The sequence below is a fragment of the Prunus mume genome, linkage group LG4 (genome assembly GCF_029339155.1).
Source record: "Prunus mume cultivar Tortuosa linkage group LG4, ASM2933915v1, whole genome shotgun sequence".
Taxonomy (NCBI): Eukaryota; Viridiplantae; Streptophyta; class Magnoliopsida; order Rosales; family Rosaceae; genus Prunus; species Prunus mume.
Window position 1 is genome coordinate 22,090,680 of NC_142701.1, and position 112,886 is coordinate 22,203,565.

Genomic DNA, 112,886 nt, shown 5'->3' on the forward strand with positions numbered 1-112,886 from the left:
ATTTATATTATAAATAACTTATAAATAAATTTGAAAGTTTTAAGGTACAATGAAATTGAAGAAAAACAAATTAATAGGTGGAAAAGCAAAATAAATAATATAGAAGGTGGGTTTGGTACAGTAAGCACATCAAAGACGCTGTCTTAAAGCCTTTGTAGCCTCCCTACGTGCAAGTACTTACGGTCTACAATACTCCAAAATACGACCCCTTGTACACAAACTCAAGATCCGCTATGAGCACGTTCATAGATGGATATAGGTATCCAAGTCACAAAATCATTGCCAAAATAATAATATAAATAGATAATATATATATAAAAGTAGAAAATGAGAGAATTAGTTTGTGGTGGTGATTGTGGTATGTGATATTCTGATGGTGTATTGTGGTTGTTCAAATGTAAAGGAGGAGTAGCCTTTTATAGGCATCCAATAACATGTAACCTTCACCAACTTGAAAATTAAGGCATTCAATATAGAAATAAAATCTGAATATTAAATATTTATAACTCCCACAATAAATAAAATAAAACAGCCAAAATAATTAAATAAATAAAAAGGTTAAATTTTTAAAACCTTTTTAAATTCCAACACTTGAGGGAAAGGGTAGGCACTTAAACTCGTAATTCAAATGGACAACGGGTTAAACTCTTAATTCTACAGAGAGTCGAAGACTTTGGTTGAGCTTTCATCAATGGCAGGTATGTCCTATTATAATTAATATTTTTATTTGATTCAAGATCTTCTCCTTGATGTGATTCTATGTGCGTATGCCTAAGGAATTTATGTAATTAGTTTAAAATAGTAAGTTGTCCATTTATGAAATTTATGCCTAAGGTTCTCGAACTGAAGTTGAAGAACTGAACTAGCAACAACCCCCAAGAGCAGTAACCACTTTCCTGATCTCCCTAGAACGCTTTTTGGACACGAACCCCAAGGAGAAAGAACTCAACAAGAGCTTCCTCATGTGAATATGTATAGGCACGATTAGGGAGGAGGAGGCAGCAGCAGGTTCCAGATTCGTAACAATAATATTATAGCAGACCCGGGGCAGTCAGAATGTTGGGGCGTCAAACTTTCGTAATGTACGTACGACGTCAAGGTGGTGGTCACGACATTTACTGCACGTCAAGGAGCCAGGAATGTTGTGTATCACAACTTTGGCAACACCACACCTGACAAAGGCTTCACCTGTTGCATCCATTGATGACAGGTTTCAACATGGTTTAAACTGCAATTATTGATAAACAATGGTAAGTCACACACAACTATTACTTTGCACCACATTTTAAATGCATGTGTTTTTGTACCTAGTTGATATAGTATCATTTTACTAGTCGAGTTTCACTACATTTTTGAGTCGGATATGATTTAATTCTTACAGTCTTTTCAAATGTTGAAATCTTCTTATGTTTTACAGTGGTATAAAAATATGGTAAGTCTAGTATTATCCTAAATAAAAAGCCTCTTAAGAGGGAAAATTTTTATTTATTTATTTTTTCGTTTAGATAACATATAACATATATTTATTTTTGTTACCATGCTAAAGTATTCAAATTTCTATGCGTGTCCTAGTAATTTCAGCATCGTTTTGTTGTGCGGAGTTTTTCTTTGTTTCGTCTGTTCCCCTATTGGTGCTTGTGGGAAACCAAAAAATATGCCATTGTAGAAAAGACCCAAAACCCATGAACCACAAATACAATCAACATTATAAATTTGTAAATTTACAACAACATTATGCAGACAAATGATGTACGTGGTAGTTTTCAATGAAAAGTGTTGAGTTAATCAAAGCATAACAACAGACTTAATTCGATGAAGAAAAGAGGAAATTAAAATTAAAAAAATTAGATTTGATCCTAATTGGATAAACCCATCACACCAGTGGCGGTAGCGTTAAAGATATATAAAATCGGAGAAAGTAGGAATTTTCGAGTTTGGCAACACCCACATCTACAAAGGCCACGGGAAAGAAAAACTAGTCGACTCCGGTGGAGAAACCGACTCGGCATCCAGTACTGATGAAGACGAAGCAGTGAACTGATGACTCACTGAGGTCTGTAGCTAGCTAGGGCCTCCCCTCCCTTCTTAATTACATGTACTATTAATTTGATGAATAAAATAAATATATATTAAGTTGATGGTCGTCAATATACAATATTAATGCTCTCTCAAGTTCAGCAACAGTGGCATTATTTTACGGATGAAATATGAATTTGGAAATATGGAAGATATATATAAAAAAAAAATGCATAAATATTTAATAACGATTTCTCACCAAAGCACCGGCACAGTAGGCTCTATGAAGCAGAAGAATAAGCCATCAGATTTTTGGTGTGTATATGGATAAAAACAAAATAAAAAATCAGAAGCCAGCGAACCATAAAAATGGAAAATGAAGAAGCAGAGTTCGTTCATCAGATTTTCGGGAAAAATGAAGTTTACGAACATTAATAGATATAACAAATCTCTTGTTATCAAAAAAATTTGTGTATTATAACCGACCATATTATGTATTTTTGAACACTAAAATGAACTTGACGGTGATCATCACCATGTTTGCAAGATCCTAGTTTGATTAAGATATTTATTTCCTATTTTATTGGAATTTTTTTTTAATTTTTTTTTACAAATTTTGTTTAATTATAATTTTATTTGTTTCCTTGTATACACTTATATTATAAATATCCCCTTTTAGTTGATGGAAATATATTACAAAATATTTTACCCCGTATTATTTGGCTCACCATTGCTGTTGAAGTTTCGAATCCCTTAGATTGTCGAATTTGACATTTTAAAATCATAAATTAATAATAGCAATACCTGGGTTCTAAGTATTCTAGATCAGGCCTATTTTCAAGCTTATGTACTGCTCCAATAATTAATATCACTAGTATCTTTGCTAACGTTACAGCAAAAAAGAGGGGAAGTTGTTGTAATATTACTTAAACAAACTGGAAAGCATCAAAGATGCTTGAGCCCCTCAATTCTCAGTAGGAGTGCAAGTATAATATATAATGTGTCATAACTACATAAAATATTTTGACATAATATTTTTATTGTCAGTGAAATAGTTTTTCCCATTTGAAAAGTTGTAGTAGGTTTTTGAAAAAATAAAATAAAATATACATTCTTCGAGGGCATGCATTCCACTAATTAAACATTTGTTCATTTCGATTCATGATAGTTAGTATATATTTTCATCAGAATTCATGTTGATTCGATTCATTCTCACTCTGATTCATAGTTAACTTTAAGGTTGAGTGATATTTCTTTTTCCAATGATAAAAGAATCTCAAATTCTTAATAATAATGAAAAAATGACCCTAATTAAATAACTGGAGCACCAAATGACATAGCACATAAGGATTGTCACTAGGTACGTGATGACATGTGATATGAAGACAGAGGATAAAACATGGAGACGGCCAAGGATTGTCGCTAGGCACGTGGTGACCTTCAATATAAAATTTTTGCAGATGACCAGCCCGGTATATGTGTACAAATCAAAGGAAACTGCTGAAGTTAATATAAACTGTTCATATTTTTATATTTTTATATAAATTGTTCATATTTTTACTACATATACTCTGTGAAACATGGCCACTTGCAAATGTCTGTCCGGCCCCCCTTTGCATCAGGACAAGAGTGGTCCTCCTTTGTCCTGCATGTGATCAAAATAAAAATTCAACGTAATCAATTAGCCCGATAATTTATAGGGGTTAATTACTGTAGACATCCTTTAACTATGGCCCCAATTGCATTTGGGTCTGTGAACTAAATTTTGAGGCAACGAAATCCTTTAATTAGACAATCAGTTGCAATTAGGTCATGTCGTCCAACTTTATCAAATTATCTGTCAAAATGAGGGGTAAAAGCGTCTTTTCGAGTCTAAAGACTTCCTTCAATCTGAACACTCGCCTTAAACCCTTCGCCGAGGAAGGAAAAAATGTCGGAGAGTTCGATAAATTCAAATTGCACATTATCATCGCGAGTGTGGGTCTGAAATCAAACGCCGGACTTCATGGACAGATCAATCCTAGAAGAAGATTTGAGGCATGTTGCAATAATCGGGTAAGTTTTTGTTTGAATTGCAGAACAGAATTGGTGTTTTGTTTTTTCGCATGGTTGGAGAATGAAATTGGTGTTTTGTTGGGTCTGAAATTGGTGTTTCATTTTGTTTGAATTGCAGAACAGCAAGAGGGGGTTGCATTTTTTTCGCATGGGTAGAGAATGAAACATGCCCACGAGGAAATGAAATCTTGCCTGGGTTACTTAGAAGACTAAGAGGAATGGAGGACGAATCAAGAGCAACGACGGAGAATTTCAGATTGATGGAAGAAGAGAAGAATAAATTAGAGCAAAAACTGAGAGAAGAGGAAGAAGAAATCAAGATTTTGAAAAAACAGAATCTGGGAATGGGTTAACAAGTTGTTGTACTAGAAGGGGAAATTTTGAGTTATCGACAAAGACAAAGGTGGTTCTGGGTTGTTGTTCTGTTGTGTTTTATGATTGTGATATTGTTCATCAGTATGGATGATTTGGTAGTGTAGAAATGGCAGGAAGTGGGCATATTGTTGTATATACTCTTGAACAACTTTTGATGGCATGGGCATAGTGTAGAAATGGGCAGGAATTGGTAGTGTAGAAATGGGTAGTAATTGGTAGTATAGAAATGGGCAGAAACCTGGGCATAAGGTTATTACGTGCCTCATTGGTAGTGTATCGGATGTTTTGCTATATAAGCTAATTTTATGCTGAATTGGCAGTGTATACCAAATGAACAGGGGCACATTACATACAATCCAAAAGGCTTCAATTACCAATTAACATTACATAGAAATAGGCAAAAGAGCCTTCAAAATAACATTACCAAATAGCATACTTGAGTCTATAATTGTTCACCCAAAATACACATCCACATAGTAAGTACTTAAGAGTCCAAAAATGGGTCTTAAAAGTCCACAAAATATGTCTTTATAGTCTATACTTGTCCTCCTCTTTTGACACTATGTTTCAATCTTCTTCTATGGGGTGTGGTTTGTTGAGTAAGTGAAGAGGATGATGGTTGCAAGGGCACTTGTTGTGAGTATGTCATTGGCAGATTTGCCCTTCCTTGACTGATATCACTTACCACCTAAGATAAAAACCACAAACAACATATCACTACTACATTTCACTATTTGCGCGACGAAGACAAATTGTCAGCAAAATAAACCTTGCACGATTAAAAGGTACAACGCTGAAGCGCAAACACCTGACGACAAAACTGCGCCACGCAACAATTTTAGCGCGACAAAAATATAAATCGTCTCAAAAAGGTAGGGAAAACCCGATCCCTTTTTTTGGGGCGAAGCCTTACGCGACAACAAATGTCGTTGGCAAAGAGAGCTTTGCGCGACAAAAGTACATGGCATCGCGCAAAAAAAAATGGGGAAAAAATGCGGTTTTAGCATTTCGCGCCAAGATCTTGCGCGACGAGATAAGTTATTTTGTCGCGCTTAATCTGAGACGACGGAATATTGCCACGCAAAACATGGTTCCAAAATCTTGCGATGATGACATATTTAGCAACTACATGATGACTTTGCACGACGAATACATGAGAGATGAAAGATATTTTTGTCGTCGCGCAAACATCGATGTCGGCAACACCTTGCGCGATTTAAATCTTTAATATTACACGATTTAAATGATAAATTGCGCGATTTAATTTCGCACGATTTAGGAAATTTTTTTGTCCAGTAAATTTTGAAGATTTTGCACGACGACTGTTTTGTTTTTGTGCGACGAACACTTATTTGTCGCGCAAACCTTCGTCCTTTACTTCATCGGTTTCAGCCATTGCAGAGGCAAACTGCCAAAAAAATTGCAGCTTGCCTCTCCCTCTCTCTCAAATGATTTCAGCAAACTTCCCCCAATTTCATTTTGTGTATGAATTGAACTGACTTTGCTTCGCCTGCGTCTCGGTGGGTATGTATTTTTTGTCGTTAGTGTAAAAGTTTTAATGTAAATTTATACTGACACCATTAATTTCGTTGTCTGTAGGGATATTATATGTGATTAGCGATTACTAGAGAACGATTGATAAGGTATTTTCTTCGTTTTATAAAATTAATTACATTATGTTTAAATTGTTTTGTGAAATTATATTTATAATATGTTGTTAAATTTGTGCACGTTGATGTACGAAGTTAATTGAAATTAACTTTGTACATTTTTTTTAAGTCAAACTTAGTTTCCCGTTCGAGGTTAGTTGGATTTCGCGCATGGATGCTAAAGCGTGATCTGCGGTCCAATTAATTCTTGAATTGTCTCATTATTTGGACAGTTTGGGAATGCATAGTCGTGTCACGTAATTTACGACTACAGGATTAGGTGTCATCTCGATTCGTTCTTTGGGTGGTATGTAGGTATTTTATACCTACGGTACACCTCAAGAACGTGTGCTGAGATGCTGCCGAGTCCACGTCGAAATCTAATCTCATGTAGCCGTAAATTATGTGATATGACTATGCATTCCTGAATGGGATAGGGCCCTTACCAGAGGCATAAAGTGACATTATGATTTTGTACGAATACAACATGATTGTTGTATTGTGATTGTGCTGCCAGGAATTATGAGCAGGAGATGGATACAGAATCCTAATAGGTGTGCAGATGAATATTTGGATGGAATCTAGGATTTCATTACCTTTGCAAGGGCACACAACCCAGATGCAACTAGAATCCGTTGTCCTTGTCGGAGGTGTAACAATACGTTGTGGGAGACAATTGAAAATGTACAATTTCATTTGGTAAAGAATGGAATGATTGAGACATATAGCACTTGGACATATCACGGGGAACAATTAGACATTGCTTCGTCTTCAAGGGCCACAAGAGTGGAGAATGTTGAACCTATTATGGATCCTAATGAACAAGTCGTGGATATTCTAAATGATGCTTTTCCATTTGCATCGACAAGCAGCACTTAGGAGGGGGAAGATGACGTGTCTACATCAATGGACAGTGCATACTTCAAAGAATATGAAAAACTGTTACAAAATGCCAACCAAGAGTTATACCCGGGGTGCGAGAAGTTTTCTGTTCTCACGGCCATTATGGAGTTAATGCATGGGAAAATAAAGTATCGTATGTCGAACCTGTGTTTCGATTACTTTTAAGGGGTTTTTAAGAGGATGCTTCCGACGGACAATTGTTTGCCGAAAGACCACCGACAGGCACAGAAGGTGTTGAATGGTCTTGGATTGGGTTATGAAAAAATTCATGCTTGCAAAAATAATTGCATGTTATTCTACAAAGAGTATGAAACATTGGATACATGCCCTATATGCAATGAGTCGAGGTTCAAAACAACATCTCAGAATAGAATGACTAAGATTCCACAAAAAGTCATGCATTATCTGCCCTTGAAACCTAGGTTGCAACGATTGTATATGTCGACGCATACTGCCACAGATATGAGATGGCATAAGGAAAAACGGGTAGATGACGATGTGATGCGGCATCCTGCAGATGGGGAAGCATGAAAAGAGTTCGATCGAACGTTCCCTGAGTTTGCTGTTGATTCTCGAAATGTTAGATTGGGACTTGTCACTGACGGATGGGTTCTAAACCAACACCACAGCACTTGGTTGATTTTTGTATTCCCATATAATTTGCCGCCTTGGAAGTATATGAAAAAGGAATATATGATGATGACTGTTTTGATAACTGAGGATCCCAGCAGGTCAATCGATGTTTACTTACGGCCGTTGGTTGATGAGCTCAAGGATTTATAGACAAACGATGTGCGTACGTACGATAAATCCACTGGGAACATGTTTACTTTGCGGGCAGCAGTTATGTGGATTGTGAATGATTTTCCGCCGTATGCAATGGTTTCTAGGTGGAGCACGAAGGGTTATATGGCATGCCCTATATGCAAGGAAGATGTGACTTCTAGTTGGCACGCCAGAAAATTTTGTTACCTTGGTCATCGGAGATGGTTGCCATGGGACCACGAGTGGCGGGAAAAGGATAAAGAGTTCGACGGGAAGAAAGAGCATAGCCTTAGACCTAGAGAGTGGTTCGGGGATGAGATCTTAGAACAGCTTAACCGTTTGGATTTTGCTGCGTTCGAGAAAAACAGCTTAGTCGACTGCACTGCTACACATATGAATTGGACGCATAAGCCTATGTTTTTTGAGCTTCCATATTGGTCAAAACTAACTTTGAGGCACAATCTCGACGTTATGCATGTTGAGAAAAATGTCTTTGACACATTGATGGGCACGATTCTAGATATCGAGGGGAAGACAAAGGACACGATCAAAGCTCGTCTGGATTTGGAAAAAGTGGGCATACGAAGGGGTTTATGGATGAAAAGGGACAATCATAAAGCTAGAAGGGATCTTGCATTTTTTTCCATGAAACCTAATGACAAAAAAGAGTTTCTCAAGTTTGTATCGACTGTAAAATTTCCTGATGGGTATGCTTCTAATATCGCACGTTGCCTGAATGTTGACGGGGGTAGATTTACTGGACTAAAGAGCCATGACTGTCATGTCTTTATGCAACGCCTCCTTCCTGTGGGGATTCGACACCTATTGCCGGAAGATGTAGTCAAGCCAATCGTATTGTTATCCAGATTTTTTTCCCAACTGTCGGTAAAAACGTTGCACAGGACAGACGTTAATAAGTTGCGCCATGACATTGTCCAAGTCCTATGCAAGTTTGAGATGATATTCCCTCCAGCTTTCTTCACAACTATGATTCACGTGATGGTTCACTTACCAGAAAATGCATTGCTTGCTGGTCCAGTCAACTACCGTTGGATGTATCCAATAGAAAGGTATATAATCATTCCACATTTGTGTATGCATAATTATCATATGCTTGCTACTTGTTAATTTGCATCGTATCGTTTTATTTTTGCAGGCTTCTCGGAGAGCTGAAAAAAAGCGTATGCAATAGAGTGAAGCCCGAAGGATCAATTATAGAGGCTTGGGTTCAATACGAGGCGCTTACTTTCTGTGGAATGTATTTAAAAGATGTGGACACGGCTTTCAATCGTCCTCAGCGCAATAATTACGGAGGTGTGAGAAATGCGAAACTTTTTGTTTTTGGCCAAAGCGCACGACCATTTGAAGAGTCTATACGAGGAAACGCGTTTTCCAAACATGACATGGAGGTGGCCCATTGGTTCGTACTGAACAATTGTGATGAGATAATCCTTTACTTGGATGAGCATGAAGAGATGATGAAGCGAGAACATCCATCACAATTGTATTCCAAGAAACACCGTGAAATGTTTCCACTATGGTTTTTGGAATATGTAAGTTATAAGTATTTTGTATTTGACATAAAATTGTAGTATTTATGCTTCTCAAACTAACATAAGAATTTGTTTGTATAATATTAGGTGAATAAGTTGAAATTAGAGAATTCTCCCATTTACAGTGAAGAGTTATAAAACTTGGCATTCGACCTAATTAGCGCTGATGACAAGTTGTGTATGCAAAACAGCAGTGTCCATGTCCTAGGTGGAGGTGAAAGTACGGACATTGATTTCTATGGCAAACTCACAACTGTCGTGCAATTGCTTTACAAGGACCGATACCAAGTAATTATGTTCAAGTGTCAATAGTTTGATACGAACCCGAATAGGCAGGGAAGTGTTAAAATCGACCATGGGTTATTATCTGTGAACATTAACAGAACTTGGTATGATGACGACCCTTACATTTTGGCAAACATGGCAAAACATATTGTGTATCTAGATGACCCTAAAGTCGGACACAGTTGGAAAGTTGTTCAGTTGATGGATTAGAGGAATGTGTATGCTATACCAGAACTAGACCCATCTGACAACGACGTCGACGTTGTTGACCAACGTTTCGAATCTTCCATGGAAAATGTTGCACAAACACTTGTAGATTCAAATGTTATACAAGAACCGTTTCAGCTTGAAGGAGTGTCTTCAAGAGAAATACCGATTCAGTCAATTACAATTGACCTCGGTGATCTTCCATGATACGATCCAATCGTGGGCCCAAACAACGACGATGATGTACTTATGGAGGACGAGGAGGATGCAGAGGAGGAGGAGGAGGAGGATTGATGATAGTGACAGTAACGAAGATTATTATAGTTCAGATGATGAATAATGTAATTTATTTGCGACCTGTCATCTAAATTATGTAATTTATTTGCGACTTTCCATGATAGTGACGGTATATCGTTTTATTTTCTCATTCTACAAATCGTAAGCTTCTCAATGATTTTAGTTAAATATTTCATACCATTTTAATGTAATTACGACATTCAATTAATTACAATTCCTAAAAGAACAATTCCGAAGATAATTTAAATCTCTAACAAAACCAAAATGATGTCAACAGTTAGCAAGTTGGATAAAGCATCTAACATTTAATAGATAAGGGCTTACCACATGTATTAGCCCTCGTATTCTTATGGCCTAAGAAACATAATTGTCATGAAAAATTTATATAAGCCCAAGAAAACATAATCGTCAAGCCATATTATGCAATAAGCCCTATATATATATATATATATATATATATATATGTCCTCGCGTAGTTTTTATTCTATTGGATTTTTTTTTTTTTAGTGTTGGAAGAGATCACAAGTTCAAATCTCCCCACCCTAATAAATAGAGAAAAAAAAAAAAGTTGCCCCGTTGTACCTTAAAATTCCTAAAAGAACAAATTATATGTCATGCTATTCAATCTCATTTAAGTTATTTTCTTTTGTTTTTGGCATTCAAATTCATGCTAGTCAAAACTATATATATCATGTTACATTTAAGGCTAAGTAGTGAGATTTGAACTGAAACACACAAAAGAAAATGTTTGCGCATAGAACACAAAAAAGGAAAAAAAAATTGTGGCTAGGAGAGGGCTGAAATTAAAAGCCAAGTCTAATAAGGCCAAAAAGGATGATTTTATAGACACCCAAAAAAAAAAATGCAATTAATCAAACACTTCCTCAACCAAAAAAAAAAAAAAAATGAATTCTTATAGTTTGATGGGTTTTTTTTGTTGTTGTTGTCAACCATATGATAGTTTGCATTTGTTATTTTAGTTCAAATAAACTTCTATATATATTCCAAAAAGAAAATAAATCTGTAATTTGTTTTTTCCTTATAAAATAAAGACGACGAAAGATATTTTCGTCGCGCAAAATGTGATAAACTTCACAATGATTTAATAAGGGACCTCTTCATCGCAAATCTTGGTTTTTCTTTCAGCGGGCCAATGATTACACTTTGCGACGACAAAGAATCTTTTTCGCGCAAGAAACTCACGACGAAACAACCATATTCGCGCAAAACTCATGGTTATCTCTCTGCGACGCATTTAAAATAACTTTATTCGTCGCGTAAGGTTTTCGTATTTATATATTATATAATATATTTTGTTTCTACGGCATACGCATTCTACGAAATGAGTCTCAATGATCCAACCGTGAGACGGGGTTGTATATGCTGCTAGATCATATACCTCAACAATCGCAAAAAATAAAAACATTCATAGACCTACAAACAACACAAAACTTTTCAACGGTTATAAACAACAAATAACGAGTTAATGGTTATTTTAACTTCGATTACGATGATTTTTTACAGTTACACTCCGTCACCCTATATGAATACAATTACTAAAGCAGATCTTCAATTTCAAATGTTTACACGGGTGAATACGACACAATCCTACGTTAAATTGAAAGAAAGTATAATTAAACTCTTGATTGTTAGATAACGTATTGTTTCGATGACATATGCACTATATACGAAACTAGTTTCAACGATCCAACCATCAAACGTGTTTGTAGGTACCATGAGATCGTATACCCTAAAAATCTAAACAAACAAACATTCAGACATCTAGTAACAAAACAAAACATTTTAACGGTGATAAAAAGAAAAACCTTGCATGACGAAATATATTGTCGCGCAGGGTGCTTTTTCGTCACGCAAAATTGTGGTAGACGAAGATCTGCGTCGTACAAACTTGTTAAATTAGGGTTTAGGGTTTAGGGCTTAGGGTTCCTGAGTTTTGGGGACTTTGCTCGACACATGAAGTTGTATTTGTCGTGCAGATTCGGAAAATATTGGCGGTTTTAATCCCGCTTATAGAAAAGTCTTTGCGCGACGGAAGAATATTTTTCGTGGCACAATGCAAGAATATTAGGGTTTTCTGATCCTCGTTTTGTGCGACGCCATTTTTCCTTCGCACAAGGTTGTGAAATTTTGGCGGTCCAAATTCCGAGGATTGCTGAATGGAACCAAAGACGACGATAATTTTATTTCGTCGCGCAAAGTTTGATTTTTTCTTTGCGCGACGAAAACTTTTCGCCCTCAAACTTCCAATAATTTTTTGAAAACGCGGCAGCTTCTCTTTTCCTCTTTATTTCTCGCCCTTCAGATCCTCCATAGCTCGCGCCAACCCAGATCTTCACGCCATTCCTTCATACCTCCGCCAAACCCCTAAGACCTCTGATGCCTTCCAAGCCTCCATAAGTCTACGCCACGCTCTCTCTTCCTTTCCCTCTCTCGCCGCACTTGCTCTCGCTTCTCCAACCCAAAGCCCCATCACCACACACCACCGCCCCTCTCGCAGCTACGATCGTACATGTATAATCTCCCGTGTTTTTTTTTTCAATTTTAAATATATTCAGGTATTTTGTTTTATGTTTGAAATTATGTGAATGATTTAGTTCATTGTTGAAATTGCTTAGTCTGGTGCTTGGTTAGGGTTTTATTTTGTATTTTTTTTTTCAATTTTGAATATATTCGGGTGAATTTTTTTTTCTGTTTGAATTTATGTATTTATTTACTTAAGTGTTGAAATTGCTTAGTCTGATGATGCTTGGTTAGGGTTTTATTTTGTATTTTTTTTGGGCTTTATTTTTTTTTTTTCAATTTTAAATATATTCGGGTCATTTTTTTCTGTTTGAATTGATGTATTTATTTAGTTAAATTTTGAAATTGCTTAGTCTGATGCTTTGTTAGGGTTTCATTTTGTATTTTTTTTGTTAGGGTTTTATTTTGTATTTTTTTTCAATTTGAAATATATTCGGGTGAATTTTTTATTTTTTATTTTTGAATTTATGTATTTATTTTGTTAACTATTGAAATTGCTTAGTCTGGTGAATTTTTTTTTTTCTGTTTGAATTTATGTATTTATTTTGTTAATTGTTGAGATTGCTTAGTCTGATGGTTGGTTTAGGGTTTTATGTTTCAATTGAATTATGTGTTTCAATGTGATTTTTTTGCTGTTCTAGTTTTGGTGTTTGAATTATTGTAGCATTTTTTTTAGTTGGGTGAAGAGAGATGACAGAGTGAGTTATTGGTATTTTGGTGCTTCAATATTGAATTTGTTATTCATTAGTTGTTGAGGTTTTTATTTTTTTATTTTTAAATAATTTTTTGGCCAAGGAGGTTTTAACTTTGAATGCTTGTTCAGTTTTGCAGATGTCCGACCTTATCGTAAGTCGTCAAGGCGGTGACGATCGATCGAGTTTGCCTCCCGAGACGACATCACCGCCATCGTTTAGCATGCATGCCATGGCAGCCCGCCCAAAGATGACCGATACCACTCGACTCTGGTGCGCTGAGTCACAACTGTAAATATTTCCTTCACCTCCGCTGTTTGGACTAAGATTTTAGTGAGATTTGTTATTTAACGTTACATTTATATTTCTTTGCAGCCGAGAAGTACACCCGGGGACCTTGTCGCCAGCTTGAAGACGGCAAAGGTTACCCGAGTGACCAACAGATCAACATCGACATGACGAGCGGCATCGGCCGCACTAACGGGCGACCAGATAGCTCATTGGCCCACAACATTGGTCACGTCGTTCGGACCCATTGCCCGATGAAATGGAAGTCTGGGAAGGCCATGCCTAACGAGGTGCGGATAGCGGTGCGCTCCCAACTGTCGGTATGTTTCTTACTTTTGAATTGTTTTCCCTTCACATTTTATATATTTTTAATACTTCATGTATGTAATGAATTTATTGCAGACGAACTACAATTTGGAGGACCTTGACGATGAGATGTTGGCTTACATCAACAAACTCTTTTCAGACATATGATGATCCGCAAGTTGCTCTTCAGGAGGATTGCCCGAAGGAGCTTATGGGCGGGCGATAGTTGGGAGTGGCTCTCGGGCATTTTCAGGAGGCCGATTTTTTGGTAATTTCTTATTGCTAGTTGATAAGTATTACACGTTTTTTACTAATGTTTGTTTAATTTTTAATATTTCATTTAAATTTCAACTAATACTTTTTTTTATTTATCACAGAAGTAGGCCAAAGCAAATAAGGGCAATAGGGCGAAGAAGACTCTTCTCCACCATTCGGGTTCCAGACCCTTTTCCTATAGGGTGGAGGAGCGGCGACGGGTAATAATAAAGTTGTTTTTATTTAATTTTTAATATATTATTAATAATATTACTTGGTTTTTTCATGCAAACATTTTTTTTAAATTGTTCAATCCAGGGGGGTCCAAATTCCCCGAGATTGACGCCTTTGGCGACGCTTTACATTCGCTCTGGGATGAGTTGGCTGAGTCCCTTCATGTAAGTAGTCCTTAATCTCTTAATTATGATATTACACATTCAAGTTTCATAATTATTATATGAATATTTTAATTAATATTTTATGTTATGTTAAACGTCGACGATGAAGGAGAAGAGCCAGTTGGTTCTTCAGGAGTCCGCCTCCTAACTTCCTCTCGATACGCCGCTCGAGTCTGTGGATCCTCCACATGATGCAGGGTTTCACATCGACGGAAACCTTGGATCAGACTCTCGGGAGGCACCCAGGACATATTGTCGAGGATAGGGAATGCTCATCGACGGGAACCTAGACTCTCGGTCATCGCCGCAGCAACCAGTCAGCAACTGTTGCTTTGACGGCAAATGTGACTATGCTTGAAACCCAAATGGCCCAGATGACACAGCTTACACCCTCGCCCAGGCCGATGTTCCCATACCGCCTTTTACTCCCTCGTCTACCTCTGAGCCCATCAAACCCGAGCATGGCCACCACACCTCTGCCCCTAGCGACAATGCCCACCTTCAAGGCCGTGATTCACCAAGATCACGTAGATTTTGGAAACTTGTTTAATTAGGTTTTTACTTTTACATTTTAAATATTTGTATTGTATTTTATACATTTATTTTCTAACCAAATTTATATCTTCATTACATTTTTTCCTTGCAATAAAATAAAGAAAAAAATTGCACAATAAAAAAAATTAATTGAACTGATACTGTTTCGCAAAATTAAAAAAAATAATTAAATCACAAAATTAAACCAAAAACATATATTTAAAATTTGCGCGACGATTTAAAAGATTTCGTCGCACAAGGTTTATTAAAGTTAGCGCGACAAAAAATATCATCTCGAGAAAGTTACGCACGACAAAATCTCCTCGCGCACGGGTTCTTGTCGTCGCACCAAATTTACGACACAAAAAGCATCGTTTTGCAAAGTGGTGGCGCAAAATCATGTGAGCCGCATTGCGCGACGGTACCTTTTCGTCGCGCAGAAGTTTACGACACTAAAACCTTTCGTCGCGCATAATTTTCACCAACGCAAGTTTTTATTCGCGCATATTGTTGTGAGCCCAATGTCTTCATCGTCCGTAAATAGTTTGCGCAACGAAAGGCATCCGTCGCTACGGTTTGCGCGACGACTAGAAAAATTTTGTCGCGCAAAGTCTATCTTCACGATCTTTGCGCGACGGTTTCTGCGCGACGATTTTTTTGTTGCTCTGATGTTTGCGCGATGAAATGGTACTTTGCGCGACGAAAGTTCATGCGTCGCGCAAAGTAAAAAATGTAGTAGTATATATTACTATATAGGCAAACATAAAAAATTCGAGTTGAGCAAGAATAATAGGCAACTAACTGGTTATAAAGATGACATCCTTGCATCTGGATTCCATAAGACTCTTCAAATGTAAGTTTGAGTTGGGGCAGTTTTTTTGGATGGCAGTGTGGGCTTAGGAGGCAGCATTAGTTTGGGCTAGAGCAATATCATTTTGGCCTGCATTTCCATTATCAGTTGCTTGAACTTCATTTTAGCCAACATTCCCATTTTGGGCTACCTCAGCCGGCACAACATACAAGCACAGTTATAAAAAATCACAACCACAGCTGATCACAACCCAACTAATTAAACTTCATAAGAAAACTCAAATAATTAAACAACCTGTCTTCCACATCCTCTTCGATTGTGGCCTTCTTTTCCACATGCCCCACATCTAATTTTAATGAAGAGTCTTCTAAGTTTTGCTGCTGAAGCAGTGTAACCTGAAGGCAAAGGGTTTGGTGGGTTTGGGGCTGGTATTTGAACCTCAGCAGCCTCCTTTGTCCTCAATCTCTTGGACCATGCCTTAATTTTCGAGTTTGGCAACACCCACTGTTAATGTGCAAAATGGTAAACTGATTTAGTATGTAATTGTTTTTTTTAGTGTTAACACTTAGCTCATAAGCTAAGCTATTTATACTAGTCAACAGTTTGTTAAGTCTCATAGGACTTGACTGGATAGGTGTCTTAATCCTACTGATAGTGTAGTTGGATGGTTAAGATTAAAGCTAGGAATTGTCTAGCTCTCTCTCCCTCTCTCTCCTCTAATGGTAATATGAGCTGTGAATGTAAATGATATAGTGCCTTACCCTCACGAATTAATACAAGTTTTGCAGAGCATATTGTTTTATCTCTCGCTTCATCATTATTCTCAACTATCCATTTTCCCATTAGCACATATTAGCTTGTCAAACACTAACATGGTGGGTTTGTTAAAGTGAGCTAGGATTCATAAGCGAAGGCTTATTGCAGTGATTCAAGCTTACATCGGCGATCAAGTCTAACATGGCTAGATCTGGAGGAGGGGAACTCAGGGCACCAATCTTCAATGGTGAAAATTTTGATTTCTGGCAAATCAAAATGAAAACCATTTTCTGTTCGCACGACCTGTGGGATATTGTGGAGAATGGGTACAAAACTCCGAAGAAAGAGGAGGAGGAGCTCACGAAGGCAGAGAGGAAGCTGATGCGTGAGAACGTGGTGAAGGACGCTAGAGCTCTGGGTATTATCCAAAGGGCTGTTTCAGATCAGTTTTTTCCAAGAATAGCAACTCAAGAAACTGCAAAGGCTGCGTGGGATATTCTGAAACAAGAATTTGTTGGTGATAAGAAGGTAAGATCCGTGAAACTTCAGAGTCTTAGGCGTGATTTTGAATATACTCGGATGAATGATAATGAATCTTTGTCTGGATATATTGCTAAGTTGTTTGATTTGATCAACCAAATGAAGAGCTATGATCCTTCAGAAACTACTCATTAGTTTGCCTAAATCCTATGATAGTATTGCAGCTGTGATAGAGAATACAAAAGATCTGGACACTATTGATGCCCTGGATCTAGTTGCCATTTTAAAAGGATATGAGCAGAGGCTTGATAGGCACGGTGACAATAGTGCAGAGAAAGCATTTGCTAGCTTAAACGTTGGATCAAAGTCAGCTCGGTCTAATGGTCACAGCAATAAGTCTCAGAAGAATGTCAAACCCAAGAATGAGAGAAATAAGAAAAAAGACAAGGGCGGAAGAGGCAATTTCGTAGACAACCTTGTTTGCTTTTGGTGGAACCTTCCTGTTCTTAGAATAAAAAGAAGAATTTAAATTAATTTGTTTATGATAATAAGTCCTTGAGTTTTCCATAGTGGAACTTTTAATGGGGGCACGGTTGAGTTTTTAGGGTTTTACAGAAGTGAAGGGGAGGAGGGAAAGGATGAGTTCGATGTTGAATCTTAAATCGTTGGGAGTTTTATTTTTTATATTAATTTTTTGTTTGGTGAAATTCTTTTTGTTGCAAAAAAAATATGGAATTTAAAAAAGAAAGATGATATAGCAGATAATATGGTCTGCCATATCATATGTCACATGTGTTCGTATTTATAAGTTGATAAATAAGTTGGTGGCCATAGCGTTATTGCATTTATTATTATTATTATTTGGGGTAATAGTGTGAATGGAGGACATTTTTTTCCAAATTCAAGGGAAGTGTGCTAGAATAAAATCATTTTTTGTAAAAAGAAGTCTAACTAATTAGGACAAAGTATTTCAATTATAATTAATTAAACCTTCCTCTCTTTAGTTGGTAATTCACTTTTTCGACCACAGCTTTTTTCTTTTAAAAAATTTATTTAATTGATTTTCATTTTTGCCAGTTAAACTACTGGGGCCCATTTCCGTAGATGCGCTCCCATTCTTTGCTTGCTTCATTGCATCCCGCGTTCTTGATGGGCCCCGTTTTATTTAAAGATCTATTCATAGCGGTCCCCAGTTGTATCGATACATCTAATCTAAATTTAAAACTATCATATGGCCTTGAATCTTTTTTGTATTATTTTTAATCTATGACCATTTGCAGGTTTTAAAAAGGCAAAAATACATTTCTAGTCCTCTAATTTCTCAGTTTTACCACTTGGGTCCTTATAGTTTCAATTGCACTTTACTTATATTTTATTGACACAATGGTTTGGACATAAGAGTTCTAAAAACTTGTAAAGTGGATCTTTAATCTAGTAGATAACAAGCTTTGGATTCCCATTTATCATATTTTGCACCATGATTACAAGTTTAAAGTTCTTCATAATTCATAATCTTGTAATAACCTAATTCATAATATTCAAGAACTTGTAAAGTGGATCTTTAATTTCATAGATTACAAGCTTTATCTTTTTTATTATTATTATGAGTTTGCAATCTTAGTTAGGATGTCTATGCTAGAGTTTCTTCGATCATGAGTGATCGTTAGTGGATGCACATCAGATTGTCTTAATTTTGATGTTAGATCGTTTTTTATTGTAATCGCCCCTTATGACAAGTTTGTATTGGTCATTTGTGACTAATAACTTTTTTAGCTAAATTATGTATGCAATTCCAGAATTTCTCAATAAAAAAAATAAAATTAATAATAGTCATGATCGATAGTGTAGTACAAAAGGTACTCCTGTGGAAAAAATATTTGACTTCTTCGGACACGCACATGCACCTTTGAAAGAGAAGGTCACACATAAATTATATAAGAAATTATAAATAGTGCTTGCAATTATAAATTTACAAATTTATAAATTTCCTAGCTAATTGATAACGTTGAATTTTTGTTTTGATCACATGCAGGACAACTTTTGTCCAAATGCTACGGGGGGCCGGACACAGACATTTGTAAGTGGCCATGTTTCACAGAGTGTACGTAGTATATGCCCAGTTGGCTTCTAAACAAAGAGCTCATGTGTTTTGTAACAAACAAAAAACAAAACAAAACAAAATAAAAAACCAAAAACCTAAAAAAAAAAAAACAGCTTCTTTGTTTTATTTTTAGCCAGTCCACTGTTCAAAATATAAAAATATGAACAATTTTATATTAACGTCCGCAGTTTTCTTTGATCTATAAGCATATTCCGGGTTGATCACCTGCAAAAAATTTATATTGAAGGTCACCACGTGACTAGTGATAATTTTTGGCTGTCTCTATGTTTTATCCTCTGTCTTCACATCACATCACATGTCATCACGTACCTAGTGACAATCCTTATGTGCTTTGTTATTTGGTGCTCTATTGATAATAGAGGGCTCTGGTTATTTAATTAGGGTCATTTTTTCATTATTATTATGAATTTGGATTCCTTTATCATTGGAAAAAGAAATACTACTCAACCTTAAGGTTAACTATGAATCAGAGTGAGAATGAATCGAATCAACATGACTTCTCATTAAATTATATACTAACTATCATGAATCGAAATGAAGAAATATTTTATTAGTGGAATGCATGCCCTCGAAGAATGTATATTTTATTTTATTTTTTCAAAAACCAACTACAACTTTTCAAATGGGAAAAACTATTTCACTAACAATAAAAATATTATGTAAAAATATTTTATGTAGTTATGATATGTATTAAAATAAAAATTGATTATATAAACTATAGCTGCCTGTGATCTGACACATTATATATTATACTTGCAGTCCTACTGAGAATTGAGGGGCTCAAGCAACTTTGATGCTTTCCAGTTTGTTTAGCGTGAATTACAACAACTTTCCCTCTTTTTAGCAAAGATACTAGTGATATTAATTATTGGAGCATACATAAGCTTGAAAATAGATATTGCTATCATTTTAAAATGTCAAATTCTACAATTTAAGGGATTCAAAACTTCAAGAGCGATGTTGTGTCAAACAATACAGGGTAAAATATTTTTTGATATATTTCCATTCATCCAAATGAGGTATTTATAATACAAGTGTGTAAACCCTAATAAGATTATACAAGAAAACAAATAAAATTATAATTACACAAAATTTGTACAAAAGAGAAAAAAATAAAATCCAAATAGAGTAGGAAATAAATATCCTAAACGAATTTTTCGAACATGGTGATGATCACCATAAAGTTCATTTTAGTGTTCGAAAATACATAATACGGTCGGTTATAATAAACGAATTTTTTGATAACGAGAGATTTGTTATATGTATTAATGTTCGTAAAACTTCATTTTTGACGAAAATCTAATGAACGAACTATGCTTCTTCATTTTCCATTTTTATGGTTCGCTGGCTTCTGTTTTTTTTATTTTGTTTTTATCCATATATACGCCAAAAATCTGATGGCTTATTCTTCTGCTTCATAGAGCCTATTGTGCCTGTGCCTTGGGGAGAAATCGTTATTAAATATTTATGCATTTTGTTATATATATCTTCCATATTTCCAAATTCATATTTCATCCGTAAAATAATGCCGCTGTTGCTGAACTTGAGAGAGCATTAATATTATATATTGACGACCATCAACAGAATATATATTTTTATTTTATTCATCAAATTAATAGTACATGTAATTAAGAAGGGAGGGGACGCCCTAGCTAGCTACAGACCTCAGTGAGTCATCAGTTCTGCTTCGTCTTCATCAGTACTGGATGCCGAGTCAGTTTCTCCACCGGAGTCGGCTAGTTTTTCTTTCCCGTGGCCTTTGTAGATGTGGGTGTTGCCAAACTCGAAAATTCCTACTCTCTCCGTTTTTTTCCCCTTAATATTATTCCCAACGATTCCGAAGTCATTGCCTCTTCCGCCCTTGTCTTTTTCTTTATCTCTCTCATTCTTGGGTTTGACATTCTTCTGAGACTTACTGGTGTGACCATTAGACCGAGCTGACTTTGATCCAACGTTTAAGCTAGCAAATGCTTTCTCTGCACTATTGTCACCGTGCCTATCAAGCCTCTGCTCATATCCTTTTAAAATGGCAACTACATCCTGGGCATCAATAGTGTCCAGATCTTTTGTATTCTCTATCACAGCTGCAATACTATCATAGGATTTAGGCAGACTAATGAGTAGTTTCTGAACAATTCGTTGATTGCTCAGATCCTCACCATAGCTCTTCATTTGGTTGATCAAATCAAACAACTTAGCAATATATCCAGACAAAGATTCATTATCATTCATCCGAGTATATTCAAAATCACGCCTAAGACTCTGAAGTTTCACGGATCTTACCTTCTTATCACCAAAAAATTCTTGTTTCAGAATATCCCACGCAGCCTTTGCAGTTTCTTGAGTTGCTATTCTTGGAAAAAATTGATCTGATACAGCGCCTTGGATAATACCCAGAGCTCTAGCGTCCTTCACCACGTTCTCACGCATTAGCTTCCTCTCTACCTTCGTGAGCTCCTCCTCCTCTTTCTTCGGAGTTTTGTACCCATTCTCCACAATATCCCACAGGTCGTGCGAACGGAAAATGGTTTTCATTTTGATTTGCCAGAAATCAAAATTTTCACCATTGAAGATTGGTGCCCTGAGTTCCCCTCCTCCAGATCCAGCCATGTTAGACTCGATCGCCGATGTAAGCTTGAATCACTGCAATAAGCCTTCGCTTATGAATCCTAGCTCACTTTAACAAACCCACCATGTTAGTGTTTGACAAGCTAATATGTGCTAATGGGAAAATGGAGAGTGCCGTTAGAGGAGAGAGAGAGAGAGTTAGACAATTCCTAGCTTCAATCTCAACCATCCAACTACACTATCAATAGGATTAAGACACCTATCCAGTCAAGTCCTATGAGACTTAACAAACCGTTGACTAGTATAAATAGCTTAGCCTATGAGCTAAGTATTAACACTAAAAAAAATAATTACATACTAAATCAGTTTACCATTTTGCACATTAACAGTGGGTGTTGCCACCCTTAACCTACTGATCCATAGAAGGGATGGTCAACAGGGTTTTCATCTTTATGGAATATAGCAGAAATAGCATGTGCACAAGGTATACCACATAAATCCCATCTCCTACAACTATAAGACATTGCTACAAGATCTACAACAAACTCCCCACCATACATGTGACTGACTTGATACATTATCTCCCCAGCCAATCTAGGAATGCATTGAGAAGCTCCCATCTTGTTCTTCTCAATTATTTTGAATATCCTTGGGCTAACAGGGTGTTTCCATTTACCACAAGCAGCCCTTCGATTAGCCATCCTAAGCATCACATACATTCAAATACATTCCAAATATGTCAAAATTGAATTATCTCTGGCATCAATTATATCTGCATTAAAGCCCTCACAAAGGTTGTTCAGCTGAAGATAACACTTATACCTTGGATGAAACTGAGATCTAGTCCAATTATTGGGTGGTCTCTGCACCAACCATTTCCAAGCTTCCAAGTCCTCTTCCTTCATCTTCTCCATTTATGCTTCCCATCATGGAATAGTAGTGGCTCTAGTAGCTGCCTACAACATGTGTTTAAGAGTGAGACCAAGATGTGTTGCTCTGAAATTGTTGTACAAGTGCCGGACGCACATCCTAATCTCTGCAATTGGTAGTACATATGCAATGGCAAGTATGAGCCCCTTTTGCTTATCACATATGAAAGCCCAAGATAAACCATTTGTAATACCTAAATCTTCAATCAACAAAGATAGAAACCAAATCCACGAGTCCTTGTTTTCAATCTCAGCCACAGCATATGCAATTGGGAAAAGACCATTATTACCATCAACTCCTACAACAGTCAATATTTACCCAGGATAAGGACCTTTCAAATGGCGAGCAACAACCCCAATTACAAGCCTGCACCCTGCTAAAAACCCTTTTTTACAAGCAGCCTGATACACATAAATCCTTTAAAATATTGCTTCACCCCCAACCAAATCACACTTAATTTTTACTGTACTACCTTTGTTGGTATTCTTCAACTGCTCTACATAGTCCCACAACCGTGCATATTGCTGTATGTAGTTTCCTTCAATTTGTGCTTTAACCAATCTCTTTGCCCTATACACTTGAGTTTTGGACACCCTCACATGATAGGACTCCAAAACTTCTCCTTGAAAAGCTTTCAGATTCCAATATGTGTTTCTCTTAATCTTGCTAGAAAATCTCTCACAAATCCATTTTGGATTAGCAAACTTCAGTTTCTCCACCCTCTCACATGTGTGTTCTAAGCTCAACTTCTTAATTGCAAATGTTTGCACATCTTGGTTTAATTGTGAAGCATAAAGCACAAATGGACATTTTAATCCTCCTCTACAAATTGCCTTTACTCTCATCTTGTCATTTTTTTCAAAGAACAATTTCCTTCCATGAATAATGGAATATTCCCTGAGTGCCTTTTTAAGAACTTGTCTATTTTCCAATTGCATTATAAGCCGAAACTCAGAATTCTTCAAGTCCACTCCCTTCTATACTGCTTAAATCGAGGCAATTTTTTTTCCTTCTCATCTTAATTATCCCTTCATTGTACCCTTCCATATCATCCCCATCAACCTCACTTTCAGTATCAAAATCTGAGGTGTGCTCACCATCTGATGACACCTCTCCAGGAGCTAAAAAAGTAGGCCCCTCATTGCTATCATTCATAGTGTCCTTTGCCCCTTCATGAACAGGCACTTCAACTGTCTTAAACCCAAATTCTTCTTCACTGAACTTGTAATCACTATTAACAAATTCTCCATCATCCTCTTCACTGTCTACAACCTTAGCTTCATCTTTATCTTCAACATCAACATTATCTTACACCCCAGTTTCATCTTCCACCTGACTTTTCTCTTGCACCCTAGTTTCATATTCCACCTGACTTTTCTCTTGCACCTCAATTTCATCTTCCACCTGAACATTGTGTTGCACCTCTGCATAATTGTCTGCACCATCCAAACCTTGGCACCCAAAAGATGTTTGACTCCAAACTATATTAGAATTGCCCACTTTAATATAGTACAACACAACAATCCTCTTACATGGCATTTGGCCCAACATGTCAATCAGCTTAGCATCAAAGTTGATAAGTTCAAGCCCACCTACACCATGGGTTCCACCCTTTCTATACCATATTTCCAAATTTGGTTTGGGGTTGGAAATGTCTACATTGTAACCAAGCCCTTTCCCTACCTTTCTTAAGTCCACCAATGACAGAAAATCCTCTGCAACATTATCCAAGTAACAAACTTTTTCCATTTTTATACTCCCCACTTTCCAACACACCCCCATGGTGAAGTTCTAAACTACAGTTTTCATGGTTACCTGCACAGTAAACAAAGGTCAAAACAATGCTAAAACACACACACCTGTTTTGGAATCATAAAATAAGACAAAAACATGTTTGAATTCAATGTTCTGCACCAAAACCAACATATACAGTACACAGTTCATTCAGTTTTTTAATTGCTATGGAATAACTTCAGTATATTTGGTGTGAGGCATAGATAGAAGACAAGAAGGGATAAAAAAACCCTTAGTGTTGCAGTCAAGGACAGTATAAAGCAAAGCGTGTAAGGAATCTTTAAAAGCTATGGACCACACAGATGAAAACAAAACCAACTTATACGTATCCAAACAGGTAGAATCACTTACTGTATTTAGGAGCAACACCACCCCAATGGAAGTCAAACACTTCCATCACTATCAGCCAAAAGGACGAAAAACCCAACTATCCCCAAAATGAAACCCTAACTTTTAACTGTACCCCTCGATCAACCCCAAATTTCGAAGCTTACATAGAAAATTTCTCACTCACTCAATCACTGCTACAGCAAATTTAACTCCATTGGCTGCCTCGAAGGACAGCTCATCAGTATGCAACTCCAATGACTGCCTCATAAGGGATAGTTCACGCAGACCCTTTCTTCAGTGCTAAATTGGATTTGTTTCGTTCAAAATGACGAAAAGTCGAAGATACCCTAAACAACAAGAGCACGTGACACTCACATGGTCAATCTTGACGGATTCTGTTACGGTAGGACCTAAATGCAACTGATTGTCTAATTAAAGGATTTCGTTGCCTCAAAATTTAGTTCACGAACCCAATTGCAACTGGGGCCATAGTTAAAGGACGTCTATAGTAATTAACCCTAATTTATAATTGCAAGCACTAATTATAATTTATTATATAATTTATGTGTGGACCTCTCTTACAAATGTGCATGTGCATGTCCAAAGAAGTCAAATATTTTGTCCACACGGAGTACCTTTTTTACTACACTATCGATCATGACTATTATACATATTTTTTTTAGAAAGTCTCAGATTGCTTTTATAATTCAGACAAAAAAGTCACTAACTACAAAGGGCCATTACAATAACGAATCGATCGAACATCAAAATTAAGATAATATGATGTGCTTCCACTAATGATCATTCATGATCGAAGAAACTCTAGCATAGACATCCCAACTAAGATTGCAAACTCATAATAATAAAAATCAGATAAAGCTTGAAAAAAACTAAGTCAAAACAGTACAAATAAAATTATCTCAAAGGAGAGATGAAAAACTCTCACAAAGGAGAGGTGAAAAACTCTCACAAAATGAGAGGTGAAAAATACACAGAGAACCCAAAGAGTCTCTGCGACTTATTCCAAATATAAAGGAACCGCAGAAATGATGGTGGTGGAGATTCAACGCCGAAACGCAGGTGGAGATCCAATACCATGACACAACCACATGTGATGGTTGGAGGAAAATTATAACAAAACTAAGACATAGGAGAAACCTTTTGTGTTTGAAAATAGGGGAAGAGGAGAAGGGAGGAAGAGAGGATGGGGAAGGGGAGGAAGAACTGCGACTTCCTCCCTCCTGAAAGTGAAAACGGCTCTAGGAGTGTTTTTTGACAAAGAGGAGGCTAGGATTTCTTTGATAATAGAGTCTTTTAGAATGCCCCATTAACTTTAAAAATGAACTTATTTGAAGCTTCTTTCCATTGGTGTCTTTAGGATTGATCAAGTTTGATTTTGCTTAACTTATTTTTGGATTGTTAGTTTGTAATTATTTTCTTTTATTTTATTTTTATTAAATATACTCACACAGTCGAGATTTGAACAAAAAATGAAAATCTTGAACCTTTCTCCACACACACAAATTAAACCCTTTTTTACAAGACTTTTCCTTTTTTTTTTTTTTTTGGTGGCTGGGAAAACTTTTCCAAGTTGATCATTAGGAATTTTGCAGATATAATAGTAATTGTAAACACGAATTTCTTGAGACAAATGAGACAAGAACGCGTGTACAAAATAATATTTGTATTAATGAAATTTAGGATTACAATCTTTGTATTGAATCCTCTGATTCAATCTCCAAAGCATTTAAAGAAAAGTTGTGTTTGATACAAGGGTCGTATAGACTTGATCTTGATCAAACGGGTAGCACAAGGCTTATTTGGTGTTTGGATTTTTCTAGGGTAGAGGAACCGACACGTATTTGTTGTGCTTTGTGGCTCTTCCAAAATGAGGTGAAGAATGTAGAGAGTTTTTTGTTTCTTCTGAATGCTTGGTCTGTCTAAGCTTTTTTCTTTTCGTCTTGAGGCCTCCTATTTATAGGCTCCTGCAGGATGCTTTACCTAAATAACTTTCCCTCTTTAAAACCTTCCTTTGTGGAATTCTGATTTGATTTTAAAATCAATTCCAATAATTTGGCAATTTAACCAAATTATCTTCGATTGATTGACTTGATTAATATTTGATTTAAATCAAATTCAATCACAGAAGATTCTTTTCCTTAATTTTGTCTTCACTTTGAACCGCTTGACGCTCTCCGTCGGATGTCGACACGTGTCACTTTTGTCAACTAATCCGATTTTGATGAGTCATACACCACATGGGCGAATTATGGGGCCCACAATTTAATCCACCAAACCCTAATTATTTTCTTATTTAGTATAATTTAATTCGCCAAAATTTCTTTATCTACAGTAATAAATAAATCCATGTATATTTATTTGATTCAAGATCTTTCCTTGATGCAATTTCTACGTGTATATAGGTCTAAGAAATTTATGTGATTAGTTAACAATAGTAACTTCCATTTATTGAAAGATTGTCTTCCATCTGATTTTTGGAGTATTGGCCTCCACTTATTTGAAGATCTTTCCACTTTTATATTTGCATATATATAAGATGGGTCTCGATATCGAACTGAAGCTGAACAACTGAACCAGAGCCCACATGAGAGGGTAAGAAACCGTTTTCCTGGTCGCCCTAGAATGCTTTTTGGACAAGAGTCCCAAGGAGAAAGATCTAAACAAGAGCCCCAGCAAAATGAAAATCGTGAGGCAAAAATTACTGATAAAAGCAACGAGACCAACAATATTAACAATAATAATATCTCCGCAATTAACAGCGCAGATGTTGGGATTAGGAATGTTGGCAACAAGTACAACAACTCGAGTGTACCATTTCTTCTTCGTCTTCTTGTTCTTCTTGTTCTGGGGTGTTTTTTTTTTAAAAAAAAAATATATATATTAACGGTGAGTAAGCAAAGCAAAAAATGAAGCAAGCGGCTTCATTGAAAAAGAAGGCACGAGCAAGAAGAAAAAGAAGAGAAAAATCAATAAGTGAGAAAGAAAGATTCGGCTTGGAGTTTCCAGTACTATTACGTAGCGGAAGGGTTTGGAGACGTATGGCCACCAGAGCTCCTATACTCAAAACTTTTCTTTGCGTTCCTTTCTCTGAATTTGAATCTTATTTATCTTATATATATTTATGTATTTCTTCATCTTCTACATGCCATAAGTATATTGATATATGCTGAGTAAGTATTATTTCTTTTTCTTCTTGTGTACATGGCATAAGTATTATTTCTTCTTGTTCTAGCCTTTTTCTTTGATAGCCGCTAAAGTATATCAGGAGTGAGAGTAAGCAAAACCAAAAAGAGAGAAAATTCAAATAGAGAAAGCAAAGAAAAAAAAAAAAAAGGGGGGGATTAAGAAATGTTTATAGTCCATTTGGATGAAGGAAAATAACTCGGAATTTAACTAAAAGTCAAGAATTTAAGAGGGGAAATTAACAATTCCCTTGTTTGGCAACTTAAGCAAGAGATTTATTAAATGACACGCGGAAAAAATCGTGAAAATTGGGGCATCAAATTCCCGAGTTTAATTAATTTCCACCAAAATAGGCATTATTTCACAATTTTCATAGTACCATTTAAAAAATTTTGTCATTTACAAAATTCGACATACATAAATCCAAACACTAGAATTTTCAATTGCCATAAATTAAAATGATATAAATCTAAATTCTGTCATTTTAGAATTGTATGTAATTTTCAATTCCTTTGTACAAACGGAGGGTTAAAATCTCGAACCATATCATTAATTCGTGTAAAACAATCAGAGGCGGAAGCTGCGTGTTTGAGCCTTGCTTTCCAAGACAAATGACCTTTTCTAATTTTGTTCATGAACTTGTTGGCATGTTACCTTACTACCAGCATTGCTTGAATAGAAACCCCAATGAAGGAAAGTGGATAGGCCACAAATTGTAGTCATCAGATGATTTTTGGTTAGATTAACGATTGATATCTTGAAATGTAGATAAATCACATATATATATATATATATTTCCATATGGATGTAGTGCAACTAAAATACCTAAAAACAGAAAGTCATTTCCAGTACCATAAACAAAACAAGAAAGTTACAAATCTCTACAAAGAATTCTTGTTCATTTTAAGAAATATCTCATACAAATACAATACCCGCGTGGAACTGACTTAAACACATATTAAAACGTCATATTAATATACCGAATTTAAAAAAACTAATATCAAAATTCAGTTTAAAAAAAAATGAAATGAAGGCCACAACTAAATTATACCATTTATCTCATCTTATCCTTTTAAACCCCACAAATACAAGTTTTTAAGTTCTGTCTGTTTATTTCAATATCAGTTTAACTCTTTGACATGAGATATGAAAAATTTAATTTAATTTGTAAATAAATAATTACTCATACATGAATAAAAGAAACATTGTCAGATCAGTTCTGTCAAACAAACCAAGGAGAGCAAAAAAAAAAAACAAAAACAAAAACAAAAAGATTGAAAGAAGCAAAACTAGAGCAAAGTGCTCCACCTAACAAACATGGAAATTAACTCTGCAGCCTCTTTTTTTATTATTGTTTTAAACTACCAACTAAGACTCTCAATAAATATCACGCATGCCCGTTTACTGTTATTTTTTTTATTTTTTATGAGAACTTTTAATTTTATTTTGTTATGAGAACTTTTTTTTTTGTTTTTGTTTGCATATGCCTACATATATATATATATATATATATGGACATATTTTTTTTTATTCCCCTCTCAATTATGGGCCCTCCGGTGATGACCTAGTTGCTCTGGCCAAGGGCCGGCCCTGGTCAACACTGGTGATTATTCAAATTGCTGCTTTCCAAATTTGATGTACAATGTATTGTATAATTTTTTCACAAGCATGGCCACTTTAAAAACTCTGTCCTTGCATTAGGACAAGAGTGGTCCTTTTTTACAAGACTTTTCCAAGTTTTTTTGGTTTTTGCTGGAAAGACTTTCCCAAGTTGATCATTAGGAATATTGCAGATATAACAAAGACTAATAATATATATAATTGTAACTTATTCCATTTTCAAGAGGAGGTCACATGCTCTCTTATAAACACACTTTCAAAAACATCTACACTACTACGTTTTCTTATTTGCACGACCTCATTTTGCGCGATTTAAGTAGTAATCGTCGCAAGAGATAATATATGACGGAAAACACACTTGTCGCAAAGCAGTGTGAAAAGATGCGTGACAAATTCAATTTGTCACGAAGATAACTCACAGGACGCAAAGACTCTCGCGCAAAGCTAGAAAAAACGCTGGAAAGTTTTTATGCGCCAAAACCTTGCGTGACAACAAAGTCGCCGTGACTAAATTGTTTTGTGCGATTAAAAAGTTTGGTCGCGCAGTTATATAACATCCGCCAAATTTATCTCTCGACAAACACTTGCGCGACGATCAAAATCGCCGCAAAAGAGATCTTTTATGCGACGAGAACAATCGCCGCGCAAGAAGTTGGGCTCATACCTTGCGCGACGGCTTCCTAATTTTTTGCGCGATAATAAAGGCGAACACTTTGCGCGACGAAAAACTTTGCGTCGCAAGCAAAACTTGGATGTCGGCACGGTTGCGGGACGGAAGAAATTTTTGCGCGATTTAAACCGGGAGTTTGCACGACTAAAGTGTCCTGTTTGCGCGACGGAAGTTTTCATTTTTTGCGCTACGAATAATGTCTTCGCCGCACAAAACTCTTCTCCTTTATATGCTGGTTTCGCCATTGCAGGCGCGTACTTCAAAAAAACTCGCTTACCCGCCTCGATCTACTCACTACTACGCTTCACTATTTGCGCTGACGAACATTGCGCGACGAATATAAACTCGTCACAAGAAACCATAATTGCGCCGACGAAAATACATATTCGCTGCCAATGCACTCAAAATTTGCGCCAAAATCTTTGTCGCGCAAAGTTATATGCGATAAACAAATTTTTTCGCGCAAACCGAGTTAAAAAGCGGGGAATTTTTTAGCGCGAAACATTTGCGCGACGAGAAATATCGCCGAAGGCAACATTGCGCGACGAACACAACCTCCGTCGGAAATAGGACAAATCCCTCGATTTAGCGCGACGGAAATACATTTTCGCGAAGAGAACAAGAGATATTTTATTTTTGGCGCCAAAATGGCTTGGGATTTTTTTGGCGCGACGATTTACGCTTCGTCGCAGAAGTTCAACGCTTATGCGATTTAATATCTTCTTTTGCGCTGACGGAATTTTGTTTTTGCGACAATTTGGCGCGACGGAAAGTAGCAGTTGTCGCGCAAAGTTAGATGTCGGCAGTGTTTGTGCGACTAAAAATGGGTTTGCGCGATTAATAATTTGGTTTTTTATGACGGAGTTTGCGCGATTTAATAAGTATGTTCACGCGCAAAGTCCTTCTTCTTCATATTAGAATTCTGCCATTGCAGAGGCGTAATGCAAAACAAAGCATTCGCTCCGCTCTCTCAACCTCTCTCGCGATTTCAATACATTGATTGGGTAAGTATTTTTCGTCATTAGTTTAAAAGTATTAATTTAAGTTCGTATTTAAGGTTTTTTAATTTGTTTTCGTTAGGATATTTGTAATTAGCGATTGGTGGAGAACGATTGAGAAGGTATTTTATTTGTTTTATATATGTTTAAAATGTTCTTGTGAAGTTATATTTATATTATGTTGTGCGAACGAGTACAATCTGTTAGGATGTACGGTTAATTGAAATTAACTTGCTTTTATTTTTATGTTTAGTAACACTTAGTTTCCGCTCGAGATTAGTTGGATTTCGTGCATGGATGCGAATGCATGACCGCGTCCAATTAATTCTTGAATTGTCCCATTATTTGGACAGTTTGGTAATGCATAGTGTTGTCACGCATCTATGGCTACAGGATTAGGTTTCGATTGTGGATATTTCGCTGTCATCTCAAGACGCTCTTCGTGGTACATAGGTATTTATACCTATGGCCACCCCAAGAATCAGAGTGAGATGTCAAGTAAATTCATCCACGCCAAATCTAATCTCATGTAGTCGAGGTTACGTGGCAGGAGTATGCATTCCCGAATGGGATAGGACCTTACCGAGGCATAAGGTGACATTATAACTTCGTATGAAGTTGTTGTGATTGTTGTGTTGTGATTCTGTTTCGTGAATTATGGATGAAGGTGGATACAAAACCCTAATGCATGCAGATTTAATACTTGGATGGAATCGAGGATTTTATTGAGTTTGCACGTAGACACAACCCGGGTGCAACTAGAATCCGTTGTCCTTGTAGGAGGTGCAACAACACGTTATGGGAGACAATTGAAAATGTTGGATTTCATTTAGTAAGAAATGGAATGATTGAGACATATAGCATTTGGAACCTTCACGGGGAACAATTAGAGCATGCTCATTTCAAATGCCACAAGAGTGGACAATGTTCAACCTATTGTCCATGCTAATGATGAAGTCATGGATATTATACAGATGTTTTTCCATTTGCATCGACCAACATGAATCAAGAAGAGCAAGATGATGTGCCTACACCAATAGACAGTGCGGAGTTTGAACAATATGAGAAATTGTTAAAAAATGCCAACCAAGAGTTATACCCGGGGTGCGAGAGCTTTTCCGCTCTCACGGCCATTGTGGAGCTAATGCACGGAAAAATAAAGTATCGATGTCTAACTCTGTGTTTCGATTACTTTTTGGGGTTTTCAAGAGAATGCTTCGACGGACAATTGTTTGCCGAAAGACCATAAACAAAGCGTAGAAGGTGTTGAAGGGTCTTGGATTGGGTTATGAAAAAATCCATGCTTGCAAAAACAATTGCATGTTATTCTACAAAGAGCATGAATCGTTGGATACATGTCCTATATGCAATGAGTCGAGGATCAAGATGACATCTCGAATAGGACGACTAAGATCCCACAAAAAGTCATGCGTTATTTGCCCTCAAACCTAGGTTGCAAAGGATTGTATATGTCGACGATACCGCCACGTATATGAGATGGCATCAGAAAACGGTAGACGATGATGTGATGCGCATCATGCAGATGGGGAGGCATGGAAAGAGTTCGATCGAATGTTCCTGTGAGTTTGCTGCCGATCCCAAATGTTAGATTGGGACTTCACAACGGATTCAATCCGTATGGGTTCTAAACCAACACCACAGATTTTGGCCGATTTTGTATTCCATATAATTTGCCGCCTTGGAAATGCATGAAAAAGAATACATGATGATGACTGCTTTGATAATCGAGGATCCTGGGAGGTCAATCGATGTTTACTTAAGGCGCGGTTGATGAGCTAAAGGATTTGTGGACAAACGGTGTTCGCACGCATTTATAAATCAATCGAAGATGTTCACTGGCAGCGATTATGTGGATCGTGAATGATTTGGATATGCAATGGTTTCGGTGGAGCACAAAAGGTTATATGGCATGTCCTGTATGCAAGGAAGATGTAACTTCTGGTTGGCATGCTGGAAAAGTTTGTTACCTTGGTCATCGGAGATGGTTGCCATGGGACCATGAGTGGAGGGAAAAAGATAAAGAGTTCGACGGGAACACTGAGCATCGCCTTAGACCCAGAGAATGGTCCGGTGATGAGATATTGACCACCAACCTGTTGATTTTGCTCTTCTCGGAAAATAAATAGTCGACGCACTGCTACACATATGAACCGACGCACAAACCTATGTTTTTTGAGCTCCCATATTGGTCTAAACTAAAATTGAGGCACAATCTAGATGTGATGCATGTTGAGAAAAATGTATTCGACACTGGTGGGCACGATTCTAGATATCGAGGGAAGACAAAGGACACGATCAAAGCTCGCCTTGATTTGGAAAGAATAGGCATACGAAGGGGTTTATGGATGAATAGGGACAATGATAAAGTTAGAAGGGATCTTGCATTCTTTTCTATGAAACCGAATGACAAGAAAGAGTTTCTAAAGTTTGTATCGTTAGTAAAGTTTCCGATGGGTATGTTTAATATCGCACGCTGTGTGAATGTTGAGGGTAAATTTATCTGGACTTAAAAGCCATGACTTCATGTGTTTATGCAACGCCTACTTCCTGTTGGTATTCGACACCTATTGCCGGAAGATGTAGTGAAGCCAATCATTTTGTTGTCCAGATTTTTTTCCCAATCGACGGCGTAAAACTTTGGAAAACGGACATGTTTCAGTTGCGCCATGACATTGTCCAAGTCCTATGCAAGTTTGAGATGATATTTCCTCCCTTTCTTCACAAGTATGATGCACGTGATGGTTCACTTGCCGTAAGAGGCATTACTTGCTGGTCCTGTCAACTATCGCCGATGTATCCAATAGAAAGGTATATAATCCTTATCATTTGTGTATGCATCATTATCACATGCTTGCTAATTTCAATCATATCGCTTTATTTTGGCAGCTTCTGAGAGCTGAAAAAAAGTGTACGCAATGGGCCCAAGGATCAATCGAGAGGCTTGGGTTCAATATGAGTCGCTTACTTTCGGAATGTATTTAAAAGATGTGGAGACGGTTTTCAATCGCCCTCGCGCAGAATCATGATGGAGGTATGAGAAATGAAAACTTTCTGCTTTTGCTCAAAGCGCACGACCTTTCCTGGAGATCCTCGGACGCGAGAGTCGTTTTTAGAAATGACATGGAGGTAGCGCATTGGTTCGTACTGAACAATTGTGATGAGATCATGGGATACTTATATGAGCATGAAGAGATGATGAAGCGAGAACATCCATCACATTTGGTTGCCCAGAAACACCGTGAATTGTTTCCACAATGGTTTTTGGATTCTCGTAAGTTATCAGTTGTTTGTTATTTGAGAAATATAAATTTTTTAATAAATTTTGTCAGACTAACATATGAATGGTTTTGTATAATATTAGGTGAATAAGTTGAAATCATCGAATTCCCCAACTTACAGTGATGAGTTATATAACTTGGCGTTTGGCCCGATTCGCGCTGAATTGTTCTCGGTTGTAATGTCAACGGTGTCAAATTTTTGGCCAAGCACGAGATGACAAGTTGTGTACGCAAAACAGCGGTGTCCATGTCCCAGGTGGAGGCGAAAGTACGGACATTGATTTCTATGGCAAACTCACAACTGTCGTGCAATTGCTTTACAAAGATCGATACCAAGTGATCATGTTTAAGTGTCGATGGTTTGACACCAACCCAAATAGGCCGGGAAGTGTTAAAATCGATCATGGCTTACTATCTGTGAACATGAACAGAACTTGGTATGATGACGACCCTTATATTTTGGCAAACATGGCAACACAAATTGTGTATCTAGATGACCCTAAAGCCGGAAGCGGTTGGAACGTTGTTCAAAAGATGGATCACAGTGAACGGTATGCTATACCGTAACTAGACCTAATCGACAACAACGTCAACAATGTAGCTGACCAACGTTTAGAATCTTCAATGGAAAATGATGCGGAAACACTTCGAGATACTAATGTTATACAAGAGCCATTTCAAATACAAGGAGTGTCTTCAATCGAAATACCGATTCAGTCAATTACAATTGACCTCAATGATCTTCCGCGATATGATGTTGCAGTTGGCCCGAGCAACGACGATGATGTAGTTATAGAGGAGGCGGAGGAGGAGGAGGAGGAGGAAGAGGATTGGGAGACCGAAAGTGATGATAGCAACGATAACGAAAGTTATTATAGTTCAGATGATGAATGATTAATTTTTATTGTAATTTTATTATGTTAGTGGACATATTTTGTGTAATGCAAATGTTTTTGAATGTTTTTCACTTCCTTCAGTTCAGGTTAGTAAAAATTTTTGAATGTTTTTCTTCCCTTCTCATCCACACGTGTACTTTCCCTCTGTTGATGAATATTTCTTCTATTATTTTCATCATGCTTGCATCCTGAAGCTTATCAATATTTCATCACAAAGCTATGTTTGCATATAAATATTTTATTATATTGATTGTCTCATATTTTTATTGTTTGCATACAATATTTTATTATATAATTTTTTGCCCTTAAACCCATTAATTTATTATTTAGGTACTGTTTCTTTACCCATAATTCATTATGTGGATACTTTTTTCATATAATATTCTCAATTTGATTACATCCTATGTATTGGGCTAGAGAATTGTGGAATATAGACTCTGTAATCTGACCATTTCTTAAGTTAGAATTGATAAATAAAAATATGTTACTCATCTATGTGATTAGATTTGATAAATAAAAATTAAAAAGGTGCATTGGATGCATTTTACTAATAAGCTATTATGAAAATATACACAATTAATAAGGATTTGTATCCAATTTTTTTTTTTCCTAATTTTTTGTTCCATGTATGCCGACTAGTTCATTCAACATAAAAGATAAATGCTATTCGTAAAATTTAAAACATTAAAAATAAGTAATTAAAAGTCTATAAAACTATATGACAAAAGTATATGAAAGTTTGTCACTTAACTTTATCAAGTATATTAAAGTCATTAAGAATTTGTCAACTCTAGGAAAGTCACTCACTTAAAAAAAGTCTTTGAAAGTTAGAATTGGATACACCTCTTACTTTCATACAAGTTATGATGAATACTTCAGATTAATAATATGTGGTTTGCGCGCGATTTAAGACATAATGGTCGCGCAATTTTTGCGCGACGGATAATGTACACGTCACAAGATATTCTACCATTTATGCGCGATAAATAATATCGTCGCAAGAAGTATCTTTTCGACGATTTAAAAAAGACCTCGTCGCGCAAACATATACATATATATATTTCTGAATTATACACACGTATATAGTTGAAATTGACGATCGAAGTAGTTCACTGTATTCACATAGGTTAAATAAATAGCTTTAAAAATCATCAAAATCGAGTCAAAATAACCGTAAATCATGACTTTTCGCTTATAACCGTCAAACGCTTTGTCCCGCATTTGAGCTCAATGTTTTTTTTCCTCATTTTTGACGTATAAGATCTCGAAAGTATAAACAAACATATTTGACGGCTAGATTACTGAAACTAGTTTCCTAGAATGCGTATTCCATAAAAAGACAATATTCATAAAAACTGAATAATTTCTTTATACATTCCTTCAGTCTAACATAAGATTATGTGATGTCTTCTACTGTAAATATCTGAAATTGAAGATCGAATTACATCTCTGTATTCATATAGGGTCAAGAACCGCAGCTGTAAAAAATTTTCAAGATCGGAGCTAAAATCACCGCTGAATCGACAATTTGTTTACAATCGTAAACGCTTTGTCCCGTTACACTCAATCTCAATGTTCATTCATTATGATTTTTGACGATATGATCTTAAACTATGAAAAAGAAGATTGTCGGTTGATCATTGAAACTAGTTCAGAGTTCGGTTTAGGGCTTAGGGGTATGTGTTTTAGGGTTTAGGGTTATGGTTTTGCGCGATTTAATCGATACTTACGCTGTTACAAACCTTATGCGACAAACAGAATCAATTCCGCAACAAAATCATTAAAAATTTCGCCCCTCTCCGCCAGCACTTAGTGAAATTTTTTATCAAAGCCGTTTAGCATTTAATACACTTCCTATCGTCGCAAGAACTCACAACAAAATTCCCTCCCTCTCCGCTCCAAAGACTTAGTGAAATTTTTTTATCAAATGCCAGCTTATGCGCGAAGAATACACTTCCTTTCTCGTCGCAAAATCAATAACAAAATTTCCCTCTCCGCCTCCAAAGACTTAGTGAAATTTTTTATCAAAAGGATTTAATAGCCTTCCTTTTCACAAGAAAATCAATAACAAAATTTCTCCTCTCCGGGCCCAGACTTAGTGAAATTTTTTTATCAAAAACGATTTAATACACTTCCTTTCGTCGCGCAAAATCAATAACAAAATTTCCCCTCTCGCTCAAAGACTTAGTGAAATTTTTTATCAAAGCCACTTGCGACGAATAGCCTTCCTTTCGTCGCAAGAATCACAACAAAATTTCCCTCTCCGCCCCAAAGCATTTAGTGAAATTTTTTATCAAAAGCATGCGATAATAGCCTTCCTTCGTCACAAAATCAATAACAAAATTTCCCTCCTCTCCGCCTCCAAAGACTTAGTGAAATTTTTTTATCAAAGCCGCGCTTATGACGAATACACTTCCCGTCGAACTCATTGCATTGATTTTTCCAAAATCAAATCCCAAAATTTTGGCGGCCTGATAAGTACATGCGCTGACAATGTAGTTTTTCGCCGCGCAAAATATCTGTTCACAAGTTTGCGCGACGAAAATCATTGTTTTAGTCGCAAAGGTCCAATTTTTATAATATTGCGCGACGTGTTTATTTTTTCGTCGCGCAGTTATTTAATGAAGTTTGCGCGACGAATTTCATTGTTCGTCGCGCAAAGTCGAATAAGTTTTCTGAAAATCGCGATCTTCCTTCTTCCCCAAATTCTGAAACCTAACCCTAAAACCTCCCAAATCTCTCCGCCGTGACCTCAGCCCCTAATCCGCCCCAAATCAGATCCTGCCGTCGGGCCACACCGCCGATCCCAGGAGCTTCTCCGCCGTGGGCTGTCCATCCGCGCCGCCGTGAATTGCCTTTGCTTAGGCCCCTCCGTCGCTGTGTTCTCTCCTCCGGGCACCAAATCCGGCAATTGAGGTATGCTGGGCTATTTTTCATGCTCTAGCTGATGGTTGTGTAGGATTTGATTGATTGTGTGCATAGGGTAGTCAATTTGAAACCCTAGGTTTCGCCGGTTTTGAAATTGAAATTCGCCACTTCACGCTTTTTGGTAGGTCCGAGAACAAAAGTGGCTCCAATTGATGTTTTCAACCTAGGGTAGGAACCTTGGCCCTCAATTTGTAGGATTTCCCGGGTGATTGTTATAATTAGGCACCCGTAGCGCTGTCTGCCGTGGTGGTGGTGGCGCGTGGGGTATCTTGTGGCCATAGGGCATTTTGTCCCAAAGGCAAACATTTCGTTGTCACGAGCGCGTAGGTGTGCTCGGATTGGAATTTGGTTATCGTTTGAGTCTCGAACGGTTCTAACCTATTGTGCGATTTTAGGGTTTGATATGTTCTGACCGCTGGATCGAAAGCTGAAACTCACGTATGTGGTACCATGTATTTATAGGATCGCTTAGGAATCGACGGATTGTGGATCGAGTCCGGATACTCGAAATCGCAAACCCTAGGTCAAACTATGATTTTAATTAGTTAGTTCAATTTTTACGACATTGTATGTGCTACATTGGATTAATGAAATTGTGCGTATGTCGACTTGATTAGACGTCGTAGGGCGGTGACGGCTACACCGAGTTCGGAGGCCTCGCTCACCGGTATCAGCCTGCCATCGCTTCCAAGATCGATGGAGCACGACCACGTATAGCTGGTCCTGGGATCCCAGCGGCTGCATCATCATCTTCTTTGGTGCAGCCTCTTAGCGCTTAGGCGGCGACACCGCCCGCTACCACCACCGACACCACATCCATCGATTGTACTGGTGCCTCGGGGCACCCTACTGTAATACCCTTCCTTTCATTTTTTGTTTAAACATTTTTTTAATTGGGAATTTTATGGTTCAATTTGATTGTATATGTAACAATATTGTCATATCCCTTTGTAGCCAAGAGGAACACCCGAGGGCCGTGTCGGCAGCTGAAGACGGCAAGGTCACCCGGTGACCAACAATGACAAGATCGGATATGACGAGCGCCATCGGGCTGCACCGACGGCGGATTTGCATAGCTCCTGGCCCACGACATTGGCCACGTCGTTCGGACCCATTGCCCGATGCAATGGAAGTCTTGGAAGGTCATACCTGACGAGATCAAGATGCAAGTTCGCGGCGATTGTCGGTATTTTTCCTATCTTTAATTATTTTTCTTTCAAACTTTATATATTTCTATTACTTAATGTATGTAATCAATTTATTGCGCATTTAACTACGACTTAGAGGACATCAACGAGACTTTGGCGACGTCAACACTTCTCGGTGAGAGGTACAAGCGTGGAAGAGCGACTTGCACCACCATTTCCAGGCGTTTGATGATCCGGAAGTCGCTCTTCAGGAGGGTTGCCCGAAGGAGCTTGAGGGGCGGGAGGATAGTTGGGCGTGGCTCTGCGCTCATTTTCAGGCGCCCGATTATGTGGTATTTTTTTAATAATATTTGTTTAATGTTTATTTTATTTTTTATATCTCATTATTATTTAATTTATTTATAGTTCAATTATTATGTTTTATTTTTTGTATAACATGAATAAAGCCCAAGTGAATAAGGGCAATAGGAAGAAGAAGACTCTTCTTCACCATTCCGGCCCAGGCCCTTCTCATATAGGATGGATGCACGCGTCGGGTAAGAATAATTTAATTTATATTTAATTTTTAATACGTCATTATTATTAATTTTTGTTCATACTAATATTTTTCTTCTCTTGTTCAATTAAGGGGGTCAAATTTCTGAGATCGACGCCTTTGGTGACGCGTTTATGTTCGACCTGGGAATGAGTTGGCCGAGTCCTTCATGTAAGTATTATGTATTTTTAATTTTATGTTACACTTTCAATTTATATGCATTTTTGAATTTATATTTTATGTAATGTTAAACAGACGACGATGGTGGAGAGGAGCCAGTTGGTTCTTCAAGAGTCCGCCTCCCAACTTCCTCCCGAGACTCCGATCGAGTGTGGATCCTCCGCATGATGGATTTCAGATTTTGACGCAGACGCTGGATCGACTCTCGAGGAGGCCGAACGTATTGTAGGGGATGGGGAATGCCCGCATGAGGGAACCCTCGACCGGGTCATCGCCGCAGCAAACAACAGTGGACTGCTTTGACATCGCTGGTTGCCGAGCTTGAGGGTCGATGTCGGTGATTCTCGCAGCCCCAGCCGTCCGCATTCCAATCCCGAATTTTGCGCCGACCTCGAGCCCGCTCCACCCCGAGCATCCTCAGACACCACGGCCCCTCGCAGACACCCATATCTCCGAGCCGCATGTGGTATGACCAAGTAGATTTTGGAACATTGTTTGATTAGTTTTTTATTTTTATAATTACTTTTACAATTTGTATACATTTATTTTATTTTATATAATAGATGTTTTCTTTATGATTAATTTTTTTATTGTAATTTCATTTTAATTATAAAACCAAATTTATTTTTACAAAATTAAAAATCAAATAATAATAATTTTTTTAATAATAAATATTGCTTTTGCGCGAAACGTAAATCGTCAGCAAAAATATTTAAATAACAAATCGATAAATATATTTTAATCTTGCGCAACGCATAATTTCGCTATGCATAAAATGTATGTGCGACTTAATAAGATTAAATCGTCACGCTTAAAGACTAAAATGTAGTAGTGCAGTCACTCATTCAAAGTTGGATCCTCTCACATTTTCTCATTTCTCCAAAGCCCTTCAAATGAAACCCATTTAAATAGAACCAAAACAATGATTTTTCTTAATCGAGTTCTTGATTGTGTTTGATAAACAATATATATTAAACAAAATTAAATGGTTAGAGTTTGTTTAAGTAACTCAATTGGCTCGACTGGATTAGGTGGAGAGTGTGGTACTCTTTTTCTTTGACCGAATCCCCCTTTGGGGATTTTTATGGCGAGATTTTAATGAGGCCACTCTTAAGGCTACCCTATCTCTTTTTGTTAATTAAGACAATCATTATTGGTGCTTGTAATCTTTTTTCCAATGTTTCAATGAATTTCTCAGTTTGATGAAAAGAAAAAAAAAGTTAACTTAATTGGCTGAGATTTCAATTCAAAGGATTGACAGAGAAGGAGGGAGATGAAATCGAAAAACGAAGAGCACCCTCCTTCAACTGGAACTCATTAAGGAAAGTGATAAACAAAAATGAAGATATTGAGTGAGCAAAAGGTTTTACTTCTGTTGATGAGTAAATACCAACTAACTAAGCTAACTGTAACACAAGCTTTTCTCCTATGTGAAGCCTCTAAGTAACTGAACTGTAGACGTATGACTTGACACCGCACTAGTTGACTTAGCTAGCATTCTTCTCTAGTAAATTTGTCTGCAAATTTGTTTTGTGCAGCCATGGATACCAAAACCAAGCAAAGGTTGGTGCTTTCACTTTCAGTTCTTTTGTTATGCCTGTATGTCAAAACCCATGTTTCCCTTGCAGCTGACACCATCAGTGAAAACCAATCTCTCTCTAGTGATTGTTGGAGAACAATCAGTATACAACCAAATAACAGAATAATAACAAAATGAAATATGCTTTATATATATAATCGAATCAACACAACAATAGAATAAATTATAGAAATACTGACTTGGATAGATGATAGAGTCCTGCAGAGTTGCAGTGTCCTTTAGACAGTATTTCTCCTATACCCTTCTGCTTGTAGTTCAATAGGAGTCTGTCCACCAGGATTAAACCATCACAAATCAAAGCATAAGCACTATGGCTTTGATTTCTAGCGAACAATGATGTGATTTCTCTCCGGAAGTGCTTATGTGTGAGTATGATAATGTTGTTCCAAATTGTGTATTTTCTGGTTTGGACGAATTATCAATATATAGAGGTCTGACACCTCTTCATCCAACAGTTACATTAACTATTTAACAGATTCGAATTTCAAATAATGATGTTATATGCAAATGAATTTCTAATTAATAAAAAAGAATTATTAATTAAATTAACATAGCCCAAGAGCCCAAGGCCCATCTTTTGAGAATTAAAATATTGGCTTGTCCAATATAGATTCCTACATTTTCTATTTTCTAGATATATACCAATTACTCTACAAATCTATGTGTAAAACCCAATTTCAATTTAAATGACTAGTATGATATAAGTAGTCGTGGGGACCAATTGGGATTTTAAAAGACTATTTAGAGATAAAAAAGTCATGTGGTATTCGATTAAGACTTTAAATAATCTAAATAAGTCTTGTGGTATTCCAAGACTATTAGGATTTTTAGAACATAGTTGTCAAATCTAGTGGTATTCAATCAAGACTTTAAACAAGTAACATAAAGTATTATGATATTCAAAAACTTGCTAATTTCGTAGGATTTTTTCAAACGTGGGACTCTGTGGAATTTTTTAGCGGGTTGCTCTAGATCTCAAAACGTTCACAGCATCAGCCTCCAAAGAGGCTCCACTGGTGAATTCCTTGCAACCTTTTATGGTGAATTCCTTGCTCTCAAAACGTTTTGCTCTAAAGAGACCTTATCAAAAGCTGTTGCCTTCTCAACTCAAGAGACGAAAGCCAACATATAAATACAATTCTTTGCTACGACTGAAAACCCAGAAAAAAGAAAGAAACAAAATGAAACTATCGTAAGTTTAACTTACCCAAAAAATTGATCAAATTGCAGAAAGTGGTGAACTATGAAGAAGAAATTGCATATACCTACTGATGCAAGCACTGCGAAAATCAATGAAATGCTAAACCTTTACGAATCAAGCTCACTTTTTTAAAAGAAAAATTTAAAAAATTTCTGCTAACATACTAAAAATGGTGAAATTGTTAGACAAAATTGTTGATTTTTTCGGCTCTGGAAGAAGATATAGCGCACACCTTTCTTAAGTGGGTCCTACTATGACACTCAAAAGTTTCACTGAAACGACATCGTCTTGATTTTCTTTGCTTCTGTGCTTTCAAATATGGGGAATGCTAGCAACCTTCTCTTCAACCTTCTCTTTTGGACCTTCTCCACTTTCTTCATAACATGTGTCCATTTCCTTACACTTAAAATAATGTAATTAATGCATCAAACAAGCCATCATTAGTTTTCCAATTTTACCCTTATTAAATATATTGATTTTACTGTTTTCTTTAATTTATTCAAAAAAAAAAAAAGTACAAACTTCTTACCACCTTGTTAAAAATTAATTAAGAAAAAACGTTTTTTTTTATTAAAAAAAAAAACTCTAAAGGCAATGAGACATTCAAATAAGACTTAAAAATTAAATAAGAAAAAACGTTACTTTTATTTTTTGTTGCCTGAAAGATTCCAAAGGAAGTAAGGAGAGACATTGGTTTAATCTAAAATTTGGTATGCTAGAATTTTAGGAATTTTTTTTTTCAAATAATCGAACTCCAAAGGCAGCAAGGGATATAAAAAAATATAAATAAAACTATGAACTTCCTATGGAATCTGATTATTTGGGGTTATATATATATATATATATATATATATATACAGTCCCCTTCTATTGAGGGATCCCTCAAATAATTTTATTTGAGGGACGCCCTTTAGGGTACCCTATAATTTTTTTTCCAATGATCCAAATCATCTATTTTTTAGGCCTTCATTCATAGATCATCCTTACAAAAAATTAGACAAATCGGAAACCGTTTCGACATCCAATTGTGTCCTACAAAATCAATGAACAAGGTGCTTTAAGAAAGTACTAAAACTTCAATAACTCAATTGAATGGTCAAATGATATCGGATTCAAGTGATTTTTTGTAGAGATGATCTTTGAATGAGTATCTACAAAATAGACCGTTTGGATTAGTGAAATACAATCCAGAGTGAGGCTTACATGGGGTGTCCCTCAAATAAGCTTATTTGAGGGATCCCTCAATGGAAGCTCTCTGTATATATATATATATATATATATATATATATATATATATTTAGTTGTCACTGAAAATTCTCTTTAACTTTATTTAGTAGTATAAAAAAATGCAATTAATGAACTTCCTTTTGAAGGAAGTCTTTTTGTATAAAAATGTGATCTTTCTATTGAGTGTATTTTTAGGTCATTCTTTTGTGTTTAAAAAAATAGAATTTTTATCTCTGAAAAAGATAGACATTTTTTTAACTGACATTTTTTATTATTTAATTGTTTACATATGGTAAGAGAGTTGTACAATTATTTTTGAACAAATTGAATGACAAAACATTTAATAAGGGTAAACTTGGAAAACAAATGTTAGTTTGTTTGATGCATTAGTTACATCGTTTTAAGTGAAGGAAAGTGACACATGTCATGAGGAAAAGGGAGAAGGCCCAAAGGAGAGGTTAGAGAGAAGGTTGCTAGCATTCCCCTTCAAATATATGTAGTCCTTTCAAATCTATATGATCCTTCCAAATCTAATAAATCCTATGATATAAATCTTTTACAATCTATAAAAGAAATCTTGATTATAGAAATCCAGAAATAAAATTCTATAAGTCATTACATTCTACTTAAATCTACTAGACCTTTTTTTATCTCTAAATAGTCTTTTGAATACGCCCCAAAGAGTTCAAGAATTCTATTGAGTTAATTGGGCTTCACAATTTTAATGCCCAGATACTGTTAAAGCTGCAACATCCACATGTATTATTTGCTGGGAGCTTCTACAACGATTGTTCTCTTTTTCCATTTTTTATTCTTTTGGGTCATTTTTGGGTAGGCCTAAAGAATAAACACAGCCTACAAAAGAACAATCTTGGGCCCTATACTAGCTTCCTTGCTCAATGAGCCTAATAACCTGCATGAGAAGTGAGCCCAACGTGGGTTCTCTTTATTTTGATTGATAAATCACTGGTCTCTAATTTCTGAACAAATTACCGTGTGATATCTTTTTATATTATGTAGGGCTGGCCATTTGGATTGACAAAACTGAAAAACTGCCCGAACCAAATAAATCGGTCCAGTTTTTATTATCATTTTTTAAATACAAAGCAAAATTGGACCGGAGAAAGAATAAATTTCAATTTTTTATTTTATTTTTAATACAAGTGACAGTCTAACTTAAGACCACACTACCAAGATATCAAGGGGAGGCGGGATTTGTCACACACACAAACTATCAATGTGTCATGAGATTCTAACTTGAGACTACTAATCTGTAATTTAAGTCAAAGTCCTTTTCCACTAAGCTAGACAAACGATATTTTGAATTTTTCTTGTTTACGTGGGGTAGTTTTCTATTGGTTTCCCTTAGTCTTATTATCAACTATCCACATTGAATCCCCAACACCAAATAAACCGTAATCCTCTTATCTCGCTCTAGTAGTAGTCTTCGGTCCATAATTTTTTTACCGGACAAAATTGGTCTGGTTCCCAATTCTAGCCAAAAATCAAACATAATCGACCAAAGCACATCTGTAATAATATGCATGGTTTTATATGCTAGAAAGAAGTTATATAACAAGCGTATTCAAGATTTGACTTTTTAACCATTCAAAACAAAGCCCTCAATCAATGATCAGGCTACTTAACTAATTTTAGACTCCATCTACCATAATGATTTGTCTACTCTGTAGTCTCTACCTTGTTAACTAATTTTAGACTCCATCTGCTTAATGTTACACCATGAACATATATATAGTTGATAAATAATTCTTGCATAAATCAACATGCACAAACATTTTGTTGCTCTTGTTTTTGGAAAGTTTCACGCGATTTAAGTTTAATTACCATTACTTATCTATGACCAATTAAATGAAATTTTCACTTATTTTAGTTGGTTTATATTTCTAGTAGTGGATTTTTAAGTGACTAATAATTTTTTTTTTAATACAAGCAATAGTCTAACCTACAAAGAGGAGAGGGAGTTTCACACACATATAACTAAGGTGCCATAGGGGTTTGAACCTGCCTACAACTCAATAGCCGTTTCCAGTATAATAGACCTCATTGACGCTACTAATAATTTTTTAAATAAGTTACATATACAAATATTTGAATCGTTTTCGTTCACCTTTCTGCTATGTGCAAAAATAATTTTTCACATGCTAGTCTCTCCTACAATACCTACTCTACCAACGTTATCCACAACATTAATCTTCTAGAACATGATCCTAGTTTCATTTGAATGGAATCAATCTCCTGGAATTTAGTTTTTAAATCGCAGTACTTATATCCAAGTGCATGTCCAAATGAATCTATGTCTCTCCTGTATTTTTGTGTTTTGACTGACCAAGAAGAAACGGAAGCTGCTGAAAATGTCTCTTTACATTTAACTGTTTGAGAATATAAAAGCAGAAGCCATGGCTTTTACATTGGCAAAATTTATATGCGCAGAAGCCACGCAACATATATATATATATATATATATTGATGAAGTTGACGATCAAAAGATATCTATTTCCACATGGTTTTTTCGTATTTACACATCTTGTTTAATTGTCTATTTACAGAAAATTGCCTCTTCCAAAGGAGAAAAGGAGAAAGTGCAAGGTGGGCAGAAAATTGTGTAATCTCGACTGGACCAGTTCTCTCCTCACATGAAAATATGCAATCGGATCGTAACTTAACCAACCCACCCATAAATAGTGTGGGCGGTGGTGTATTAGGACTAAAATCAAAATTCATTGCAAAACTTATTAGTTTCAATGAGGGGGATGAAAAAAATAATTTTATGGATAATAACAATGTAAAGAGACATTTACAGCAACTTGACCCGAAATTAAGTACCGTTTGGTTGGGTTCAATTTAGGCCTCAAACTAGCAATATAGTTGTCAAATAAGTACTTTTGTTAACTATTATGCGACTATTATTCGCTTTTATGTGCAGTTGATAGTTGGAAGTTAATTCTTCCGGAGATCTACCCTTTGTTCTACGGTGGCGGGACTTCAATCCGTAGTGGTATGGTAGTCATGATTTAGGTTTGTGTTTTAATTTAGGATTTTGCTTGTTTTGGGGTGTGTGAGTTTGGATATGGGCTATGACAGATTTTGGTAATTTGAGTTGGTTGGATTTTGTCCAATGTAGTTTCCCCTTTCAGATTGTTGCTTTTTTTTGCAGTCATATTGAAATTAAATGACAGATCTTTTTATATTACTTATATATGACCAATTAAATGAAATTTTCACTTATTTTAGTTGGTTTATATTTCTTAATAATTATATCTCAGCAGTCATCAGTAGTGGGTTTTTAAGTGATTAATATATATTTTTTTAAAGGAAAATGCTAGAGGCACTAACTTTGAGACTAACTCTCTAATAGAGCATGAGCCCCGGTGTATTAGCGGGCCCCATCTCTATTAGAGAGTTAATCTTGCCCAAAGTGGTGCCTCTAGCACCACTCTTTTAATACAAGTGATAGTCTAACCTACAAAGAGAAAATGGGGTTTCACACACTTACAACTAAGGTGTTATAGGAGTTTGAACCTGGTTTATAACTCAATAGCCTTTTCCACTATAGTAGACCCTATTGACGCTAATTTTGTAAATAGGTTACACATATACAAATATTTAAATCGTTTTTGTTCACCGTTGTGTTGTGTGCATAAATAATTTTTCACGTGCTAGCCTCTCCTACAATACTTACTCTACCAACGGTATCCAAAAACATTAATCCTCTAGAACATGATCCTTGTTTCATTTGAATGCCATCAATCTCCAGGAATTATAGTATCGGAATTTAGTTTTTAAATCGTAGTACGTGCATCCAAGTGCATGTACAGTCCAAATGAATCTATGTCTACATCTGACTTTTGGGTTCCCATATTTTTGTCTTTGACCGACCATGAAGAAACAGAAGCTGCTGTAAATGCATCTGGACTGTTCGAGAATATAAACGCAGAAGCCACGCACGCAACATACATATATGATATATATTGATGAAAGTTGACGGTCGCCTCAACTCATCTTGTCCCAATAAATGAGACAGCCCACTTTTACTATTCTCCCCTCACCATGTGTGAATAAAGTTTTTGAACTGCATCTAGCTTTCTGTGAAATTACTGAAAATGATAAAGATTATTGAATAATAGAAAATTTATATATATTTGAATCTCTTGATCATACGTGTAGTTTCCACGAAGTTAAGAAATTAGACTAGATCAAAGATATCTATTTCCGTATGGTTTTTTCGTTCTTACACTTCTTGTTTAATTGTCTATCTACGACTACAGCCTCCTCCGAAAAGAGAAATTGCAAGGTGGGCGAAAACTACATAATCTCAACTGGTCTATCAACGGGTAACAATTTTATGTGTTAATACATTTTAGACGTAGTGTGGTTATTACAATACATAATCCAACGGTACCTTAGGTGAATCTTGACACTAAGTTAAGTACAGTTCGGCTGGGTTTAGTTTAGGCCTCAAACTAGCAATATAGTTGTCAAATCATGACTTTTGTTAACTATTATGTGACTCTTATCGCTTTTATGTGCAATTGGATCGTTGGAGATTTGCTTACTGAGATCTACCCTTTGTTCTATGGTGGCGGGACTTTGATCCGTGGTGGTATGGTAGTCATGATTTAAGTTTGTGGTTTAATTTAGGATTTTGCTTGTTTTTGGGCTGTGTGGGTTTGGATACGAGCTATGCAGATTTTGGTGATTTGAGTTGTCTAGTTGTTTATGTGGATTTTGTCTCATGTAGTTTTCCTCTTTCGGGTTATTGGTTTTGCAGTCATGTTGAGATGAATTCGTATTTCATACACGTCTTTGATGTCTTGCTGAAGTTTTCTAATGAATATCATTATTTGATAAATAAATAATAAACTAGCAGTATACCTGAACCGTAAAAAATTAATTGTGGTTTGGTTTGGTTCAATTCAAAATTATACATTTTAATGTAAAACATGAATCAAACCGCTTGATTTGATTTGATTTAGCCGGTTTAATCAATTACGGTTTGGTTTTAGTCTAGTAGACTACACTTATTTTGAATTTTTCTATTGTTCACCCCAATACTTAAATCATTAAGCTCTTAAATTTTATTATTATATAAAAGAACAAAAAAGGTCGTCCAACTTAATACTTAGTACATCTATACACACACCTCACCACCCTTCATATTAAGTTTTAGAAAAATACAAACTCTTTTAGACTATTGTCAGATTACTCTTCTCTTTTAATCCAAGAAACCAACTACACTCTCATCTTCTCTTCACAAACCCTAAATAAGGTATACGAATAGTGGATTGTGGGTCGTCAATTGAGGTATATAATGTGATTATTTCTTGGTTTGGGACTCCTCCCAGAATTATTGAGGATGCTATGATCAAAGACTTTTATTCGGTCACCTACTTTGAATTTCTCCACATTCTTCCTAGCTTTGTTCACAACACTAACAATTTCATGCCTGGAAAATCAATTGAAAATGTTCAACACACATGAATGATTTCAAGGAATAATAAAATGATTATTTCTGCTAGGTGCTGCAAAATGCAAAGGGATACAACAACCAATTCCCACACATGAATGCAATTTTTGATAAGATATTTGATCATATATGTAAACAAAATCAAAACCATTTTGAAATGCAAATATTTTAAATAAATAAATAAAAACACTAATATGCATGTCAAGTTTTTGTGGGGTGGGGGGTGGGTGTGAGGTTGATGAGTTTTTTTTTTTTTTACTGAGTGTGTATAGTTTGGGAACATAGTAGGGTTTTCTTAAAAATTGTGAAAATTTGAATTGGATATTGGCATGAACTTAGAATATGGAGTGAACGAAGATAAGTGAGAGTTTAAATAGAAAATTTCTGCCTCTAAAATTGATACACTCATTAAAAATAAAAATAAAAAATCGTCAATTTTAGGCACCAGCGTGGCATGTGCTTGACGAAGAAAACGTGGCATGTCAGTGAGTTGATGGGGTATAAATAAATGAACACTTTATGTCTTAGGCACGGTTGAGTTTGAGCCTTGAGGTACAAACTTTGTCATTCTGCGCTGTTTGAGCCTCTGCCAGTCGTCTCCTTGTTTCTTCCTTTGTCTCTCAGAATGGGGAGGCTCATTGCTTGTGTTCTGACATTACTAGTGTTCTCTCCTAAGCTGCCATTTTCCTTTTGTACCAGCAAACACAACTTATTAGTCCCAGGCAAATCAATCAGTGCAAACCAGACCTTGATTTCTCCCACTGGAAACTTTGCACTGGGCTTCTTCAGTCCTGAAAATTGTACCAAATACTTCCTTGGCATTTGGTACAATACAATCCCAAACCCACCAATTGTGTGGGTTGCCAATAGAGAAACCCCACTTGATTCTCCAGGTGTCTTTCTGCTGGGCAGTGATGGAAATCTGGTGGTGCTGGATGGAAAGACAAGAAAAACACTCATCTGGTCTTCAAATGCATCCCTCCCTGCTTCTGCAACGAATGCCACAATTGGGTTGCTAATGGACACTGGAAACCTTGTCCTAGGATTTGGAAAAGATCAAACAAAAGACCCTTTGTGGCAGAGCTTTGATCATCCCTCAGACACACTGTTGCCCGGCATGATGATTAGCCTTAACAAGAGGACTGACCAGCAGAGGCGCCTTACATCCTGGGCAGCAGTTGACGATCCGAAACCCGGTAAGTTCTCCCTCGGCATTGATCTTCAAGTGCCTGCCCAGGTTGTTGTCCGGAAGGTAAACTTTGGTCCCTACAATTTGACAGGCCATGAGTCCAAATCAATAGCCTTTAAAAATCCCAGTGCAACCTTCTTGGTCCTCTCTTTCAATGTTGAGTCTGATGATCATACTGATGAGGTTCATTTTACTTATCGCGTCTCGGATACCTCAGTGAAATTGAGGTCTGTGTTGAACCCAAATGGGCTGTTTGTCCTGCTGCTGTGGCAGGATGACAGTAAAACATGGAGTGAGCTGGGGTATTGGACTGGTGAATGTGTTAGGGAAAAGGCATTGACATGTGGTAGAAACAGAGAAGGGTTTTCCAAGGTTGAGTTTTTAAAACTACCAGATCATGCTGTTGTGTTAGAAAATAAAAAGAGTAGGAGTGAGTGTGAATCTGAGTGTCTTCACAACCGCTCTTGCAAAGCGTATGCTTGTGCAAATGTGGCACAAGGAAGTCCTATGAGGTGCATAACATGGTATGGTAACTTGGTGGATTCTGTACATAATCAAACACTTCCTATTCGTGTTAGTGAGGATGGCTCCAATGATTTTCAAGGCATGTCGATTAATTTTTTCCTTTTTTCATTATTAAACAAGCAAAATCAGTTCTTTTGGCTAGAAAGTTACCATAATTACTAACTTGGAGCCTTTTCATTCTTTTCTTTGCAGGTGGTAAGGGTCATGCTAAAAATTTCTTCAAGAAGCGGTGGGCTGTAATTGCAATTGCAATTGTCTCAGCAACAACAGGATTGCTTGCAGCAATTTTTGGATATCTTTTATGGAAGAGAATTTCGAGAAATGAAGATAATGGTAGTGCTGGAGGTGGAAAGGATGGTACAGAACTACCACTTTCGGGTTTAAAGAGTATACTAGCTGCAACAAACAACTTCTCTGAAGCTAATAAACTTGGAGAGGGAGGATTTGGCCCCGTTTATAAGGTGAAACTTCCTTAATTACATTGTTCTTCATAAATATGATATTAAATTTGTCTACTTGTCTTTAAACAATTTCCATTAATATCTTTCTCTGCAGGGGATTTTGCCTGAAAATGAAGAAGTAGCCATAAAAAGGTTGTCGAAGAAGTCAGGGCAAGGACATGAGGAGTTCAAGAATGAGTTGAAGCTTATAGCCAAGCTCCAACATACCAATCTTGTTAGGCTCTTGGGTTGCTGTAATGAAGAGGAGGAAATGATACTGATTTATGAGTACATGCCCAATCGAAGTTTGGACAAACTTGTGTTTGGTATATACATGTTCATCACCTTTGAGATATTCTTTGATGTTGTTGATTTCCTGGACATCAAATTTGATTAGCTAATTTTTGCAACATCTTTTTAAATGTATTGTTTATTCAGATCCATATGAAAAGATAAAATTGGATTGGGGTAAACGGTTTCGAATCATAGAAGGCATTGCTCAAGGAGTACTTTATATCCACAAGTATTCCAGATTGAGAATCATTCACAGGGACCTAAAAGCAAGTAATATACTGTTGGATGGAGAAATGAACCCAAAAATTTCAGATTTTGGAATGGCAAGGATTTTTGGGATGAACCAAACTGAAGCAAATACCGACAGGGTTGTTGGGACATAGTAAGTTGACATATATAGCACATGTTTTTGCATTATTCATGTACTAAACCTGATGATGCAAAATGTTAGTCTTTAATTGTTGTTGCTTACTTTGTCTACCATTATAATTCATGTGCAGCGGCTACATGTCACCTGAGTATGCACTCTTGGGCAATTTTTCTGAGAAATCGGATGTGTTCAGCTTTGGAGTGTTGATTTTGGAGATTGTAAGTGGAAAGAGGAATTCTTCTTTTCATCGTTTTGATCCTACGCTAACGCTTACTGGTTGGGTAAGTATATATAAACTAGAAATTATTCTAGCTAGTATGTATATGTCGTCCTTCTGTTTTTAATCCTTTCAAGTTTGCAATTAAAGTGAATGGTCCTAATGAAATCTTAATTAGGCATGGGAATTGTGGAAAGAAGGCAGAGAAATGGAGGTGATTGATGAATCAGTAAGGGAAGCATGTGACACTCATGAAGCTCTAAGGTGTATCCATGTTGGGTTTTTGTGTGTTCAAGAAGCTCCAGCCGATCGGCCAACAATGTCTTCTGTGATTAGCATGCTGCAGGGCAACGAAGCTGCATCACTTCCACCCTCCAAAGAACCTGCTTTTTCATCAGCTCATAGGAATTCCATTGCGATTGCTTCTTCTCCTCAAACATCTCCCATTTTTTCCAACAATTATGTGATCACCATTAGTTCGGAAGTAGGCAGATAGACTTCCTTTTGTTCAGCACATATATAATTATTGTAGAATAACTAGCATGCAGCAGATTGACAAGCGCAAGCCAACAAAAACATGTTTGAGCTTCTTCTAGCAATGGACTATGTTAGGTGAAAATAGCCTTCTAAGGTTTTAGTCAATTTCGTGCAATTTAATATTTTTTATTTTTGTTTTAATAATTATTCTTGGAGCTAAGGTTTTGGTTTAAGTATTTAAACAACCTCTAGAACTTGTATTGGCATCTTATTATTGGAGCTAAGATTCAAAAAAAAATTCTTAAAAGGAGTGCAAGAGTGAGTGAACCGTTGAATTTACATCCAACGGTGAGTGACCACAAATCTCTTGGACCCTTGTAGTCCAAGAGATCGGGACTGTTTTTCTCATATCTAATATTTAAACGAAAAGGAAACACATTGACGACTAGTGGGAATCAAATGTTCAAGAATTTGACAATCCATCCTCACAAAGTATTACTTTTGTTATTAAACCCTGGTGTTAGATTACATTTTTTTGTTCATTTAAATATTAGGTGCATTATTATGAAAATATACATAATTGTAAAGTATTACTTACGTAACGTGATAATGTACTAACCGAAGGATTAAAATAAAAATCTAATTTAACTCCATGGTTTAATTAAAAAAAATTAAAAATTATTCTCTAGGAATCTCAACCTCATTTTGTAAAGAAGAAAAGAGATTGGTGCAGATACTTCAAAGCATGATTAATTTCTCTTACCTGTGGTGTTTATATGAAACCTGTTCAACACCTCAACTTGGTTGCTTGAGGATGTAAATAGTAGTAGTTTATTTCCCCCACAAAATTATAAAAATAAGGAAAATAACATTATGAAAAATAGCTAAATTTTGAAATATTAAAGACTTAACTTTTTTTTTAACCACCCGTAACATGCAAATATTTCTCTTCGATTAGAACACTGATGAAGTCGATATATTTCTAAATCATAACCGTTAATAGCCTTTAATGTGTTAAAATAAGGCTAAGATTTGGTCTTTAGCCCCTATTAAACAGAGATTGGTTTTCCAAATTTCCAAAGGAAAAAAAATGCTTGCAAGTACTATATCAATAGGGCAAGAATTTCATACCTTATCCGTATAAGGATCGTGCCAAAACCTACGGAAAGGGAAAAGGAAAAGGGGAAGAGCAGCTACTGTGTGCCCCACAAATTAATCATATTTGGACGGCTCCTACAAGTTTCGGATTAGCCCAATGAATCAGATTCAGAAACCATCTGAGGAAAGACAAATGGGCTTGAGGCCAGCATATCTCACTTGTGACGTGTGGACCCTTGGCGCTGTAAACTGTAAATTGGGGAGCTGGAAAATTTACCATAACTCCCCAACAAAGCAATTAATGCACATGTTTCTGCATACAAACGTGGGAGAAAGAATGCACAAAACTGTCAACTGTGCGTATCAACTGTCAGTTCTGTTGGCCCAAGTGTGAACTATGTGGCAAATGAGGGCCAGTCATACGCGGCGACTTACACACGTATACACCAACGTGTAAAGTTTATAGCTGTGCCAACTGTCAAGAATATTTTTGTGCCAACGTGTGAAACGTATAAATGTGCCATGAATCCAATACACACTTGTTTGTAATATTTTGTTTCAGAAGTTGTTAGTTGCTGTGCGAAACAAAAAATAAAAGCAAAAGAAATTGGTTGATGATACTAGAAGTACCAACGTGGTCCAGTCATATACATTGTCGTTGCTGTCCCATCCTGTTGTTTTACGTAAATGCATGCATGGTTGACCGACTTAACCTTCAGGCGACCAAGTCTCTCTAGCTATCGATTGACAAATCCCATTCCATAATATTGGCTGAAACTTTGAATCTCTCTCTCTCTCTCTCTCTCTCTCTCTAATATTAAATAGAAGTTGAGACGTTTCACATGAGAAACTACGTCACATGTTGAGACGTTTTACGTGAGAAATTATGTCACATGCACCGTTTAGTTAAAACATAAAATATAATATTTGTTTTTCTTGAATCATGTCTCGCTTGTAATTCTTAAGTTGTAGTTTACGCAGCTTTAAAACTTGAAATTCTTTTGGGAATGGAACAGTCGATCCCATCATATTATTGTACTTTTCATTTTTAAGAGTATATTTATTAGTAATCACAAATATTAACTCATGAATAAAACTTGAAAAAAAAAAACAACAAATAAACTCTCTCGTTCGGAGTTGGAGAAATTATAAAATACTACGGTAGTATGGTCACTTGGTACATGTACACGTGTTATAATATATGTGGTCTCTTTTAGGAAATAGTATCAATAAATATCCTCTTATATTATAAGAACGTCTCCATTAGTAGTTGCAAATTAAAGTTTGTTGACCTATGTGGTAATTTGAAAAAGTATATTTTCTACTTGAATATTTTTTGCTCCAACAAACAATTCAATTAATGTAATAACATGGAAAAGAATGAAAAATATATGTATTTATTATCTGAAAAGAAAAAATACATGTTTTTAACACTTTCAAGGTATGTTTTGTTTTTCTAAAGTAAAATTAAATGTTTTGAAGAGTCAAAATCAACTTACCAGTCTTGAAGAGAGAAAAAGTTTGTAGCTTTGATGACTGAGTTTGACAATGTTGTTGGAGAGATTTTTTATGATGTGGCTCACTTATTTGAGCTCCCCATAGGAGAAAGTATGCACAAAACTGTCAATTGCACGTATCAACTGTCAGTTCTGTTTGTCCAATTGTGAATTATGTGGCAAATGAGGGCAGTCATTCGCGGCGACTTACACACGTATACACCAACGTGTAAAGTATATAACTGTGCCAACTGTCAAGAATATTTTTGTGCCAACGTGTGAAACGTATAAATGTGCCAACTTATCATTGAATTGAAAGTGCGAGGCGTGCAGTACCAACGTGTAAAGTGTCATATGTGCCAACTGTACATCATTGAACTGATGCAATAGATTTTGGGTACTACATTATGTAAAACAAAAAATAAAAGCAAAAGAAATTGGTTGATAATCAAATACTACAAGTACCAACGTGGTCTAGTCATATACATTGTCCTGTTGTTGTACGTAAATGAATGCATGGTTGACCGACTTAACCATAGTCTTCTCAGTTGACATTATTATTTGTTGCAGGAAGCCATAGGAGGGATTTGGATAAAGAAAAGCTTACCTATAATATTGGACTTTTGGACACTAACGGAGAAGATGGATGAATCTGGAGCCGTTGCACGTACAGTACAGCCTCTCTCCCTTCAGGCGACCAAGTCTCTCTAGCTATCGATTGACAAATCCCATTCCATAATATCGGCTGAAACTTTGAATTTTAAGTTTCCATTTTACTTTTAGTCGCCAATGAATGAACATGAGGATGCCTCTGGACCCCTACTTCCTCGCTAACTCTCTCTCTCTCTCTCTCTCTCTCTCTCTAATATTAAATAGAAGTTCAGACATTTTACGTCAAAAATTACGTCACATGCACTGTTTAGTTAAAACATAAAATATAATATTTGTTTTTCTTGAATCATGTCTCGCTTGTAATTCTTGAGTTGTAGTTTAAGTGGCTTTAAAACTTGAAATTCTTTTGGGAATGTGGAACAGTCGATCCCATCATATTATTGTACTTTTCATTTTTAAGAGTATATTTATTAGTAATCACAAATATTAACTCATGAATAAAACTTGAAAAAAAACAACAAATAAACTCTCTCGTTCGGAGTTGGAGAAATTATAAAATACTACAGTATGGTCACTTGGTACATGTACACGTGTTATAATATATGTGGTCTCTTTTAGGAAATAGTATCAATAAATATCCTTTTATATTATAAGAACGTCTCCAATAATAGTTGCAAATTAAAGTTTGTTGACCTATGTGGTAATTTGAAAAAGTATATTTTCTACTAGAATATTTTTTGCTCCAACAAACAATTCAATTAATGCAATAACATGGAAAATAATAAAAAATATATGTATTTATTATCTGAAAAGAAAAAATACATGTTTTTAACACTTTCAAGGTATGTTTTGTTTTTCCAAAGTAAAATTAAATGTTTTGAAGAGTCAAAATCAACTTAACAGTCTTGAAGAGAGAAAAAGTTTGTAGCTTTGATGACTGAGTTTGACAATGTTGTTAGAGAGATTTTTTATGATGTGGCTTACTTATTTGAGCATCCCAAAGTGATTGAAGAGGCCATTGGACACATATACACGATGTATCACATGACCGTACTATAATACTACCATACTAGTATTTCAAATCCCAACAACCCAAAATCTAGTTCTTGACTTATGTGGTGGGTTTCTTAAATTGAACTTTATCTTTGCTACAGTGAGCAAACTTTTTAGTTTTTTCTTTTATTTTTCTTTTTGTGCAGCCATGGACCTCACTGCAAACCATTCTCTCAGTTTGGTGATCAGACCATTGCCTTTGCGGCTGCAGGGTGGGGTTTTCGAACTCGTTTTTCTTCAAACTAAAAAGGAAACTTATTTCACTTACAATTACATTGCATGCAATGGAATATCCACTTACCACAAAACTGGATGTTCAGTTTAAGGCCCCAATGGATACACCTCAAATCTGCTTCAATAATGCACGTATCTTTGGGGTTCTCAATTTTTTTAATGTCCAGATCCCAGCCCTGTTTTCTGGGTCAAGAGACAGCCTGTTTGTTGTGGAAACTCATAGAGATTTGGTGTTCTTTTGGTTCCGCTTGGCCCAAAGCTATAACCCCACAATCAAAATGTATGGGGGTGTTTTAGAAAAATAAAGAAAAGCATGAGAAAATGTGTGATACGAAGAAAAAGCAACATATCCCATTAAATTTGCTCTCATAGATAGGACCATAGGCCATGGTTATTTTGTCACATCATAAGAAAAAGAAAGAAATGTGGTCCAATAATGCATGGTTGGCAACTTGATCCTGGGTCCTCCCATTTAAGAAAAATTTTCTCTTATAATTTTTACTTGTGTCATGAATTTAATTTAACTCACTTGTTCAAGAATATTATTATTGGCAAAATAATTGGACACATGAATGCATTTTCAAGATTATTTTTATTAGCTCAATTATAAATATTATTAAATTATTAAAACTTGTAAAAACAAAAAACAAAAATTCCCTCATCTCATCAGCCTCTCATACAAAGTTGGATCCTCTCACATTTTCTCATTTATGCAAATCCCTTCAACTGATGAAACCCATTTAAATAGAACTAAAACAATGATTTTTCTTAATTGGCTGAGATTTCAGTTCACAGGATTGACAGAGGAGGAGGGAGATGAAAACGAAAAACGAAAAACGAAGAGGACCGTCTCCTCCAACTGGAACTCAGTAAGGAAAGTGATAAACAACGATGAAGAAGTTGAGTGAGCAGTGTGCTTCTAGTAAATTTGTCTGCAAATTTGTTTTGTGCGGCCATGGATACCAGAACCAAACAAAGGTTGGTGCTTTCACTTTCAGTTCTTTTGTTATGCCTGTATGTCAAAACCCATGTTTCCCTTGCAGTTGACACCATCAGTGAAAACCAATCTCCCTCTGGTGATCAAACCATTGTCTCTGCAGGTGGGGTTTTTGAGCTGGGTTTCTTCAAACCAGGTAATGTCTCAAACTACTACTACATAGGCATGTGGTACAAGAAAGTATCTGTTAAGACCATAGTTTGGGTGGCAAACAGGGAACAACCAGTCTCTGATAGATTTTCTTCAGAGCTGAGGATCTCAGATGGTAATTTGGTTCTCTTTAGTGAGTCCAAAGCTCCAATTTGGTCAACAAATTTGCACTCCACCACCACTTACTGGTTCTGTTCAAGCACTTCTTTTGGATAATAGAAACCTTGTCTTATTAAGAGGTGGTTCATCTGAGCCTTTATGGCAAAGTTTTGATCATCCAACACATACATGGCTACCAGGAAGTAGACTTGGATTCAACCATGTTACCAAACGAACCCAAATTCTCACATTATGGTAGAGTTCAGAGGATCCTGCACCAGGTCTTTTCTCTCTTGAGCTAGATCCAAATGGAAGCAATGCATATCTGGGGCTGTGGAATAGGTCTAGACAGTATTGGACCACTGGATCATGGGATGCAAGTTCAAGTAGTTTCAGCTTGGTTCCTGAAATGAGGCTCAATTATGTCTACAATTTCAGTTATTTTACTAAAGAAAATGAAACTTATTTCACCTATTCTCTTTATGATCCGAAGAAAATAGCTCGATTCGTGATGAACACCTCAGGGCAGGCTTTGAAGTGTATACAGGTAGGATTTTTTTTGTGTTCAAGAAGACCCAGCGGATCGGCCTCAAATGCAGAAGCCTGCAAGGTTAACGCTCGTTGGATTCAATCCAATGGCTAAACGCCAAAAAGGGCAGGCTGCAAACTAAAGAGACAACGAAGCATGGTGGATGACCTTTGTCCACAAATGCTGGACTAACTAAAGCCAAACGACTCAACTGTAGGTGTGTTAGAGCATTCACAATCACATGCTCTCTATTTTTCAGTTAAATTTTAGCTAAAAATATAAAAAAGTTATTTTAGGAACTTTCTATAAAATTTAAACTTCAATCATGCTTTCTAGTTTATGGAGTCATAAATGCTATAAATTTTTTTTTAAATTGGTCCATCTCTATTAAAAAATAATATAAAAAATAATTAGGATTAATTAAAGGTTTGAAATACTCATTAAATAAAACAACATTAAATTATAGGAAGTCACTAGGAGTTCTTTCTCTCTCCTCATATTTAGAAGCTCCTAGAGATCTCCCTATTTTAAGAAGTGGATAGGAGCATGGTTGAAGTTGTATTTTTTCAATTTCTCTCTAAAATTTGTTTAAGAAGGTGGTTTAGGGAACCCATTGTGGATGCTCTTACTTGACCCTTCAACAGTTGACTTAGTTGACTTGGAATGATCAGCTGGCTTCAAGTATTGCTATATTTTTTCCATAAATGTTCAATTCTAGTACCATACAGCATCTTGGTTGTCTGAAAATTTTTTGTGCATCCATGGATACCAAAAGTAACCCAAAATTCGTGTTCAACGTTCTTTTATTATGCCTATTTCTCAAGTCCCATATATCCCTTGCAGCTGACACCATCAATGCAGACAAATCTCTCTCGGGTGATCAAACCATTATCTCTGCAGGTGGGGTTTTTGAGCTGGGTTTCTTCAAACCAGGTATTTTCTCAAACTACTACTACATAGGCATGTGGTACAAGAAAGTATCTGTTAAGACCATAGTTTGGGTGGCAAATAGGGAAACACCAGTTTCTGATATATTTTCTTCAGTCTTGAGGATCTCAGAGGGTAATCTAATTCTCTTCAGTGAATCCAACACTCCAGTTTGGTCCACAAATTTAACCTCCACCACCACCTCAGGTTCTGTACAAGCAGTTCTATTAGATAGTGGAAACCTTGTCTTAAGGGCTGATGGGTCAAGTACTAATACATCAGAACCTTTGTGGCAAAGCTTTGATCATCCAGCTCATACATGGATACCAGGAGGTAAACTTGGATTCAACATTGCCACTAATCGAACCCAAATTCTCACATCATGGAAGAGTTCAGAGGATCCTGCACCAGGTCTTTTCTCTCTTGAGCTTGACCCCAATGGAAGTAGTGCATATCTCATACTTTGGAATAGGTCTAGAGTCTATTGGAGCAGTGGAGCATGGGATGCAAACTCACGTATTTTCAGCGCGGTTCCTGAGATGAGGCTTAACCATATGTACAATCACAGCTATGTTACAAACAAAAACGAAAGTTATTTCACCTATTTTCTAAATAATCCCAAGACAATATCTCGACTCGTGATGCATACCTCAGGGCAGATTCAGCAATTCACATGGTCGGAGAATTCCAGAGAGTGGAATTTGTTTGGGAGCCAACCAAAAAGGAAATGTGAAGTTTATGGTTTATGCGGGGCATTCGGCAGTTGCAACGACATAAGCACGGTCTCCTGTAATTGTTTGACAGGTTTTGAGCCAAAGTCAGAGATTGAGTGGAATTTGCGGGCTTATTCTAGTGGGTGTTCAAGAATAACCAACCTGCAGTACTGTGGGACTGATGTTAGTACTAGTGCTAAATATAGGGAGCCAGACGTGTTTCAAGAAATCCGTATCATGTCATTGCCAGAAAATAAACAGTCTGTGGTGGTTGGAAATATTTCTGAATGTCATCCAATCTGCTTAAACAACTGCTCTTGCACTGCTTATGCTTATGATAGCAGCACTAGATGCTCAATTTTCACTGGAGATCTCTTAAATTTGCAGCAACTGGGAACAGGTGAAAGGAATGGAACAACTTTATACATCAGACTTGGATCTGCTCTTCCACTGCTTAAAAGTAATGAGGAAATGATTACTTGGCGAGCCATCGTGTTAGTGTGTTAATTAAAATAAATTTGATCTTTCTCTTTTGTTTTCTTTGCAGGTGTTAATGCTAATAAACGATCCCTTGTGATTGCATTAGTCTCCGGAACAGCAGGATTGCTTACAATAACTTTTGGCTATTTCTTATGGAAGAAAACATGGGGAAAGGAAAGGTAAAGCTATTTCCTTTGGAAGAAAACACACGCGCACTCATTTGCAGGGACACTGATTCTTGTAATCCAAAAAAAGATACTCTAACAATAAGAATGAAACAGGGAGCGTAGGAGGAAGAATGGTGAGACTAAAACATTGGAAAAGGAAAGGTACTGCTACCACTCTCTCTCCCTCTCTCGCTTGCTCGCACACTGATTCTTGTAATCCTAACAAATGATGATCTGACTAAATAATAATGAAATAGGAAGCATAGGAAGAAATATGATGAAATTTTAAGTAATGTTGGTGATGGAGGCGGAAAGAATGATACAGAGCTACCACTCTTCAGTTTAAGGAGTATATTAGCTGTTACTAACAACTTCTCTGAAGCTAATAAGGTGGGAGAAGGAGGGTTTGGCCCTGTTTATAAGGTAACACTTTCATAATACCACCGACCTATAAATCTCATAGTTTCATTTATACATTTCTTATAAGGAGGTGGTTCTCTATAACTTCTCTTTATGTGTGGGATTTTTCTTCCACTACAGGGGATTTTGCCTGGAAATCAAGTGGCCATCAAAAGGCTGTCAAAGAATTCAGGGCAAGGACACCAGGAGTTCATGAATGAGTTAAAGCTTATAGCCAAACTCCAACACACCAATCTTGTTAGGCTCTTGGGTTGCTGTATTGAAGAGGAGGAACTGATTTTGATCTACGAGTTCATGCCCAATCGAAGTCTGGACAAGTTTTTGTTTGGTATGTTCTCAGCACTTCTAAGATTATTTCTTTCATATTGCTGATTTCTGGGACTTCAAATTTGATTACGTTTTTGCAAACCCATGTAATGCAAGATCTTCTTCAATGTGTCTTAACATTTTTTTCTAAAGTAAATCAAAATCACTAATTAAGCTCATTTTTCTCCATGGTTTGTCCAATCAGATCCATCTGAAAAATTAGAGCTAGATTGGGGAAAACGTTTTCGAATTATAGAAGGTATTGCTCAAGGAATACTTTATATCCACAAGTATTCCAGATTGAAAATCATTCACAGGGACCTGAAAGCAAGTAATGTTCTGTTGGATGGAGCAATGAACCCCAAAATTTCAGACTTTGGAATGGCAAAGATTTTTGAGATAAATCAAACCGAAGCAAATACTAACAGAGTTGTTGGCACATAGTAAGTAAATATATATATATGGCACAGGTTTTCAATCATTGAAATCTTATGCAATCATTGCTTTGGCTTACTTCTCTACCGTCAATTTATGCAGCGGCTACATGTCACCTGAGTATGCAAGATATGGCCATTTCTCTGAGAAACTGGATGTGTTTAGTTTTGGAGTGTTGCTGCTGGAGATTGTTAGTGGAAAGAAGAATGCTGCTTTTCATCGCTTTGAACATTCACTAACTCTTGCTGGATGGGTGAGTATTAAAAATTCTAATGTATCCTAAGCCTGAAAAATTTATAAGTATGTGACCAGTCATGCAAGACTAATGGGTTTACATGTTGAATCTTAATTAGGCATGGGAATTATGGAGAGAAGGTAGAGGAATGGAGGTGATCGATGCATCACTGAAGGAAACATGCCGGCCTGATGAAGCTTTGAAGTGTATACAGGTAGGATTTTTGTGTGTTCAAGAAGATCCAGCTGATCGGCCAACAATGTCTTCTGTAATTCTTATGCTGGCCAATGAAGCTACATCTCTTCCACCCTCCAAAGAACCTGCTTTTTCAACACATAGGAATTCCGTTGCTGTTAGTTCTTCTCCTCAAACAACTCCCATTATTTCCAATAATGCAGTAACCATTAGTCTGCCAGAAGGTCGATAGAAGCTCAAAAATGTTACCTTTCCTATACACATTTATTGTTGGATATATAAACGAAAAATGAAAACTCTGTGGCAAGACTTTGGCAGTGTCCAAGACTCTTTTTTATTATTTAAGTATACGAAAGTGCTTCACAACTTATATTGGTCTGGTTCAGGTGTGAGAAACTTAAAAAGAAGCCTCACTGAACAAATATTCCTAGATCTTTACACATTGCAGAGCAATGAACATGAACAGAACTGTATACCTAAAAAGTTATAACATTTAGAAAGGCAAGTTTGGTCTATGAATGCTTAAAACAAAAGAGAGAACGGAGCGTAGACCCTTCAATAGTTGACTTTGTTGACTTGGAATGTTCAGCTGGTATTCAACTATTGCAATTTTTTTGTGCAGCCATGGATACCAAACCTAACCCAAATGGTTGAATATTCTTAAATTGGATTTACCTTACCACCCCCTCAAGTAGAGTTTTTGAGACCGTCCTCCAAGTAGAGCTTAGTAACGAAAGTGAGAAACAATAATAAAGAAATTGGGGGAGCCACACACGTGTTTCGAGTAAAATACCAGGAAACTAAGCTAGTCTCTCTCTAACATTTTAATACGTGAAGTATTTGAATTGAGTATCCCCTAGATGGAAAAAGATGTTCTTTGAAAAGTAACATGTATGACAAAAACATAAATTATTTTGCTTCTAGACACACCCATCACAAATTCACGAAATAAAAATTATAAGAAATTCAAAGTAATTGGCATTCGTGAAAGTATAGTGAAAAATTTATCACAAGTTTGAGAGCGATGCTTAATTCTCATTGTTGTCATTTTAGACGCATGACATTATCTTTCTTGAGTGCAAATTCATAGTGCAGCCATGGATACCAAAACCAACCCAATGTTGGCGTTTATAGTTGTTTTATTGTGCCTATTTCTCGAGTCCCGTATCTCCTTTGCAGCTGACACCATCACTGCAAACCAATCTCTCTCCGGTGACCAGACAATCGTCTCCAGGGATTTTGAACTGGGTTTCTTCGAATTAGGTGGCCGCCACTACATGGGTACCTGGTATTCCGGCCGAGTGGTATCTGCGAGTACCATAGTTTGGGTGGCAAATAGGGAAAAACCTATCTCTGATAGATTTTCATCGGTGTTGAAGATCAAAGATGGCAATTTAGTTCTCTTTAATGAGGCCAAAACTCCAGTTTGGTCCACACATTTGACCTCCACCACCACCTCTGCTTCTGTGCAAGCAGTTCTTTTAGATAGTGGAAATCTTGTCTTAAGAGCTCATTCTAGTTCATCTGAGTTTTTATGGCAAAGCTTTGATCATCCAACCCATACATGGCTACCAGGAGCCAAGATTGGATTCAACAATGTTACCAATCAAACCCAAATTCTCACTTCATGGAAGAACTCACGGGACCCTGCACCAGGTCTTTACTCTCTTAAGCTAGACCGAAGCAATTCATATATCTTTCTGTGGAATAGGTCTAGACAGTATTTCAATAGTGGATCTTGGAATGCAAGTTCAAATCTTTTCAGCTTGGTTCCTGACATGAGGCATAATTACGTCTACAACTACTGCTTTGTTTCAAATGAAAACGGAAGTTATTTCACCTATTCGCTTTATGATCCTAAGAAAGCATCTCCATTCATGATGTCAGTATTGGGGCAGGTTCAGCAACTAATTTGGTTTACGCCTTCCAGGCCACGGAAAATGTATTGGTCTGAACCAAGACAGCAATGTGCAGTTTATGCTATTTGCGGGGCATTTGGGAGCTGCAATGAAAAATCCGGGGTCTTGTGTAATTGTTTGATGGGTTTTGAGCAGAGGTCGCCCCGGGATTGGGCTTTGCCGGATTACTCTGGTGGGTGTCAAAGAAAAACCAATTTGCAGTGTGGGAATTCAACAAGTGTTATTGGGACAAAAGACCAGTTTCTAGAAATGCATAGCATGTCAATATCTGAAAATGAACTGCATGTTAAGGTTGGGAGTGCTAAGGAATGTGAATCAATCTGCTTAAATAACTGCTCTTGCACTGCATATGCTTATGAAAGCAGTAACGCATGTTCAATTTGGATTGGAGATCTCCTGGGTGTGCAAGAACTTGTGGCAGATGATGCTGGTGGAAGAACTTTATACATCAGACTTGCAGCTTCTGAGCTTACGTATCTTCAAAGTAATAAGGGAATAATTGTTGGTGGTGTCTCTCTTTCTCACACACAAACACACTCGTGCATTCACACGGATTCTATAAACAAATTATCCATGCTCTAACAAAGACTGAAACAGGACGCAGAGGAGGAAGTATGGTGTGACTAAAATAAATTATGGTGCTGAAAGTGGAAAGAATGACACAGAACTACCAGTCTTCGGTTTAAAGAGTATTTAAATGCAACAAACAACTTCTCTGAAGCTAAAAAACTGGGAGAGGGAGGATTTGGCCCTGTTTATAAGGTGACTCTTCCACCTTGTATTGGTAATTAAAGTACATTAGTTATTCTTTCATAAATATTATACTTTTTGGTTCTCTTAACAACCTTTTTCCTAATTAAGTTCGCTTGGTAGGATGGTGGTTCACTTTGTGTTTGATTTTCCGTCCACTGCAGGGGATTAAGAAGTAGCCATAAAAAGACTGTCAAAGAAGTCAGGGCAAGGACATGAGGAGTTCATGAATGAGTTAAATCTTATAGCCAAGCTCCAGCATACCAATCTTGTTAGGCTCTTAGGTTGCTGTATTGAGGAGGAGGAACTGATCTTGATCTATGAGTTCATGCACCATCGAAGTTTGGACAAACTTTTGTTTGGTATATCCTCATTCCTTCTAAGATTAATTGATTCTTTGATATTGTTGATTTCTGGGACCTCAAATTTGATTACCTTTTAGCAAGATCCTTTTCAATGCGCAAAAGTTGTGTAATGCAAGATCTTTTTCCATTTGTCCAGCATTTCATCTATAATAAAAAGAAAAACACCTAGCTACATTTTCTTCATGGTTTGTCCTATCAGATCCATCTAAAAATGCAGAATTAGATTGGGGGAAACACTTTCGAATTATAGAGGGTATTGCTCAGGGTGTACTTTATATCCACAAGTACTCTAGATTGAAAATCATACACAGGGACCTGAAAGCAAGTAATGTTCTGTTGGATGGAGCAATGAACCCAAAAATATCAGACTTTGGGATGGCTAAGATTTTTGAGATAAATCAAACTGAAGCAAATACCAACAGGGTTGTTGGCACATAGTAAGTATATATAAGACAAGTTTTTCATTCAGTTTTACTAAACCTTATGCAATCACCGGTATTGCTTACTTCTTTACCATCAATTCATGCAGCGGATACATGTCTCCAGAATATGCAAGATATGACCATTTCTCTGAGAAACTAGATGTGTTTAGTTTTGGAGTGTTGTTGTTGGAGATTGTAAGTGGAAAGAGGAATGCTGCTTTTTATCACTTTGAACATTCACCAACTCTTGCTGGATGGGTAAGCATTAATAATTCTGAACTATATACGCTCCTTTCTGTTTTATACCCTGTAAATTTGCGATTAACTGTAAAATACAAGTTTAAGTATGTTAAATCTTAATTAGGCATGGGAATTGTGGAAAGAAGGTAGAGGAATGGAGGTGATTGATGCATCAGTAAGGGAAACATGCCCCCCTGATGAAGCTTTGAAGTGTATCCATGTAGGGTTTTTGTGTGTTCAAGAATCTCCAGCTGATCGACCAACAATGGCTTCCGTAATTCGTATGTTGCAGAGCAATGAAGCCACATCACTTCCACCCTCCAAGGAACCTGCCTTTTCAACTAACAGGAATTCCATACCTGTTGTTAGTTCTTCTCAATTACCTGCCGTTTTTTCCAACAATGGAGTCACCATCAGTTTGCCAGAAGGTCGATAGAGGTTCCAATATTTGTTTCCTTCCCTCAACACATTTAATGTTAGGTATATAAACTAAAAAGCCAGCGCCGTAGCCCGGAGGAAGCTCTAAGCAGCGCTATGTGTACCCTGCATACTTTTATGAACATAATGGCCCACCCAAACCTGCTGCTTCACGGGCGAAAGCCCATTGGCAGCGTCCTCCCCTGGGAGCAATCAAGATCAACATTGACGGTGCTTTCCGTGCGGATGGGAGTTTGGGTGGTTTTGGCCTTGTGGCGCGTGATCACAATGGAGGTTTTCTAGGATGCAAGATGGGTCGTTCTCGTGGGGTGTCTAATCCTATGCATGCTGAGCTCTTGGCGTTACGTGAGGGTCTGCGTTTTGCCACAAGATGGCAAGGGCGTCGCATTTGTCTTGAGAGTGATGCACAGGGGATGATCACCTCTTCTCCATCGTGGGGTGGATATCTCTCCCCTTGGTTGCTTGATTGAAGACTGTAAAGCGCTTTTGCTTGATGCAGGTCTTGTCTGCGTTGAGCATGCTTTTCGAGAGGCGAATAGTGTGGCTGACTGCCTAGCTCACTATGCTCTCTCTCTCTCTCTCTGCACCTGACGCTGAAGCTGAATGGTTGGACTCTCCCCCTGTTTGGCTCTTTGATACTTTTATTCAGGATTCTCTTTGAGTTGTGAGTTGATGTATTTTTTGGCATTCGTGTTACTCTTTCCTACCCCGGAGTTTTATCCCCTTTGGTTTTCCTTGGGAAGGTTTTAATGAGGCCACTCGTGACATGTCTGTATTTTGTAAGCCATTTTCCTATTGGAATACAATTCGATCGCTTTATTTCAAAAAAAAAAAAAAAAGCAAAACGTTGTGACAATTGCAAGAACTCAGCAATACTATTTTTGTTATATATAGTCCCCTTCCATTGAGGGACACCCTTCAGGGTATTCTACAAAAAAAAAAATCAACGATCCAAACCATCTATTTTTCAAGTCTTCGTTCATTGATCATCCTTGTAAAAAAATCACACAAATTGAAAATCATTAAGGCATCTAATTGAAACCAACAAAATTAATGAACACGATACTTTAAGAAAGTATTTAAATTTCAATAATTTAATTGAATGATTAAATGATATCGGATTCAAGTAATTTTTTGGATAGATTTCAATTTGTGTCAAATTTCCTTCATAATATTGGATAGATTTCTTGATCAACCCCTTAAAATATGGAGATGTAAGATGAGGATGAGGAGGGAGGAGGGAGGAGGAGGAAAGGAAAAGGGATTAATTGACTAAGAAGGCAAATGGAAACCAAGAAACTAGGCTGTCCTACTCACCTAAGGACCTAATAAAGATCATTGGATTAATCCAATGGCACATATAATTACTAGTTTAAACCCTCACTCATGGCAATTCACAACTAAAAGCCTTACAAAACCAGCTTATAAACTGGGTTAGCAACTGTAACTAATATTAGCACCTAAACCGCCGACTTAACTACTAATCTAAGAACCCAAAACTGATTAACAAACTGATCTAACAATCCCACAACTGAATAACAATTGAAAGGTGAGAAGGCTGCCACGTGGACCATTATTCTCTTGCCATATGGGCCAATGACATGAATACAACTAAACCAGCACCTATCACCCTGGGCCATCGGCCATCTTCATCCCCTCACTCACATGGCCCTTGTTTTACTCAAACTGGATTAGAATGTGACTCGTGAGGAAGTATGGGAATGTTATAGCATAATTGTAAATCTAACGGTAAAGTCCCAATGAGATTAAACTTTCCTTGATTTATAAAGGCGAATGATTTTAACACTCATCCTTTAATTTCATGTACTACGGAGGAGATGAGGGGATGAAGATGACTGAGGGGGAAGAACGAGGAAGAGGAAGAGAGAAAGGGGATGAAGGGGTAGATGGTGGCTGGGATGAAGACAACGTGTAACCCTACTTTCTTTGTTTTTAGTTTTATTTGTTTTTTGCTGGTTATAATAATTAAAAGAATTGTTTGGGTGAAACAAGGAGCGTGAGTGATGTCCTTGCACTCTTCAATAGCAGCAACAATGGGATCGTATTTTTCAGGCAAGCTGATCAATATTTTTTCAACAACCCTCCGGTCAGAGATCTCCTCACCAAGTGTTCTCATTTGATTCACAACTTCAGCTAGTCTGGAGGCATAATCTTGGATGCATTCAGATTCTTTCATCTTCATATTATAGAACTCCCTGCGCAAAGTCTGTAGCTTGATTGTTATGGCCTTGTTGTCACCTTGAAACTCCTTTTCTAATGTATCCCAAGCTTCTTTTGCTGTTTTAGCTCTTGTAATTCTTGGAAAAATGTCTGAAGTGACTCTGTTCTGAATCTTGGAGAGAGCCTTGGCATCTTTCATGACTTCTGCTTCGAACTTCTCTCTTTCTGCTGCTGGAAGCTGACTTAGATTCTCTGTTTCTTGAAGCCCTCTTTCAACGAAGCTCCAAAGTCCTTCTGACAGCAATATAGTTCTCATCTTCACCTTCCAGAAATCATAATTTTCACCTCCAAAGATTGGGAGAATAGAGTAGGAAATTGATGGACCTTCTTTGGCTCCTGATGACATCTTCTAGAATTGATTTCAACCAGATATGATCGGACGCTGCTCTGATACCAGTTGTTGGTTTTGTGATGGAATATGAAATGCTAGAAATATGAGTTGCTTCAGCAGAGCTTTTTGTATTCTGATTCACTTAACTTCTGTTTTCAATGAAAGAACAAATATTCTAGAGAATGCTTCCTAGAGAACCTAAAAGACATTGCATAGGAACTCTACCAAATTAATTAAGGACAGGTACAGCTGCTGTAATAAATAGAGATATTCTAGAGAATGAAGGAAGTGCATTAATTCCAACCTTAAGTTCCTGCTACTAAGCGCTTCCTTGTGATTGCAATAGTCTCTGGAACAGCAGGATTGCTTGCAATAATTTTTGGCTATTTTTTGTGAAAGAAAACATTGGGAAAGGAAAGGTACTGCTAATTATTATGGAAGAAAACACACACCCACTCATGTGCAGGCACACCAATTCTTGTAATCCAAGCAAAGATACTCTAACAATAAGACTGAAACAGGGAGCCTGGAAGGGAGTACGGCGGTGAGACTCAAACATTGGAAAAGGAAAGGTATTGCTGCTACCTCTCTCTCTCTCTCTCTCTCTCTCTCTCTCTCTCTCTCTCACGCCATTCTTGAAATCCTAACAAATGACCATCTGACAAAATAATACTGAAATAGGGAGCACGGGAAGAAATATGATGAGATTCTAGGTAATTTTGGTGATGGAGGTGGAAAGAATGATACAGAGCTACCGCTCTTCAGTTTAAGGAGTATATTAGCTGCTACTAACAGCTTCTCTGAAGCTAATAAGGTGGGAGAGGGAGGGTTTGGCCCGGTTTATAAGGTAATAGTTTCATGGTACTACTGAGCTATAAATCTAAGAGTTTCTTTTATACATTTCTTTATATGTAAGGAGGCTGTTCTCTTTATGTGTGTGGGATTTTTCTTCCACTGCAGGGAATTTTGCCTGAAAATCAAGAAATGGCCGAACAAATATTCTGTAGATCTTTACATTGCAGAGCAACATGAACTGTATACCTAAGGTTGTTCAAAAAGCTATGACATTTATACTGCTATAGATAGCAGAGCCGGTCCATTGGATATAAGCCTGTATGCAAGAAAGTTGATGAGGCCCTATATGTATAAGTAAAATAACAATTTTTCAAATTTTAAAATTCATAAATCATAAATTAAACTGAAATCATTATGTGGAATCAATTACATTAGAACCCACAAATAGAATCAAGATCATCCTTCGTCTATTTTCACATACTAACATCTATTCAATTTTCTTTTACATACAAAAAAACTACACCCAGCAAAATGAAGCAAAATACTACAAAACCAGCAACACTCAAGAACCCAAGCAAGTACAATCATCAACCAGTAACCAACCCAGCTACAGAATCATCTAAAAATTGTCCTCCTTGCATTTTGAGCTGCAAAATCATCAATAAAACGAGTACAATCAAGTTCTTCTAAGAAATCACTTTCAATAGATATCAAAGTTAAACCATTTAATCTTTCTTGTGACATGGTTGACCGCAAGTAAGATTTCAATAACTTCAATTTTGAAAAACTTCTCTCAACTGATGCAATTGTAACAGGCAAAGTTAATAATATTCTATAAGCAGTAATTGCATTTGGAAAACAGTTTAGTCTTGTTAAAGAACTCAAAATTTCAGTGGTTGTCTTTGCCTCTTTTGGTAGAATCTCTCGTATGATTTTTAACTTTTCAAACAAATCTTTCCCATCAAGATCAGAAGACATGCCATGTTTTAAAATTTTTTCCAAATGATCACAACATGATTCTAAATTATTCGCATCGAACGAGTTTAATTTATTTAAAGTTGTTGGAGGTAAAAACTAAACGGGTAGTAATTAGACCAACTGTACATAAGCATGCATGCATAAGACAAATGTACGTGGTTCACCTGAATAATGGGCTACGTCCATGGAGAAGTATGTTCTCATTATGATAAAGACCGTATACATTGTACATAGGCTGAAGGTGAAGGCCGAGGGCTGAGGGCCAAAGGTCAAGAGGAAGGTCAAGACCAAGGTCAAGGTCAAGACCAAGGTGAAGAGCTAGTGAAGGCCAATGATCCGTGAGCTTGTAAATGGGCTCAGGGGTAAGCCCATGAGGCCCTTGTGAGCCATATGGTGCCTTAGTAGCCCGTCTGACTCTCCCTTTCTTGAAGGAGAGAGGTCTCCTTTATAATTGAGGGAGAGTCCCCTCTTCTTGTGTTTTGTCGATGTAGGACTCCCTTCCCTTTGCTTGGATTTGCTTGGGAGTGCTTGGCCAGATATTGTACAAATAGTAGTCCCCCAAGTTCCCGATTAAGGAGGTATTTCTTGATTGTGGACTTGTAGTTATAAATGCACTGGCCAAGCAATGCTTCACTCCTTCTTCGCTTTCTCGTGTATGCGTTATCGGTGCAGAGTTGTTCAGTTAGTACTTGCTAATCACCGAAGGTAAAGGTACCGAGTGTTGAGTAGCATTATTGAAGGGCATGGAGCTCGAGTCGCATGACAACCATCGAGGCATGCACTATCGTGAGGTGCAAGGTGTTGCTGCAATAATGGGTATCGCTCAGCAAGTTGGCATAGGTGCCGGAAGCTTAGAAGATTCTTCATTGGTGCCGTTCGCATGTGGCATAGGCATGGAATGAAAAGATATCTCTTGGGAGGTGCCCGGCATGCCTTGACATAGAAGATGCCGTTCAGCATGTGGCTCTGGCGCCGTAAGTGAAGAGCGTCTCCAGAGGTGCCGTTCGACATGTGGCCTTGGCTCCGCAGGGGAGAAGATTCATCATGAGGTGTTGTTCGGCAAGTAGCTTTGGAGCTGTAAGAGAGGAATGTCTCCATGAGGTGTCGTTCGGCAACACAAGAGCTAGGAGCTGCCGTAAGCTTCGGAGCTGATGCCATAAGTTTGGGAGTTGATGCCGTAACTTAGGAGCTGGAATGATGAGATGTCTCCTCCATAAGGTGTCGTTCAGCAGGTAGCCTTGACGCCGAAATTACGAGATATCTCATGGGAGGTGCCGTTCGGCATGTGGCCTTGAGAAAATGCGCTTTTCCTTCATGGGGTGCCGTTCGGTAAGTGGCCTTAAGAAGAGATGCTAGAGTTGCAGCCGTAAGCTTTAGAAGCTGATGCCCAAAGCTTGGGAGCTGATGCCGTGACTTAGGAGTTGCCGCCGTAAGCTTCAAAAGCGATGCCGAAAGCTTGAAGCGATGCCGAAAGCTTGGGAAGCTTAGGAGGCTTACTACCGTAAGCTTTGGGCCTAGCAAATGAGTAGCTGTAGTATTTAGAAAAGGCATAATTATTAAGTAATGGATACTCACATAATTTTGGAGTGCCTAATGATGATTGGAGGGATGTCAAAGGCATTGAGCGCGCCGAATCATCTGAGAATACCGAAGGCATATGCCGAATCATTGGGGGATGTGAAGACATCGCACGTGCGAATGATGCAAGGATGCCAAGGCAGATGCTGAATTATTGGGGGGATGTAAAGACATCGATGCGCCAAATGATGCAAGGGTGCGAAGGCATATGCTGAATCATTTGGGGATGTGAAGACATAGTATGCGCCGAATGATGCAAGGTGCCAAGGCGATGCCGAATCATTGGGGGATGTGAAGAAATCACACGCGCCAAATGATGCAAGGTGCCAAAGGCATATGCCGAATCATTGAGGATGTGAAGACATCGTGACGCGTCGAATGATGCAAGGTGCCAGCGGATGCGAATCATTGGGGAGATGTGAAGACATCGACGCGCGAATGATGCAAGGGTGCCGAAGGCATATGCGAATCATTGGGGATGTGAAGACATCGCATGCGCCGAATGATGCAAGGTGCCAAGGCATATGCCGAATCATTGGGGATGTGAAGACATCGCATGCGCCGAATGATGTAAGTGCCAAAGCATATCTTGAATCATTGGGGATGTGAAGACATCGCATGCGCCGAATGATGCAAGTGTGTCAAAGGCCGAAGGTTGAGGGCCGATTGTAGGAGTGCTGAGAGGCACTTTGTTGTAGGGTGCCGAGGGCACTCGAGAAGGAGAACGACATAGCCCTTCGTGTCGTTTTCCCACGACGGTGCCAATCTGTTGGAGGTAAAAACTAAACGGGTAGTAATTAGACTAACTTAAAGATGAGGAGGAGGATGATGAAGGTGAGGACCCTCTGTATGTGAGAGCATTCGGTAAGTACATAGGCATGCATACATAAGACAAATGTACGTGGTTCACCCGAATATTGGGCTACGTCTACGGAGAAGTATGTTCTCATTATGATAAAGACCGTATATATTGCACATAGGCTGAAGGTCAAGGTCAAGGCCAGGCCGAGGGCCAAGGCCGATGCCGAAGGTGAAGAGCTCAAGACCGGCGCCTGCCAAGGCTGAAGATCAAGGCCAAGGTGAAGAGCTGGTCAAGGCCAATGATCCGTGAGCTTGTAAATGGGCTCAGGGGTAAGCCCATGAGGCCCTTGTGAGCCATATGGTGCCCCCAGTAGCCCGTCTGACTCTCCTTTTCTTGAAGGAGAGAGGTCTCCTTTTATAATTGAGGGAGAGTCCTCTCTTCTTGTGTTTTGTCGATATGGGACTCCCTTCCCTTTGCTTGAATTGGCTTGGGAGTGCTTGGCCAGATATTGTACAAACAAAAGTAAAAAAGAAACCAAATATATCCTCAAATGTTTGGTATTGTTCAAACCTTCTTTTCAAAGAACCAATTGATTCATCTACAATATATAAGAAGTAATTAATGATTTGATTGTGTAGACTCATCATTAAGATTCTCATCAAAATGCCTCTTTCTATGAATTTGACGTTTTTCCACAAACTTTGGATCAATCTCCATGTTAGTAGCAATTTTTTTAGCAACAAACATAGCTTGAGAAAATCCAAATTCTCTATACTTTTCAAAAAAAACAATCAATCCTTTTATTTGATCTATAGAAACATCAATAAGCATGTCTTTTTCTTGCAATTTTTTACTAACTAAATTGACAGCATGCAAAATATCATACCATATAATCACAGCTAATAAAAACTTAAAGTTTCCAAGTCCAAGTTTTGCTAAATGATTAGCTTGAGTCCTAATTTTAGAATCATTATCTTGTTCACCTAATTGGAGTAAAGCATCTCTTACTTCTACAACTTGAAATCGTATAGCTTTAACACTTTCAACTCGACTCTCCCACTGTGTGGTTGACAATGGTTTAAGAGTTAAACCCTTTACATTATCTTTTAAAATTTTCCAGCGCTTTATGGAATGAGAAAACAAGTTATAAATACATTGTATCACACCAAAAAAATCCTGTGCTTTCCTACAAGAGTCCGCAATATCACAAAGTGTCAAGTTAAGACAATGACAAGCACATGGTGTGTACAAAGCTCAAGGATTTATATCTAATAGTCTTCTTTGTACACCTTGGTTTTTCCCTTTCATATTGGATCCGTTATCATATCCTTGTCCTCTCACATGATCAATATTAAGTTTAAGATCTTTGAACACATTTTGTAATTCTTCAAAGAGTCCTTCTCCTGATGTATCATGAACTTGTAAGAATTCCAAAAAGAATTCTTCTACTTTTATTGGATGTGTAGAAACATCCACACATCTCAATATCAAGGTCATTTGTTCTTGATGACTTATATCAGGTGTACAGTCAAGAATAACAGAAAAATACTTTGCTTTTTTAATTTTCTGAATGATTGCACTTTTGATTTCATGTGCTAACCTTGCAATCAGCTCATTTTGGATCCTTGGACTAAGATAATGATGATAAATTTCTTTATCATCAATCCGTCTCAAGTGTTCTTTCATGATTGGATCCCATTTCACTATCATTTCAATTAAACCCAAAAAATTTCCATTGCTATCTTCATGAATCCTCTCATTCTTTCCACGAAATGTCAAGTTATACTTGCCAATATATGTTACAACAGCTATTATTCTTATTAATACACCCTTCCAATGTTCTTTCTCTTTATTAATAAGCTGCTGAACATGTTTATCAATTGTAACATTTTTTTGCATTCTCATTTGCAAATCAATCCAAGTGTTCATGTTAATCATGTGCTCACCACTTGTTTCATGTTCTTTAAGTCTCACACTAAGGTGTACCCAATCATTAAACCCCTCATTAGCTAATGAGTTTATTTTTGGGCTCTTATTAAAAAACTTGCAACAAAAGCAAAACACCTTATCCAAATGCTTGGAATACACCAGTCATTCCCTATCATACTTATCTCCATTTGATAAATAACGAGTGTAAAACGTTGAGGAGAAATGTCTAGAAAATTTATCACTAGGTCCCTTCTCAATTGATAGATCTCTTCTTGGACCATTTGCCAATAATTCATCTCTTGATTTTGAATCTAGACCATCTCAAGTCCTAGGATCATAAATATCTAAAGGAATAGATTGACTTGGTTGTTCCTCCTCATTGATTACATTGTCATTTTCAACATGAGCATGACCTAAGTTTTCCACATTTTCATTAGCCTGTTCATCATGACCTACATTTTCAAGATTTTCAACTAAACCTTGTGGTTCTTTAATAATGAATTTATCAAGAGCACCTCTCTGAGATTGAGTTAATTCTTCAACTCTTCTCTTTTCTTGGCGCTTTCTATATCCAGATGAGTGTTTTCTTTTAAACATTTTTCTAATATAGCAAAATAACACACATCATAACAGAAAAAGAAGACAATAGAACCTGATTTTTGCAGCTTTCATCGATTTTGACTGTTTCACTTCAGCTGATGTTCACAAAACAAAAAGTCTGTTCAAATAATTACAAAAACAATATATGAAAAGCATTGAAAAATTAGGGATAAAGATTCACCTGATTTTTTAGGTTTCTTCTTGTAATGATATGATGGCTAATTCCAAATGCAATATAATTTCTAAATTCATATATGAGAGAGAGAGAGAGAGAGAGAGAGAGAGGTGTGGTGGAGACTGGAGAGAGCAGAGATGCACACATCTGACTTGCCAAAGAGTACAAAAGATTGCGTGTTTTGGACGGAAGACGGAAGAATCAAGAAGGAACAAATATCTGCCCGTTAGGAAATAATAATAATATTTTGGGAATAAAAAAATATATAATATATTGCTGAGCTGGGCTTTTAAAAACATTTGGAGGCCCCCAAAGGTTAGGAAATCATAATAATATTTTTGAAATAAAAAAATATATAATATCTTACTGGGCTTTTAAAACATTTGGAGGCCCTAAAATTTGCCATGTGTCGCACAGCCCGCACATGCTGTGGGTCGCCTCTGATAGATAGCCATTCTCACGTTCAAATTGCCCTTCTTAATATAAATAAATAAATCAAATTTAATTTTTGGTAGGTGGTTTGGTTTTATAAATTCCAGTGCCAACAGTTGACCCTTCAATTATTGCAAATTTTTTGTGCAGCCCAAAATTCGTGTTCAAAATTCTTTTATTTTATTGGTGTTGGCACGAGTCACAACTTAAGAATATTCAATTTAAGAATATTCAACCATTTTATTGGTCTGGTGACTTCTCAAATAAACGTAAACCACAGAAAGCTACAGAGAAAATATGGAGAGATTGACTAAAGACTTTCGAGTAAAATACTATTGAATGCGTAGTGTAGACGCATGACTTGACCCTTCAATGGTTGACTTGGATTAAGTAGCAGGACATTATCTTTCTTGTGTGCAAATTCCTAGTGCAGCCATGGATACCAAAACCAACACAATGTTGGTGTTTATAGTTTTTTTTTTGTGCCTATTTCTCGAGTTCCGTATCTCCTTTGCAGCTGACACCATCACTGCAAACCAATCACTCTCCGGTGACCAGACAATCGTCTCTGGGATTTTTGAACTGGGTTTCTTTGAATTGGATGGCAACCACTACATAGGTACCTGGTATTCCAACCGAGTGGTATCTGCGAGTACCATAGTTTGGGTGGCAAATAGGGAAAACCCAATCTCTGATAGATTTTCATCAGTGTTGAATATCTCAGATGGCAATTTAGTTCTCTTTAATGAGGCCAAAACTCCAGTTTGGTCCACACATTTGACTTCCACCACCACCTCTGCTTCTGTGCAAGCAGTTCTTTTAGATAGTGGAAATCTTGTCTTAAGAGCTCATTCTAGTTCATTTGAGTTTTTATGGCAAAGCTTTGATCATCCAGCCCATACATGGCTACCAGGAGCCAAGATTGGATTCAACAATATTACCAATCGAACCCAAATTCTCACTTCATGTAAGAACTCACGGGATCCTGCACCAGGTCCTTTCTCTCTTCAGCTAGACCCAAATGGAAGCAAGTCATTTATGTTACTGTGGAATAGGTCTAAACAGTATTGGACCAGTGGATCATGGAATGCAAGTTCACATATTTTCAGCTTGATTCCTGAGATGAGGCTTAATTCCGTGTACAACTTCAGCTTTATTTCAAATGAAAACGAAAGTTATTTCACCTATTCACTTTATAATCCTAAGATAGCATATCCATTCGTGTCAGTCTCGGGGAGGGTTCAAAACCAAGCATGGTCGGAGGGTTACAGGCAATGGAAGTTTGTATGGGCTCAACCAGGACAGCAATGTGCAGTTTATGCTATTTGCGGGGCATTCGGGAGCTGCAATGAAAAATCCGGGGTCTTGTGTAATTGTTTGATGGGTTTTGAGGAAAAGTCTCCACGGGATTGGGTTTTGCAGGATTACTCTGGTGGGTGTTCAAGAAAAACCAATTTGCAGTGTGAGAATTCAACTAGTGTTATTGGGACGAAAGACCGGTTTCTAGAAATACATAGCATGTCAATGCCTGAAAATGAACTGCATGTTAAGGTTGGGAGTGCTAAGAAATGTGAATCAATCTGTTTAAATAACTGCTCCTGCACTGCTTATTCTTATGAAAACAGTAACGCATGTTCAATTTGGATTGGAGATCTCCTGGGTGTACAAGAACTCGTGGCAGATGACGCTGGTGGAAGAACTTTATACATCAGACTTGCAGCTTCTGAGCTTATGTATCTTAAAAGTAATAAAGGGAATGATTGTTGGTGTTGTTATGAAAGATCATTTCTTAGGTAGCCATCCTTTTAATTGGTCAACCTGAAATATATATATATATTTTTTTGGCAGATGGCAAGGGTGATGCGGATAAGCGCTCCCTTATAATTGCAATGGTCTCAGCAGCAGCAGGGTTGCTTACGATATATTTTTTCTATTTCTTATGGAAGAAAAGATTGGGGAAGGGAAGGTATTGCCACCACTCTGTCTCTCTTTCTCTCACACACACACGCACTCGTGCATTCACAAGGATTATCTAAACAAATGATCCATGCTCTACCAAACACTGAAACAGGAAGCAGAGGAGGAAGTATGGTGTGACTAAAATAAATTATGGTGCTGGAGGCGGAAAAAATGACAGAGAACTACCACTCTTCTGTTTAAAGAGTATATTAGATGCAACAAACAACTTCTCTGAAGCTAATAAACTGGGAGAGGGAGGATTTGGCCCTGTTTATAAGGTGACTCTTCCACTTTGTGTTGGTAATTAAAGTACATTAGTTGTTCTTACATAAATATTTATACTTTTTGGTTCACTGAATAACCTTTTGCCTAATTAAGTTTGATTGGTGGGATTGTGGTTCACTTTGTGTTTGATTTTCCTTCCACTGCAGGGGATTTTGCCTGAAAATCAAGAAGTAGCCATAAAAAGACTGTCAAAGAAGTCAGGGCAAGGACATGAGGAGTTCATGAATGAGTTAAATCTTATAGCCAAGCTCCAGCATACCAATCTTGTTAGGCTCTTAGGTTGCTGTATTGAGGAGGAGGAACTGATCTTGATCTATGAGTTCATGCCCAATCGAAGTTTGGACAAACTTTTGTTTGGTATATCCTCATTCCTCCTAAGATTGATTCTTAGATATTGTTGATTTCTGGGACCTCAAATTTGATTACCTTTTAGCAAGATCCTTTTCAATGCGCAAAAGTTGTGTAATGCAAGATCTTTTTCCATTTGTCCAGCATTTCATCTAAAATAAAAAGAATAATTTTCTTCATGGTTTGTCCTATCAGATCCATCTGAAAATACAGAATTAGATTGGGGAAAACGCTTTCGAATTATAGAGGGTATTGCTCAGGCAGTACTTTATATCCACAAGTATTCTAGATTAAAAATCATTCACAGGGACCTGAAAGCAAGTAATGTTCTGTTGGATGGAGCAATGAACCCCAAAATTTCAGACTTCGGAATGGCTAAAATTTTGGAGATAAACCAGACTGAAGCAAATACCAACAGGGTTGTTGGCACATTGTAAGTATATATATATGTAGGACATGTTTTCATTCATTTACTAAACCTTATGCAGTCACTGCTATAGCTTACATCTCTATTCTCTACCATCAATTCATGCAGCGGATACATGTCGCCAGAGTATGCAAGATATGGCCATTTCTCTGAGAAACTAGATGTGTTTAGTTTTGGAGTGTTGTTGCTGGAGATTGTAAGTGGAAAGAGGAATGCTGCTTTTTATCGCTTTGAACATTCACCAACTCTTGCTGGATGGGTAAGTATTAATAATTCTAAACTATATACGCTCCTTTCTGTTTTTACGCCTTGTAAATTTGTGATTAACCGTAAAATTGAAGTTTTAAGTATTTTAAATCTTAATTAGGCATGGGAATTGTGGAAAGAAGGTAGACGAATGGAGGTGATTGATGCATCAGTAAGAGAAACATGCCCCCCTGATGAAGCTTCGAGGTGTATCCATATAGGGTTTTTGTGTGTTCAAGAAGCTCCAGCTGATCGACCAACAATGGCTTCTGTAATTCGTATGTTGCAGGGCAATGAAGCCACATCACTTCCACCGTCCAAGGAACCTGCCTTTTCAACTAACAGGAATTCCATACCTGTTGTTGGTTCTTCTTCTCAATTACCTGCCCTTTTTTCCAACAATGCAGTCACCATCAGTTTGCCAGACGGTCGATAGAGGTTCCAATATTTGTTTCCTTCCCTCAACACATTTAATGTTAGGTATATAAACTAAAAAGCAAAACATTGTGACAATTGCAAGAAATCAGCAATACTATATATATAGTTCCCTTCCATTGAGGGACACCCTTTAGGATACCTTACAAAAAAAATTTCAACGATTCAAACTGTCTATTTTTCAGTCTTCATTCATAGATCATTCTTGCAAAAAAAATAAAAAATAAAAATAAAAGATAGACAAATTGAAAATCATTAAGGCATCTAATTGAGACCAATAAAATCAATGAACACGGTGCTTCAAGAAAGTGTTTAAATTTCAATAATTTAATTGAATGATTAAATGATATTAGATTCAAGTGATTTTTTGGATAGATTTCAATTTGTTTCAAATTTCCTTCATAATTTTGGATAGATTTCTTGATCAACCCCTTAAAATATGGAGATGTAAAATGAGGATGAGGATGAGGATGAGGATGAGGATGAGGATGAGGAAAGGAAAAGGGATTAATTGACCAAGAAGGCAAACGGAAACCAAGAAACTATAGCAATGGTCTCAACCTTGACTCGTGTAAGCAAAACGAGTAGCTTTATTAACTCAGAACATTTCCAAAACAATTCACGACTAAAAGCCTTACAAAACCAGCTTATAATATAAACTGGGTTAGCAACTGTAACTAATATTCGCGCCTAAACCGCCGACTTAACTACTAATCTAAGAACCCAAAACTGATTAACAAACTGATCTAACAACCCCACAACTGAATAACAATTGAAAGGAGAGAAGGCTGCTACGTGGACCACTCTTCTCTTGCCAAATGGGCCAATGACATGAATACAACTAAACCAGCACCTATCACCCTGGGCCATCTTCATCCCCTCACTCACATGGCCCTTGTTTTACTCAAACTGGATTAAAATGTGACTCGTGAGGAAGTATGGGAATGTTATAGCATAATTGTAAATCTAACGGTAATGTCCCAATGAGATTAAACTTTCCTTGATTTATAAAGGCGAATTGTTTTAACACTCATCCTTTAATTTCATGTACTGTGGAGAAGATGAGGGGATGAAGATGACTGAGGGGGAAGAACGAGGACGAGGATGAGAGAAAGGGGATGAGGGGGTAGATGGTGGCTGGGATGAAGACAACGTGTAATTCTACTTTCTTTGTTTTTAGTTTTATTTGTTTTTGCTGCTTATAATAATTAAAAGAATTGTTTGGGTGAAACAAGGAGCATGAGTGAGGTGAGGGTTTAAACTAGTAATTATATGTGCTGTTGGATTAATCCAATGGTCTTTATTAAAAAGGACCTTACATGACTTCATTTTTAAGTCCTAAGGTGAGCGACACTGAAAAACAGGGAGACATAAACAACATTATTGAGGAGAAAGAAATAAGGAGGAAAAACTAATATAATTATTTAAAACTGATCCACTAATTTGGTTAATCTAAACCATTAATCTAAGGGTTAAAAACTTGTGTCATAATTTGTGTAAAAAATTTGGTGTCATTGATCTGCCCCATATTATATATGTATAGTCTCTTTCTATTGAGGGATTCTTCAAATAATTTTATTTGAGAGACACTCTTTAAGGTACTTTACAAAATATTTTTCAACGAACCAAACCATCTATTTTTCACATCTTCATTCAGAGATCATCCTCGAAAAAATCATACAAATTGCAAATTATTAAGGTATCTAATTGAGACTGACAAAATCATTAAGGTATATAGTGAAATACAATACAAAGTGTGGGTCTTACAAGGGTGTCCCTCAAATAAGTTTGTTTGAGGGATCCCTCAAACAATCAAACAAACTTATTTGAGAGACACCCTTATAGGGCCCACTCCGCATTGTATTTTACTAATACAAACCGTCTATCTTTTAGATAATCATTCAAAGATTATCTTTACAAAAACTCACTTGAATCCGATATCACTCAATTATGTTATTGAAATTTATTACTTTTTTGAAGTACCATGTTCATTGATTTCGTATGATACAATTGAATGTCGAAACGGTTTCTCATTTGCCTAATTTTTTGCAAGGATGATCTATGAATGTAGACTTAAAAAATAGGTGGTTTGGATTGTTGAAAAAAATTCATAGGGTACCCTAAAGGGTGTCCCTCAAATAAAAAAATTAACGGGATCACTCAATTAAATTATCGAAATTTTAGTACTTTCTTGAAGCAATGTGTTCATTGATTTTGTAGGACACAATTAGATGTCTAAATGGTTTCTGATTTGTCTAATTTTTTATAAGGATGATCTATGAATAAATACCTAAAAAATAGATTGTTTGGATCATTGGAAAAAAAAAATTGTAAGGTATCCTAAATGGCATCTTTCAATAATTTTATTTGAGAGATTCCTCAATAAAAATGGACTAATATATATATTATTGTTATATTAATGAAAGATTATGGAGAGAAAGACAAGAGAATTTGTTCTATCAACTTCTATATCATTCATCTTTGGCGCGTACATAATCACAACTCATAAATACACTAAATACAATTATTAATACATAGGTACTCAGAGATAACAGAGTGCCTGTCATTGTACGTAAAGCTATATAGCTTCTTTAAATCAACAACCTTAATGACATACTCGATCAAATTCAACTTAATGCAGAGTTTTGTAAATATAAAACATATTAAATACGTCCAATTAAAACAATCACAATTAACAATAGGTAGATTAGAAGAAAGAAAGTCTGGCTTGTGAACCTAAATGTTGTCTTAAAGTAGTAGACGCCTTCCTACGTGCAGGTTATGGCAGTGCCTACAACTCCAAGATACAACCTAAAAGCCTCATAGGATGTCTGGTCCATTATGCATGCCAACGGCGGACGAGTATGCTAGGTGTTGATCGATTGCCCAGGAAATAGATAAAGAGAATTGTAGGATATGGAGAATGATGAGTGTGATTCATATATGGAGCATGAGAGTAACAGAGAATTGTTTGTTCTATGTCCGAGGAGTTCTTTATTTATAAGACTCCACCATTTTAATAAAGTCACGTCTATTAGGTCAACAAATATGACTCTTAAAATAAACAATCATTACTAAATATATAACATAAGTTTTGAATTTTAATAAAATAAAACAAAATAATAAATAACTAACAATCCCCCACAAAGTTCAAAACTTCATAAGGAATAGTCGAAATGAAAAACAAGTAACGATGAGGAAACTTGGGCAATTTGTATACCGTGCAATGGGTGTAGGTGTCTTCAAGACTTGAACCTACACTTAGTGTGAACAGCTTTCATATGAAGGAATCATAGTTTGACTTTGATTTGTACACCTCAGTTTTCTTGTGAAAATAGTCCTTAGCCACATGATTGGTTCTTCCACAAACAAAGCAAATCCTCTCACTTTCTTGATTTTTAGTCTTTTCAAAATTTCTATTTTGGTTTGTTTGTCTATCCTTAATAAGAGACCTCATTGATTATTTGTATGTAAGATTATTGTAGAAATTAATGAAGAGCCTTGCACTTTTCCTTGATTTGGTAATTGCATTGTAAATTAAGTACCATTTTCCAAACCATGATGCACGGTAGACAAATATGATGGCGACAATTTTCAATTGAATTACAAGCATTGCCAATTTGCCACTGTCTTCCGCATCTCCTTCATCCAAAAATTCTCCCCAAATTTTTTACTTTGTAACATCGTTGAGGTGAATTAAGGGGTTATGTATGACATAGACACTTCACGAGTTGACTTGGCTGACTTGGAATGTTCTGGTTTATCAAGTAAGCTTGTTTGCCAATTTTGCTTTTGTGCAGCCATGGACACCAAAACCAGCCAAAAGTTTTTGTTGTCTGTTATTTTTTTATGCCTGTATATGAAAACCCATGTTTGCCTTGCAGCTGACACCATCACTGCAAACCAATCTCTCTCTGGCGATCAAACCATTGTCTCTGCAGGTGGGGTTTTTGAGCTGGGTTTCTTCAAACCAGGTAATTCTTCAAACTACTACATAGGCATCTGGTACAAAAAAGTTTCTGTTAGGACCGTAGTGTGGGTGGCAAATAGGGAACAGCCAATCTCTGATAGATTTTCTTCAGTGTTGAAAATATCAGATGGTAATTTACTTCTCTTCAGTAGGTCCAAAGGTTCAGTTTGGTCCACAAGTGCGACCTCCACCACCACTACCTCAGCCTCAGGTTCTGTAGAAGCAGTTCTTTTAGACAATGGTAACCTTGTCTTAAGAGCTGATGGGTCTAGTGCTAGTACTAAATCAGAGCCCTTATGGCAAAGTTTTGATCATCCAGCCGATACATGGCTACCAGGAAGTAGAATCGGATTCAACAAAATTACCAAACAAAGCCAGATTCTCACTTCATGGAAGAATTCAGAGGATCCTGCACCAGGTCTTTTCTCTTTTGAGCTTGACCCAAAGCGAATCAACTCATTTATCATAGAGTGGAATAAGTCTCAACAGTATTGGACTAGTGGATCATGGAATGAAAATTCAGATAAATTCAGCTTGGATCCTGAGATGACGCTTAATGATGTTTTCAATTACAGCTATGTTACAAACGAAAATGAAAGTTATTTTACCTATTCTCTTTATGATCCTAAGAGAATATCTCGATACATGATGTATACCTCAGGGCAGATTCAGCAGCTAACATGGTTGGAGACTACCAGCGCCAGGCAATGGAATTTGTTTTGGTCTAAACCAAAGGTTTATGCCTTTTGCGGACCATTCAGTAGTTACAATGAGAAATCCTTGCCTTTATGTAGTTGTTTGATGGGGTTTGAGCCAGAGTCACATAGGGATTGGAGTTTGCAGGATTATTCAGGTGGGTGCTTAAGAAAAACCACTCTGCCATGTGGGAATGCTGTCGGTGTTACTGGGACAGAAGACGGGTTTCTAGAAATGCCTAGCATGTCATTGCCTGCCAGTGTTGAAGATAAACACTATAGTATTGCTTATGCTAAGCAATGTAGATCAATCTGCTTAAGTAACTGCTCTTGCACTGCTTATGCTTACAGCAGCACTGCTGGATGTTCAATTTGGACTGGAGATCTATTTGGTCTAAAGCAACTTGCACCAGATGACAGTGATGGAAGGACTTTGTACATCAGACTTGCAGCTTCTGAGTTCAAGAATCCCAAAAGTAATAAGGAACTGTTTATTGGTGTTGTGGGGAGTGACCATTACTTGGAGCCATCATTTTTAATTTGTCAACTGGATCTTTTTGTTTTCTTTGCAGGTCATAAGCGCTCCCTAGTAATTGCAACAGTCTCAGCAACAGCAGGATTGCTTACAATAATTTTTTGTTATTTCTTATGGAAGAAGACTTGGGGAAAGGGAAGGTACTTTACCACTCTGTCTATCTTTCATATGTTCAGCGATACGGAGTCTAGTAATCCAAACAAAGGTTGCTTTAACAATTAGAATGAACAGGAAATATGGTGCTGGAAGTGGAAAGAATGACGCAGGATTACCACTCTATCGTTTAAGGAGAATTTTAGCTGCAACAAACAACTTCTCTGAAGCTAATAAACTGGGAGAGGGAGGATTTGGCCCTGTTTATAAGGTAACACTTTGATAGTCCTATTGAGCTATAAATATGATAGTTTCTTTTATACATTTCTTAATAATTTCACTCATTACTTCTCATTTGGTAAGGTTGTAATTGTCTTAATGTGTATCGGATTTTTCTTCCACTACAGGGGATTTTGCCTGAACTCCAAGAAGTAGCCATAAAAAGGCTGTCAAAGAAGTCAGGGCAAGGACATGAGGAGTTCATGAATGAGTTGAAGCTTATAGCCAAGCTCCAACACACCAATCTTGTTAGGCTCTTGGGTTGCTGTATTGAAAAGGAGGAAATGATACTGATTTATGTGTACATGCCGAATCGAAGTTTGGACAAATTTTTGTTTGGTATATATATGCTCATCACTGCTAAAATTAATTCTTTGATATTGTTGATTTATGAGACGTCAAATCCGATTACCTTTTTCCAAGATCTTTTCCCATGTTTTCAAAAGTGGTGTAATGCAGTATCTTTCTCTGTGTGTCAAAAAAAAAAATTTCAAAACAAAACGGAAAAATATTCACCTAGCTTATTATTCTCCATGGTTTGTTGAATCAGATCCTTTGGAAAAAACAGAATTAGATTGGGGTAAACGCTTTCGAATTATAGAAGGTATTGCTCAGGGACTACTTTATATCCACAAGTACTCTAGACTGAAAATCATTCACAGGGACCTTAAAGCAAGTAATGTTCTTTTGGATGGATCAATGAACCCCAAAATCTCAGACTTTGGAATGGCCAGGATTTTTGGGATGAACCAAACTGAAGCAAATACCAACAGGGTTGTTGGGACATAGTAAGAACACATGTTTTTCATCCATATACAAAACCTGATGCAAATAATAGTCATTGTTATTGCTTACTTCTCTACCTCTACTGTTACTTCATGAACAGTGGCTACATGTCACCTGAGTATGCACTCTATGGCCATTTCTCTGAGAAACTGGATGTATTCAGCTTTGGAGTGTTGCTGTTGGAGATTGTAAGTGGAAAGAAGAATGCTTCTTTTTATCGTTTTGAAAATTCCCGAACTCTTGCGGGATGGGTAAGTATTAGAAATTATAGTTCTTTTTTGTTCTTTTTTGAACAAGATTGATGGGTTTTGATGTTGAATCTCACTTAGGCATGGGAGTTGTGGAAAGAAGGCAGAGGAATGGAGGTGATTGATGAATCAGTAAGGGAAGCATGTGAGCCTCATGAAGCTCTAAAGTGTATGCATGTAGGGTTTTTGTGTGTTCAAGAAGATCCAGCTGATCGGCCAACAATGTCTTCAGTTTTTCTTATGCTGCAAGGAAATGAAGCTGCATCACTTCCACTCTCCAAAGAACCTGCTTTTTCAATGCATAGGAACTACCCCCGCGCTGCTGTCGGTATCCCAGCAGTTACCAGTTTCTCCAACAATGTAATCACCATAAGTATCCCAGAAGGTCGATAGAGGTTCAATTCAATAATGTTTCATTGCTTCAACACACTTGAAGTTTGATTTATGATGGAAAATGGAAGACACTGACAAGCGTTGACAATCTGTAATGCAAAGACTTGGACCAATATCTTTTGATGGGCCAATGTCCTTCATTGGGGTTCAGAATTCATGTAGGCCCAAGTTAGGTACGTTCATAAGCCCAAGCTCAAAGAACGCATAGCCCAGGGATGGGTCAACCCGAACCTAGCCTTATTTTTATTCTTTTCTGCACATACTATCTCATTTGAGCATAGTTAGTAAAATACGGGACGAGCCATCAATGGGTTCCCACCATAGTGGCGGTCGCTTATTACTTGTGCAAATTACCTTTATATACGAATAATACAATTTCATTTTTAAAAAAACCCCATATATTTCTATGTTCTTGAAAAGTGTACGAAAAATAGAAGTAATTTTTTTATAATAAAAAAATACATCATTCCACGTATAATATGCGAATTTAATAACTAGGCATTTGAGCAAAAGTCTCTGAATGCTTAAAACAATGCTCTACTCTTGTTGTTTTTAGTTCAATCCAATGGTTGTAATGCTAACAACTTTAATCGGCCCTACATTTCTAAAGAATTTCATAGAAGAGTTCCTCCATTTTTTCTGGGAAACATGACAACCGACCCAAAAAACCCAAAAGATTACATTTTCTTCTTCATTTCATGTGAACACTTTTCGTTAACTTATATAACCGACTTCCACCCACCCAACTGGTAAAACAGCCAAAAGTCAAGAAGGAAAACCGTTTCTGAAGTCTAACTGTCTAAGATAATCCGAAATGACAATCGTACCCCCTTCGACAAGAGCGTTGAAAGTCAAATAGGACCAATTTTCATTATTTACATGTAATGACAAAATTACCCTTTACAAGTTTCTGAGAAACACAGGAGGCAAATAAAATTGCTGCTGGCCCTTGCAGGTGTAAAGAATCAAAGCCGACCAGCAATTAACACACTGTTCCATTGCTGTCATCCACACGGGGAGACCATAACCTTCCTCTTTCCAAGATCCCCCTTCCAATTTCCACTCTCCTTCCCCTTCCTTTCACATGGTATAAATTCATTCACTCTCATTGTTTCCCTCACAAACCCAAAAACCCAATACATCAAAAGAAAGCAAGAGCTAATAACAATCAATGGCAGGAGTTGGCAGGAGGGCTGTTGATGATTTTGAGGATCTGCTGCCAGAGATGGCTGACAAGCTTGGCGGGGAGGGCCTGATCAGAGAGCTGTGCAATGGATTCCAGCTGCTGATGGACAAGGACAAAGGGGTCATTACATTGGAGAGCTTGAGGAGCAACTCTGCTCTTCTTGGTCTGCAGAATTTGAGAGAAGATGAGCTTGTGAGCATGATGAGGGAAGGTGACATGGATGGCGATGGAGCTCTCAACCAGATGGAGTTTTGCGTTCTGATGTTCAGACTCAGCCCTGAGTTGATGGAGGAATCTTGGATTTGGCTTGAACAAGCGATGCAAGGGGAGCAAGATAATAAGAGACGTCAATCTTGATCGTTTGATTTGTATTTTACTTCCGTATGTTATTCATTTTGGAACTGAAATAGTCAGGTTGAAAAATACAGAGAAATAACAAACACCTTCTTTTGGTTGTAATATTACTTGTTGGTACATATTCTTATTCGTTTCGACGATAACTTTTCTTTCTTAGCCTTTTCTACCGGACTAGACCCGTTGATGGAATTTTCCTTTATTAAAAATCACATCAAATATCTATTTGCACGAGGAGCATGCAGAGCACTGCAGGCTGCCGCGGCATTGGATTTGCTGACTAAAATACTTAAACATTTGTCTTTTATATATGATAATGATGTAGACCAGTTCAAAATTTAAAATTTGTTCAAGGAATTTTGCTAATTTGTTTTCCAATAAGTTTTTTTCTTTTTTGGTACGAGTCTAAATAAAAATTGAGTAAGAAAGTCTTGTTTTCTGGTAAAGATAAATGACTTGAGACGTCTCCCAACCCATAAACTATTAGTATGAGGTGATAGGTAGTAAGATCAAGAAACTTCCATTAAATAATTATATATATTTTTGGCCAGTTGTACCAGAGAAATAATAAATATATTTGGTCAGAGCTTGCATATATAATATATAATATAATAAATATATATATACTATATAGTCATGGAAAAAAATAATAGCAATAATAATAAATATATAACAACTTATTGATTTCATATCCATTTACATATATACGTATCTTCCCGGAGGCAACGAGTATATAGTCATTCAATGAATCCAATACAAGCACTTCATCTAGACTTCAACCCTGGTTGTCACGTTGGATCCATTGTTACTTGATTGCATGCACCAAGAGGCAAATTCATTGACACTGAGGAAATTAGGAGGAACGTCGCCATATCCACAACCTTCTGCGATTGAATTTAAAAACATTCTATGCGTTTCCAAAGTAGTACTTAATAATATTGCCTTTTTTTTGTATTTTTGGGGAGGGGGAGAAATTAGGAACAGAAAGGGAAAAAATTCATACACACACAGGGTACTATGGGGATTTGAACCCAGAACCACTTAGGAGCACACCAAAAACTTAGGCCAATTCAAAACTAACACACAAAGAGAAAGTGGTTAGGTGTCAAATATAATAAATATTTTTCTGTACTTTTCTACCCTTTGTCGACACGAGTTTTCCATCCATCCATGTAGCTAGGATGTGTAACATTACGAATCACGACATTTTAAATATTACATATAAGGTTAGGATCGGGGGACACACATTTTTGACACATTATTACACACATTGTAAAGCACATTCAATGGTTGTGATAATGTTTTGTATTCTTTCTCCTCTCTTCTTTCTAAACTGAATTCACTTTATACTAGCTTCTTCTTGAATTTCATTTTTCAACATACAAATCTGCTTATGCTTACCAAATTGTTTGGGCTCTACATAAATTCATATGATGAGCATGTACTCCATCCAATTAGCAAGGAAAATGCGCATATAAAGAAAAAGAAGAGGAAGTCAAAGAGAACGTTTGCAGTACAAGCTTAGTGAAATGCAATTTTAGCATTAGAAGAAGCCCAAGAGAATCCCATCATCTGTGACCTAATCTTTTGTCGCTGGAGAGAATATCTAGCTTTGCAGTGTCCAGTGCACAGAATCATTTCCTGCAAGGCCTTTCCATGCTTCAGCAAGAACTTTGCTAGACTCACTTCATTCTCACACTCTAAAAATCCCTGGATCTTTACTACCGTAAGGTTTTGTAAAAACGACTTCAAGGCTTGCGTTTGCGATTCCCAGAATTTTTCTTCCTCAGAATTGGACATTTCCCACAAATCCTTATTCCATTGCTGATATAGTTATGCATCAAAATGAGAAACCAAATTAGTTAGCTGTTGAAATTGATACTAATCAGTCAGTTTACGTGTAGATTAAGAATACAATGAATGTATTAACCAAATTAATCTCAGTTATAATACTTACTCTCCTTTCAATCTTGTAATCGTTAATAATATTGAGGGTCAGAGTGTGAAGCATGGGAGAGCTCCTGAATATGCACGCCAATCCAGGGACATTGTTCTTGTTGAAACCCGTATGCAACTCCAAAGACTTGAGATTGTTGAATGGATGCAGATAAACCGCAAAATAATTACTGTTTGACAGAATCTGCAACAACAAAAAGCTATACAGATAAGTCGTGCTCATCACTGAAATGTTACATATACATAAGAGTGACCAGACAAAATTAATGACAATACTCTCTTGTCAAACTATGAATCGAAATCACGTATTCAGATAAAAATTTAACATGATCAATGATTCAAATTCATAGTTCAGCAGCATAACAAGTAGATTAAATTTCTTTTGCTAGGCCGTGTATCTCAATACATTACTTAAATTAACCTGATCAATGGTTCATATTACTTAAATTGAAGTACCTCAATACATTGGGTATCGAGTGTCAAGCAATGGGCATGATAGAGTCCCATAAAAAGGTTGGACACACTCTGAAGCTTCGCCACACTAATATCTTCCTGGAGCAAAAAGAAACCAATGGAGGCCTCTTGCAGAGAGCTCAAATTGTCCAGAGAAGAGCTATCAGTAATAGCATTGTTTTCCCAAAGAATAATTCTAAGTCTTGGACCATCAATCTTCACCCAACTCTTATCAGCGTACGCATCAAAACACCTCACAATTCTCAACCTCTCCAATTTCCCACCCAAAACATCCAACCCTTGTAACTGAAAGCAGTTCTCCAGGGTCAAATCCTCAAGCGCCTTGCACCCAATCCGAAGGTACTTCAACCCAAAACAAGCGTCCAGGCTCAGTTTCTTGAGCATAGGGAAAGCAGACGCTCCGAACATGTCGCAGAGAGAAGGCTGGTTGTATAAGACAATGCGTGAAAGCGACAACAAGTGGAGGGATTTGAATCCGCTCGTCATCACAGATGAAGGGGGCAATCTGAAGCCTGGGTAGTGCGATTTCAACTTGAAAATGCGGAGAGATTCGCTGGCGATGACGCATCTAGGGAAGTTGAAATAATCCTCTGTGGCAACCTCCACGTCCAGTTCCTGCACATTGCGCCGGATGGCCAGGCGGATCAGGCCATTGAGACGGGAGAAGCTCAACCAGGAACCAAACCGAAGGATTCGAATATCAGAGTGCTTATCGCGGAGAGTCAGGACTTGCCTGATGAAGTCTGTTTCTTTGGAATTCTGAGAGAGCGATTTTGATGAAGAAGAATGTGGCTTTGTTGGGGCTCGAGTGAGGGTGGTAAAGTCGAGGTCCGGGAATGAGGACCAGATAGAACGCCACCGTTTTGATAAGACGCTGGTTTGGGCGACGGTTTTGACGGGTAGGAGGAAGAGGATGTGGTGGAGAACGGCATCTGGGAGGTCACTGATGCGGTCAATGCTTCGGCTTCTGTTGCTCTTCTCGCTTTCGTCATCGTCGTCAACTTGATCCTTCTGGTTGTATAAAATGAGGAGCTTTCTTTTCTTGGCAGCGGATCTTGTTTCCATTGTGATGATTTTGTTGGGGTTTGATCTGGTTTTTACTGGTCTTTGGGTTGAGAGATTGAGTTACGTACTTTAGGGGTTTGAATGGTTCAAAGGTTGAAGTGAGGTGAGAACGGGAACAGCGTTTGAGTTTGTTTCCAAGTACGATTGCAGTATTTTTAATTAATTTTTATAAATTTTTAATCCAAGCTAATGATAATTCTACCTTATAGTTAGTTAGTTAATCATAAAAAATAATTGAAAAATAATTATTGATAAGGCCCAATTTTCAATTTTGGTTGAAATTAATATGGGATATATACTTGGCATCTTTATTGATTATTGCTTAAAAACGCCTACCTGTATATAAGATACCAAGTAAGCTCATCGTCGCATTGTCATGTGATGCTTTGAGCTCGAATTAGTCCAAAAAGAAACCAACACAGTTGCATTAATAAAAATAAGCTTGTCCAATTTTCACATTTGATCACAAATACATGGCACCTAAAGTGCAAACTAATAATAAATATACATTCCCCTCAAGGCAGAACATCAGAACTTAACCATTAGAATAACCATACGATTTCAACATCCTCCGATGCCCGCGGCAGTTCCTCTATTATCTTGAATTTAGCCTGCCATCCAGGTTGATTTTGTTGATAGGCTTCCCAGTTCTGCGGACAAATGTTCATTCTTGCAAGCCTATTCCATGTTTGAGTAAAAACCTAGCAACACTTATCACAGTCTCATCTATACCTGTAACAACGGAAAAGTCCACCTTCTTAATGTGACAAAGGAAGGAGTTCAAAGTTTGAGCTTGAGATTCCCAGAATTGCTCTTCACTCCAGAGGGTATTGTCCAACAAGATGTCGTTCCATTTCTGAAATCTAATTTTATAATATGTTGTAAGCCGGATATATTTTAAGAGTAAATGTGCGTAGCGTCAAGCCAGTGATTACAAGAGTGGCATTTGTTGGAAGTGTAAAAAATCAAAAAACGTCGAATTATGCCGAAAGTTAACTTACATCATCCTGTGGTCTATGAATAGGACTTATCACAATTTTGAGCCTTTCGACTACGGGAGAGCTCTTGAATAAGCATGCTATACCCGGGAAATCCGATTTTCTCAAACCAGCAGTAATAATTTCCAAAGTCTTGAGGTTCACAAATGAAAATGGTAGACCACCTTTGAAATATATTTTCGATAAAATCTGCATACATAATTTATACGCTACGTAAATCCACAAAACAGATTTATATACAGGTACATATATACAGATAAACGAGGCAGATACTAATTTTTTTTACAACAAATATTTGGAATTACGATAGCTGGCAGAAAATATGCTATAAGTACATTTTGTTACTCATCTATTGTTAAAGCATCCAAGATAGCTATCAAAATGATCATGTCTCCAAACAAGTAGATAAGAAAATAGAATATTTAAACTGACCTCAAGAATCTGAAAGGATGTAACACCCCGACTCCAATTATTTTCCTATTTTTATTTAAATTAAGAGAAATTATTAATTTACTCTTGGGTTAAGGGTAATTTTGGTCATTTTCTGATCCGGGAAGATTTTGGGACCACGAGTGGTTTGGTTGCGTAGGTGGTACTGAGACGAAACCATAGACAGGCGGTAGGCTTCAATCGGAGATTTAATGAAGTTTTGGGGATCAAAATAAGCTCGGTGGCGGAACCGTAATTATTTCGAAAAGTTTGGAGTAAAAATCAGATTTTTTCATTTTTACCTCACTCTCTCTCTCTCCCGCACGTACAGCTCTCTCTCTCTCTCTCTCTCTCTCTCTCTCTCTCTTCCGTTTCTCTCTCCCGACCCTCTCTCTCTCTCTCCTCGGTTCTCTGCACCGCCACGATTGAGCGTGAGACCGGTCCGTTCGACTCATCGTGAAGTCGATCACGACCCACCCGATTTCCCGCCGGAAACCGCGAATCCCGCCGTCGATTTGGACTGGTTCAATCGGAGGTTTTCGTGCTATCGCACCGTCTCCGCCGTCCATTTCCAGTGAACCAGGTGAGGTTTCTTCTCCTTTTTACGTGCTCTAGCTGTTTAGGGGGTTAGATTAGAACGATTTTGAAGTTTGGAAGTTGATTTTGAAACCTAGGTTTTGGCCGGTTTTCAATGTGAAATTCCGGCCACTTGCCGTCCGAATTGGACCTTGTGGTAGTTGAAGAAGATGCTCCATTCGTCGAGTAGTATCTAGGATTGGAAGGGTGGCTGGTGATTTGGAGATTTTCCGTCGCCGGAAATTTCTCTACACACCCACGCGCTGCCGGCGCGTGTGGCGGTGCGTGGGCAAGGCTGGTGAAGTTGATTTTTATCTTGATGAGATCCTTTGGTTTCCACGAGTGCGTAGGATTTTGCGAATCTCAATTTGGATGTCGTTTGACTATCGAACGGATTTCGCATATTGTGCGTTATCCGGGTTTGATAAGTTCTAACCGTCGGATCGTTTCTAAATTGAAGTATGTTGATCTAGGTGCTCTTAGAAACCTGTAGGAATTCACGGATCGTGAATCGGAGCACCAGATGTTCCGATTCAATAATTTGAAGTTTGGGAATTCGCGATAACCGTACGATTGGAGGCGATTCCCAAATCTGTAACCGGACATTAGGATATTCCATTGGATGTACACGCACCGGGAACTTGGGGATTTAAGTATTTCCTTTTGTGAATTTTCGTTTTTAAGTGCGTTATATTAATCAAGAGTTCGTATCTCGAAATAGGTACTTGTCGACCATTCGCAGCAGGCAGGACCCTCTCGGGGCCGGGCAGCTTGGGATTATTTGTGAGTGGACTTTGTTTTAAGCATATGCATGGTTTTATTGATAAAAGGCTTGTGCATATATTTTAAATGGTGATTTTGACTTAATAATTATCTGGTTGATGGATTTGAATATTCTTATGCGTATTGGCAATATATTTTGAGTATGGATATATATTTGAGTATGATGAATATGTTTATATGGATTTTGGGATGTCTATCTATATTGCCTATGTATAGAGTATGAGAGGTTGTTGTGGTGAGATTATGAAAAGATATGAGTTTGAGGGATGGTTGTGAGATGTATGAGTATGTTAGGTGAGTACCATTCCCTAGTTACTAGGCTTCCCACATACGTCGTTGGCAGTGCCGGTGGGGTGAGAAGGCCATGAGATTGTGGGTCTCACACATGTCGTTGGCGTGCCGGTGTGAGACACTTCCCATACGTGTCGTTGGCGTGCGGCGTATGGGAAGAGTATGTATATTGCTTAAGTATTATCACACACGTCGTTGGCGGTGCGGTGGGGTGATAATCGTCTGCGCATAGAACTTGTTATGAGATTTGTGAGCTACACGCCGTTGGCGATGCGGCGTGTGAGCTATGGAGTTCCGTCCCCAGTTGGACTACTCATCCACGGACGCCGGTTAATGTTCGAAATCCTGCGTACACCTAACAATCCCCGGTTGGATTGTTTCCCCGGTACATTAGTATGGAGAGAAGTATATATTATATTATAGTTATAGTTATAGTTATATATATATAAGTGTTTACGGGTTGATGAGAGTTGCATATCTTTGGGAATGGACTTGTGATTTGAGATTTAGAGATTTATTGGACTTTGGGATATTGTGTTTTGAGTATTTGGTTTCTGAATTGTGAAACTGCATGCTAGAGCACTATTTTTACATGGTGGGGTTATTATGTTGATTTAAAATGTAAACTTTATTTTTGTCCACTCACATATGACAGGACCCGAATTTCCCAAGGCGGATCCGTCTTGGTGCCGACATCACCTGTGATGCCGGGCCCACTTACTAAAACCCAAGACATTCTACCAAAATTTTGGCAGAGTCTCCTCTGTAAAATGCTCAAACCAACAATAAACAACCTGCAAAAATTTACATCAATAAACAAGCCAACTGCCAGCATGCTTTTAACATACTACAATCCAACACAAAATGGCCTCCGGCCTCAAGTAGTAGCCTAACATGGGCAATAACAGAGCGTCTACAGAATTTGTTTACAACAAACAGGGGAGTAGAAAGAATTTATACAGACCCTATTAACAGACGACAAGTTCGGAGCTCGTGACTTGCTCGAATGCCTTCAGGAGCAACTACTGTCTGGGGGGCGCAAAACAGAAAGATGTGAGTGGACAGAAATAAAGTTTCACTTTAAAAACAACATAGTAACCCCACCATGTAAAAATAATGCTCTAGCATGCAGTTTCACAATTCAGAAACCAAAACTCAAGCACAAAAATCCCAAAGTCCAAAACATCTCCACATCTCAGGCTCACAACTCATTTCCCAAAATATATGCAACTCTCAACACCCGTAAATACCCATATATAAATATACATATAGCTAGGACTCTAGTATAGTATATATACTTCACTCCAAACTAATGTACCGGGGAGACAATCCAACCGGGGGATTGTTGGCTGGTACGCAGGATTTTCGAACCGAACCGGCGTCCGAGGATGAGTAGTCAGCAACCGGGACGGAACTCCATAGCTCACACGCCGCGCCAAGCGACACGTGTAGCTCACAATCTCATATCAAGTCCTACGCGCGCAGACAGTATCATCACCCCACCGCACCGCCAACGCGTGTGTGATGATACTCAAGCAATATACATACTCTCCCCATACGCCGGCACCGCCAACGACACGTATGGAAAGTGTCTCACACACCGCTAACGCCATGTGTGAGACCCGTAATCTCATGGCCTTCCCACCCCACCGGCACTGCCAACGACGTGTGTGGGAAGCCTAGTAACTAGGGAAGGGTACTCACCTACCATACTCATATCTCCCAACCATCCATCAAACTCCTATCTTTCCACAATCTCACCACAACAACCTCTCATACTCTATACATAGACAATATAGATAGCCATCCCAAAATCCATATCAACATAATCATCATACTCAAATATATATGTTCATATTCAAAATATATATAACCAAGATATATAAACATATTCAATTCATCGACCAAAGACTTATTACATCAAAGTCACCATCATTTAAAGTATATGCACAAAACTTTCATAAATAAAAACCATGCATATGCTTAAAACAAAGTCCACTCACAAGTAATCCCAAGCTGCCCGACCCCGTGAGGGTCCGCTCTTGAGAGTGATCAACCGAAGTACCTATTCCAAGATACAAATCCTTGATTAACAGTACGTACTTCCAAAACGGAAATTCACGAAAGGAAATACTTAAATCCCAAGTTCCGGTGCGCTCACGTCCAAAGGAACATCCTAGGGTCCGATTCTGATTGGAATTCGCTTCCCAATCGCACGGTGATCGCGATTTCCTAAACTTCACATTATTGAATCGGAACATCCGGGGCTCCAATTCACGATCCGCGAATTCCTACAGGTTTCTAAGAGTACCTAAATCAACATACTTCAATTTGGAAACGATCCAACGGTCAGAACTTATCGAACCCGGATAACGCACAATATGCGAAATCCGTTCGATAGTCAAACGATATCCAAATTGAGATCCGCGAAATCCTACGCACTCGTGACAGCCTAAGGATCTCAACAGGACGAAAAACAACTTCACCCACCTTGCCCACGCGCCGCCACACGCGCCGGCGCGCGGGTGTGTAGAGAGATTTCCGGCGACGGAAAATCTCCAAACCAACGCTCACCCTTCCAATCCTAGATACTACTCGAAGAGTGGAGCAACTTTTTCAACTACGGCAACATCCAATTCGGACGGCAAGTGGCCGGAATTTCAAATTGAAATCCGGCCAAAACCTAGGTTTCCAATTCGGTTCCAAAACTCAAAATCGATCCAAACCTAAACAACAGTCAGCTAGAATACGTAAAAAGGAGAAGAAACCTCACCTGGTTCACCGGAATTGACGGCGGAGACGACGGCGCAACAATCGGAAACTTCCGGTTTGAACGAATCACGTCGGAATTCGAGGTTTCCGGGAAATTGGGTGGGTCTTGATCGGGGCTTGAGACAAGTCGAATGGGACCGGTCGGCCCTTCCGTTCGGGTGTGAGATTCAAGAGAGAGAAAGAGAGAATCGGGAGAGAGAAACGGGAGGGAGAGAGAGAGTGTGCGGGAGGAAGAGAGAGAAAGTGAGGGTAAAACTGAAAATCTGATTTTTACCAAACTCTTCGAAATAATTACAGTTACTGCCACCGAACAAGTTTTGATCGCCAAAGCTTCGTTAAATCTCCGATTCAGGCCTACCACTGTCTACGGTTTCGTCTCAGTACCACCTACGCAACCACACCACTCACGGTCCCAAAATCTTCCCGGATAAGAAAGTGACCAAAATCACCCTCAACCTAGGAGTAATTTAATATTTTCCCTTAATTAAATTAAATAGGAAAAATAAACGGGGTCGGGGTGTTACATTCTACCCTCCTTAGAGAAATTTCGTCCCCGAAATTCACATACCTGTCAATGGAAGAGATAAGGATACTTGGCCCGCATCTGCTCTTCGGGTTCCCAAGTAGCTTCTTCGACAGTTTGGCTTCTCCACAAAACTTTCACTACCGGGATGGATCTAGAACGCAACTTCTGTTCTTTCCTATCCAAGATCTGTACTGGTTGTTCCTCATACGTCAAATCTTCTTCCAATTCCACAGGTTGGTATTCTAATACATGGGAAGGATCTGGCATGTATTTCCAAGCATAGATACATGGAATACATCATGAACTTGAGACAGTTCTGGAGGTAAGGCTAGTCTGTAAGCCACAGGTCCAATTCGCTCCGTGATCTCATAGGGTCCAATGTAACGAGGGCTTAACTTCCCACGTTTCCCAAATCTCATCACACCCTTCCAAGGAGATAACTTCAGGAACACCCAATCCCCAATCTGTAAACTCAAGATCTTTGGACCTGTTATCTGCATAACTCTTCTGTCGGTCTTGTGCAGTTTTCAACTTCTCTTTTATAATCTTCACCTTCTCATTTGTTACTCGGATACTATCCACTTTTTCCAGTTTCTTGTCACCCACTTCATTCCAACAAATAGGAGTCCCTGACTGCCTCCCGTACAACGCCTCATAAGGAGCCATCCCAATACTCGAATGATAGCTGTTATTATAAGCAAACTCCACCAAAGCAAGGTGAACATCCCATGCATCTTTAAACTGTAACACACAGGACCTCAACATGTCCTCCAGAGTCTGGATAGTCCTTTCCGATTGTCCATCGGTTTGTGGGTGAAAAGCGAGTACTGAATTGCAATCTAGTACCCATAGCTTCTTGCAAACACCTCCAAAATCGAGAAGTGAACCTAGGATCCCTGTCCGATACAATGGATACAGGTGCTCCATGCAATCTGACAATCTCGTCCACAAAAAGTTTTGCCAACCTTGTCAAAGGATAGGTCTCCTTAATGGGTAGGAAATGAGCAGACTTGGTAAGTCTATCCACTATCACCCAAATTCCATCATGACCCTTCGAAGTACGTGGAAGCTTAAAAAGCGAAATCCATGGTAATACGCTCCCACTTCCATTCAGGAATCTGAAGTGGTTGCATGAGTCCCGATGGCTTCTGTCGCTCTGCCTTCACTTGTTGACATATCAAACATCTGCTCACATACTTAGCAATGTCTCCCTTCATATGCGGCCATGAATAATATGCCCGTAGCGTCCGGTACATCTTCGTACTACCCGGATGCATGGTGTAAGTGGAGCAGTGAGCTTCTTCCATGATTTCTCTTTTCAACTCAACATTCTTACCAGGTACACATAGACAAGCTCCTTTCACCAAGGCTCCGTCTCCCCTTATAGCATAATCTTTCCGTGTTCCATTCTCTACTTCTCCCCTTATCCTACAAAGTATAGGATCTTCCAACTGGCCTGCAATTACCCGTTCCACCATAATGGGCCTCACATGCAAGCTAGCAAGGATTCCACCTTGTTGAGTCATCTCCATTTCTACTCCATCTTTCCGTAGTTCCACCAACAACGGAAGATAGGCCGCCTTAATATGGGCTAAGTTCGCAGGAGCCTTCCTACTCAATGCATCTGCAACCACATTAGCTCGGCCTGGGTGATACTCAATCGTACAATCATAATCCTTGATCAATTCCAACCAGCGCCGTTGTCTCATATTCAGTTCCTTCTGAGTAAAGAAATACTTGAGGCTCTTATGATCCGTGAAAATCTGACAGGTCTCACCATACAAGTAATGTCGCCAAATCTTCAGAGCAAACACTACTGCGGCAAGTTCCAAGTCATGGACTGGATAATTTCGCTCATGCTTTTTGAGTTGCCTCGAGGCATAAGCAATCACCCGGTCATGTTGCATCAAAACACATCCCAATCCCTGTAAAGATGCATCACTGTAGATCACAAAGCCCCCCGAGTTATCAGGAAGAGCCAAAACAGGTGCGGTGGTCAACCGCTTCTTCAACTCCTGAAAACTCTGTTCGCACTCTTCCGTCCACTCAAATACAACATCCTTCCTTGTCAACCGCGAGAGGGGTGTCGCTATCGAAGAAAACCCTTCCACAAATCGACGATAGTAACCTGCTAACCCCAGAAAACTTCGTACTTGTTACACTTGTGGGTTGTACCCAATTCACAATAGCCTCAATCTTCTGTGGGTCCACATAAATCCCTTCCGTTGAGATTACATGTCCAAGGAACACCACTCTATCCAGCCAAAACTGACACTTGCTAAATTTGGCATAGAGTTGCTTCCTTCTTAAAGTCCTCAATACCAACCTCAGGTGCTTCTTATGCCCTTCCAAAGTCTTAGAATAAACCAAGATATCATCTATGAACACAATCACAAAGTGATCCAAATAAGGTCGAAACACTCTGTTCATGAGATCCATAAATGCTGCTGGAGCATTCGTCAACCCGAACGGCATCACAGAAATTCATAATGTCCATACCGCGTTCGAATGCGGTCTTGGGGACATCCTCTTCTCTGATCCTCAACTGATGGTATCCTGACCTCAGATCAATCTTAGAGAAATACTTGGCATCCTTCAACTGATCAAACAAATCATCAATCCGCGGCAAAGGATACCGGTTACGTACTGTCACCTTATTCAACTGCCGGTAATCAATACATAACCTCATGGTCCCATCCTTCTTCCTCACAAACAACACCGGTGCACCCCATGGGGAAACACTAGGTCGGATGAAACCCATATCCACTAATTCCTGCAGCTGAATCTTCAACTCCCGGAGTTCAGCTGGTGCCATCCTATAAGGAGTTAGATAGATAGGATTGGTGCCCGGAAGAAGTTCAATAGTGAACTCAATTTCCCGTTCAGGAGGTAACCCCGGAAGATCATCTGGAAAGACATCAGGAAACTCATTAACCACGGGAATATCTTCCAGATTCAAGGTGACCTCTCGGGTGTCGATGATATGAGCTAGAAATCCTTCACATCCTTTCTCGAGTAATCTCTTAGCTGTAATAGCAGAGATAAGGCAAGTAGGGAGAATTCTACGTTCCCCCCGGAAAATTACTTTAGGTCATCCGGACTCCGGAATGTCACTTCCTTCCGGTAACAATCCACGGACGCATGATGCTTCTCTAGCCAATCCATCCCCAGGATGATATCCAAATCCACCAATTCTAAAGGGATCAAATTGGCTTCCAACCATGCATCTTCTACTTGAACATAGCATTCTCTGAATACCCGGTCTGCAAACATGACTTCCCCCGTGGGTAGAGAAATACTAAAACTTCCTGTCATAGGTGTCGGTCTCACACTGACATAGGGTACGAAATTGTGTGCTACGAAAGAATGTGTGGCCCCCGGGTCAATTAAAACACGAGCAAGATAACCGAAAATAGGGATCATACCAGTAATCACATCCGGAGTGGCTCAGTGCCTCCTGCTGGGTCATAGAAAACACCCTAGCTCGAGTGGTAGAACGCCAGGTGACCCTTGAATTTCTGCCACTTCTTCCCGAGAAGATGGCGGTGCCATCTTGGAAGATCCTGCTGCAGAGGAAGTAGCACCACTCGACTCGATCGACCCATAGTACCCGCCTCGCTGGCTCCGATCCCGTGACCGTACATCAGGGTAAATCGGTGGGCAAAACCTCTTGGTATGCCCTGCCTGTCCACAAAAATAGCATATCGGGCCGCCGCTCAAGCTTGGTTTACCTCCTTGAAAGGAATGGGGCAATCCTTTGCAAAATGCCCCACCTGTCCGCAATCGTAACATGCCAACCTACCGCTGGAGGAGTCCTAGCTGTGCTAGATGCAGGCTCGCTCAAATCGAGTCCATCTTTGCCGACGAGTACCGGATCTTCCACTACCTGGATCGATCTCGTCCACCCGACCATCCACCACTAGCGAGCTGGAACTAGATCCTCCTCTCTTGGATGGACCCGACTTGGGCCACCCAATCCTGCGCATCTCTCCGGCGCCTTCCGCACTCCAAGGCACATGTCCTAGATACTCTGCAGCTTGAGCTAAAGCTCTCATGTTGGGATACGTGCTAGCAGTAACCACAGCATGAATCTCCCACCATAGACCGCCTTCAAAACGCCTCGCACCGGTCCTCTTCAAGTAGCCACTAATTCCGGTGCAAACCTCGATTCATTAAACTTGTGCTCATATTCGCCACGACATAGACCCTTGCTTCGATATAAGAACTCATCTTTTTGGCATAGCGATAGGAAGGTGGATAGAACTGATCGAAAAGATCCTTTGGAATTCCTCCCGGTAATTGCAGCTGGATTCCCATAGCCCCTCTTTGCAGCTTTCCACCGGTGATAGGCATTCCCTTTAATGAAAGGTAGCTAAACGGACCCTATCTTCATCAGGACACTCCAGTACCTCGAAAATCCGCTCCACATCAAGTAATCCAGACTCGGCCTCTGCCGGATCTGGGCCACCCATGAACTCTTTGGCTCCGAGCTCTTTCACCCTTTTAATTTCGAACTTTCAGCCTCCCCGCAAAGCAGTAGTCATGGTGCGGGTGAATTGACTCAGCACATGGCGCAAGTCCAGGGCATTCTCTCCGGCAGGTGGAGATGGTGGAGGAGATGGAACTGGAGGTGAAGGAGGTGGTGACGGAGATGGTGGTGGAGGATTTGGGCCCCATCTTTGACCACGACCTCGTGTTCTCGGTCGGCGTGTTGCCATGGTTCTACACAAAGAAACCATCGAATCATTAGATCAACAATGCAGCAAAAGTGCAAGTGTCGAAGGAAAATGAACCTAATGCTCTGATACCAAGCTGACAGGACCCGCCCGAATTTCCCAAACCAGGCGGATCCCATCTTAGTGCCGACATCACACTGATGCCGGGCCCACTTACTAAAACCCAAGACATTCTACCAAAATTTTGGCAGAGTCTCCTCTGTAAAATGCTCAAACCAACAATAAACAACCTGCAAAAATTTACATCAATAAACAAGCCAACTGCCAGCATGCTTTTAACATACTACAATCCAACACAAAATGGCCTCCGGCCTCAAGTAGTAGCCTAACATGGGCAATAACAGAGCGTCTACAGAATTTGTTTACAACAAACAGGGGAGTAGAAAGAATTTATACAGACCCTATTAACAGACGACAAGTTCGGAGCTCGTGACTTGCTCGAATGCCTTGGGAGCAACTCATGGGGGCGCAAAACAGAAAGATGTGAGTGGACAGAAATAAAGTTTCACTTTAAAAACAACATAGTAACCCCACCATGTAAAAATAATGCTCTAGCATGCAGTTTCACAATTCAGAAACCAAAACTCAAGCACAAAAATCCCAAAGTCCAAAACATCTCCACATCTCAGGCTCACAACTCATTTCCCAAAATATATGCAACTCTCAACACCCGTAAATACCCATATATAAATATACATATAGCTAGGACTCTAGTATAGTATATATACTTCACTCCAAACTAATGTACCGGGGAGACAATCCAACCGGGGGATTGTTGGCTGGTACGCAGGATTTTCGAACCGAACCAGCGTCCGGGATGAGTAGTCCAACCGGGGACGGAACTCCATAGCTCACACGCCGGCACCGCCAACGACACGTGTAGCTCACAATCTCATATCAAGTCCTACGCGCGAGACAGTATCATCACCCCACCGGCCGCCAACGACGTGTGTGATGATACTCAAGCAATATACATACTCTCCCATACGCGCCGCCAAGCGACACGTATGGAAAGTGTCTCACACACCGCACGCCAACGCCATGTGTGAGACCCGTAATCTCATGGCCTTCCCACCCCACCGGCACTGCCAACGACGTGTGTGGGAAGCCTAGTAACTAGGGAAGGGTACTCACCTACCATACTCATATCTCCCAACCATCCATCAAACTCCTATCTTTCCACAATCTCACCACAACAACCTCTCATACTCTATACATAGACAATATAGATAGCCATCCCAAAATCCATATCAACATAATCATCATACTCAAATATATATGTTCATATTCAAAATATATATAACCAAGATATATAAACATATTCAATTCATCGACCAAAGACTTATTACATCAAAGTCACCATCATTTAAAGTATATGCACAAAACTTTCATAAATAAAAACCATGCATATGCTTAAAACAAAGTCCACTCACAAGTAATCCCAAGCTGCCCGACCCGTGAGGGTCCCGCTCTTGAGTGATCAACCGAAGTACCTATTCCAAGATACAAATCCTTGATTAACAGACGTACTTCCAAAACGGAAATTCACGAAAGGAAATACTTAAATCCCCAAGTTCGGTGCGCTCACGTCCAAAGGAACATCCTAGGGTCCGATTACTGATTGGAATTCGCTTCCCAATCGCACGGTGATCGCGATTTCCCTAAACTTCACATTATTGAATCGGAACATCCGGGGCTCCAATTCACGATCCGCGAATTCCTACAGGTTTCTAAGAGTACCTAAATCAACATACTTCAATTTGGAAACGATCCAACGGTCAGAACTTATCGAACCCGGATAACGCACAATATGCGAAATCCGTTCGATAGTCAAACGATATCCAAATTGAGATCCGCGAAATCCTACGCACTCGTGACAGCCTAAGGATCTCAACAGGACGAAAAACAACTTCACCCACCTTGCCCACGCGCCGCCACACGCGCCGGCAGTGCGCGGGTGTGTAGAGAGATTTCCGGCGACGGAAAATCTCCAAACCAACGCTCACCCTTCCAATCCTAGATACTACTCGAAGAGTGGAGCAACTTTTTCAACTACGGCAACATCCAATTCGGACGGCAAGTGGCCGGAATTTCAAATTGAAATCCGGCCAAAACCTAGGTTTCCAATTCGGTTCCAAAACTCAAAATCGATCCAAACCTAAACAACAGTCAGCTAGAATACGTAAAAAGGAGAAGAAACCTCACCTGGTTCACCGGAATTGGGACGGCGGAGACGACGGCGCAACAATCGGAAACTTCGGTTTGAACCCGAATCGACGTCGGGAATTCGAGGTTTCGCGGGAAATTGGGTGGGTCTTGATCGGGGCTTGAGACAAGTCGAATGGGACGGTGCGGCCCTTCCGTTCGAGCCGTGAGATTCGAAGAGAGAGAAAGAGAGAATCGGGAGAGAGAAACGGGAGGGAGAGAGAGAGTGTACGCGGGAGGAAGAGAGAGAAAGTGAGGGGTAAAACTGAAAATCTGATTTTTACCAAACTCTTGAAATAATTACGGTTCTGCCACCGAACAAGTTTTGATCGCCAAAGCTTCGTTAAATCTCCGATTCAGGCCTACCGCTGTCTACGGTTTCGTCTCAAGTACCACCTACGCAACCACACCACTCACGGTCCCAAAATCTTCCCGGATAAGAAAGTGACCAAAATCACCCTCAACCTAGGAGTAATTTAATATTTTCCCTTAATTAAATTAAATAGGAAAAATAAACGGGGTCGGGGTGTTACACATATTTCTGTTTTGCGCCCCTCAGCAGAGTTGCTTTTGGAAGCGTTCGAGCAGGTTGCGAGTTCCAAACTTTTCATCCGTAGATAGGACCTGTGTAAATTCCTTCTACTCAACTGTTTGTTGTAAACAAATTCTGTTAGATGCTCTGTTATTGCCCATGTTAGGTTGTTACTTGAGGCCGGAGGCCACTTTATTTTGGGATTGTTGTATGTTAAAAGCATGCTGGCAGTTGGGATTTATATTATGTAAATTATACAGGTTGAATGTTGTTGGGTTTGAGCATTTTACAAGGGAGACTCTGCCAAAATTTTGGTAGGATGTCTTGAGTTTTTAGTAAGTGGGCCCGACATGGGTGTGATGTCGGCACCAAGACGGGTCTGCCGGTTTGGAAATTGGCGGGTCTGTCAAAGGATATAGTAAGTTTTTCAGCTTGGGATAATGCGGAAAGAATGACTACAGTATAAGTCTTCACATGACTACAGTATGAGTCTTCACATTGACATCATTCACTGGAAGCCAGAAGTATACCAAACCATTCTCAGCAACCTCATCAGGCCCCCATTGAAAAGTTCGTAGATTGGGAGCGAAAATGTTAACGCAGCTATTGCTGATGGCACTTGTTAAATGAAGTTTGACAGCCAATCTCTTTAGTCCCATGCCAGATATGTCCAGGCAAATTTTTTCCATTCCGCAAACTTGTAGATCCTTGAGGTTTTCACAGAAAATTCTGAGAACAACAAATGAGCTCTGAATTCCTTGAGATTGATAGGTGTTTCCCTTGCTACTAACATCGTTTTAATCATGTCAAATTCAGGAGGTAAACCATTAAGTGCAGCAATGATAATGTCATCATCAGTTAAGTGAACTCCTGCTGCAGACAATTGATCCCTAATGTGTTTCAACTTAAGCAAGAACTTTTCAATAGAATCACTGCCCTTATGTAGAGTATGCAATTCAGTCTTGAGTTGATTAACTCGTGCTCTAGAAACTGAGGCATATCTATCAATTAAATTCAACCAAGCATCCCTTGCCGTTTTACAACCTATGACATATTCCATAGCATCATCGGATAATGTGGCAATAAGAAGACTTAAAAGTGCCTTATCAACTTGAATCCAAGACCTATAATCTTCAGTAATCTCTGTTGTGACTCCCTCTGACTCAGAGATTGTAAATTTCGGTGGACACACAGTAGTGCCATCAAAATGCCCATACAAATCATATCCTTGTAGCACAGATTGCAATTGATACTGCCACTTGACAAAATTATCTTCTGACAGCTTAATGGTTAAGACTCCTAATAAACCCTCAATTTTAGGCATCGTAAAAGTCATGATTGACAATCAACTGATGATATGAAACGTAAGCAAGAAAACCTATGTGCTTCAAGAAAACAGGGCTTCGTGCCTCGATCTGTACTTTGTGTCTCAATAAAAGCTTCGTGCTTCAACAATGGCGTTGTGCCTCAGGAAAAAGAAAATATCATAAATTAAACAGCTTCGTGCTTCAATATAGGCTTCGTGCCATAATAGGAGCTTTATGCCTCAATTCACTGAATCATTTGACCTAAATTCAATGTCGATGCAGAGAAGAAGTTTAGAATTCATACCAGAGCTGAATTTATTAAATGAAGAAGAAGCTCAAACACAAGCGAAGAATCGCATCCAGAATCGCAATATTGTGCAACACGATGAAACTCGCCATGAAAGGTACAGAATCAAGCTTTTCAAGCGGAGCAGAAGTGGAGATCAAGAGTCTGAAGCTCTGATACCATGTTAACTATGGAGAAGAAGAAGTGCTGAAGAGAGAAAAAGTAAAGCTCTGTATATTCTCAGAAATTGTGTTTTTCCATATTATTAAATAAACCACAGACCCAAGCTTATATAGCTGTGTAACCATAAGCTAACCTGCTTAACAGATTGCTTAACAAACTAACTAATCATACTACTAAGCACGTGAAGGGCTAACAAACTTGCCACCTCACCAAGGACACGTGTCACTAGTAACATCAGCTAACAGCTTCTACAAGACTCTATAGTCAGTTTCTCAAGCAAAGGAAATGAAAAATCTGAGAATAAATCACCATACACATCTGATAAATTCACGTTAGTTAGGGACAAAGTTCGAAGTGAGCGGAGACCGCCTGCATCTCTCACATGAGAAGACGAAAACCCAAGTTATAGTCCTAAACTTGTTGGAGGTGGCGGACCTGGACTACAAAACACGTTATTCGAACAGAAATTGAGAACTAGGTTTTCAACCCTGTGTTTCACCAGCCAAGGAATCCACTCATGCAAACCAACAGAATTCCAATAACCCGAAAAAGCGAAGTCTTAGGATCGTGTAAGATTTGACGGATTGTAAAACAAAGTCCCGGATACTCCGGAAATGCCAACCCTAGAGTTAGGGTTTTAGTAACCGTCCGATCGTGCGATCGTGAGCGATCCGACCGTCCAATCTGGACCAAACTTGCAGGACATGTGTCCTAAACCATGTAGCACTCATAGAAATTGTCATATCGGAATTTGGAGGTCGTGGGCCCCGCGGGCCCGTTTGACCAAGGTTGGGTAGTTTGACTTTGGGTTGTCCATGAGACTTCCTAGGTAGTATTACCTTCCTAGAAAGATTAAACTGACCGTAGAGATAGGTCTTGACCGTTAGTCGAGTTATGTGGATTATGTGAATTTAGGATAATTATATTATTTAAATTGAGGAATTCTCGGATGCTATACCAGGGTTGAGATTTACGAAATAGAGGATTATATGTGATGTATACAATTATGTGTGTATACGAAGGTATAAAAGAGTATAAAATGTTAGTTTGGAGTGCTATACGCACTACCCGATGTACCTCCCCGGATATTGATTACACTGTGATATGCTTGTGAGGTCACACGTGTCGTAGGAGTAGCGGTGTGTTGACAGACCCATACGAGGCCGGGTGCGTCCGTTGTATGAGGGGTGATATTGTGATTGTGTTGAGATCGCACGTGTCGTAGGAGTAGTGGGCGTGTTGACAGACCCATACGTGGCCGGGTGCGTCCCGTCGTATAAGGGGTGATGTGATATTGTGTTGAGGTCGCACGTGTCGTAGGAGCAGCCGGCGTGTTGATAGACCCCATACAAGGCCGGGTGCGCCTCGTCGTATGAGGGGTGATATTGTGATTGTGTTGAGGTCGCATGTGTTGTAGGAGTAGTGGCGTGTTGACAGACCCATACGTGGCCGGGTGCGTCCCGTCATATGGGGGTGATGTGATATTGTGTTGAGGTCGCACGTGTCGTAGGAATAGCCGTCGTGTTGACAGACCCCATACGTGGTCGGGTGCGTCCCGTCGTATGAGGGGTGATGTGATATTGTGTTGAGGTCGCACGTGTCGTAGGAGTAGCTGGCGTGTTGACAGACCTCATACGAGGCCGGGTGCATCCCGTCGTATGAACGGTGATATTGTATTGTGTTGAGGTGGCACATGTCGTAGGAGTAGCCGGCGTGTTGACAGACCTCATACGTGGCCGGGTGCGTCCCGACATATGAGGGGATATATGTGATATGATGATGAGTTCCCACGTGTCGTAGGTTTATCTGGCGTGCGGATAGGCCATACGTGACTTTGGATGTTCCGGCGTATGGGGAGATTTTGTGAGTATTGTTGAATTGTGATTTAGAGAAAAAGGGTTTTAGGGAAAGAACTACGTGTGGCTTGATCCCTTAGTAGGGTACGTAGGCAGCCTGAAGTTACTAGGTGCAGCCACAGATTAGACTCCACTTAGGTGGTTTTATTGAGTATGATACGGACCTGGTAGTTGGTCCTACTATTTTAGTGAGAATGAGATGCGTTTGTGTTAGGAGGTTGGAGCCTCGTATGCTAAATTGGTTGGGAAAACTAAATGATATAAATTACTTTTGGCTTGCATAAGTGCGTTTGATTATATTATTTGGCGTAAGAAATGTGTTGGTAATTTGTTTTGAAGTATATGAGGGCCGGAGGCCATTTATCTGAATTGCATGTTGCTATCTTGTGCATGCTGCCAGTTGGGTTATAAAAATGTATCTTATGCAGGTGGAAATTTTGGAGAAATGTTCAATTTACAGAGGAGACTGTCGAAATTTCGGCAGAAAGTCTTGTACCCTTACTCTTTTAAGAGAAAGAGGTTAAAGTTTGCATAAGTGGGCCTGACATCGGGGTGAGGTTGGGAATTCCACGGGGTTCGTCTCGAGTTCCGGAAATTCGGGACGGGTCATCACTGCAACAAGCCTTGCATACGATTTTTCCAAGAATCATGGGAGCCACAACTGCAAGGGAAGCATGGAATACCTTAAAGGAGGAATTTCATGGCAATAAGAATTGGGGAAAGTTCTAGAAGAGAAGATTAACCACATGCAGTTAAAGTACAAACTTTGAGAAGAGAGTTTGAAAATATTAAAATGAAGGATTCTGAGACCACACAAGACTATTATGCTAAAATAAAAATAATAATTAATCAATTGAGAGCCTGTGGAGAAAATATTAATGACTCAAGAATTGTAGAAAAAATACTTATAGTCTTCCTGATAAGTATGATCCTCTAGTTATTGCCATTGAACAGACAAAAGATTTAACTAGTCTGTCAGTGCCAGAACTAATTGGCTCTCTTGAAGCTTATGAGAAAAGATTGAGTAGGCGAAATGAAAATTCAATTGAAAGCGCCTTTCAGTCAAAACTAAATTTAAGGTCTCAGAAAACTAAAGAAGGGGAAAGGAAAATTGGAGAAAGTTCTAGAAGAGAAGATTATAAATTCAATAAGAATTGGGGAAATAAAAAAGAAATAAAGGAAAGAAAAAACTATCCTCCCTGCGGGGTGTGTAAAAATACAAACCACCTAGAAAAATATTGTTGGTTCCGTGGCAAGCTCAAATGTCGAAATTGTAAAAAATTTGGGCACATAGAAAAAGATTGTCGAACCAAGAATTATCAAGCCAATTACACAGAAAAAAGTGAGAAGAATAAACATGTGTTTTATACTAATCAAGCCACACCAGAAGGAACCAACAAGAAATGGTATATTGACAGCGGCTGTAGTAACCACATGACTAGAGATGAAAGTATCTTTTCCAACACAGATAAGTCAGTAAAATCACAAGTAAAACTGGGAAATGGAACACTGGTGGAGACAAAAGGAAAAGGTACAATCTCTATTCAAACTAATAAAAGAACTAAATATATCAAAGATGTTCTACTGGTACCTAGCCTGGAGCATAATCTTTTAAGTGTTGGACAAATGATTGAAAATGGATACTCTCTGCACTTTTCTGGAGACTCCTACACAATATTCGATAAAAGAAATAAAAATCATATAATAACAAAAGTAAAGATGGAAAATAGAAATTTTCCTATCCAATGGCAACTTGTAAAAGCCACAGCCATGAAAGCAAAAGTAGAAGATTCATGGTTATGGCATAAAAGATTTGGCCACTTTAATTTTTATGCACTTTAAAACTCTTTATCAAAAGAATATGATGAGAGACCTTTGATGATGTCTGTGAAGGTTGCCAACTTGGCAAACAACTTTGCGAGAAAGATCAGAAGTATTTAATATCTTCAAAAAATTCAAAACCCATGTCGAAAAACAAAGTGGCCACTATATTAAAGCTCTAAGAAGTGATAGAGGAAAAGAATATACCTCTAAAGAATTCAACAAATTTTGTGAAGATGAAGGAGTAAAGCATCAACTAATAGTTGGCTATGCTCCTGAACAAAATGGAGTCTCAGA

At 38.2% G+C, this 112,886-nt stretch overlaps 7 protein-coding genes, 2 long non-coding RNA genes and 3 pseudogenes across 17 annotated transcripts; 8 read left to right on the plus strand and 4 right to left on the minus strand.

Annotated features, from left to right (window-relative positions):
- The first annotated feature begins 7,499 nt into the window (after positions 1 to 7,499).
- LOC148918183 (uncharacterized) lies at positions 7,500 to 14,100 on the plus strand (annotated as a pseudogene).
- A 36,426-nt stretch (positions 14,101 to 50,526) lies between these two features.
- On the plus strand, positions 50,527 to 53,527 carry LOC148918184 (G-type lectin S-receptor-like serine/threonine-protein kinase B120). The gene is made up of 6 exons (XM_089049516.1): positions 50,527 to 51,694; positions 51,808 to 52,076; positions 52,171 to 52,381; positions 52,494 to 52,731; positions 52,850 to 53,000; positions 53,115 to 53,527. The coding sequence occupies exons 1-6, from the start codon at positions 50,527 to 50,529 to the stop codon at positions 53,430 to 53,432; spliced, it is 2,355 nt and encodes a 784-aa protein (XP_088905642.1). The 3' UTR covers positions 53,433 to 53,527.
- A 6,156-nt stretch (positions 53,528 to 59,683) lies between these two features.
- LOC103329478 (cysteine-rich receptor-like protein kinase 10) lies at positions 59,684 to 63,929 on the plus strand. Of its 6 annotated transcripts, XM_089050353.1 has the most exons (10): positions 59,684 to 59,898; positions 60,525 to 60,614; positions 61,709 to 61,781; positions 61,869 to 61,980; positions 62,083 to 62,130; positions 62,226 to 62,391; positions 62,509 to 62,716; positions 62,900 to 63,137; positions 63,232 to 63,382; positions 63,483 to 63,929. In XM_089050353.1, exons 2-10 carry the CDS (start codon positions 60,537 to 60,539, stop codon positions 63,789 to 63,791), a joined length of 1,383 nt encoding a protein of 460 aa, XP_088906479.1. In that variant the 5' UTR covers positions 59,684 to 59,898; positions 60,525 to 60,536; the 3' UTR covers positions 63,792 to 63,929. The 6 variants fall into 6 exon arrangements, with proteins under 6 accessions (XP_088906479.1, XP_088906481.1, XP_016649004.2 ...); XM_089050355.1 differs by lacking the exon at positions 61,709 to 61,781 and having other exon boundaries at positions 59,689 to 59,898; XM_089050354.1 differs by lacking the exon at positions 59,684 to 59,898 and having other exon boundaries at positions 60,385 to 60,614.
- A 664-nt stretch (positions 63,930 to 64,593) lies between these two features.
- On the plus strand, positions 64,594 to 71,366 carry LOC148918185 (G-type lectin S-receptor-like serine/threonine-protein kinase At2g19130; annotated as a pseudogene). Its single transcript, XR_016126088.1, has 5 exons — positions 64,594 to 65,962; positions 70,576 to 70,684; positions 70,787 to 70,837; positions 70,947 to 71,112; positions 71,226 to 71,366. The product of XR_016126088.1 is annotated as a G-type lectin S-receptor-like serine/threonine-protein kinase At2g19130 (transcript).
- On the plus strand, positions 66,061 to 68,538 carry LOC148918186 (G-type lectin S-receptor-like serine/threonine-protein kinase B120). The gene is made up of 5 exons (XM_089050356.1): positions 66,061 to 66,240; positions 66,393 to 66,590; positions 66,793 to 67,030; positions 67,123 to 67,273; positions 67,380 to 68,538. Exons 2-5 carry the CDS (start codon positions 66,455 to 66,457, stop codon positions 67,689 to 67,691), a joined length of 837 nt encoding a protein of 278 aa, XP_088906482.1. The 5' UTR covers positions 66,061 to 66,240; positions 66,393 to 66,454; the 3' UTR covers positions 67,692 to 68,538.
- A 60-nt stretch (positions 71,367 to 71,426) lies between the features above and the next one.
- On the minus strand, positions 71,427 to 77,333 carry LOC148918187 (uncharacterized). Its single transcript, XR_016125824.1, has 3 exons — positions 77,129 to 77,333; positions 77,000 to 77,042; positions 71,427 to 71,707 (listed from the first exon to the last, which is right to left on the minus strand). It is a non-coding gene; the product is annotated as an uncharacterized LOC148918187 (long non-coding RNA).
- On the minus strand, positions 74,716 to 76,944 carry LOC148918188 (uncharacterized). The gene is made up of 3 exons (XM_089049804.1): positions 76,735 to 76,944; positions 75,729 to 76,509; positions 74,716 to 75,341 (listed from the first exon to the last, which is right to left on the minus strand). The coding sequence occupies exons 1-3, from the start codon at positions 76,942 to 76,944 to the stop codon at positions 75,037 to 75,039; spliced, it is 1,296 nt and encodes a 431-aa protein (XP_088905930.1). The 3' UTR covers positions 74,716 to 75,036.
- A 626-nt stretch (positions 77,334 to 77,959) lies between the features above and the next one.
- On the plus strand, positions 77,960 to 81,386 carry LOC148918189 (G-type lectin S-receptor-like serine/threonine-protein kinase At4g27290). The gene is made up of 7 exons (XM_089050852.1): positions 77,960 to 79,298; positions 79,403 to 79,520; positions 79,626 to 79,791; positions 79,945 to 80,155; positions 80,342 to 80,579; positions 80,682 to 80,832; positions 80,941 to 81,386. The coding sequence occupies exons 1-7, from the start codon at positions 77,990 to 77,992 to the stop codon at positions 81,253 to 81,255; spliced, it is 2,508 nt and encodes an 835-aa protein (XP_088906978.1). The 5' UTR covers positions 77,960 to 77,989; the 3' UTR covers positions 81,256 to 81,386.
- Positions 81,387 to 84,917: 3,531 nt separating this feature from the next.
- On the plus strand, positions 84,918 to 88,511 carry LOC148918190 (G-type lectin S-receptor-like serine/threonine-protein kinase At4g27290). 3 transcript variants are annotated; one of them, XM_089050850.1, is made up of 7 exons: positions 84,918 to 85,021; positions 85,139 to 86,594; positions 86,686 to 86,818; positions 86,955 to 87,165; positions 87,377 to 87,614; positions 87,713 to 87,863; positions 87,942 to 88,511. In XM_089050850.1, the coding sequence occupies exons 1-7, from the start codon at positions 84,961 to 84,963 to the stop codon at positions 88,251 to 88,253; spliced, it is 2,562 nt and encodes an 853-aa protein (XP_088906976.1). In that variant the 5' UTR covers positions 84,918 to 84,960; the 3' UTR covers positions 88,254 to 88,511. The 3 variants fall into 3 exon arrangements, with proteins under 3 accessions (XP_088906976.1, XP_088906977.1, XP_088906975.1); XM_089050851.1 differs by lacking the exon at positions 84,918 to 85,021 and having other exon boundaries at positions 85,033 to 86,395; positions 86,492 to 86,594; XM_089050849.1 differs by lacking the exon at positions 84,918 to 85,021 and having other exon boundaries at positions 85,033 to 86,594.
- Positions 88,512 to 89,354: 843 nt separating this feature from the next.
- On the plus strand, positions 89,355 to 89,952 carry LOC148918191 (calcium-binding protein PBP1 pseudogene; annotated as a pseudogene).
- Positions 89,953 to 91,113: 1,161 nt separating this feature from the next.
- On the minus strand, positions 91,114 to 93,330 carry LOC103329476 (putative F-box/FBD/LRR-repeat protein At4g03220). Its single transcript, XM_008231949.3, has 3 exons — positions 92,206 to 93,330; positions 91,751 to 91,933; positions 91,114 to 91,617 (listed from the first exon to the last, which is right to left on the minus strand). The coding sequence occupies exons 1-3, from the start codon at positions 93,286 to 93,288 to the stop codon at positions 91,315 to 91,317; spliced, it is 1,569 nt and encodes a 522-aa protein (XP_008230171.1). The 5' UTR covers positions 93,289 to 93,330; the 3' UTR covers positions 91,114 to 91,314.
- A 3,830-nt stretch (positions 93,331 to 97,160) lies between these two features.
- Positions 97,161 to 98,403, minus strand: LOC148918192 (uncharacterized). The gene is made up of 2 exons (XR_016125763.1): positions 98,369 to 98,403; positions 97,161 to 97,394 (listed from the first exon to the last, which is right to left on the minus strand). It is a non-coding gene; the product is annotated as an uncharacterized LOC148918192 (long non-coding RNA).
- Between the last annotated feature and the right edge of the window lie 14,483 nt (positions 98,404 to 112,886).

Excerpts from the sequence above, each read along its gene's own strand:
- LOC148918188 (XM_089049804.1), bottom strand. The coding sequence starts at position 76,944 with ATGTTTAAAAGAAAACACTCATCTGGATATAGAAAGCGCCAAGAAAAG. Across the intron at positions 76,510-76,734 it reads CTCATGTTGAAAATGACAAT|CTGGTGTATTCCAAGCATTT; the intron begins GTAATCAATGAG and ends GATAGGGAATGA. Across the intron at positions 75,342-75,728 it reads AGGATATGATAACGGATCCA|TTGGAAACTTTAAGTTTTTA; the intron begins ATATGAAAGGGA and ends CAAAACTTGGAC.
- LOC103329478 (XM_016793518.2), top strand. The coding sequence starts at position 60,386 with ATGTTCAATTCTAGTACCATACAGCATCTTGGTTGTCTGAAAATTTTT. Across the intron at positions 61,981-62,082 it reads AAAACATGGGGAAAGGAAAG|GGAGCGTAGGAGGAAGAATG; the intron begins GTAAAGCTATTT and ends AGAATGAAACAG. Across the intron at positions 62,131-62,225 it reads AAAACATTGGAAAAGGAAAG|GAAGCATAGGAAGAAATATG; the intron begins GTACTGCTACCA and ends ATAATGAAATAG.
- LOC148918184 (XM_089049516.1), top strand. The coding sequence starts at position 50,527 with ATGGGGAGGCTCATTGCTTGTGTTCTGACATTACTAGTGTTCTCTCCT. Across the intron at positions 52,732-52,849 it reads GACAGGGTTGTTGGGACATA|CGGCTACATGTCACCTGAGT; the intron begins GTAAGTTGACAT and ends ATTCATGTGCAG. Across the intron at positions 53,001-53,114 it reads CGCTAACGCTTACTGGTTGG|GCATGGGAATTGTGGAAAGA; the intron begins GTAAGTATATAT and ends AATCTTAATTAG.
- LOC148918190 (XM_089050849.1), top strand. The coding sequence starts at position 85,057 with ATGGACACCAAAACCAGCCAAAAGTTTTTGTTGTCTGTTATTTTTTTA. Across the intron at positions 87,166-87,376 it reads TTTGGACAAATTTTTGTTTG|ATCCTTTGGAAAAAACAGAA; the intron begins GTATATATATGC and ends TTGTTGAATCAG. Across the intron at positions 87,864-87,941 it reads CCCGAACTCTTGCGGGATGG|GCATGGGAGTTGTGGAAAGA; the intron begins GTAAGTATTAGA and ends AATCTCACTTAG.
- LOC103329476 (XM_008231949.3), bottom strand. The coding sequence starts at position 93,288 with ATGGAAACAAGATCCGCTGCCAAGAAAAGAAAGCTCCTCATTTTATAC. Across the intron at positions 91,934-92,205 it reads TCGATACCCAATGTATTGAG|ATTCTGTCAAACAGTAATTA; the intron begins GTACTTCAATTT and ends TTGTTGTTGCAG. Across the intron at positions 91,618-91,750 it reads ATTACAAGATTGAAAGGAGA|CAATGGAATAAGGATTTGTG; the intron begins GTAAGTATTATA and ends TAACTATATCAG.
- LOC148918186 (XM_089050356.1), top strand. The coding sequence starts at position 66,455 with ATGAATGAGTTAAATCTTATAGCCAAGCTCCAGCATACCAATCTTGTT. Across the intron at positions 66,591-66,792 it reads TTTGGACAAACTTTTGTTTG|ATCCATCTAAAAATGCAGAA; the intron begins GTATATCCTCAT and ends TTGTCCTATCAG. Across the intron at positions 67,031-67,122 it reads AACAGGGTTGTTGGCACATA|CGGATACATGTCTCCAGAAT; the intron begins GTAAGTATATAT and ends CAATTCATGCAG.
- LOC148918189 (XM_089050852.1), top strand. The coding sequence starts at position 77,990 with ATGGATACCAAAACCAACACAATGTTGGTGTTTATAGTTTTTTTTTTG. Across the intron at positions 79,299-79,402 it reads TGAGCTTATGTATCTTAAAA|ATGGCAAGGGTGATGCGGAT; the intron begins GTAATAAAGGGA and ends TTTTTTTGGCAG. Across the intron at positions 79,792-79,944 it reads GATTTGGCCCTGTTTATAAG|GGGATTTTGCCTGAAAATCA; the intron begins GTGACTCTTCCA and ends CTTCCACTGCAG.